This window comes from Macaca fascicularis, chromosome 10, assembly GCF_037993035.2.
Source record: "Macaca fascicularis isolate 582-1 chromosome 10, T2T-MFA8v1.1".
NCBI classification, from domain to species: domain Eukaryota; kingdom Metazoa; phylum Chordata; class Mammalia; order Primates; family Cercopithecidae; genus Macaca; species Macaca fascicularis.
In genome coordinates this window covers 120285900-120428929 of record NC_088384.1, presented here as the reverse complement: position 1 = coordinate 120428929, position 143030 = coordinate 120285900, and the positions used below count along the sequence as shown (strand labels likewise).

General features: G+C 52.2%; 2 protein-coding genes across 23 annotated transcripts; both read right to left on the bottom strand.

Annotated features, from left to right (window-relative positions):
• Positions 1 to 10193: 10193 nt before the first annotated feature.
• On the bottom strand, positions 10194 to 29848 carry PCMTD2 (protein-L-isoaspartate (D-aspartate) O-methyltransferase domain containing 2). 10 transcript variants are annotated; one of them, XM_045363297.3, is made up of 6 exons: positions 26547 to 29848; positions 25325 to 25655; positions 21124 to 21226; positions 20176 to 20347; positions 17602 to 17725; positions 10194 to 13026 (listed from the first exon to the last, which is right to left on the bottom strand). In XM_045363297.3, the coding sequence occupies exons 2-6, from the start codon at positions 25629 to 25631 to the stop codon at positions 12650 to 12652; spliced, it is 1083 nt and encodes a 360-aa protein (XP_045219232.1). In that variant the 5' UTR covers positions 25632 to 25655; positions 26547 to 29848; the 3' UTR covers positions 10194 to 12649. The 10 variants fall into 10 exon arrangements, with proteins under 10 accessions (XP_045219232.1, XP_045219228.1, XP_045219230.1 ...); XM_045363293.2 differs by having other exon boundaries at positions 29664 to 29848; XM_045363295.2 differs by having other exon boundaries at positions 17602 to 17644; positions 29664 to 29848.
• A 15646-nt stretch (positions 29849 to 45494) lies between these two features.
• Positions 45495 to 127516, bottom strand: MYT1 (myelin transcription factor 1). 13 transcript variants are annotated; one of them, XM_065523469.1, is made up of 23 exons: positions 127230 to 127516; positions 106645 to 106745; positions 98220 to 98274; positions 97214 to 97244; positions 89131 to 89193; positions 88489 to 88736; positions 85872 to 86723; positions 83057 to 83191; positions 79168 to 79258; positions 77777 to 77890; positions 72921 to 73135; positions 70902 to 71107; positions 69482 to 69751; positions 67601 to 67755; positions 66307 to 66369; positions 66122 to 66190; positions 62036 to 62098; positions 61546 to 61629; positions 57144 to 57365; positions 51001 to 51092; positions 50260 to 50363; positions 47857 to 48000; positions 45495 to 47433 (listed from the first exon to the last, which is right to left on the bottom strand). In XM_065523469.1, the coding sequence occupies exons 3-23, from the start codon at positions 98272 to 98274 to the stop codon at positions 47293 to 47295; spliced, it is 3417 nt and encodes a 1138-aa protein (XP_065379541.1). In that variant the 5' UTR covers positions 106645 to 106745; positions 127230 to 127516; the 3' UTR covers positions 45495 to 47292. The 13 variants fall into 13 exon arrangements, 8 of the variants coding, with proteins under 8 accessions (XP_065379541.1, XP_065379543.1, XP_065379542.1 ...); XM_065523471.1 differs by having other exon boundaries at positions 70902 to 71026; XR_010578811.2 differs by lacking the exon at positions 50260 to 50363.
• Between the last annotated feature and the right edge of the window lie 15514 nt (positions 127517 to 143030).

Sequence of the window (143030 nt, the reverse complement as noted above, 5' to 3'; positions counted from 1 at the left end):
AGGACACTGCAGGATCCTCTTGCTCACAGTATAGTCGTCGTACGCCCCCTGCTGGATGCTGGGGACACTGCCGGGCCCTCTTGCTGGCAGTGTCGTCGCAGCACACCACGTTCAGGCACACGGAGACTATACAGGGCCCTTTTGCTCCAGGTGTGACGGCTGGCGCCCCCTAAAGGCCGCCTCCTGCACCACTTAAAGTCGGAGCGCCAGTTATTAAGCGCCATCGGTTCTGGAAATTGATGTCCCAGTTCTTGTCTAACTTGGAAGAAAGATTTTCACCAAGAGGCAATACAAACATGGCAGATAACTTCACTGAAAAAAATACAGTGTGAAGAGCTTATTGTAGAAAAATAGGAGTAGGCTGATAGTGCAGGAAAGCAGCCTGAGAGTCCTGTGCAGGGAATTTTATTTTGGACTTCTTCACATTTCTGCCTCTGTCTCAAGTCTCCGCCTGTTTTCTTTGTCTGGTTTTCCTGCTACTGCCTTAGGTCCCCAACTTGCCCCACTTAGGCTTGTGGGACCTCCTCACTGTTGATTGAGGCACATGTGTGGTGATCGATCCGAATCCACTCTGGCACCAGGCTCCTTCCCGCCATCCCAGGCAGGCTGACAGTGGTCACATTTGTACCTACTGCGCCTCTTTTCAATGTGCTTCTCTGCCCTAATCTGTACTTATGGTGCCAGGTTTCTTTTAAGAATGTCCCCTTTGTCCTTATCAGCATGTAGCTAGCAATATTCTGACATTATTACTGCAGAGTGAATGATGACTGGGGCATCTTAAGAGGAGTTCTAGGGTGTTTCTTTCTGCATAGGTACCTCTTCTCCCTCCTACCCACAATTGACAAGTGCCCATCCACTCCAGCATTACAGATGCCACTAATATGTGAATTTTTGGTGGTCCCTCCAGGTGAGCCTTCCCAGACTTTCCCTTTTCCAGGAGCTCCCCCTCCTGTTCATGTCTAGCTGTCTATCTGCTCTAACAGAGCCCACTATCCTGTGTCTTTCCCAAAAATAGTGAGGGAACAATTATTGGAAACCATATGAAATGATATGCATGTAGATGAAAACTTTACAACTTATACAAATAATCACTCAAAATCATCCTTACACTAAAAATGCAAAACTATACAATTTCTAGAAGAAAGCATAGAAGAAAAGCTCTGTGCCCTTGGGTTTGCTAATGAATTTTAACAAATGACACAAAAAGTCAATATACACAGAAGAAATAATAATATGGATTTTTTTAATATTAAAAGTTTATACTCTGGGCCGGGTGCAGTGGCTCACACTTGTAATCCCAGCACTTTGGGAGGCCAAGACGGGCGGATCACGAGGTCAGGAGGTCAAGACCATCCTGGCCAACATGGTGAAACCCTGTCTCTATAAAAATATAAAAAAAATTAGCTGGGCGTAGTGGTGCGTGCCTATAGTCCCAGCCACTTGGGAGGCTGAGGCAGGAGAATCGCTTGAACCTGGGAGGCAGAGGTTGCAGTAAGCTGAGATCGCGCCACTGCACTCTAGCCTGGTGACAGAGCCACACTCCATCTCAAAAAAAAAAAAAAAAAAGTTTATATTCTGGAAAAGACTTTGTTAAGAGAATAAAAAGACAAGTCACATACTGAAAGAAAATATATGCAAAATACAGATTCAAGAAAGAATTTGCATTCAAAATATACAAAAAAATCTTAAAGCAAAACAATAAGTTAAACAGCCCAATTAAAAATGTACAGAGATCTAAATAGACACCTCACCAAAGAATATCTATATATGGCAAGTAAACATACAAAAACATGCTCAACATAGCAAAGAACTGAAAACCACAATGAGATAGCACAGCTGGTCTATATCTGTTAGAACTGTTAAACTCTTAAAAAATGACAAATTGCTGGAGGAAAGAGAAGAACTATTTTCATTGCTGGTGGAACACAGTGTAGAAGACCAGAATATGTCACCCCAATATATGTCCCTTTGGCATAAGAATTATTCCAAGATTATTATTTTGAAAAAAAAAATGCTAACAAAGGAAGTTCTGAAAACAGAGTAGAAGTTACCCTTGTGTAAGGAAAATTTACATCTATAAAGGAAATCCCCATTTAAAAGCTACCTCTCTCTCCTTCTGCACCAAGAAGAGAAGGATAACTAAATCACTGAAGAGTCTTATCAACAGAGAACGCATGGACTTCAGTCTGTATAACAAACGTTACTCTTGTCTAATGTGGCTTTGCTGGTTAACTCCCCACTACTGCATCTCAAATCTTCTTTAAGTTGAAGATAGTATTTACACTTGAATTGAAAGCCACCTGCTGGAGATTTACTCATTTTTCCCTGGGTATCTCCCATGTATCCATAAGGTATACATGTTTTTAAACTTTTCTACATTTTTCTCATTTTAATCTGTCATTTGTTACAGAGGGTCCAATCTAAGAATTCTGAAAAGTTAGAGAGAAAATTATTTTTCCTCCCCCATTACAAGTTGGGTGGTTTTTTCCAAAGCTGAACAAGTCTCACCTTACAACCCAAAAATCACATTCCTAAGTATTTTAACAAATACTTTGATGTTATTTCCAAGCAAAAGCTACCACGCAATTATGTACAGAAGCCCTATTCATAACGACCAAAGGAAAAAAAGGAATCAGAAAGTCTTACAATAGATGACTGTGTGGGGACCCACCCAGACATCAACAGTTGTTATAAAGATTGTTTAAATGAAAACATTTGAGATACTGAAGATGTAGAAAGAAATCTTATCAGAACTTACTTTATCCAATTAAAGCAGAGCTCCCAGAAAATACAGCTGCCATTAACCCTATCCAAGGAGTTTCTTGCAAATTCAGCTGCCATGAAGATAGACTGCTTATTCCCATTAGCATTGATAAATGAAAATGAAATCCTAAGCTCCCAACTGACTGAACAGACCCACACTTGGCTGAGGGAATCCCAGAGTAACTTTCAAAACTGAGTTCTCAGCTTGGCCAGGATGGGATGATGGGGGTCAGATACACCTCGTTACACCCCCTCCTTTGCAAACCATGATGAGGCTTTCTTCCCTAAGGGTTTAACAGAAACCAGTCGTTTCAAAGCCTACAACACTGATATCAACCTCTCCTTTCTTGCCTGATAAGAGACCACCTATGATGGAGAGGTTCTGGACAGCATGCAGAGGATGCACAGAGCGAGTTTTCATGTCCTCTGCTTCACCTTTTAACGTCAGAGGGCTGAAAACTCCACCCTGGGATCATGCTAACACCGCCATTTATTGTACATGGGACCCATGAAGGAGCAAAAAACTCAATTGGGCATGCACGCATTTCTCCTTTCATATTCATGACTCCTTCTAGAGCTTGTTAAATATGTGTATTTGGCCATGGCACTCAGCATAAATTATACTGTTTCCTTTACCTCTCCCTTCAAGTGTCTGTTTCTCGCTTCTGGCTGGAGGCTATGCTTCCCAGCCTGTCAGAAGGACTACCCTGCAGGCTGCAACCCTTTACAGGAAATAAATCTCTCACTGGGTGCGATGCCTGTAATCCCAGCACTTTGGGGGGCCAAGGTGGGTGGATCACCTGAGGTCAGGAGTTCAAGACCAGCCTGGCCAACATGGTGAAACCTCATCTCTACTAAAAATACAAAATTGGCTCGGTGCAGTGGCTCATGCCTGTAATCCCAGCACTTTGGGAGGCCGAGGTGGGCGGATCACGAGGTCAGAAGATCGAGACCATCCTGGCTAACACAGTGAAACCCCGTCTCTACTAAAAATGCAAAAAATTAGCCAGGCGTGACGGCGGGCACCTGTAGTCCCAGCTATTTGGGAGGCTGAGGCAGGAGAATGGCGTGAACTCAGGAGGCGGAGCTTGCAGTGAGCCGAGATCGTGCCACTGCACTCCAGCCTGGGCAACTGAGCAAGTCTCCATCTCAAAAAAATAAATAAATAAATTAGCTGGGCGTAGTGGTGAGAGTCTCTAATCCCAGCTAATCGGGAGGCTGAGGCAAGAGAATAACTTGAACCTGGGAGGTGGAGGTTGCAGTAAGCCAAGATCACGCCATTGCACTCCAGCCTGGACAAGAAGAGTGAAACTCCGTCCCAAAAAAATAAAAATAAACAAAAAACATAGAAATCTCTCCTTTCCATATTTATGAACCTCATCATTCTTCAGTTGACAGCATTAAAAAGTTCAAAAAGACCTTTCATACTCTCCCACAGAAGCCCTAGAAATTGTCATTTTGTTAATCATTTTGGATGCTTGAGAACTGAGAATCTGATAGTGGCCTAGTATCTGGAATATACAAAGAACTCTTACAACTTAAGAACAAAAAGACAAACAACCCCCACCGACCTCCCACGCAAAATGGGCAGAAGAATTAAAGACACTTTTCTCCAAAGAAGATACACAAATAACACATGAAAAGATATTCAACATCAGGAACCATTAGGGAAATGAAACACAAATCTAAACTACAATAAGATACCACTTCATCCCTATTAGAATGGTTACTACAAAAACAGAAAGAAACAGAAACTAACAAGCACTGGCCGGGAAGTAGAGAAATGCGGACATTGCTGATGGGCACGTAATCTCGTGCAGACACTGTGGAAAACAGTTTGGTGGTTCTGCAAAACGCTAAACATAGAATTACCATAGAACCCAGCAACTTCACTCCTAGATAAATATACACAAAAGAATGGAAAAGAGATATTCAAACAAAAACTTGTATACATATGTTTATAGCGGTGTTATTCACAATTTTAAAAAGTTGGAAACAGGCCAGGCGTGGTGGCTCACACCTGTAATCCCAGCACTTTGGGAGACAGAGGCAGGCGGATAACCTGAGATCAGGAGTTCAAGACCAGCCTGGCCAACATGGTGAAACCCCGTCTCTATGAAAAATTAGCCAGGAGTGGTTGCGGGTGCCTGTAATCCCAGGTACTCAGGAGGCTGAGGCGGGAGAATCACCTGAGCCTGGGAGGCAGAGGTTGCAGTGAGCCAAGGGCACACGATTGCACTCCAGCCTGGGTGACAAGAGCAAAACTCCATCTCAAAAAAAAAATAAATAAAACACACACACACACACACACACACACACAGCCCAAATGTCCACCAACAAATGAACAGGAAAGTCGAATGTGGTATATTCCTTTAACAGCATAATATTCTGCTGTAAAAAGGGTTGAGGTACTGATATTACAATGTGGACGAACCTCAAAACATGCTAAAAGAAAGAAGCTGAACACAAAAGGTCGCATGCTATATGATTCCATTCGTGTAGAATATCCAGAATATGTAAATCTACAGAGACAGAAAGCAGATGAGGGGTTGCCAGGGGTCAGAGAGAGGGCAGATTGGGTAGTAGCTGCTTTATAGGTAGCGGGCTTCCTTCTGGGGTTTTGGAACTAAGAGGTGATGGTTGCACAATATTTTGCAGTTTCACAATGTCACCGAATTTTACATCTTAAAACAGTTAATTTTATATTATGTGGATTTTACCTCAATAAAAAAACAAAATCCCATCCCAGCATTCCCTCACCAGGGTGAGCCCTCTTAGCCTGGGGTTCAAGGTCCTGCACAGCCCAGCGTTGCCTAGGCCTGGCCAACAGCATTCTGGACACATGTCTGCCAGCTCCTAAACCCATGGCCGTTTCATCATTCCAGATCCAGGTCACCTTCTCTCGCCTTCACAGACACCCAAGGATCAGCAACACCACCTCAGGGCTCACAGGGTCTTTTGAACCTTGTCCTGCTGTAATCCAGACCTTGGCACATGCTCTCCAAGGGTTGTCCCATCTCAATAAAAGGAAATCAGAGTATTCTGAGCTCCAACGTGTGCAGGTGTCTTGCTCAGGTGAACTCCCTGCTATCTACAGCTAGTCCCCTGGCCAGGCTCAGGTGGCTGAGTGACTCACCTGACCTGCAATCCCACAGCCTCCAGTGGCTTCACACTCAGGTTCCAGCCCAGAGCCGGGTCTCCAGGTGCCACCCAGGGAGTTTGTGAGTCAGATGAACGTGTGTCCAGCCCATACAGGAGAGGCATCGAAGCTGTGGGGTCATTTTTGTGATCTCGAGGTGCTCCAGGCCCCATGAGAAACTTCACGAATCAGGCAGACCCTGTTTCTGTACACCAACCCAAGGCTCCCCAGAGGCCAGCTCCAGAAAGTGGATTCACGCTACTATTTGATACTTAGTTAGAGCTGAGGACACCTGAACCTTGCTTCCGTCCACACCCTCCCATTCTCTGGATGCTAAAGATACATTCTCAGGACTGCCTCAACCCTGCTGACCAGGATCTAGTCTGAGGCTCCCCACAAACCTCAGGGGCTCAGGAGGCACAGAGGGTAGGAAGGATGCTTATCTGGGCCAGAAGGCTTTCGCCTTTGGGGGCCTCGGACTGCAAGTACTTTTTTTTTTTGCCCAAGCCACAGGGAGCATGGGAACCCCCAGGAGAGGTGCTCCCTGGAGTTTGGGGTCCAGAGAGGGACCCAGCCTCTATTTTACCCTGCCTTCAAAACTTCAGCACCCCCAACCCCATAATAGTCTCATCCCAGCCCTCACTGGGCAGAGGTTCCCAGCACCAGCCCCATCCCCAGCAGTCACGCCCTCCTGTGATCTGCCTGGGGTACCCTGGAAGGGGATGGAGCACCCTGGAAAGGGCCATGGTGCCTTTGGGGCCAGGAGGAATGTGGAGATCACTGGCACAGGCAGGGACAAGGTTATAGGTTGAGTTCCATCCCTAACAATTCATATGTTGAAGTCCTAACACCCAGTACCTACAAATATGGCCTTATATGGAAATAGGGTCTTTGCAAATGATGAAGTTAAGAAGTCATTAGGGCCATCCTTCATTCACGATGATTGTGTCCTTATCAAAAGGGGAATGTGGACACAGAAATGCACACAGGGAATAAGGTTTGTGAAGACTGAAGCTTTGCCGTCACAAGCAAAGAAACTACCAGAAGCTGGAGAAAGACCCTGGAACAGATGCCTCCCTAGGGCCGGCCCACCAACACCCTCATTCCAGACTCTGGACTTCAGAACTTCGAGACAACAGATCTCTGTGGACCAGGAGGGATGGGGCCGGGTGGCCTCCCTGAAGCTGTTCCCTGAGTCTCTACCTCACTGTACCCAGAGCTGACCCTAAGCCTGCATCCTGCTGTCACTGGAGCCCAGAAAACCCAGGGCTGCCCAAACCCCACCCCTCACACCTCCCCTGGCTCCTCCTCCAGCTATCAACACTTTGGAACAGCCATTATGTCCCTTTAATGTCTAGGAAAGGTGCCTCAGGAAGGCACAGAAAGAGGCACAAGATGGTGCCTCAACTGTGTCCACTGGGCCCAGGCTGGACCTTTAAGGAGGTGAGGGCAGGCTGTGGGACCACGTCCCTCTTCTCAGAGAGGCCAGGGATAAGGCCAGAAAGGGGAGAAGGGGAAGTGTTGGGGTGGGGGCGGTGCTGTGGGCAGAGGATGCTGAGGGCAGTGGCCCCTCCCCACAGGTGTGGGGAGTGGGTGAGGAGGAGCCTTCAGCCTCCATCTGGACCGGACCTCTAACCATTGCATAGGTGCCACTTCTTGGGTGGTCCAGTCCCAGCCAAGGTTCAGCTCCAGAGATTTTATTTTCCCCAAAATGGACATGATGCAACTGGCTAAGTCATGGTTCTAGAACTTTCAGGACTGACCCTGTTACCTGATGAGGATGAGTGGACAACACGCCCTGGAGGTCCTCATGTAGCCCGTGCCTCTGGCTGTGACCAGCTAACACCCAGGCACCTCCTCACACAGTCCCTGGGCCCTGCTGGTCCCAGGAAAGGCTACCGGCAAGGGCTGGGATGGGCCCAGGCTCTGCGTGTTTCCTGTGATGGCAGAGGGGTGGCCCTCGCCACCTTAGCGGCTCAAGGCACAGTAGTTACTGCTGCTGCCCTCTTAGTCTGTGGGAGCTGGCCAGGTGGGGGATATGGGGCATTAAGACAACCCTTATCTCTGACACAGAACAATAGGCCTGGGGGCAGGGCTCATGCTGTTCTCCCTCTTGACCACCAGAACCACCACCTAACCACCCAGTGCCCAGCTGCCCAGGGCCCTCCTAGATCAAAGGGACTTCCTGATCATGTGGTCTATGACTCTACCCCTGCTTTCTGCTATTTCCTCTTCCTTGCAGAACTTCAGGTGCTAATTTGGACATTCTGGTTCCAACATAGTTAATGGCTTACATCTCTGTCTCCAAGAGAAAAAGAAGGGAAAAGATATAAGCACAAGGTCCACAGTTGTTCAGAGTCAGGTTGCAAGTGGAGCCCCTGGTGATGGGCATCTGACAGGGAGCTGGGGCACAGCAGGGTTAGGGTTAGGATGGTCTGCAAGGAGCTCGAATGGCGGGAGAGCATCCTGATGCCCAGCAGCAGCAGGGAACCAGAAGGAAGGGATTTCTGCGGACGGATCAAGGAGGCTCACTGATTCCAAGAGACCATTACCCTTCACATGTCCAGGCCCCTGGCTTGAAGACCAGCTCTCCTCATCCCACAATGAGGTTAGCCAATGACTGTCCCTACTCCAGCCTGGTTTGTAATTACAGACAGGCAAACGTGAGTCTCCAACAGTTCAGTTAAAAAAAAAAAAAAAAGAGACACAGTAAGAAATGAAAGATCAATATGATCAAACTGGTAAGTCACCTGTAGGGGAGTAAGTCCCCACATTCCTTCCTTTCTGGCCGTTTCCTTCTCTGTTCAAGGAAGGGCCAGAATCCACATTCCCACCTCTGATGAAGCAAAATTTTAAAAAATTCTAATTAGGATCCTCAAAAAAGTCTAAGATACTGCATCCACTGAAAGTAACAGTATATGCAGGTGTGATGGCTAATACTGAGTGTCAACTGGATTGGCTTGAAGGATGCAAAGTATCATTCCTGGGTGTGTCTGTGAGGGTGTTGCCAAAGGAGATTAACAAGTCAGTGGACTGGGAGAGGTAGACCCACCCTCAATCTGGGTGAGCACCATCTAATCAGCTGCCAGCTCGGCTACGATAAAAGCAGGCAGACGAACACAGAAGGACTAGACTGGCTGAGTCTTCTGGCCTCCATCTTTCTCCCATGCTTTGCTTCCTGCCCTCGGACTCCAAGTTCTTCAGCTTTGGGACTCTTGGATTTACACCAGTGGTTTGAAAGGGGCTCTTTGGCCTGCAGTCACAAACTGAAGGCGGCACTGTCGGCTTCCCTACTTTTCAGGTTTTGGGACTCGGACTGGCTTCCTTGCTCCTCAGGTTGCAGATGCCCTACTGTGGGACTTCACCTTGCGATCCTGTGAGTCAATACTCCTTAATCAACTCCCTTTCATATATATATCTATCCTATTAGTCCTGTCCCTCTGAAGAACCCTGACGAATACAGCAGGAAGGAAAATTCAGAGATCAGTAAAGACAGCATGAAATTATCTTAAAATATATAACTGTCAAAATAAAAAATTGGAAGGCAGAATGTAAAACACATCCCAACAAGCACATACAATAAAAAAGAAAGTATGGCCGGGCGCGGTGGCTCATGCCTGTAATCCCAGCACTTTGGGAGGCCGAGACGGACGGATCACGAGGTCAGGAGATCGAGACCATCCTGGCTAACACGGTGAAACCCCGTCTCTACTAAAAAAACAAACAAACAAAAAAACTAGCCAGGCGTAGTGGCGGGCACCTGTAGTCCCAGCTACTCGGGAGGCTGAGGCAGGAGAATGGAGAGAACCCGGGAGGCGGAGCTTGCAGTGAGCCGAGATCGCGCCACCGCACTCCAGCCTGGGCGACTGCGCAAGACTCCGTTTCAAAAAAAAAAAAAAAGAAAGAAAAAAGAAAATATAAGCTCTTTGGGAGATTGGCCCCAGAATTTCAAGATCTAAATAACATTTGTGCTCTGAACAGATAACTGAAAACGAAAAAAAAAAATTTCTGCCCCTTAAAAAGTTGAACGTGGGAAAATTACGCCAAAAACATTAACTGCAATCTTCAAGGCCCTATTCTCTTATGTACTTGGAGCTAGCCACTTCTCCATTTGTCCATTCCAATTTCACATTTATTAATGAAAAATAATGCCTTCTCTACATCTACTGTGAATTTCACAGAATCAAGCAGTAATACAAATATTTGCTGAAAGTAAACACATGTTAATAACGAAAAAAGGTTCTTAAGATTTTTAAAAGAACATACTCAAGAATTGGAATCCCACACAGGATGCAGAAGCAATGCTAAGGATAAAATATCCTGACTACCTTTATTGACATGATTTGTGTTTACCAGCTCATTAAAATCTATGTTGCAAATTCCTTGGATTTTTCCCAAGTTCCAGACTGGTAAAAAGTATTTTTACATACACATTTGATTCTTTCATTACAAACTTAATATCTATAAATTTGAAATTTGTTTTGCACAAGTCTATGACTATACTACTTTTCAAGACAAAAGTCACATATTAAAATACAAACTACTCAAAAGTAAATAGTTGTCAAGAATGTGGTTTACGAGATAGATCTTACAGACAATACAGACTATATTATGATTTATCTGTTTGAAAACAGAAAGTAGTGTATTATATTATATTGAATTCTGCTATAAGGTGCGCGGGAAACCTTACTTACAATCCTTTATTTTCATAAGGTAAACACCAAACTATTTCTCACATATATTACAACCATATTTTTTTAAACCAAATTCTGATTTAAAAATCACACACTGACAACACAGAAATACGAAATGCTAGGAAAAGTCTAGCATATGAGGGAAAAACATGTCTTATGCATTGTAATACAATTTTTTTTTTACAATCTAGCATAAAGGCATATGTGGTTTTTTAAAAAATGCAGTCCATATACAATTATAGAAAAAAACCTAGTCAAGCCACCTAATATAACCAATTTCACAGATACCACTCATTTAATATTATGTCCAAAAATTTCCAACTAACTGTCTACATGTTAGAATAATGCCCACAAGGATCTCCAAACTACAAAATATTAGCAAGTAAATGTAAATCATACGTTTCTCTTTGAAAGAATGAAGCTTGACTATGAGTTAAAAGGCAACAACTATGAACTAACTTTCTTTAAAATGACTTAAACTGGCCAATCTAGAGCAATACGTTTCCCAGCTATACATGCAAACTGGATTGTGTGGTAAAAATGACTCAGTTACTTAAAAAAGCAGAAAAGATCCAAAATAACCAGAGCTTAGCTAACGTGGCGAAACCACAGAGACACTGAAGCCCAGCAACTCCCAAGAAGCTGAGGATTAAGATTAACAATAAACTCTGGATACCGAATCCTATATCGACACTCTGAATTTATGTTTATTGTTAATAATTTATATTATTCTTTTCTTTGGGTAAAAAAAAAAAAATGTTTTAAAAAGAACCAATGTTTTGGAATAAGCAATGTAACTCTGATCATTTTGCTATGTGACTACCAAAAACGCTGCTGTTCTTTTAGCCCTACCACTTGGTAAGATAGAAAGCTCTCCACACACAAGGCTCAGAGAAGGCTGATACCACAAGTCAGTGCGAGTTACACTGTTCTCATCAATGGAGCTACTAAAATACATACATTTGCTCTTACAAAAAAATTACAAAACTAACAAATCTCTTTTTCTCCAGAATTATAAAAGATAGAATCTATGAATCAGTACTCTAATGTGATCACAGAAAAATAGCAAACTGAAGTCAAAAAGCACAGGCTGTCCATCATAGAGTCCCCAGTCTAATTCCTTTCTACCTAGAGTCCCAGTCTATTTAACACTTTCTACCTGCTCTGAGGATGGAGGGTGTCAACACCTTAGAAAACCATGATGATCTTTAAAACTGGGTACAGAAGCATCCCTACGGTTACGGCACATGTAACTTCGCTTATTGCTCACACACAGAAAAAAATTCGCTTCCTTTTCCAGGATATTCTTTTAAAGGTATCAAAACATGTCATTAAAAAAAAAAAAAAAAAAAAAAACCCTCTTTGGAATTCTCCCGGAATTCCAGAAAGATTATTTGGCAGTTCATTCCTCCACCCCATCAAAATTTTTCCTTTGAAAAATTTCAACTGACAACTCACATAAGATTTAATTAACTTACTTAAAATAAGGGAGGGCTTCTCAATAATGTTTCCCCACTAGAAAACTAAGAAATTCAGTGATACTCAGTGCCAGTAACTAAGTGGCACGTATCATAAAAATTCAAACTTGGATGCAGGTGCGTCACACCCAGAAAAGATTTCATACATTTATAAGCTTGTGCTTTCACACTTTATAAGCAACACAGGTTAGTTTCCACTTTGGTTTTCATCTTTAGGGAGTAACGTGCATGTTGTATGAGGGACGGTCGTCAAACAGTCTCTCTTACACACACTTTAGTGTTTCATCAGAGCCGAAAAAGAAACAGCCTTCTCTTTTTCTCTATGAAGATTCTCTCCACTTTGGGAAAACAATCTTCTATGCAATGAAGGTCTTGTGGAATTACGTAAAGAAATCATACAACTGAATACAATTTTAGAGGCCAATCAGGAACTAGAAGAAGAAAACCATGATGTGGATGAGCCCAGCAGTTCCCTTCCCCGCAATGTCTGCCTCCAGGTTCAACAGCACATAGGCAGCACAAACTTCAGACTCAGCAATCTGCTCTTCCTCATTTCCCCCTTTCAAACAGGAGACTTATTTTTCTCTGTAATAAAGCAAGTAGTATTTCAGGGGATCTGGCAGAGGGAGGCTCAGGACCTTCTGGCGTAGGAAGTTCACTGGGGGGTCTGGCTTTGTTTGAGGCGGGGTCTTCTCTTCTTCCCTCCGTTCCTCTTCCAAGTCTTCACAGCTGTTGTCATCTGAGGGGTTGGAAATCCGACTGGCAAAGACTTCTTTGTCCAAAAAGACAATCGTTTCCATTCGACGGCGGCGAACTCTCCTTCGTTTAAACCTGGGGGTGTTCTTTAGTCCGTTTCCGTTTTTGCTCACAGTTTCCTGATGAATAACCTTTTTAATGGTGCCCCGGATGGCAATGCGAGCCAAGTCCTGGAGGCTGCGAACTGCCACTGGTGCTGCGGCACAAAAGAATGAGACACAGTCAAACTCATCTGAGCAACACGACCACAATGCCTACACATCTAAGACCCGTAACTTCATTTGAATTAACTTGCAAATTTATGAATATGTTGAAAGAATATGAGAGCAGGCTAAGCAAATGTCAATTAGTGCTCTGATTTACAATCATATGGTACTTTTCAAAAGACATTTTCAAATGCATCAGTTCTTAACTTTGAAAGGGAAAGGAAGCAATACTGCTTGGCTACATTAATCAGTGGTGGAACCAACACCTGGGTTACAGTTTGTTTTCCTGACAGCCTAGTTTCATTATTCCATTGTCTGCGCATTCATGTGTATATTAATACCCACCTACTAGTAATAGAGTGAATATGTCTCCAACAGCCTAGTTTCTTTATTCTATTGTCTGCGTGTTCATGTGTATATTAATACCCACCTACTAGTAATAGAGTGAATATGTCTCCAACAGCCTAGTTTCATTATTCTATTGTCTGCGCGTTCATGTGTGTATTAATACCCACCTACTAGTAATAGAGTGAATATGTCTCCAACAGCCTAGTTTCATTATTCTATCGTCTGCGCGTTCATGTGTGTATTAATACCCACCTACTAGTAATAGAGTGAATATGTCTCCAACATTCTTGTTTTTGAGACAGAGTCTTACTCTGTCACCCAGGCTGGGGTGCAAGGGTGCGATCTCCACTCGCTGCAACCTCCGTCTCCTGGGTTCAAGTGATCCTCCCACCTCAACCTCCCCAGTAGCTGGGACTACAGGCACGTGCCACCATGCCCAGCTAATTTTTGTATTTTTAGTAGAGGCGAGGTTTCACCATGTTGGTCAGGCCGGTCTTGAACTCCTGACATCAAGTGATCCACCCGCCTCAGCCTCCCAAAGTGCTGAGATTACAGGCATGAGCCACCGTGCCCAGCCTAATATTCTTTTATCTACTAATATTTTCATAGCTATTCACACATTGAATATTTGTTCCATTTTTATTAAAGTACAGAAATGCAAATCCAAACATTTTTCAGAAAAAGCAAAAACTCTAAAGCACACCAAGGAGAAAGAACATTTGACAATTAAAGCTCACAATTTCATGCAGGCAATATTTCTCAAAGGGAAAATTACATTAAACTTATAGTTTAGTATTAATTATATATCATTAATAAAAGTAAATCAGCATCACTTTTCCCCTCCAGTACTCCACTTCTCCAAAGAACAACAGTCTGCATTACAGGGAGAGCTCTTGTGTTGTACACATTTATCACCAAAATCAGAAAGGCCTGCAGAGATTCTCTCCACTGTTCTTCGGAAACCCTCAAACAGGCTTGTGTCCCAGGTCCTTGGCAGTAAGTAGCATCTTCTCCCTTCAACCTTTCCTGTTTTTCTGACTCCACGGACAAGAGGTCCCTTCTCCTTTCTCCAGGACAGGCTCTGGCACTTCCTTTGTCTTCAATCCTGTCTCCTCACCAAACAACACGATCATGCCTCTTGCCCCATCTGTGACCCAGCTCCCTCTTCAAGTAGAGCCATCCTTCCTTCATCATCTCACATCCAGAAAGATTACTTCCAGAGCACTAGGATCTAGCTGTTGCCCCAAAAGGCTGAAACAACTCCTTCCGAGGCCCTCAGGGTCCCAGCCTTCAGCTCTGGCCTCTCCAGATCGCCAAGGTGTCGGCTTGGGATAAGGAACGTGGCTCACTGCTACCCTGGCCCAAGGCACAGCCGCTCCCTCTGACCTCCACAGCTCTTTTCTCTTGCAGGCTCTTCCTCTTCCATCCAGCCCAGTGATGCTCCCTAAGGTTCCAATTTCCACCATTTCCCCCTCTCAGTATGACTGCTAGTCCTTGGTTTTACATCCATTCTGTGGCTTTAAATAACAGAGGCCAGCCAATAGCTCCCAAGGTTCTAATCCAGTCCTGACCAGGATCCTGAGCCTCCCATAGACCCAGGTCTACAACAAACAATGAACACCTCACATGTCCTTCCTCAGAAGGACTGTATCATTGTATGTATCATTCAATCTTCTCCACTGTAGAAGCCAGTCTCTTAGTTTTCATCTTTATATCTCGCCTGGAAAATTTCAACAGCTTTCCACTGGTTCCTGCTTCCAATGTGACCTGTGTCCATTCAATCTGAAAGCTAACCCATCTACCCCACACCACACACATCTACACTCACATGATCCCACACCATGCATTTCCGTACTCATGTGACCCCACACCGCACACACCCGCACTCACACGACCCCACACCGTGCATGAACATTACCCCACACCGCACACAGCTGCACTCACGACCCCACATCACGCGTGCCCGCACTCAGACGACCCCACGCCGTGCATGCCCGCACTTACGTGACCCCACATCACGCGTACCCACTCACACCTCACACCGTGCACGCCCGCACTCATGACCCCACAGCACACGCCCACACTCACATGACCCCACAGCACACGCCTGCACCCATGACCCCACACCACGCACGCCCACACTCACAACCCCACATCACGTGTGCCCACTCACATGACCCAATACCATGCATGCCCGCACTCACACCCCACACCGTGCACACCTCAAGTCACGACCCCACACCGTGCACACCTCAAGTCACGACCCCACACCGTGAACGCCCACACTCACACAACCCCGCACCGCGCACGCCTGCACCCATGACCCCACACCGTGCACGCCCACTCACACAACCCTGCACCGTGCACGCCTGCACCCATGACCCAACACCATGCACGCCCACGCTCACGACCCCACACCATACATTCTCACACTCTCATCACCCCACACCATGCGTGCCCACACTCACACGACCCCACACCACGCACACCCACACACACGTGACCGCACACTGCAAATGTCCACACTCATGACCCCTCATTGTGCACGTCTACGCTCTGACCCCATATCATGCAGGTCTAAACTTACACACCCCACACCACGCATCTACACTCACATGATCCAGTATCACGTATGTCTAGACTCACAGAGTTTTCTATTCCACTGTCTTCACGAACATGACTTTACTAGTCTAGGAAACTCTGGCCCAGGAAAAGAAAAGTTGCAAATAACCCAATGGGTCACTTCAGAAACTCTAAAAGCATCACATTAATATTGATTATCTTACATTCTCTTCAAAACCATCTCCGCAAAACAAGCATCCAAACTGCCCACCACATTGTCATGATTCTTATCAGGCCAGATGAAGCCCTCACAGGGAAAGACTCATTTTGAACCAGACCCTCAAAAAGTCTCATAAATACCCCAAAGATGCCCTTGCCTTCCCAAACTCTGTTAAGGCTCTGGAAGCTGGTGACCTCCCAGCCAAGAGCAGCACTTACTTAAAAAGGTTATTCTGGTGAGATTTTCAGAGCATGCATTTGACAGATTCACCCTCCACCTGACCACCAGGCTTATCCAGGATCTTTTGCTTGAAGCATCTGATAGCTCTGCCCAGCCAACATGATAAACCCAATTCTAACCTACATACCAGTAGTTTCTCCCACCAGTCCCAACTCTGACTATACGGGGAACATGCATTTTGACTTCTGCCCCACCATTGCTGGCACTTTTCTCCACTTTCTCCTCTTTGGGGAATTGCTTTTTGCCCTTGAAGGCCGAGCACAAACATCATCCTCTGCCAAACCTTCCCTAATTACTCCAACCGTTTTGCATGTCCTATTGTTGCTCATTATCAAATTTCAAGAACCGTGTCTATTTCTTAGAACTTGTACTTAGTAGAGACCAAAGCAAAGTGTAATCATTTAATAGATGATTCCTAATAAACCAAAAAACTTTTCTGGAAGACATTTGCCAAAATGTATTGTCTCTGAGTGGTGGGACTATGCAAAACTTTTTCCTATTATTTGCATTTCCCTTCCTAAAATTTGCATTTTCCAAATTTTCTAAATGATCAGAGAGCATCCTGATAGTTTTATTTTAAATAAAATCAATTGGAACTCTCATTTCTGTGTGAGTTGTTTAAATTTTAAAACATCAGGAGGTTTTGCTATCGTGCTGGCCCTGGTATCAGTTCCTTGCTCAGTTTGCATCCTCAACTAGTGAAACACAAAGGCTCGGCTGTGTAAGGTTCCACGGAAAGTCTCCTATCCACCCCAGCAGATTAGCTGGAATGTGTTCTCTGCCCTCGTCTACTCATGAGGCAGCAGGCGCTTGGTGCCCTGGGGAACAGATGCCCCATGACTCTGCAGGAGCCCTCTCGATGGCTCTCTCTGAAGACCTCACCCAGCGGAAGCGGCAAAGAGGCTCAGTCTCCCACGTGGCAAAATGAGCTCCCTTTTATGTGCGTCCTACGCTTTCAGTGGCGTGACCAGCAACAGCTCTTTGTAGATTTAAAAGACAGCTAAAATAACCTGAAATAGGCTAAAAATAGATTATAACTTTTTTAATGCCTGAAATTGCTTGTAGAATTTTAGTTTCAGCATGGGAGTGGTGCTTTTTAATATCAAAAGGTTCTTTGTAAGCTTTGTTTCCTTTTAAAATCTAACCAGACGAAAAAGATCTAAAAGATAAAATAAGTAAAGACTGGTATACTTACGTAACTGGACAAGTCTTGATTTTCCTGACTCTGAATGGCAGGGCTGGATCAGAGGAGCAAAAGAAACAGCAAGAATCTTTTTGGTTTCCCAAGCTGAAGGACCCGTGCGTGTTATCTTAGTCAACTATCCCAGAGACAAAATGAGAATATTCAAAAGATTTGGCTACTAAATAGCTCATATTTAATCATTCCTATACATACTACAAAAATACATAGATACGCTTACAATAAAATGAAATATCTTGACATATGGACCCCTAATGTGATGTGCCATGAAGTACATCTGTCTTATGAATATTCCTGGAAAAATGCTTAACCTGAATATATTCAGGCCCTAGGCCTAACTTCTGTTTACAGAAATTATATATTATAGAGAAACTAGTTATAGGATAGCAAGAGGAAACAATCACATAGAGAATGTGAGGATTCTTATAAGACAATGCTCTAGCACTCTCCAAAAAAGTCAACATTGAGGGTGAAAAGGGGGTCTGTTCTAAAGTATAAAGTAATTAAAGATATGTTAATAACCAACTGAATCCTGACCTGTTGTTACTGGGGGCGGGGGGAGGGAGCGGCGGGCGTAACTCCTGATAGGCACTGTAGTCACAGATACTGTTATATAGAATCCCTGTTACTTTTTTAAAAGCAAACTTGTCATCTCGGATGCCTGGGCAATTATCCTCATGCTTTGGAGACAAACACCGAAGTGTTTAAGTGAGCCTTGCCCTGATATCACCCCCACGAAAGCACCGGAATCTGGTGGCTTAACACACTCCAGTGTAGGTCATCAAAACATTTCTTTTGAATTCAAGTATTCGGAGCACCAGAGAACACAATTAGACATGACCCTCTGTGTGCTCTGTGTGGCTGGGTCAGTCTCCAAGTGGCCTACACAGGTCACAAAACTATTTTTGGTCAGTTCTTTCATGCTATGATTACATGCTGGCCTTTTCTAAAAATATCTAAGTCAGTAAATCCTCTAAAAACTAAGATTCTATGTCACAAATCTCATAACTTAAAGGATTAATAGCCATGTACTAAGTAAACATCAACAAACATTCTTATATAGCAGCAAAACATGTGTTTAAACATTTTTAAAAGAATGTCGTTATAATGAAAAACAAGTATTTCCATATAATCAATAAATGATGTATAAAACCGTAAATAAAACTATAAACCCCTATTTCATATTCTACATAAGCAGACGAAACATTGTAAAGATGTCCACAATCCTCAAACTAATCGAGATGATACAATTCCAGTAAAAAATCCAATGCATTTTTGTATAGCAACAAAGACCTGTAATTTCACTTGTATAAGCAAAGACATTTAAAACAATATTCTGCCAGGTGTGATGGCTCATGCCAACAACTCTGGAGGCTGAAGTGAGGCGACTGCTTGAGGCCAGGAGTTTGTGATCAGCCTGGGCAACACAGTGAGAGCCCGTCACTAAAAAAATAAAATTAGGCCAGGCGCAGTGGCTCAGACCTGTAATCCCAGCACTTTGGGAGGCCGACACGGGCGATCACGAGGTCAGGCGCTCCGAGACCAGCCTGACCAACATGGTGAAACCCTGTCTCTACTAAAAATGCAAAAATTAGCTGGGTGTGGCGGCGCGCACCTGTAATCCCAGCTACTCAGGAGGCTGAGGCAGGATAATCGCTTCAACCCAGGAGGCAGAGGTTGCACTGAGCTGAGATTGCGCCACTGCACTCCAGCCTGGGCAACACAGTGAGACTCTGTCTGTAATTAAATAAATTAATTTAATTAAATAAATTTAGCTGGGCATGGCAGCACGTGCCTACAGTGCCAGCTGCTTGGATGCTGAGGCAGAAGGTCACTTCAGCCCAGGAGTTTGAAGTTATAGTCAGCTATTAACTCCAGCCTGAATGACAGAGCAAGATCTCATCTCCAAATTTTTATTGAAACAATTAAAACCTCCTAATTTTTACTATTAGTGTTTTCCTAGTTCTTTGTGACTGGGAGACATTCTTCTTGGTGACCAATTCATGTCTGATTAATCTGTTCATTTATTATGAACTATTTTTCACAGTGAAACACAGTAACACAGACAAACATGCATGACCAAATAGCAAACTTGGACAAGACTCTCACTAAGTAAAGGATTCCTGTAAAGTGCATAACATCAAGGCATTTAACAATTAGACTAATGATGAGAATAGAATTACTCTAATAATGTTATATATAATTCTAATAACAGAACAATTATAACAGATTAACAATTAGAATTAAAACTCAGAACAGCTGGGGGGAAGGAGAAGGGGAAGGAAGAGGGAGGTGAGGAGGAAGGGACAGAACAAGGAAAAGGAAAGAGAGAGAGAAGGAAGGGGGAGAAAAAGGGTTTCATGTGTAGGCTCTGAAGTACCCACCTGAGTCAGGTTCTGGCCCCACCTAGGCTATGTGCATGACCTGGCATCTCCCTCACCTGTCCCTGCCTCTGTTTCCTCATTTATGAAATGCAGGAAATTGTTAAAAGAGTAAGTATACATAAACTGCCCAGAACAGACCTTGGCAAACAGTGTGCAAAAATGTCAGTTATGAAGGGAATCTGACCTTCTCTTCCAGTGGCATGACAAGGATCCCTCCCACTTTGAGAAGATTCTTCATGTATTCTTCATGTTCCTTCTGCACACCAGCCCCACAGTACACACGATCATACTGAGAACAATCCGGAGAAATCTCCAGGCAATTCCCAGTAACAAAGGAAGGTTCACAGAAGTCAAACCTGGAAGTAAAAAATGCTTCTTGCAACTAAAGGTATCACATTGCAACAAGTCTATACAGTAAACCTATGCTAACCACAGGTTAAAATCCCACAGCAATGTAACACAGTTTACAGAGCAAGGAGCTGGAAGGAAAGAATTACAAACGTCCAAGAATTACTTCCAAAAAGAATTATACTATATAACAAGAACTCTAGAAATGCCAAACAAAACAGTATGAAAGTGAGTATCAAAAGTATTATCCATATTTAACACAATCTCCAATCACTGTTGTCTGTGTCATCTTCCTATCATCTTATGTGAGATCTATTAACACAATGAGTGAGATGTGGGGGTGGTGAAACTGCACTTGGTGTTTCTAAAAATTTTAATCCCTAAAATAAGAACGTTAACGTCTTATTTTAAAATGGCAAAAGCTAGTTATATATACTGTTTAAAGAAAAATGCAACAATTTCATTTTAGGAAAAATTAGGTGGTAAAAAGTTGTCTTAAATAGGAAACATGAATACTGAGCAAATGAACATTTTCTGTTTTCTTCTATTCTTATATTGGTCAGAAATTACCTTATGTAGGTGTAACAGTTTGAAATACCATAAAATCCTCAAAAACACAGAATATTTTTTAAAACTTAGAACGGGCACATAGGATCATCCTACCACAGTTTATTTACGTTTGCTACCACTTGAACACTAATAAGCTGATTTCTTTCTATCTGAGCAAAACTTTGTAAAATTATAATTCACATTATCTGAGCCAATGGATAGTATTTCATCTTACTTGTCAAAACTATCACTTGTTCTGATGAAGAAGTCCAGTTTCTGCTTTGCATATTCTATCACATCTGAGTGAAGTTCCACCCCATGGTTCACGCCAAAAGGACCTAAAATGTTTAAGAATAAGAAAACATGTAGAACCAGAGCAAGGGCTCCTGCTCATTTGTTTACTTCTACCAACTGTGACGCATCTGATTTAGCATCTGCAACTGCAGACACTCACCAAGTTTTGAAGTCTCATCACATTATCACGGCTCACCACATCATAAATACTTGGAGCCTGGGCTTCTCTGCTCTCAAACTTTTAAAGAATCATTTGAAAATGGAAACAAACCAAATGTTCAAGTCTTACTAATGAACTACAGAAGAAACATGTATTTGCAAGTGCAACTGACACAGGCCTCACCTGTTTGTCCAGAGGTAACATTTAAGACAATTCTGCTTTCCCTGAAAAGTTTCCCAAAACACTCAGATGTGTGCATTATAATATTCACAAAACAGGGTTCAATCATCATCATTAAGATAAAACTATGCTTCCGAGTCGCAATGAAACATTTTTTATATCAAAGGATATTTATCAGTAATTTGAAATAAAACTGAGAAATGTTACAAGTCCACTTAATGATGAAAGCCCTCCCTCCATATAAAACTGCCCCTACGTTAACTGAGAACACAGTATTGACACTCAATATGAGTCTCTCTGTTATGGGTCTCTCTGTTGAGTCTCTCTGTTGTGGGAATCCACTTACACGAAGGTAAAAATCAGGCAAAATTCATCTATACTGACAAAGGCAAAACCGTCATCACCTTTCTGGAAGGTGCAACACTGGGGACCTTTCTAGAAGGAGGAGGGGGCATGGGAGCCTTCTGGGGTGCTGATTCTAGTCTGTATCTTGCTCCGGGTGGAGTTTATATGGAGGTGGATGCACATGTAAAAGTCCATCAGAATTCACACTTCACACTTGTTCATTTACATGGGTAAGTTACACGTCAACTTTTTAAGTCTACATGTAAAAATCAATAGGGCACGTAGGACTTTACTTAGTAGACGCATCTACCACAGTGATCATGCAGCACTGGACCCTACAATCTCACAGAAATGCTGAGAAACAAGCAACCTTCTGTGCCTCCCACACCTTTGCACCATGCGGGCCCTCCTAGGACAAGAGTTACCAGCCCAGGAAAGGGCTTCCCTGGCCCCCATTTGGACAACTGTACCCGCTGCTCTTCTCTCTCAACAGATTTCACACACAGAGCTGCTGCTAAAACATTACCTCATCAAAATACACCCTACCTGAGAGTTCAACTTTTCACTATTTACAACATGAAATCCTGAATTACTCCGAATGTCAAGACCTTCTGACAACTCCCCGACTTCAATTCCCGACTCTGCCACTGTGCCAGAGACCAAAAATAGCTGCTTGATTTTTCCTACTCATCTTATTTTCACTGACCCCTCACCTTCACTATCAAGCACTTAATAAGCAGTTAATTCTAATAACAGATATGAGGTATGTGTCCTATTCCCAAGAAGCTTAACACCAAACAGTAGTAACACAAATATCTCAACCCACCTGCTTAATAAAAAGATGACTAGCAGGGGAAGGAGGACACAGGGTGGCGGGGGGGGTGTCAGGAACACGGCACCTGGAACACGGCACTGGAACATGGCACTGAAGCCAGACCTGCAAGGCCTCCCCTGGCAGAGTCACTCCCAGGTATGCCCTGCTTCCTAATCACACAGCATTTTTTCAGGTAGGTGACTTATGAGTCACCATCTCTTAGTATCTACTGTATTCTCCCCTGGTTGATGACAAACGAAGGTAAGGACAGCCCTGAGCAAAGGGGAGAGGAGGCCACAGAGCAAGCACAGGAACATGGCTGACCCAGGATGCAGCTCAGACCACGTGAAAGGCAATGAAGGGTCACAGTAAAGAAATCTGTCAGATAAGAGAGCCACATTCACAGGCACTGGGAAGCCAATGAGCTTTCACTCTGGAGTGCTTTGCACAAAGTGCTGTTAAGGTTGAATAAGCTGCAGCATCTGGAGACGCAGCCAAGACATGCATCCATGACAGCAAACCCTGAAGTCACTTCCTCCAACTGCATCAAAGCAGCATGTCACATCCATTACAGCAGAAAACAGGCCTGCCTTCCTTCAGACGTCTCTTCTCCCAAAATCCAACGAAATTCCCAGTAAACAGGGGATTCAGAAAAGACAAGCAACAATATCAAGTTGGAAGGCCTTTTCTTATAACTTCTAGGGGATGTCAACTACAGCAAGGCCATTTCAGGCTTACTTTCCTTTTTTCTTTTTGAGATGGAGGCTGCGGTGCAGTGGCACCTCTGTAACCTCACTGTGACCTCCGCCTCCCAGGTTCAAGTGATTCTCCAGCCTCAGCCTCCTGGTTAGCGGGATTATAGGTGCGCACCACCACACCCAGCTAATTTTTTATACTTTTGGTAGAGATAGGGTTTCACCATGTTGGCCAGGTTGGTCTCAAACTCGACCTCAAGCGATCTGCCTGCCTCAGCCTCCCAAAGTGCTGGTATTACAGGCGTGAGCCACCACACCTGGCCATTTCAGGCTTACTTTAAGTCATCTTTTCCTAAGCATTTTGGCTCTTTTCAACAGCATTTCTAATCTAGTCAGCTAGAGCACCTATTTCTCCCCAAGGTTCTACCTTAGCTATAGCTCCAATTTTTCAGCTACATTGGAGGAAATCACAATTCCCAAATTCAAAAATGATAAATAACCTGGGCACCGTGTTCTCTTCTCAAAGCACAAGGATCACAACAGTTTCCATCGAAGAGAAGTTAAAGTCAAAAAGCATTATAAAAATCTACACATTTTTACACCTGAAGGTAGCAATCTATAGCCTAAAGTCAAAATAATCGGTCTCAAAACTTCACCAAATTCCAATTTATACAGACTTAGAAAAAAAAAACAAAATTCTCATTCCATATCCACAAAATTCAATTAGAGACGAGGTCCCGCTCTGTCACCCAGGCTGGAGTGTAGTGGCGCAATCATAGCTCACTGCAGTCTTAAACTCCTGGGTTCAAGTGATCCTCCAGCCTTGGCCTCCCAAAGGGCTGGGATTACAGGCATGAACCACCAAGTCAAGCCACATTCTTGATGTTTCTTTCACAACCATATACAGTCCATCCGTAAATCCTGTCAGTTCTAACAGGATTTAGAAAAAATACAGACTCCAGCTTCTCTGCACTGGTTTCATCCAGTGTCTTAGCCAGCATGCCTCAGCAGCCTGGCCCTGCTTCCTGTTTAGAGCAAGGTTTTACAGTAGAGATCAGCTCCTACCACTCCTCTGGCAAAACCCTTCCACCTTACTGAGTTAAAAACAGATGCCTTCCCCGCCCCCCCGTAGCATTTTGCACCAAGTGATGTTTTTCCTTAGTTATCTGTTTCTTAGTTATCTGGCCAGGCATGGTGGCTCATGCCTGTAATCCCAGCACTTTGGGAGGCTGAGGAAGGTGGAGAGCTGGCGCCCAGGAGTTTGAGACCAGCCTGGGAAACACGGCGAGACCCCGTCTCTAAAAAAAATTTAAAAATTAGCCAGGCATGGTGGTGCACGCCAAGACCCCATCTCCACAAAAAGTTTTAAAAATTAGCCAGGTGTGGTGGTGCACGCCTGTGGCCCCAGGTACTCAGGAAGACTGCTAGGGCCCAGGAGGTCAAGGCTGTAGTGGGCCGTGTTTGTGTCACGGCACTCCAGCCTAGGCGATGGAGCATGATTCTGTCAAAAAAAAAAAAAAAAAAAAAAAACTGCTTAGAAGTACTCCGAAAGGACTTTAAAGTTAATTACCATCGATTCAGAAAAGGAGTGCCAACGAAGACTGAGTGATAAAATTAAATCAAGAAATCACAGCGGGGTCAAGATTTACACAACTGTCTTTGTCCTCCACTGTCCAGAGGGCAGGTGCACAGTACAGGCTGTGGCAGTACAGGCAGAGGGGACAGAGAACAGGAGAGGTCCCCCTGGAGAACCTGGGGCCATGAGATGCATGCAGGCCTTCCTCCCTCATCCCTCCATCCACCACCCAGTGATATGTCAACGTCAGATAACTACTGGGAAGGCTGGGGTCTCGACCCAGGCGGGCCATTAGCAGACTACATTTTCTGTCAAAGGAGACGCCTCCTTCCCTGAGACAGATGAGTTTTCAGACTCTCCTTCCACACTTACCTAGAATGAGGCCCACCATGGAGCTCAGGTACCCAGTGCCACTGCCCAGGTTCAGAAATGAGAGTCCAGGCTGCAGATCTAAGGCTTCCATCACCTCTGAATAGATGCATGGGGCTGAGAGGTGAATGTTTCCATGCTTCCATGCCAAGTCTTTATAAGCATTTTCTTTAAATTCTTCAAGATAATAGTCTGCACGATCGATAGCTCGGAAAGCCTGCTCTACCAGCTCAGTCCGGATATACTGTGCTTCTTTCAAATTATCTATCAGCTCATCATTGTCTTCACCAGCACTCACAGCACCGCCCATGTTCAAGATTACACTTAGGCAATACTATAATTAAAAATTTTTAAAAAGAGTGGTTTATGTTAAAAGTAAGAGCAGAACAATAAAAGTTCTAAACAGATACCACTTTCGAATTCTGAATTCTGAAAATAATAGACTATCTTTTGTCAACACCCCCTCATCCCCCGCCCCACCCAGAGATGCTAGATTTAGAAGGAAAAAAAAATCCCAGTTCCACTGGAAATTCAGGTAAACAACACCACTAAAAATTATTTGAGATTTATTTGAAATTCAAATTTAGGCCGGGTGCGGTGGCTCATGACTGTAATCCCAGCACTTTGGGAGGCTGAGGTGAGCGGATCACCTGAGGTCAGGAGTTCGAGAACAGTGTGGCCAACATGGTAAAACCCCGTCTCTACTAAAAATACAAAAATTAGCCAGGCGTGCTAGTGGATGCCTGTAATCCCAGCTACTTGCAAGGCTGAGAGAGGAGAAAAGCTTGAACCCGGGAGGCAGAGGCTGCAGTGAGCACAGCTCATGCCACTGCACTCCAGCTTGGGCAATAGAGCAAGACTCTCTCTGTCTCAAAAAAAAAAAGAGAAAAGAAAAAAGAAAAAAAATTTAGGTGGTGTCCTATATTACATCTGGGAACTCTACATCCCCAACATAACACAAAAATACCCACCCAAGTCAAGCAATCCATTTGACCTGTTGATCTGGATATTTTGATGTTCAAATTTTAGACAAAAAAAGCAAGAAAACACTCTTCCCAAATTGAACACACTGTGACAAACACCTTCTCCTAACAAATGCAAAATCAACTTCCTGGCTAAAGTTTAAGTGTAGGAAGGGCTGCTACCAGAACTTCCTACAGCCTCTTCTTAATTGCATGATATGCAGCTTTCCCAACTCTTTAAAAATAACAACTACTTGTCTTACCTTCTCCCAAGCTGCCTTCAAGAAGAAAAAGCGCAGAATGTGTCACCTCTGAGCCTAACTATTAAAATACAGTGTAGCTTCATCTAATTCACAAGAAAACACTCTTCCATATGGAGAAGTCTTACTCTTCTTAAAACTACAAAAATATCCTTTCCAATTTTATACTTACCCCATGTAACTTTTTCAAAGTAACTGCTTTAACTTCACATAAAATGGTAATGCTTTACAAAACACCAGATACAAAGTGTTGGGGGAAAAGACCACCAGACCTCATGAAGACATTTTCTGAAATGAACACAATCTTTTTAACAACCTGTTATAATTATGATGAAGTTTATACTTGCTTTCCTCCTCACATTCCTCTGGATTTCTAACAGCAGAACGAGGATGGTTAAGAAATACTGCAGGGTGGCGAGGGGCCGGGGGCAGATTTCATACACACCCACGTACACAACAGGCGACCGTGGTGGGAGAGGTTTTCCCAGGAATGAAAATAATCACGTAGTTCCTTACAAGTGAACAAAAAGGGTGAAGGCTATGGCTTAACACAAATTCTCTTCTATTTTTATGGTGGAATACTCAAACTTCATACTCAAGATTTTAGAGCTGAATATTACGTTTTGCAAATCAATAGGATGGTACAGTCATTAAATTTTCACACCCTTTTTGAATTTTTTGAATTGTTTCAGAGCCCTTGTTAGATTACGGTCCACAGCCAGTTGACTTAGACTTAGATGGAATTAAGTCCTAATGAGGTCAAGTTTATTCCTGGATAAGCCACTTAGCTCTGTGGCTGCACCCCTAGCCTGGCACAGTCATCTTAAAATTTAGGTCAGTGGTTAAAAGCGGAATCATGTGTTTGGATGCTTAAGGTTCTATTTAGGAAACGAGCTGGAAATCACATACTCTCCTCAGTCAAAGCCACCTCCTCACCCAGAAGCCTGTATATAATGTTCTGACATTCTGTCTCAATGCCACATCTTTAGAAGGCAACCTCAAACTGTATGTTGGATAGGTTTCATTTTCCATTAAGTAACTATCACTTATTTTGAACTCTGTCCTTAACTGGAAAGTTCGGACAGCTTTTTAGTAAAAACAAGCACCCTTTTCCAGGTACCACCTGCCAGTCATGGCCTCATTTACACTTCACAACATTAAGGAGCAAATTGGAGCTGGCCAGTTAATTTGTTCATGATCACGTCAGCCAATTTGTGAGGAGGGGGCTGAATTCAAACCCAGGACTGTATGGCAACAGGCCTGTGTTTTTAATACCACACCAATGCAGCTTTTAAAAATACTCAAGACAGCAACGTTCTTTACCACACAACACACCAGTCACCTTTTGACTATGGGGCAACCCCATCTATATCTATTGCCATTGGTAGGATCCATGTGAATAGCTGTAGGGTCTGACATTTATTACCATCTTTGTCTGGTAATCTAACACTCCCTTACGCTGGAAACCATCGCTGTTTACAACAGACTGTGGATGTGATCAGTCATGATGTCACCAAAAACACTGACAACTAAGCTCTTTGCCAAACCAAATCCTATCATTTTCACCTAGATTCTACAATCTAGTCAAATCCAAGTTTTCAAAGTGTAGAATCATTTTTAGAATGCTGCACTCGATGATACTGTGCACATTATCTGCTGTAATTAATCCTTACTATAATTCACTACTCTGTAGTAACTAGCAACAGTCCATGACAACCTGGCTGCTCCTTACAATGCCAACTGCCAGGGCACATGAGGGACACTTGCTGGGTGGTGACAGGCAGGGGAAGGTCTCCGAACTGACACCTGAGGAGGTTGTGATTGTGGCTGTGTCAACACAAGTATGAAGCATGGTAATGGAGTTTTGGGAGAAGACCACACTCCAACATGGATGTCACTTCTTAAGGGTAATACGGACACAGTAATTCATTGTGGAAGATGAGTGGGAAAAAGGACCCAAAGCCACATCTCCTTTGGGCAGAATGATCAAACAAACACACAGATTTCTCACCTTGAAAACCAGAACTCTTACAAGGAATGCAAAGGGACTTTTTTCAAATACAGATGGTCTCCGACTTAGGATGGCTCGACTTCAGGTTTAACGACGTGTTTACTGGGATGCGACCCCATCACAAGTCGAGGAGCATTTGTACCTGAAAGGCTGTCACATGCACACTATAAATGGGCCTAACAAAAGCCAGACCAGTGGTACATGCTGGAGACAATGCCTACTAAATACATAGAGAAGCTTTCTAACAAATGAAGTTGCCATGAATGAAAGGAGCTCTTGACAACCCCAGCGGAGTTCCACCGGAGGTACGAGCTGGGGTGGGACAGGGAGAAAGGCCCTGGACCCATCACCTCTGAGGTCTCCTCTCATCACCTGAGTGTAAGGCTCTATTTCCCCCAAGCACGGCCACAACAATTTCTGAGTTGCTTATAGGCACCTCAACATCACTCATTCTTGAATGACATTCTATCAAATGCCCACATCGGAGCTGTTTAGCCATTCCCTTGAGAAGAAAATGAGAACTAATCTAGGCACACGAGTAAAGAGGGGGTGGATAAAGAGGGCGTGGATATTCAGGTGACTTATTTGAGGTGCACGCTGGAGCAAACATTCATTTGGGAGACACAACCCTCTCACAAAAACAAAAGGCACGAAGCTCAGACAAGTTCTTCCTCCAACTAACAAAGATCTCTTTCGATGCGTGAAGGGAAGTCCCAGAGCTCTGCTCCAATTCTTACTATCTCCAAGGCACGGGGCGGGGGGGACAACTTTTTAAAAAAAATTGTCATCTTCTGAAAGGGTCCAAGGTAGACTTTGTTCTAAACCTTAGTTCTTGGCTTGCCTTGGAATTGCAAACGCTGCCCACTTGGGAAATCAAGGACAAGCTGCAGGTCTGGACTAACCAGACCCAAGAGTGTGAGTGAGCAACGGGCACCGGGAGAGACCGAAGGGAAACCGCGAGCGCTCGGAGAAACGCGGGGCGCCCTGGGGGCCGCTGGAGGGAAGCGAGGGTGCCCGAGGTGGGGAGAAGCGAGGCCCCCAGAGGAGCGCTCCGGGCGCAGGGGTGCCGGGGGTGGGGGAGGAGGAGGGAAGGGGCCGAGGGGACACACCGCCCGCTCGCCGCAGGCCGGACCGAGGGGGGGGACGGCGGCGGCGGCGGCGGCGGCTCTACCTCCAGGCTCGGCCGGCCGACGGGTTCGGACCGCCTGAGCTGCGACCTGCAGCTCCTCGGGCGCGTCCCTCGTGCGTCCGCTGCCCGGCAGCGCCGCTCCAACCTCGGCCGCCGTAAACATCCGCCGCCGCCGCCGCCGCCGCCTCTGCGCCTGCGCACAACGGCCTGACTGCGCATGCGCCGCGGGCCTGGACCTTAAAGGGGTGATGGCGACGCAGGGAGGGCCCCACTCCCGTGGGCTGCCCGCGTCCGCCCGCCCCACTGAGCCCTAGGCCGGGTCCGAGTCTCGTGGGCGCGCCGTCCGCGCAGTGCTCAGCCAGGACGGACCCCGCACAGGCTGCCTGAGAAGCGCTCCCTGAGGGTCACCTGAGACGCCCTTGCTGACCCACGGCTGGGGGCGTTTCGCATCTCCAGGGTGCCCTGCGGCGGCTGACTCGGGGCCGGCGCTGCCCTCGGGCGGCCTCCCAGCACCAAGCACAGCCGCCCTGGGACCCCCGCCCTGCCACCCGGCCCTGGGGCCCTCCTACCCAGCCGGCTTTGTGAAATCAGCTGTGAAAGGAAAATATCCTGGGCCCCCAAGATCACTAAGGAAAACTCCAGCAGGAAACTGCTTAGGGCAAACCTGCTTCCCATTCCATTCAAAGTCACTCCTCTCTCTGCTCACTGAGATAGATGTGTATCTGATTTGCCTCCTTTGGAAAGGCAAATCAGAAACTCAAAAGAACGTAACGGTTTGTGTCTCACCTAACCGTGACCTGGACGCTCCCTCCCCGCTTGGAGTCTTCCTGCCTTTGCTTCAAGTCCCGCCTTTCCAGACCGAAGCAATGTACTTCTTACATGTATTGACTGATGTGTCATGTCTCCCTAAATGTATAAAACCAAGCTGTGCCCCGACCACGTTGGGCACAGGTCGCCAGGCCTTCTGAGGCTGTGTCACGGGCGCGTCCTCAACCTTGGCAAAATAAACTTTCTAAATTAACTGAGACCTGTCTCACATTTTCAGGGTTCACACAGCCCATTGCCCAAACTTCGCGTGGGGCTTTGCAGATGGGCTTTAGCTGCGGAACCTTTTCTTCAAGTACAGCCATGCAAACCACCCCATATGTGCAGCAAGTGCCAGCGTCGCTGCTGCGGATGAGTGGGCCTGGGTCTCCCGTCCCCGCCTCCCTCCTGCGCCGCATTCCTACCCAGACCCTGGAGCTCCACTTAGGAGCAGAGTTTGAAAACCAAAGGCCGGTGCCTTCAACACGTTATGTGGTCCCAGGGAAACCTCACTTCTCTTGTTGATCCATGGTCCTGGATCCATGGACCTGAGATGGCCCACCACCTCATGACCTTCATGGGGCTCTCAGTAGTGTCCTTCCACCTGAGAGCTTATGTTTCAAATTACAGAAGCCCTGGAGTCATCTTTGACCCTCTTCCTACTGCCAGGGGACATGTCCTCCATACATCCCTCCTTGCCCTGCCCCAGCTCCACCCCTCCCACCACTCCCCTGGGCTCTGGCGAGTGGTCCTCCTAAAACAGTGTGATCACATCACTGCTGTCTTCAGACACTCCCTTTGTTCCTGGAACCAACTGAGGGTCGGGCGCTACTTCTCCTGGCCCAATAACAAGATGCAGGTAAGCTGGGGAGTAAGGGAGGTTTTATTTCTGTAACCGGTTACAAGGAGAAGGCCTGGAAATTATCACCAGACCAACTCAAAATTACAAAGTTTTCTGAAGCTTGTATACCTTCTAAGCTGTATGTCTACGTGTACGTGTGCATTCATCTAAAGACATAGAGATTAACTTCTTCTAATCTATAACTAAGATCTAAGTCCTGAAGACCCTCTCCTGGAGCCTCAGTAAGTTTACTTAATCTAAATGGGTCCAGGTGCTGGGGTGATTACCCTTATCTCATCTCCTGCTAAATCATAATGGTATGGGCAGTTCCTTTAGACCCCCATACACTTATTTGTGGAGGCCTGGGGAGTTTCTTCAGATCCCTAATACAATTTGTTTAATCCTAAAAGGGTCCTGTTAAGAGTTCCTTCATTATCTTGTCATGCTTCAAGGCCCAGGAAAAGCCTAGGCAAAAATCTTGGTGGGCTCTTTGTTACATTCCAACCTTTGTATAAGGGCATTGGCTCAATCAGCTTTTAATGTTTAACCTGGCTACTCAGTCCGTGCTGGGACAGTTGTAATGGACGCCTGTGTTAGTGAAACCTGGCCTGCCACAACTTCAGACTCTTGCTTGGTTTTCCAAGGTGTCTCCTGCATTCCCCTCCATATCAGCTCCCACTACCATCAGCATTCATAACCCTTCACAGGGTACATACTAAGCACTCTACATAGGTTATTTCCAAGAAATAGATACTAGTATGACCTCCAAGAAGAAAAGTGGACCATGACATCAGGAACTGGCCTGGCGCTCAGATGGAGGCCATGGGGTCTCCTATTGGACATAAATACTTTTGTAGAGAAGCACCATCATGATCCAAGGCCACATCATAATTTTGTCTAAGCACAAACAAAAATAGGGTCACTGTGTCACCCACAAAATCTAAGACATATCCTCCCCAAGTTAGTAGCAATGACCGCTGCTCCTCTACCAGCTACAGCTGAGCCTCCCTCTGCCCTGGCCTTCTCACAGATAACATCTACTGAGGTGCCCAGAGAACCGCCCTTTCCCCCCATCCACTCCCCCAATTCCTGACAGCATCTGATCCATGAAAAAAATCACCCAACTTAAGCCCATAACCTTTAGTAAGTTTTCCCGACACCTCTTACTGAGATGCCTTGTAGTTCTCCATGATCTGCATCCTTCTCGCAGCAATGAGAGATAATCCCCAACTCATTCAATTACAGGCAGGTTCCTGGTGGCCTTTGGCTTGACGGCACTGATACCTCCATTTTACAGATGAGGGAACTGAAACTACAAGAGGTTAGCTGGCTTCCTGTACTTACCAGCTAGTAGTAAGCACAGGAAGGTGGACAGGAATCCAACTGCTACTCTCAGCCCCCTCCAGGCTTCTCCCACACCCAGCCACAGGGCGCCTTCTGAGTATGTCTTCAGTGTCACCTTGCCTATCCCCTTGCATCTGTCCACTCATCTTTGTCGTATCTGCAGAGGAGCCTTGGGACAGAGGGAAGGTCGTGCAAGGGCCTGAGACGGGTGCGGCCGGGTATCTGGAGTGCAAGTGGCTAGAGCCACATGTGGGAGGTTGTGTTGTTGTCTTCAAAATACCCTATTCTTATTATGGTAAAATATACAAAATATTTATCATTTTAACCATTTTTAAGTGTACATGAAGTACACTGACATTCTTGTGCAACCTCACTACTATCCAGCTCCACATTTTTTTCATCATGCCCAAGTGGAACTCCATACCCGTTCATGTTAAAAATTCTCACCTAGCTGGCCAAGCAGGGTGGCTCATGCCTATAATCCCAGCACTATGGGAGGCCGAGGTGGGCAGATCAGAAGGTCAGGAGATTGAGACCATCCTGGCCAACACGGTGAAACCCTGTCTCTACTAAAAATACAAAAATTAGCCGGGCATGGTGACATGTATCTGTAATCCCAGCTACTCGGGAGGGTGAGGCAGGAGAATAGCTTGAACCAGGGAGTTGGCGGTTGCAGTGAGCCGAGATCACACCACTGCACTCCTGCCTGGGCCACAGAGCGAGACTCTGTCTCAAAAAATAAAAATAAAAAATTCTCACCCAGCTAGTAATAGAGGGGCATTTCCTCAACTTGATAAAGAACATCTACAGAAAACCAACAGCTAATATCGTACCTAATGGTGAGAAAGTGGACCCTTTCTCCTTAAGTTCAGGAATAAGGCAAGAATGTCCCCTCTCACTACTTCTGTTCAACATCATATAGAAGTCCTAGCTGATGCAATAAGCGTGAAAACAAGGGTTACAAAATTTGGAAAGAAGAAATGAAACTGTCTTTGTGCACAGGTGATAAGATTAACTGTGTATTATACCCTGAAGAATCTCCAGTAAAACTCCTAAAACTAAGGAGTGACTACAGCCAGGTTGCTGGATACAGCAGTCCCCCCTTATCCTTAGGAGATACATTCTAAGACACTGTCGGGGATATGTACCAAACCCTATAGTACATATACGAATGCTTGAAACCAGGGATGGAATCAAACCCTATATATATTATGTTTTTTCCTGGATCATCTATGATAAAGTTTAATTTATAAATTAGGCATAGCAAGAGATTAACAACAGTAACTAATAATACAGTTGAACAATTATAACAATATACTGTAATAAAAGCTACATGAATGTGGTCTCTCTGTCACCACAGAGAGATTAATAGGCAAGTAGTGTATATGGCACGGATATGCTGAACAGAAAGGTGGCGCATATACTGGGTAGCATAGAGCAGGACGGCACGAGATTTCATCACACTACTCAGAATAGCACACAGTTTAACATTTATTAATTATTTCTGTAATTTTCCAATTAATATTTTTGAATTGTGGTTGACTGCAGGTAACTGAAACCATGGAAAGCAAAACCACAGATGGGGGACTACTATGTAAGGTTAATAAACAAAAGCCAATTGCTTTCCTATAGACCAGCAATGAACGATTGGAATTTGAAATTAAAAATACAATACTGTTTACAATAGCACCAAAAAATGGGATGCTTAGGCGTAAGCCTAACAAAATAAGTACAAGGTCTATATGTGGAAAACTGCCAAACTCTCATAAAAGAAATCAAATATTTACATAGGTAGATATTCCATGTTTATGGAGAGGAAAACTCAGCAGTGCTATCAGTTCTTTCCAACTTAATCTGTAGATTCAATGCAACACCAATCAAAATCTTAGCAAGTTATTTCATGGATATCAACAAACTGATTCTAAAGTGTGTATGGAAAGGCAAAATGCCCAGAATAGCCAACATAATACTAAAGAAGAACAAAGTAGGAGGACTGACACAACCAGGTTTCAAGACCTGTAAAGTTACAGTAATCATGACAGTGTGGGGTTGGCAAAAGAAGAGACAAATAGATCAATGGAATAAAATAGTAAGCCCAGAAACAGACCCACACAAATACATTCAACTGTTCTTTGACAAAGGAGCAAAAGCAATTAAATGGATAAAGAATAGTCTTTTCAACAAATGATTCTGGGACAACTGAGCATCCACATGCAAACAAAAAACAAAAAAACTAGACATAGATCTCAAACTTTTTATATAAAAGTTCTACAAGATAATATAGGAGAAAATCCTGGTGGTCTTGGGTTTAGTGATGACTTTTTTGACAAGTCAAACATACAATCCATGAAAGTAAAATTTGGCAAGGTGGATCTTGTTAAAATTAAAATGTCTGCTCTGTGAAAGACACAAGTCTTACCTTATGGTTTAGCATTTGCACTCCTAGGTGCTTACTCAACCACTATGTCCATGCAAAAAGGTGCACTTAGATTTTTATAACAGCTGCATTCACAGTTTCCAAAAATTGGAAACAACCAAGATGTCCTTCAATAGGTAAATGAATAAACAAACTCATACATGCTAAACAATAGAGGATGAATCGGTGATAAAAAGAATGAGCTCTGAGCCACGAAAAGACAAGGAGGAACCTTGAATGCTTATTGCGAAGTGAAAGAAACCAGGATACAAAGGCTACGTATTAACACTATATGATTCCAATGATAAGACATTCAGGAAAAGTGAAAACTGTAGAAACTGTGAACAGATCAATGGTTGCCAGGGATTGGGGTTGAGGAGAGGGAGAGATGAACAGGCAGAGCACAGAGGATTTTTAGGGCACTGAAACTATTCTGCATGATGCTGTAACGGTGGATACATGTTATTATGCTTTTGTCAAAACCCATATAACTATCCAGGTGCGGTGGCTCACGCCTGTAATCCTAGCACTTTGGGAGGCTGAGGCAGGAGTATTTCAAGACCAGCCTTGGCAACACAGCGAGACCTCGTCACTACAAAAAAAAAAGAGAAAAAGAAAAAAAAATTAGCCGGGCATGGTGGCACAGGCCTGTAATCCCAGCTACTCAGGAGGCTGAGGTAGGAAGGATCGCTTGAGGCTGGGAGGTGGAAGCTGCAGTGAGCAGTGATTGTGCCACTGCACTGCAACAGAGCCTGAGCCTGTATCAAAAAAAAAAAAAAAAAACCCACAAAACAACAACAACAAAACATGTAACTGCAACACAAAGAGTGAACCCTAATGTGAACTATAGACTAATTAACTATTAACTAATAGTTAAATAGAATAAATAACTATTAACTAATAACTATAGTTAATAGTAATGCATCAATATTGGTGTATTAGTTGTTACAATGTACCATAGTGATTCAAGATGTTAATAATAAGGAAAACTGGGTACAGGAGAGGGGTTTATGGGAACTCTTTGTACTATCTGCTCAAATTTCCTGTAAACCCCAAACTGCTCTCAAAAATAAAGTTTGTCATTTATTTTAAACAATGAAAGATTTTTCTCAGACATGCAAAGCTAAAAGAATTCATTAGCAGACCCACACAATGTGAAACGTTAAAGGGAATTTTTCAGGCAGATAGCAAATGAAGCAGATAGAAGAGTAGATCTACATTTGAAAAAGGACACTGGAAATGAGAACTCCATGGGTAAATACGTAAGGTTAATTTCTCTTTTTTTTTTTTTTTTTTTTTTTTTTTGAGACGGAGTCTCCCTCTGTCGCCCAGGCTGGAGTGCAGTGGCTCGATCTCAGCTCACTGCAAGCTCCGCCTCCTGGGTTTACACCATTCTCCTGCCTCAGCCTCCCGAGTAGCTGGGACTACAGGCGCCCGCCACCTCGCCCGGCTAGTTTTTTGTATTTTTTAGTAGAGATGGGGTTTCACTGTGTTAGCCAGGGTGGTCTCAATCTTCCGACCTCATGATCCGCCCGTCTCGGCCTCCCAAAGTGCTGGGATTACAGGCTTGAGCCACCGTGCCCGGCCGGTAAGGTTAATTTCTTAGCATGTCTCAGCTCTGGCTAAGGAGGCAACTTCTCATTTAATTTACCTCCGTGATGTTTGTTTGTATGATGTACAATATTGCTTTTGCAATGACAATTTAATTTTTTTTTTTTTTATCCTTTAAGGGTTTTACAAGTGCCCTATTCTTTCTCTTTTTTTTTTTTTTTTTTTTAATGAAGTCTCACTCTGTGACCCAGGCTGGAGTGCAGTAGTACGATCTCTGCAACCTCTGCCTCTCGAGTTCAAGCGATGCTCCTGCCCCAGCCTCCCAAGCAGCTGGGATTACAGGTGCCCGCCACCATGCCTGGCTAATTTTTTTTGTATTTTCAGAAGAGACAGGGTTTCACCATGTTGGCCAGGCTGGTCTCAAACTCCTGACCTCAGTGATCCACCCGCCTTGGCCTCCCAAAGTGCTGGGATTACAGGCGTGAGCCACTGTGCCCGGACAGCACCCTGTTTTTGAGGAGGAGCTCCACTCCTAAGTACCAGACAGTGGCTGCCTTGCCATTTCCCTGCTCAATACTTGGTGTTGTTCAGGGGTGGCTGAGTCAGGACTGGCTAGATGAAGGGGAGTCAGAATAAGACACTCTGATAGATGATGTGTCAGGGGTTCTCCCCGCCATGCAAGCAGAAAGCAGTTCACAAGGGAATTGGGTGAATGTGTGGAGAGGCCCCTGCAGCAGCTGCCCTACATCCTCAGCCCCTTCCCTGCCACTCTTCCAACGTCTCCTGGGTGCTTTTTGCAGTCCAGTGAAGGGGCAGGTCTCACACCCACTGTAGGTGTCCTGGGCCTCTGAGATACTTACCCACAGTCTCATCAAACACAGGTTGGCTTTGTCAGGGCCGCAGGGGCAGGGGCCAGAACTCCTAGGGAATGGCCTTACGCCTGGTCTCTCTTGCCTCTGGTTGGGGCTAGGGGGCGGGGGGGGGGCGCTCATATGAGGAATTTACTGCAAGGTGTCACCGCTGCACAGCTGCTCTCTTGGGAGGAGACAAACTGGGTCATCTGGAAGGGGAAGTCGTTCTTCTCATTTTAAGCCCCGTAGCCAGAGAATGGAATGAGCCAGTCTGTTTTCCGACATCTGTCAAGGCTTTGCTGCGATTCACGCCACACAAGTGACAGCAGTTTGATGCTGATCTGAAAATACCGGTAAACTCAAGTGTATTCACATACATAAAATGGTTGGGAATGATTCTCAAAAATTATTTCTCATCTTAAAATGACCACTTTATGTGGGCATAGGGAAGAGGTCTGCGATGGCCAATTTTATATCAACTTTGCTGGGCCTATGTAAGAGGTACATATGTATCCCCTATTGGTTCTGTTTCCCTGGGGACCCTGGCTAACACAGGGTCCTCACAGAGAAGTGGGGTCAGACCCAGGGCCCAGAGCCCTGTCCACAGGAAACCTGAGGTGGGAGTGCCTTGAGCTGACACCCACACTTCTTAGGATGTGGGACCCAGGGTTCTTGGTGACATTGCTGTCGTAACAGGAACTCCCCTGTGCCAGCTCTTCCTCCACTCCCCACTCCTCACTGCCTCTTGTGAATTGTGAAAGGAAAACCTGGAGGGGAACGTGCGAGTGGGTATTGGCCTTGAAGAAGAAGGGGCTGCCCCAGAAACGTCTTACTGCAACAGGTGGTGGAACAGACTAGTCATGAGGATGAGGTGGTAGCCGAGGATGTTTTCACTCCCTGGGCACCATGTGGGTGGCAGCTGGACCTGGAGGTGCAGACAGGAGGGCCTTGGGTAGCATTCCCGAACCAGGCTGGGCTGTTGTCAGACATCTGGTAGCCAGCAACCCACCAGGGTCAGACCTCGAAGCCAAGAGGGGTGGCTGGTATAGATGGGAGATGCAGGGATGTCCCTGAAGTGTCATAGGTGGGTGATCTGGGACCCAGTGCACCTTTGCAGGATGGCTTTATGTGGCAGGCAGGGGTGCCAGGCACAGGGAGAGGTCCCCAGTTGCCAGCTGTCTGGAGAGTGAGCTCCAAGTCAGCTTCTCCCGGGCAGTCCAGTCCTGAGATCTGGGTGAGGATATGCCATGTGGAGCCCCCTGCCCTGTCTCAGCACTCATCCAGATGTCCCCAGTGACTTGAGGCCAGCCCTAGACTCCCCCTCCCTCCCTCCACTCAGCACTGTTTGCCTGCAAGGGCAGATTGCTCTCTTGACCCTGGGCATCCAGGGTTAGTATGACAAGACCCTCATCTCGGGGATCTTGTAGAGGCAAATAAACCAGAAAACACATCCGCAAGGTCACTCCACTGCCCCAAAGCCCCAGTGTTTGCATCTCACACAGCGTCAAAGTCTGGCCATGGCTGAACTCCCTCATCCCTCATGACTCCCGCTGCCCCGCCCCTTGGCCAGCCCCACTGGCTGGCACCCTTCCTCCCTCCCACCAGGGTCCCTGCCCCTGTCCCAGACACCCCTAGGCCTGGCCTACGCCTCCCTCAGCTCAAGTGCAAATCCCCTCAGGAGGGGCATCCCTGACCACATTGTGCCCCATTTTTTCTCCATGATTTCTCTGTAGCTCTCTTCACCAAATATGGAGGCAGATGAGGCTGGAGAATCTGACTCCATTTCGAGGAGCCTTAGTGGTCTCCAGCCAGTCCTACCTGCCCTGGGGAATGATCAGATTGTCCCCGGAGGCAATGACATCTACCTGGCCTCCCCTGGCCTCCTCTTCAGGCATCCTGACTGGGGACCCAGATGGTTCCCAACTCTCCTGAGGCTGGAGCAACCCAGCAGTGAGCGCCCATCTTTCCCTGCCCAGGCAGATTCTTCCAGGCGCCTCCTGCCCTTCCCACTGGACTAGGGACCATAGCAGCCCCTTCTCCCTTGGCCCCTTGGATACCCACTGGATCCTACTGTTCTGCGAGGATCTGCTCTTCTCCTCCTGGATATGCTACAGACACCATCATGTGGTTCCCAAGGCACCAGCTCTGGAGTCAGGAGCCTGCAGGCAAACCTGTGTGGCTCTGAGCAGCCTTCTGGGCCTCCCTGGGCCTTGGTTCCTTCACTTGCAATGATGGGGACAGTCCTATTGCCTGTATCACAGGTGGCTGAGAGGTGGAAAGAGCCCATATGTGTAGAAAGGGATAAGATTCAACAATGGGGCCGGGCGCGGTGGCTCAAGCCTGTAATCCCAGCACTTTGGGAGGCCGAGACGGGTGGATCACGAGGTCAGGAGATCGAGACCATCCTGGCTAACACGGTGAAACCCCATCTCTACTAAAAAAAAATACAAAAAAACTAGCCGGGCGTGGTAGCGGCGCCTATAGTTCCAGTTACTCGGGAGGCTGAGACAGGAGAATGGCGTAAACCCGGGAGGCGGAGCTTGCAGTGAGCCGAGATCCGGCCACTGCACTCCAGCCTGGGCGACACAGCGAGACTCCGTCTCAAAAAGAAAAAAAAAAAAAAGATTCAACAATGGTCAGTCTTTTTTCTCCTTATGTGCTCAGAGCTGATCCAAGTAGGCCTTCTACATGGGGTGGGAGTTAGGGCAGTCATCATGGAGCCCTTCTAGATTTGGTGCCTGATGTGTTCTGAGATTATCCACCCCCCAGGGGTCCCAAGCAGTGGCCCAGGGGGATACGGGGTGGAACCTGTAGCACTTCCGGTTGGTCTTTCCTAGGCAGCAGGGCTGGTTCTCACATGGCTCCTCACCATCTTTAGCCATAAACGTTACCAGGTCTGACTTCTGCTATTTCGACAACTTCTACAGAGAGAGCGGTGACAGGATTAAACACAAGGAAAACACTTTTGACAGTGAGTGAAATCAACAGGCAAAGGTGTGTCTAATTTGGCAAAAGGTGCCCCATGAGCAGAGATGAATGTGCCCCATGAAGAGGGTTCGCTGGGTGCTGGAGTGGTGGCTGCAGTTTGCTGCTCAACCTCCTGCTCCTGGGCTCCTGTGGGGGGGTGGCAAGGCTTCACAGGCACCCCTTCCCCTCCAGCAAGGTTTCTCATCCTGGGGGTGGTGGGTGCTCAGGGATGGTTCTGCAGGGCTGAGACTGTGCCACATCCTTCAACTTCATGGTGCTCCCAGTGAACCCCTCAAGACCTACACTGGCTCATGAGGCTGCCAGGGGTGTGGCCAGCTCTCAGGAGCTACAGTCAGCCCAAGTAGACAGCTCAGCGACACTGCGACGCTAGCTACTGGGAGGGGCTCTCTAGGAGCTCAGGGGAGTCGCTGTGTCCACATGGTGGGCAGGGCACAGACTGTGCTGTTGTACATGTATCCCTGCATGGCTTTCCCCAGGATCCAAAATAACCATCCCTTCTTCCCCCACATCATACACCTGCCCTTGTCAGAGCTGCTCTATGGTTGGCCCCATGCGGTGGCACAGCAGAAGCTGGGTGCTCCCCAGGGCATTCACATTCACGTGGCACATCAGGCAGCTGTGCTTAGGGGCTCTTGTGTGGCCATGTGACCTTCGGCTGCGTGAGTGAAGTCCGGGGCTGATGGGGGTTGGTGTCTTGCTGGGCCCAGAAAGGACCAGGTGGGAGTAGCGGGCAGGCGGTTGTGTTCACCCAGGCATGTGTCCTGATGCCTCTGGGGCATCCAAGTGCACACCCAGGAGGTACTAGAGCCAGGGAAGAAAGGACTGGGGGACAGTACGGGAGTTCTCCACACACAGCAGACATCAGCTTTGGGAATGAGGAGAAAGGGGCTGGGACAGCCCCGATGCAGCTGCAGGGTAGGGTGGAAATCAGGAAGGAGGAGAGGCCATGAGCACATAAGCAGATGGGAGGAAGATACAGTAGAGGGAGAGGAGGAGGGAGCCATAGCAGGTGCCGGAAGAGGAGAGGCCAGGCTTTAGAAAAGTCAGCACACACGGAGACCTGCATGCTGAAGACACTGAGAGGAAAGGAAGAGAGGCAGAGACAATGGGAGCAGCCAGGGGGGTGGTGGGCTTGGGGTGCAGTGAGGGCCAGAGTGGCTCAGAGCATAGCTCTGCCAAAGGTCAGCTGCCTGGCATCAGCCCAGGCCACCCACGATCATGGATAAGGGTGCCCTTGTGAAGACTTAAGACTATTAAGAGAAGTCCACACTCCACCTCCATATTTTAAGAATGGCAAAGGGAATGGCACAGAGGCTATAACCCCTGGGAGCATGGATGGCCTGTGTTGCAGGATTCACAGTCAGGTGATGGTTAGGAGACCCTCCACATCCATGTCTTTAGCAGCCTCTGAGAGGCCACCAGCTTCAGAGAGACAGAGTGGTTAATAGGAAAATCTCGCCTGAACTTGAGGCTTCAATTACTCACGGGGTGTTGTCGACCCAGCACTAAGCTGACTTCCCGTCTGTTCAGGCAGACAGTCGTGTGCTCATCAGCTTGAAGCATACCCATTCAGGTAAGGAAAGCAGGTGTATATGTGTATTTACCTTTGTTGTCTCTTACACCTGGCTAAAATGACAGATTTTAAGGCATAAATCGGCAGGAGTGAGGAGATGAAATTGCAACAAAGCAATTTAGAAGCCAGAAAATTCACAGATGCAAATAAATGGGCTAGAAGACCCAAAACACTGAATTCTGGCCAGAGTGTAGAAAGTTCAGAACCAACACTGTCCACACCTCAGAACCCCCCAAGAACTGGTGGTACCAAATTCTGCTGGAGATGGGAAAGGACGACTGGGAGAAAGTGTTTCGGGGGCCAGTAGCCCCCTTCCCCAGAACTCCACCCTGACTCTGAGAGCCAGGCAAACACTCCCCTCCCTCTGGATGAAACCTTGAGCTTTATTCTCTGGATATGGTAAACAGGAGGGTCTGCAGGCTGGTAGAGAAGGCCTAGCTGTGGGGTCCCATACCAAAAATAAATCCTAAGAGAGCACATGCCTGTGACTCTAGACACTTTTTCTCCCAGCTCCCAGTGGGCTGGTGGCCCAGCCAGTGCCTCAAAGCAAAAAGTGAGAGAATCTTGTTGGGGGTGACCAGCTCATGCCATTATCAAACTGTGGGATTGTGCAGCTTTCTAACATCATGGTAACAGCCTGTGGCCCCTAGCAGGAACATCATAGTCCCCATCTCTCCAGCCAACTCTCATGTCCCCCAGAATGATTTTACCTCAGCTTGCTGAGGGGACGCTGCAGACTCGGTCTTGCTCACACCCACCCCTGCATCTGCTGTGCTGATGTAAAGGGATACAGCTCCAGGCCACTGGTCTCCCTGTCACAAATGGGGCCTCGCCAAAGGGGACCCCCAGGAGCCCTTCCTCATAGTTGAACAGGTTCTGCATAACCCACTAGTAGGCACTGGCACCTGCTCGGGCCCCCAGAGCCAGCAGTTGGAGCCCTGAAGGCAGATCAAATGTCCTCCACAGGTGCTACGGACCCTGTCTGACTACAACAGAGGTTGGAAACTCAGTCCAGAATTTCTAAGAATTTGTCAGTGAAGATGGATCCTTTGTTTGCATATCAGATGAATGCTCCAGGACTACCACCAGGGCCAGATTCCAGGGAGGTCAAAAGCATGTTGACAGTTTAGGCTGAATGTGACTAGAAGCCCCAAGTCCAAGTCTTACTCTAGGAGCACTAGAGCTCCACCTGACACAAAAGTACAAAAATGAAAAAGGGGAGAAGTCACTTTTTTTTTAAAGCTGGCTTGCATTGGCTTTTTGGCCTTGTATGCCAGCTTGAAAAAAAAAAAAAAAAAAGAATCCATTGCCTTACATAACTGGGCAGTTCAAGGGTGGAGTGCCTTCAGACATGGCTGGGTCCATGAGCTCTGAAAAGATCATCAGAGAGCTCTCTTCTCCTCCACATCTACCTCCATTGTCAGCTTTGCCCACCTCCAGAATGTCTGAACTCTCTCCTATTACTGATGGCTTCCTCCTGTGGCCAGGAGAGAGAGCCCGGCAAACCCCAATTCCATACCCCCAAGCCTAACAACCTCAGCAGGAAAACTTTTTCTCCCTGACCCTAAGAAAAGACTCCTGGGAAAAACTTCAATTTGCAAATGACTGGTCATGTGGGAAGGGGCAAGATAGAGTGACTTAGACCTTCTAGAAACACACATGGAGGCGGTAAGCAAGGGTAGTTTCAAAAGGAGATATTGGCTAAACTGACACAAGGGGGGCCCCACGTGTGGTATCAAGGAGAGACCAGAGATGGATGACTCCCCTCCTGCCCACACGCTCCCAGGAGGGCGCATGATAGAGCTCACCAGGAATGACTCCCAGGAGGGTGCATGATAGAGCCCACCAGGAAAAGCTCCCAGGAGGGTGCATGATAGAGCCCACCAGGAATGACTCTCAGGAGGGTGCATGATAGAGCTCACCAGGAATGATTCCCAGGAGGGCGCATGATAGAGCCCACCGGGAATGACTCTCAGGAGGGTGCATGATAGAGCTCACCAGGAAAGGCTCCCAGGAGGGTGCATGATAGAGCTCACCAGGAAAGGCTCCCAGGAGGGCGCACGATAGAGCCCACCAGGAATGACTCTCAGGAGGGTGCATGATAGAGCCCACCAGAAATGACTCTCAGGAGGGTGCACGATAGAGCCCACCAGGAATGACTCTCAGGAGGGTGCATGATAGAGCCCACCAGGAAAAGCTCCCAGGAGGGCGCATGATAGAGCTCACCAGGAATGACTCTCAGGAGGGTGCATGATAGAGCCCACCAGGAATGACTCTCAGGAGGGTGCATGATAGAGCCCACCAGGAAAAGCTCCCAGGAGGGCGCATGATAGAGCTCACCAGAAATGACTCCCAGGAGGGTGCCTGATAGAGCCCACCAGGAAAGGCTCCCAGGAGGGCGCATGATAGAGCTCACCAGGAATGACTCCCAGGAGGGTGCATGATAGAGCCCACCAGGAAAAGCTCCCAGGAGGGCGCATGATAGAGCTCACCAGAAATGACTCCCAGGAGGGTGCATGATAGAGCCCACCAGGAAAGGCTCCCAGGAGGGCACATGATAGAGCTCACCAGGAATGACTCCCAGGAGGGTGCATGATAGAGCCACCAGGAATGGCTCCCAGGGGGGCGCATGATAGAGCTCACCAGGAATGACTCTCAGGAGGGTGCATGATAGAGCCCACCAGGAATGACTCCCAGGAGGGTGCCTGATAGAGCCCACCAGGAATGACTCCCAGGAGGGTGCATGATAGAGCCTACCAGGAAAAGCTCCCAGGAGGATGCATGATAGAGCCCACCAGGAATGGCTCTCAGGAGGGTGCATGATAGAGCTCACCAGGAATGACTCCCAGGAGGGTGCATGATAGAGCCCACCAGGAATGACTCCCAGGAGGGTGCATGATAGAGCCTACCAGGAAAAGCTCCCAGGAGGATGCATGGTAGAGCCCACCAGGAATGACTCTCAGGAGGGTGCATGATAGAGCTCACCTGGAATGATTCCCAGGAGGGTGCATGAGAGAGCCCACCAGGAAAAGCTCCCAGGAGGGCGCATGATAGAGCCCACCAGAAATGACTCCCAGGAGGGTGCATGATAGCCACCAGGAATGACTCTCAGGAGGGCGCATGATAGAGTCCACCAGGAATGACTCCCAGGAGGGCGCATGATAGAGCCCACCAGGAATGACTCTCAGGAGGGCGCATGATAGAGCCCACCAGGAAAGGCTCCCAGGAGGGTGCATGATAGAGCCCACCAGGAATGACTCTCAGGAGGGTGCATGATAAAGCCCACCAGGAAAAGCTCCCAGGAGGGTGCATGATAGAGCCCACCAGGAATGGCTCCCAGGAGGGCGCATGATAGAGCCCACCAGGAAAGGCTCCCAGGAGGGTGCATGATAGAGCCCACCAGGAATGGAGACAGTGTCCTCCCCACAGACCACAGCACCGACTCACAGTCAGAGTGGACTTTTATTAGGAAATCACCCTGCAAACACACCATGGAGTGCTGTGGGTTCAACGCGTTTCCTGAGGAAGGAGGGTCACAGTATTGGAGCTGTCGGAGGGATGGGCGGCACAGCCTGTGAGCCCAGCGGCGACTCGAGGCTGCCTGCGGCCGGCACCCCCTCACAGCAACAGGACTCCACCGCAAGGGCCGACACGCAAACGCGACACGAGAAACATGCCCAAGCACACACATCTGCGCTACACTTAAATAATAATAAATACAGAATTCCATTTGCTGTTATCCGTGCTTGAAACAAAAGGAACCCAAAATGGAAAAAGAAAACCAAAACATCTTTCTCTCCACTGGACCAAGGGAAAAAAATCCCCAAATTATCAAAATTCCTCAGTTACAAAATACTTTTTAAAAAAATTCCATTATTAAAAGAATAAATAACAAAATATATAAAAAATAACTTGGTTGCATCAAAATTATAACTAGGAGTTATATCAAGATTTTTTGTGGCCTACATTATAGTCAAATAGTTATTTTTGCTTTGAATTCACTTTTCCCCTCTTAGGGTGCCCTGGTGTGGGGTCTAGTTGAAATAGTATAAAATTAATAAATAAAAATGTTAAATAAATAGCAAACGTTAACATAAGAGGTTGTGAATATAAATACATCTTGACAAAATTAAATAATTTACAGAATAATTAAACTAACTACTTTTTAATTTTTTCCAGGAAGTGCAATTTCTCTACTTTTAAATACTAACTTGGAATTGCAGTCACAACTGACTTGGATTCTATTTACACAGTAGGAACATTGTGTTTTTAACACACTAAATTAAAATGTACCCTTTTTTCGCATACTGGATGGATCTAAAAGAAGTGAAACCTTGGTGGTCTCCTGTTAGGAATTTACCCTCTGACCTTGATGATGCCATTGCCACCTCCGTCGCCATGGATGCAGAGGTCAAGCTTGGCCACGACCCGGATAATGTGGCAGTGATGGGTCAGGGGTCCGGGTGGATGCACAGAAGCCAGAGCGGTCCCTGGACGTGGATCCCAGACACAGGGTCTAAAGGCTGCAGCCCCAACAGGGAGCTGTGACCCAGGGCCACACACATCTCCAGAGCCTCAGCGCGCCAGCTGCCCCCAGACACTAGGCTGATTTTCAGGAGTCTCCCAGGTTAAAATTTCTTGACCTGACAGGGGCTGCGATGCTTGTCAACTGTCCGGAGTGTCCTCTGGGAGGCACATTCCTAACTTTCCCTCTGGGACAGAGCTTTGTTCCACCCTTAACACAAAACTGAATTAAATGAAAACAGAAAACGCACTTGATTCAGCCGCCCTCACTGAGCACAGGCACGCTGCCCCGGGCATGTCCTCCAGGCCAAGATGCCACTCACACCACCCGCCCACCACGCTCACGGCTACCCTCCCAGCCTCGACAGACAAAGGAATACTGTGGTTGCAAACTCCAAAACTTCCCTGAGAACCTTGTCCATGAGCTTCCACTGGAGACTTTGAGCTGCTCTTCAGATTTCTTTCAGAAAACAAAAATAAATCACTTTGTAATTCTTCAGTGCCCCTGTGCACACAGATGGGGCCGCCACGGCCCCAAGCCTGGAGGGAGCATCGTGGGAGAGGCTGATTTCCAGCCATCCCTTTGGATAAACCCACCCGAGGCCACACCGGGCCGCGAACGGGAAGTCACTGTGAGTTGGGCATCCCCACGGTGTGGGGCAGGGCGGGGGAGGTAAACGGTGTGGTGGGCTGGGACACTCCTGGGTACCACACGGCCTAGACCTGGATGCCCCTCACAGCCTGCTTGATGCTCTCCAGGAGGTCCTTGTTCTCCGGGTTCTGGTAGCACTCCTGGTTGGAGTACATGTCGGTGAGGGTGCTCACATAGGCATCGAAATTCTGTTCGCATATTGGCTCCTAGAGAACAGAACCAGGTTAGCAAGCCCCATCCATGCAGTGGGCCCCACACCAAAGAACCTGATGTGGGAGCATCAAACCTGTGCCCCCGTGTGACCCGAGACAAGCCCGTACCAACTCGGGGCAGCACTGGCTGCCCTGCCCTGGTTGCTTTGAGTGTTTCTCTCTGCAGCCTTCCCAGCAGTAGCCTCTCTGCTGATGGAATCACCATTTTGCTTCGGATTCATTAGCTACTCAGGAGGGCTAAAGCCACCATAGCCAACCAATGCCCAGGCCATTCGGGGTAGAGAGAATCTCCACCAGGGCACAGGACCCCTAGGGCAGGACCCAGAGGCAGAGGGGGTGGGAGATGCCCTGCCCTCCTGCTTTCCGGAGAGACCCTGGGGGGCAGCTGTGGTGCCGGCAGGTCTGCGTGCTGCCTACCATGTGTGGAAGGCGGATATTGGCGAGACTTTGGATGAGGGCCTGGCTCAGGCCGGACAGCTCCAGAAACAGGGCTTCATTCTGCTCCTCAATGAGCTTGTTCTCCTCCTCGATGTTCTTCAGGTTCTTCTCCATGGAGGAGATCTGTGCCAGAGAGAGGTCTGAAGTGCTGCCTGCCCTTGGCCCCCATCCTCCTGGGAGTCCTCCTGGGCTGCCTCTCACAACCCTCTGGGAGAATGCAGAACCCTGGGGTGGGGGAAGGGGCAGGGACCCTGCCTTCCTGTAAGTGTCCTGCCACAGGTGAGGGGCTGCCAGAGGAGAGAAAGGCAAGGGCCCTCTGGAGACATGGCCTGACTCCAGGGAAGCCAGGAAGGGGCTCGTGTGGCACGTCTCCCTGTACCATGCTTTCCAGATGGAACCGAAACCCCTGTGCAGCAGAGGTCCCCCTCCTGGTTTTCTGAGCTCCTCTGTCCTGAGGGGATGGGGTGGGACCACAGACTTCACAGCGCCCTGTCTCAGCTTCAGACTCCACCTGCTGTGGTCTTTGCTTCACCATGCTTCCTGCTTCTATCTGTAAGACGGGAATCACTGCACCCACCCTGTGGGGTGTCGGACGGCCTTTGGGTCTTCCCCTCACCAGAAAGACCAACAGAGAGCCTCCTCAGGGCCTCCCAGGCACGTCTTCCCCAGGCCAACCACAGACAAGTCTTCTCACTTCCCCACCACGGCGGTGAACCTGCCCAGGGCCTCGTTGGCCCTGAGGCCTTTGGTGTCCAGGAACAGCCGCCAGCCATCTGCAGGGAGCCGTGGGGGCAGAGGCTACACTCACAGAAAGACAGTGTGGGTGACACACGAGGCAGGAGTGGTGAGCTCCTTCCTGGGAGGCTGTGGATGGGGTCAAGCACGCTTCTTCTGCCGCCTGGCGACAAGCATGTGGCTCTGAAAGGGTTGCATGGGAGACAGGGACCTGCCTTCCCTTTGCCTTTGCCCTTCTGCAGAGGACACCACTCACCAAACTCCCTCAAAGGGACAGGGGCTTCTGAGTCCTTCCAAAGGGATGCCAGTAAAAGGTAATAATTTGTCTTTAAAAAGATTTGTTTTGGCAAATAAAGAGAAATCAGAGGTGCTACCCCAAGGACACTGACACTGATGAAGGCTCTGAGGACTTTGAGAAGGGGAGGAGCAGGGAGCACAAAGTGGGACACCCATACCACAGTGCATCTCCACACTCGGAGACACCAGGAGGGGATGGGGATGGCTCTGCCAGGAGGGCCGTCACCCCTTCTCTGTTGTCACTGCCTATGAACCTGGGGGCACGCAGCATTGACATGTGCATGACAACGAAAATCCTTCCTGATCCCCGTGGGGTGATGCTATTTTTATACAGGCTCTTGAGTAACAAGTGGTCAACGTGAGCCTGTTGGCCACTAGTGACAAGAGCAGAGTAACGAGACACATGGGGCTGGAGTATGTCACTCATTTTCTGCCGCCTTGGTGGAGGCCGCCGTCTCCCCATCTGTCCCTGCCCAGAGGGGCTCTGCCCAAATTCCCTGTGGGACCTGGTCACTTCCTTGTCCCTTTGTCCCTCCAGCCGTTAGGGGCACAGTTATGTGTGCCCACTCCCCCACTGCGGCTGCAGACTCCACTCAGTAGCCACAGGTGAGGCATGCTCTTATTTTCAAAATAAGATCTTTAGTGTTTTTCTTTTATTTTTCTGATTACAAATGCTCATTTTAGGGAAATCAGGAAATATGACACAAACATTTGAAGTAATTTGTAATCCTATTCCTCAGCAACAGCAGCTCTCATTGACCACACTTACTCTGGATCAGGTGCTTATGCTAAATGTTTTCCTCATAGAAATGCGTTCATTGTACAATAACCAGGAGTAGAATCCTGTTCTTACCTCCATTTACGGAGGAAAAGGCTGAAAGGTTTGTCAGGTCCCTCAGCTGGTATGTGGCTGTGCTGGGGAAGAAACCTGGCTCCAGAGGCCTGGCTCTAAGGCATCACACTCATGGACTACTGGTGCTCACAAGACCAGTAAGCCTAACGGGACCACTAGCCTTGACAGGACGAATTCTAATGAGAGTAAGAGAGACAGTGCTGCTAATCTTAATGGGACTAGTATTATTAATAGTATTATTAACGCTAACGAGACCACAGCCCTAGTGGGACAACCAGCTCCAGCGACCCGCCGGCACTCACAGTGTGACTTCACAGACACCACAACATGAGTGGCCAGCACGTCCTAAGTGTGCCTGTGTGCCAGGCACTGCGCTGTCCGTCAGCTCAGCCCTGACGGCAACCTTGATGAGTGCCGACGGATGCCTCACTGTTCCCACGATGAATGTTTGGGTTGGGAAGGCAAAGAGCCCAGGAGTGGGGGGCGGCACCACCTACCTGGGACTGCAGCTGTACCATGGCGGCCTCCATCTCCGAGTTGGACTCGTTCAGGTCTCGGATCTCCTGGTTCAGCTGCTTGATCTCCTCATCATTCTCCAACACTGACCCAGTGAGAAACCTGAGCTGTGGCTCTGGGCCTCAGGCAGGCCTGGGCCAAAGTGCTGTGGGGAAGCCTGCTTTCTAGATGGAACTGCAACCCCCCGTGCAGCAGAGGTCCCCCCTCCTGGGTGTCTGAGCTCATCTCTCTGGGGCTCACACCCCACATCGCGTGCTGGAGAAGTCTGTCTTGAAAATTCTGAGATGGGTGTTTATGGTTTGCCTCCTGAGCTGGGTGGCAGGTGGAAAGGCTTAAATCTATCTGGGAGATATTAATTGCTACATTAAAGATGGAAGTTTGTTCAGGCGATGCTGAATTTCCTCACCTAAGTGGGAATGAGCCTCACCTCTCCACAAAATCATAGCACGTGGGCTCCACTGGACTCTGATCCCAGTGGTCACCAAAGCCACAGGTTACAGCAGGCATGACCTCCTGAGGGCCAGGGGCCCCAGACACAGGTGTCAAGAGCTGCAGAGCCAAGGTCCAAAAGGCTGTCAGCTCAGGTCAAGGGATCTGCCTCTGCCATGACTCATTCCAGGAGGGGCTTCATCTCTCTGCCTTCTTCCCACCAAAAAGGTGCACAGCTCTCTCTCACCCGGGCACCCAGTCATGAGCAGGGAAATTCAGGAAGCCATGCTTACCATCGCTAGTCTTGAATTTTGGACTGAGGACCTCATCCCCTGAGAGTTTTCCCTTCTTTCCAGCAAATGTTGCTCTGGGACAGCCTGACAAACTGGAAGCAGAGGCTACATATCATTCACCAGCCCAGGGTCACCCACCACGGCCAGCCCAGAGTCACATACCACGGCCAGCCCAGGGTCACCACCACGGCCAGCCCAGGGTCACATACCATGAACATCCCAGGGTCACCCACCAGGGCCAGCCCAGGGTCATATACTATGGCCAGCCCAGGGTCACCCACCACGGCCAGCCCAGGGTCATCCACCACGGCCAGCCCAGGGTCACATACCACAGCCAGCCCAGGGTCACCCACCACGGCCAGCCCAGGGTCATCCACCACGGCCAACCCAGGGTCACCCACCACGGCCAGCCCAGGGTCACATACCACAGCCAGCCCAGGGTCATCCACCACGGCCAGCCCAGGGTCACATACCACGGCCAGCCCAGGGTCACCTACCATGACCAGCCCAGGGTCACCCACCACAGCCAGCCCAGGGTCACCCACCACGGCCAGCCCAGGGTCACCCACCACGGCCAGCCCAGGGTCACATACCACGGCCAGCCCAGGGTCACCCACCACGGCCAGCCCAGAGTCACATTCCACGGCCAGCCCAGGGTCACCCACCACGGCCAGCCCAGGGTCACATACCATGAACATCCCAGGGTCACCCACCAGGGCCAGCCCAGGGTCACCCACCATGACCAGCCCAGGGTCACATACCACGGCCAGCCCAGGGTCACCCACCACGGCCAGCCCAGGGTCATCCACCACGGCCAGCGTAGGGTCACATACCACGGCCAGCCCAGGGTCACCCACCACGGCCAGCCCAGGGTATTATACTATGGCCAGCCCAGGGTCACCCACCAGGCCAGCCCAGGGTCACCCACCATGACCAGCCCAGGGTCATATACTATGGCCAGCCCAGGGTCATCCACCATGGCCAACCCAGGGTCACCCACCAGGGCCAGCCCAGAGTCACATACCACAGCCAGCCCAGGGTCACATACCATGGCCAGCCCAGGGTCATCCACCACGGCCAGCCCAGGGTCATCCACCACGGCCAGCCCAGGGTCACCCACCACGGCCAGCCCAGAGTCACATACCACGGCCAGCCCAGGGTCACCCACCACGGCCAGCCGAGGGTCACCCACCACGGCCAGCCCAGAGTCACATACCACGGCCAGCCCAGGGTCACCCACCACGGCCAGCCCAGGGTCACCCACCACGACCAGCCCAGGGTCACATACCACGGCCAGTCCAGGGTCACCCACAAAGACCAGCCCAGGGTCACCCACCACGACCAGCCCAGGGTCACCCAAAAAGACCAGCCCAGGGTCACCCACAAAGACCAGCCCTGGGTCACCCACCACGGCCAGCCCAGAGTCACCTGCCACGGCCAGCCCTGGGTCACCCACCATGACCAGCCCTGGGTCACCCACCACGGCCAGCCCAGGGTCACCCACCACGGACAGCCCAGGGTCACCCACCACGGCCAGCCCAGGGTCACGCACCATGACAAGGCCAGGGTCACACACTATGGGATAGTCTAGGGGTCACCACGACTAGTTTGGGGTCAGACACCATGACCAGCCCAGGGTCACATACCATGAACATCCCAGGGTCACCCACCAGGGCCAGCCCAGGGTCACCCACCATGACCAGCCCAGGGTCACATACCACGGCCAGCCCAGGGTCACCCACCACGGCCAGCCCAGGGTCACCCACCACGGCCAGCCCAGGGTCACCCACCACGGCCAGCCCAGGGTCACATACCACAGCCAGCCCAGGGTCACCCACCAGGGCCAGCCCAGGGTCAACCACCATGACCAGCCCAGGGTCATATACTATGGCCAGCCCAGGGTCACCCACCACAGCCAGCACAGGGTCACCCACCACGGCCAGCCCAGGGTCATATACTATGGCCAGCCCAGGGTCATCCACCACGGCCAACCCAGGGTCACCCACCACGGCCAGCCCAGAGTCACATACCACGGCCAGCCCAGGGTCACCCACCACGGCCAGCCCAGGGTCACCCACCACGGCCAGCCCAGAGTCACATACCACGGCCAGCCCAGGGTCACCCACCAGGGCCAGCCCAGGGTCACCCACCACGGCCAGCCCTGGGTCACCCACCACGGCCAGCCCAGAGTCACATACCACGGCCAGCCCAGGGTCACCCACCACGGCCAGCCCAGGGTCATCCACCATGAGCATCCCAGGGTCACCCACCACGGCCAGCCCAGGGTCATCCACCATGGCCAGCCCAGGGTCACATACCACAGCCAGCCCAGGGTCACCCACAAAGACCAGCCCAGGGTCACCCACCACGACCAGCCCAGGGTCACCCACAAAGACCAGCCCAGGGTCACCCACCACGACCAGCCCAGGGTCACCCACCACGGCCAGCCCAGGGTCACCCACCACGACCAGCCCAGGGTGACCCACCACGACCAGCCCTGGGTCACCCATCATGACAAGGCCAGGGTCACACACTATGGGATAGTCTAGGGGTCACCACGACTAGTTTGGGGTCAGACACCATGACCAGCCCAGGGTCACATACCACGGCCAGCCCAGGGTCACCCACCACGGCCAGCCCAGGGTCACATACCACAGCCAGCCCAGGGTCACCCACAAAGACCAGCCCAGGGTCACCCACCACGACCAGCCCTGGGTCACCCACCACAGCCATCCCAGGGTCACCCACCACGGTCACCCACCACGGCCAGCCCAGGGTCTCCCACCATGACCAGCCCAGGGTCATATACTATGGCCAGCCCAGGGTCACCCACCACGGCCAGCCCAGGGTCACCCACCACGGCCAGCCCAGGGTCACCCACCACGACCAGCCCTGGGTCACCCACCACGGCCATCCCAGGGTCACCCACCACGGTCACCCGCCACGGCCAGCCCAGGGTCACCCACCACGGCCAGCCCAGGGTCACCCACCACGGACAGCCCAGGGTCACCCACCACGGCCAGCCCAGGGTCACACACCACGGCCAGCCCAAGGGCACACACCACGGACAGCCCAGGGTCACCCACCACGGCCAGCCCAGGGTCACACACCACGGCCAGCCCAGGGTCACCCACCACGGCCAGCCCAGGGTCACCCACCACGGACAGCCCAGGGTCACCCACCACGGCCAGCCCAGGGTTACACACCACGACCAGCCCTGGGTCACCCACCATGACAAGGCCAGGGTCACACACTATGGGATAGTCTAGGGGTCACCACGACTAGTTTGGGGTCAGACACCATGACCAGCCCAGGGTCACATACCACGGCCAGCCCAGGGTCACCCACCACGACCAGCCCAGGGTCACATACCACGGCCAGCCCAGGGTCACGCACCATGACAAGGCCAGGGTCACACACTATGGGATAGTCTAGGGGTCACCACGACTAGTTTGGGGTCAGACACCATGACCAGCCCAGGGTCACATACCATGAACATCCCAGGGCCACCCACCAGGGCCAGCCCAGGGTCACCCACCACGGCCAGCCCAGGGTCACGCACCATGACAAGGCCAGGGTCACACACTATGGGATAGTCTAGGGGTCACCACGACTAGTTTGGGGTCAGACACCATGACCAGCCCAGGGTCACATACCATAAACATCCCAGGGCCACCCACCAGGGCCAGCCCAGGGTCACCCACCACGGCCAGCCCAGGGTCACGCACCACGGCCAGCCCAGGGTCACGCACCATGACAAGGCCAGGGTCACACACTATGGGATAGTCTAGGGGTCACCACGACTAGTTTGGGGTCAGACACCATGACCAGCCCAGGGTCACATACCACGGCCAGCCCAGGGTCACCCACCACGGCCAGCCCAGGGTCACACATTATGGGTTAACAGAAAGCATGTCCACCTCACCTAGATGACCCGGAGGGCCTAGGTGGCCTCCCTATGGCCAAACTGTGTTCTACGGGGAAACAGAAGCTACATCTAGGCAGGGCAGAGGCTGGGAAGGGGACACTCCAGAGCTCACCTCACCTGGCACAGCCATAGCTGGCCCTACCTGATACTCGAGGGGCCGGGGCAGTGGTGCTCTGGGTAAGGCTCCCTCTGGGGTCTGAGGTCCACAGGACCCGCTTGCCCGTGCTTTGCAGCCCGGACCTCCCAGAGGAGCCGGTCCTGGCTGACTCTGCCTCTGAGACACCCTCTAGGATGTGGTGGTAACGACAATCACAGATCACTCCTCGGATACAGACACTCGAGCAGAAAAAGGCATTAAAATTGTACATTCTCAGGCATGATTTCCTTTATGAAGTGATTGTATCCACACCATAAGTAAAGGTTGATTGAGGCAAGTGAGACGTCCTTAGGAAGCCCAGCCTGAGTCTCTGCCCACCTGACCCTGGCTGCAGCGGCCTCCTTTAGTGGCCTTCTCGGCCTCTGCGACTGTGACCGTGCCAGCTGCCCGTGTCAGATCTAGTCTCTCCTCTGCCTTCTGCCAGGCCCCTCACTCACAGTGAACGCTGAGTCCTTGCCAGCTGGCAGCCGGATAAGCCCTGGCCCAGAACTTTCTACCTCATTTCCTTTCGCTGCCTCTCCCTGGCTCCAGCCCCCCAGCACCTCCAACCTCGTCCAGCGGACCAGGGTGTTCCCAGCTCCAGCCACCTCACTGAGGCCTTGTGCCCCAGACACCTCAGGCCAAGCTGCTACCTCCTTCTCAAAGAGGACTTCCTTGTCCTCTTTGTCATTTACGTATTTATTTGTTTATAGGCTGTCCCACCTACTCTGCCCCAAATGCACTCTACAAGGATAAGGGTTAGTTGTCCTTTTCTTCTCTGCTCTCTCTCCAGGGCTGGGTACATGGTGCAAATGCTTTCGTTGAATGAATGAGTTAATTAATCTTGTAGGGGAGGAAGGAAGGGAAAAGGGAGGGGAGGTGAAGAAAAAGAAGAGAAGGTGAGGAAGGGAGGGAAGGGAAGGGGAAGGTCGGGGGGAAGGGAGGGGAGAGGAAGAAGGGAGGGGAGAGGAAGAAGGGGAGGAGAGGGGGTGGGGAGGGGAGGGGAAGAGGAGAGGAGGGGAAGGGGAGGGGAGAGGAGGGAAAAGGGAAGGGGGAGGGGAGGGGAAGGGGAGGGGAGGGGAGAGAGGGAGGGGAGAGGAGGGAAAAGGGAAGGGGGAGGGGAGGGGAAGGGGAGGGGAGGGGAGAGAGGGAGGGGAGAGGAGGGAAAAGGGAAGGGGAGGGGAGGGGAAGGGGAGGGGAGGGGAGAGAGGGAGGGGAGAGAGGGAGGGAAGAGGGGAGGGGGAGGGGAGGGGGAGGGGAGAGAGGGAGGGAAGGGGAGAGGAAGAAAAGGGGAAGGAGAGGGGAGGGGAAGGGAGGGGAAAGAAGGAAATGGGGAGGGATAGGGGAAGGGAGAGGGGAGGAAAGGGGAGGGAAAGGGAAGGAGGAAGGGAGGGAGGAGAGGAAAGGAGGGAGAAGGGAGAGGAAGGAGGAGGGAAAAAGGGGAGGGGAGGGACAGGGGAGGGAATGAAGAGTCAGCATTGGCCCTAGGCCCAGACACAGGGTTTCTGATGGGACCAGGCACTTATTGTCGCCATAGGACACACACAGGAAGTGGGGGCTGGTGAAGCAAAGGTCCCTCAGCTCCACAGCAGGTGTTGGAGGGCAGGTGAGAGGTGGTGAGTGCTGCCCAGGCCACTGCCAGACATGAGGGGTCGCCAGCTCCTTGCAAAGCAGGCAGGGGTCTCTGCCCAGAGTTCAAAGAAGAGGTGTGCATGGGAGAGACAGGGCAAAAGGTGTAGGAGACACACTTTTCCTGAGAAGTTGTCAGCCTGTTAAGAGAACGTGTCAGACCCAGGGCTCTGCTCATGTGTGGCCTCTGTGTCCAGCATAACACCCAGCCTGGAAGGGCTCCATCAGGATGGGGAAGGGTGGCTTATGAGGGAAGACGCATGGTGAAGACGTAACCAACAGCATCACCTGGCACAACAGACCCGCCAGCCTCCCCCATCCGCTACCCATTGGCCTGGCCTTTCCCTTGAGAAACTTTGGTCACATGGAGCCCTGGTCTGGCTTCAGCCCCAGGCCCCAGGCAAGGGTCCCTACTGACTGCAGAGGGGCAGGGCCTGCAGGCACAGTTACCTCCGGTGGGTGAGGAAACTCCCATTGGCGTGGCCAGAGCCGTCACAGCCCGGGGTGGGGCAGGTCGGTCCTTCATTCTTCAGGGACTTCCAGGAGAATGACGAGCCATTGAGGGAACCTTCCTTCTGCCTGCGGGCGGCCAGTGGGCAGCCGGACGCGCTCCTGTGAGAGGCGTATTTTCCACTGATGTGACCAAGCCCCACACAGCCTGGAACTGGGCACCTGGGCACAGAAAGGCCAGGGTGAGTACAGGGGCGAAGGGTTGGGAGGAGAAGCCTGGAGACACTCCCAAGCCAGACACGAGGGAGCCCAGCATCACACATCAAAGGACTTCTGAGTGAGGCAGGGAGGGTAGCTGAGGTCCTGGAGCCTCAGGGAAGAACCTGGCCCTCGCGGCTGAACATGAAGACTGCAGGGCCACGCCCCTCTTCCGCCTTGGCCTCCCAGCCCCTGTATGGCTGGAGTCTCCGCAGCCACCTTCTTTCCGTGCTATGACCCTGGGCCTGGGGGCTGCCCTCAGGTTCACTCCGAGCCTTGCTGCTGGAGTCACTTCTGTATCACTCAGCAACATGGAGCCATGTTGTCAGCTGAGACCCCCCAGAGGCTACTCCCTGGGAGCTTGCATCACGCATAGGCCTGGGGGCCTATGGATCCATGAGAATGACAAGGTACCCTAAGCAGGGGAGCTCAGGGACAGCAGGGGCCTGTCACCCCACAGCCTCCCAGACTGAGGCCAGTGCAATCGGGGGGCAATGCCCATAGATGTTGCAGCTTTGCCACAACTGAGATCTATGTTCTAGAAGGAGGAACACAGACCTCATGTCGGGGAGACTCACTAGGATATCCCATAATCACTCCTGCCTGAGGCTGGCCTTAAATGGTGATTTCCTTTCCTTTGTTCTGGGTATTCCAGGAGAGGGATAGAGGCCGTTATGAAAATAACATAAATTCAGATTGGCAGATGCCTTGAGCACAGTGTGGGTCGGAGACAAACAGGACAATGACAATGCAGAGGGCCCAGGCCCAAGACCTCTCTGAGGGTCTGTCCCCACTGCCTCAGGGAAGGACCTGGACCAGGATTTGGGGATCTGAGGGACCACGTCATCCAGGAACCCACTCCAAACCTAGGACAAGATCTTCAGTCTGCAAGGCTCATTCTTATCTCTCCATCAGTGAAACTCATCCAAATTGCCATTTGTCACACACTCACAGTGATGATTACCTGGCAACACAAGACCCCAAGAGAGGACATTGCTCCATTTACAAAGAGATCCACGGGGATACAGGGAAGTCACAGTCAGCGCAGGAAGCGCTCCGGACGGTAGCGGGGGCGGGGGCAGTGGCAGAGGCTCCTGCTGCAGGGGTGAGATGGGGGCACAGAGCTGTGCTACTCGATGGAAGGTCAACAAGGCCTGGGCAGGGAGGGCAGCATCCGGCTCCTTGCCCCACACTGGCCTCATCTCTGAAGCTGCCATTTCGGGCACTTCCCAGCCACCTCGGCCAGGGCCCTGCTTTCTCTCTCCACAGGCCCCTCTCTGGATTCTTTTCCCTTTGTTGCTCATCCCACCCACCCAGCCCTCAGAAACTCACAGGACATTCCCTGAGCCAGTCCAAGGCCGTCTCAAACCCATCCAGAGTAGAGACACTGCCAGCGGCCCCTATGGGGGCTTTGGGAAGTTCACATTCAATGTCCAGCCCCCCTCAGACGGGGATGCCTCCCAGCCATGGGGCCCTGGGGGGCACCTGTGCCAGGCACAGCCGACCCTGAGGTGAGGACCTGGGCTGGGAAGAGGCACTGGCCAAATGGGAGGTGGCTCTTCAGTTACTCTACATGGTCGAGTCTGAATTATTATTATTATTATTATTGAGACAGAGTCTCACTCTGTTGCCCCGGCTGGAGTGCAGTGGCATGATCTCGGCTCACTGCAACCTCCATCTCCTGGCTTCAAGCAATCCTCCTGCCTCAGCCTCCCAAGTAGCTGGGATTACAGGCGCCCGCCACCACACCCAGTTGATTTTTGTATTGTTAGTACAGATGGGGTTTCACCATGTTGGCCAGGCTGGTCTCAAATTCCTGACCTCAGGTGATCTGCCCACCTCGGCCTCCCAAAGTGCTGGGATTACAGGCATGAGCCACAGCACCTGGCCCAAATCTGAATTATTTTTACTCCCTTTCTTGCAAAACACTAGTCCCCTTCATCAAGGGAAACTGTTTTTGTTCCCCTGGGTCACATACATGGAGAGGATTTCAGATTTCAGGTATGTTCTCTTTCTCACAACACCATGTGTGGAGACTTTCAAGCCGTCAGGGATGTCATGTTTGAAACGTGCTGGGGCAGGGGTGCGGGCACTGAGCTGGTGAGGCCTCTGTGCTTCTTGGGTGAGCTAGTGTTTCCTGTCACATATTGGGGGGCAGAAGCCGTGTGTGCCAGTGACATGAGAAACACGGCCAGGACCAGGAACCAGAGGTGCATTTCATTTGTCGGGTGTCTGTGTGGCCAGGGGCAGCGTGGGCTCCCCTCTAGGGACAATGGGCAGGGCAGGGGACTTTCGCCTCTTGACTCCCATGGTGGCGCCTCCGAAGGACTTTTATGACCAGTTATAAAGCTGTGGCAAAGGGATTTACCACCAAGTGCCTGATGTGACTCAGTTTTAAATAGTGCAGGCATGAGATGTCATAAAAAGGACTTGCTCCACCAGGCTCTCCCGATCACAGCTCACGCACGCTGACAAAATCCCGTCCCTCAGCAAGACCTGACACATCCATTCGAGTTTCTGCTTCGATCTGCATCTGTTTAAAGACGTTAGGCAATTATAAATGCAGTTAAAGTTTATGGCTGGGGAGGCAAACCCCGTAAAACGGAGGCGTTAAGTGGTCAGGTTCCCTCTGCCATGGGGCCATTAGGAACTTCGTCTATCCTGCAAATGCTGAAATGTTTCTCAAAGTCGAGTCTCCACTTGGCTGCAGAACTCTTGTTTTTTTTAAAGCTAAGTTGACAGCACATTAGAAAGGAAAACCGTTTTTCCTGGTTAATTTGAAAAATGCTGATCTTGATTTTAGTCATCTGCAAATGCAGCACGATTCACTTGTAACATCCCTGCCAGCAGGATCCTTGCCAAATCCATAAAGGTGCTGCACTTATATGATCATATCAAATTCCTGGATTCTCAGGGGCAAAATGTTTTTTTCTGCACCTCAGCATTTAGTGTGCGGCCTTCATAGTACTAACGACCACAAATTTTGCATTGTTAATTTAGCATTCATTACAGTTTTATTATAAAAAATAAACAAACAAGCCACAGCCTATTACACCAAACAGCTGCTGGGGCCAGCCCTTCCGAAGGATGTGATGTTGGTCAGTTAGGTTCCTCCAGGGGCACAGCTGGAGCGAGCTACCAAGAGGGGCAACCCAATCTCGGACAAGTTGCCCCCTCCCCGGGGGTGAGGTCTGCCTGCCCTTGGCCCAGCAGGTAACACAATCAGGGCAACCTGTTTCCTGTGGACATAGTAGGGCCCTGTCCCGACCAAGCCAGCCCCAAGGCCCTGGGCAACAAAGTGTCCAGAGCCATCATTTCCACCGCTCACCTGCTGGGGAACCCACTGCCCATTTTGCCAGATGTCAGCTCTGAAAGTAACTCGGTCCTGGGCACATTGGCCAGTGGGCCACCCGGTTTGAGTCTGTGGCAAAGCATTGCCCCCACCTACAAGTGGGCAGTGCAGGGGACCCACCCCCTATTGGGAGAATAGGCTTGCGAGGACACAAACCCCCACTGAGTAAGACAACACAGAGGCAGGGTTCACCTGTCAGCCCCACCCTGCCCCAGTGGGGAGAGCAACAGAGGAGATTCTGTTTGCCTCAAGGACTTTGGGTCACTTAAGGCCAAGGATGTCCTCTCCTTCACCCAACAGTGTCTGGTGTCCAGTTTAGATCCTCCCGGCTCTCTCAATCTACCAGCTCTCTGCATAGGTGTGTGGGTGGACGGACACATGGGATTCGAAGCTTCAACGTCTTTCTAACCACCCTCTTCTCCTTGACTTCTGCATCTCACCTTTCCTGCAGACAAAAGTCTGCAGGTTACAAGGCCCTGGGGCCCACTCCCAGGTGGCCCTAACACATAGGTAGAAGGGTGCTCTGCCTCTCCCAGCCCCGTCAAATACTCCAGACCCGAGAAGCCCGGAGGCTCTGGCACCCATGCCCTCCATAGGACACTCAGGGCTCACATCTTCATAGGTGCCAACGTGCATTATGAGAGCTTCCATAAAAACGAAAGTTGGCATTGATCGGTTAGGTGACCCATTGTATTAATGAAAAGGGACTCTAGTAGGCATTTTTTACATTACAAAACACAGGAAAATCTCAATTCTGCAAAGCAATGAGGGAGCCAGCATGGCCCAACGTACTTCATCAGCTCGGGGTCCTCCTTGTCGTCCTTGGTGGGTGCCACCTTGACTCCACTTTTCTTTGCACGAGGGCAGCCGGACAAGCTGATTTTGAAAGAGGAAAAAAGGCCACCTTAGTGCTAGAACAGCGGCTTCTCACACCCGTTCATCTCATCCTCGCCCCTCACGCTCTGTGACCCCAGGTTGGGGTGGGAGAGAGTGAGGGCAACTGATGGGTCCATTGTAAGAAGCAGAATCCACAGACACCTTCGCACGAGGCAGCAGGGTCGGAAGGAGAAGCATTTCCGTGAGCCCCTAACCCTGACACTTTGTCTTTTTATCTTACTGCAGAGGGCAATCTAATCAGGTTCTGGAAATGGCAACAATTCAGATTAAAGAGATGGAAATGGACTCCAGCGGTCAGCAACATTAGTGTCTTCCGATCTTCATCTAAGGAAAAGATTCCCTACCCACCCCTGGGGCCCAGGACCTGAGGGCACGGCAGGCTCACCTCCGGTGTGAAGCGTAGTTCCCTGTGATATGGCCAGAGCCGTCGCAGCCAGGCGTGGGGCACCTGCAGAGGAAAGCACAACTGGAACCAGAGCCCGGGAAGACTGGAACCGGCCCAGAGCCCTGGGACTCCCAGAGGAAAGCCTTCCGGGCACAGCCCTTGAGTGAGCCCACTCACATTCCCTTGTCCACAGAGGAACATCACTGATGTTCACCCCAGCTGCCTACTGCCAGCAACAGAGGTCTGATGAGATCATCTCAGGGCTTCAGTACTTTGCTCCCCTGTCTCCCCAAGGGAGACCAGGAAGTCTGAGAGGACAGCAGCCAACTGCTGCTCCAGCATCGGTTTACACCCAGACACCAAACCTGGGCACTGGGACAGGCCTACAGGGTCCACAGCAGCCCAAGGACACGAAGGGCTCCCAGCTTGGACTTCTGTAGGGTCTAGGCTGCGCTAAAGGCATTCAGAGCATATCTGAGCCATAACTTCAAGCATGAGTTCTCCAGATCCTAAGACCAGTTCATCTTCTTGGACGGGCTGGGAGCTTGCCCTCACAAAGGGTTGCCACTATGGGCTGGTAAATGAACAGAGGCTTTTTTGCACACCTGCTGCATAGCAGATGGCGCTGGCCATGCCAGGCCTGGCTGTTGTGTAGCGCGACTTCAGAGTTCACACAGCCAGTAGCTTACAGCAGACTAAGGAGAAGCACAAAAGTCCAACTTTATACACCCAAAACTATGTGATGAATGCATCACGTAAGGTGGTACAAAATTCCACTTTAATATTACAAGCACGGATGCTATTTTCTTCCGAATGTCCACTGAGGAAAAATATGTGAGTTCCTGCTGATGTTAGAGTGGGAGGAGGTGACCTGATTGTGCGGGTAGATCCATCCCCCGTCAGGGCCTGCTGTCTGTGCCTCACCCCTCACGAGCATCCTGACCCTGCAGGAGCCAGGCAAGAGTTCAGTGCTTGTGTCCAGATCACCTGCTACTCATGGGCACTTTGCTGTGGCGCTCAGACCCCAGGGAGGACGTCTCACTTTCCGTGCTGCTGGCCCTTCCTCACCGGAGTCTTCCACCAGCACATGTGACATCTGGCCACTGGGGCAGGACATCTCCTCGCTTAGAGGAAGATGCGGCCGGGCACAGCCTGGCACCCAAAGGGCTATGGCGGCACAGCAGGGCTGGCTCCACCTCTTGCAACCTTCTCTTCAGCCCCTAGGAGTTTTCTCGGGGTGCCCTCGTGGGGAGTCTCAGGTTCCTTCATCCTTGCCCTGTGGGCCACACGTTGGATACCTTGCTGGCCAGCCCAGAGAACTGAAGATGGCCTGCCTCTCCTTCCTGGGTTGGTAGCTGTTCAAGTGGCCACGTGGGGCTCCAGCTCCTTGTCTCAGTGGCAGGAAAGCATCGGGTAGAGCTCCGGTTCAGTGCAGTGGGCAAGTGGCCACTCAGGTGCCAGAGTGACAGACCCACAGCAGCTCCAGGCCTCGACGGGGATAAGCACAGCATTGGGCTGTGAGTGGCATCAGCAGCAGGGCAGATACTCCCCGATGGCATCTGTGAGTGAGTCTCAGGTGGGGGTATAACTCCCAAGGGGCCGGCAGGTACCTAACACACAGGTGGGGCCGTCCTGCACTCCTCACTGAGGCCGGATTCAATGGCTTTTCTCAAGAGTTGTGTCCAAGAGAGGAAAGTGCTCACATAGTCAGAAGAGCAGGTGTCCCCTCTGCATGCCCCTTATGGCCCTGTGGACCCCCAGGGTCAGCTGCAGGAATCTGGAGCCACCTCCACCCCTCCCACTGCCTGTTTCTGAGTGTCCCATCTGGGCAGAAGGGAGCACCATGTCTGAGGGACACCCTCTGCCTTGGCAATACACACCAGGTCTCACCTCTCTCAGCCCCATCCCTGTGCTGTGGACAGGCATTCTTCACTCTGCACAAAGCCTGTCATGCCCTGGCAGGTGTGTGTGGCTGTGGCCGGAGGCAACCATGTCCTCTCAGCCCTTGACCACATCAGACACATGGGAGGGAAGAGTGAACACCCTTGGGATTCACTTAAAACACAGAACACACATCATCCGACTGTCACTGCAGCCAGTTGTGGACAGGGAGGTCATGAAAGGAACCTCATTTTTCTCAAGGCCACCTTCACCCATGGCTGCCACAAGGCTGATCAGGAGGAGCCAGTGCCTGATGCCCCCTCACACAGGAGGTGGCAGAGAGCAAGGAGGTTGGTACACCAGGACACGTGGCGGGGCAGGACCACCATCGTCCCAAGCTCGTGCAGTGGTCGGAGGGAGGAGAGGAAGTGGCCTCCCATGGAAAGGCCCCTGGGGGAGAGTGGAGCTTCTGAAGGAGCCTGGAGGCCTTGGCTGCCTGCCCACACCTTGCCGATGCTGATGAGTGGTTCACTTTCACACAGGGGAGGCTTTTGGTCGTTATTTCTAAAGAAGTTTGGAGTTAAAGTTTTTTACAGGCTCTTAGTCTTAAAAAAGCACTAACTCTCCCAGACGGCCGTGTCTCCAGGCCGGAACCGTGCCAAGCTCCTCTCATCCACCTGGGCATCCACTTAGCAGGACAGAAAGGACACGGTGACATTGGGGCCACTGGGTGCACGCAGCCACATTTCTCGCCCTTCAATTATTCAGCCCCTCAAATGGGAAACACCATGGGAACTAATCATAGAAAAGAAAGCAGAACTGGAAAAGGAAAAAGGAATGCAAGAAAGATGGCAAGAGAAGGAGAGAGGGAGAGAGGACAGTCCCAGAAGCTGCAGGACTGAGTGTTTCCTGGGTTTCTAGGACTAGACAAAGTGAGGGGCAGAATGAATGAATAAGTCAATGTGTGAATCGGCTGTGGTGATCTAAGCCTCAGAAATGCTTATGTTGAAGCTATTAACTTCCAGGAAGGAAACTGAGATGGTGCACCCCACCCTGTGGGAACTGAAGGGCCTGAGGACACACTCCTCCTGGCTGCTGGGGCCAGGGCAGCCTCCAGAGAGAAACAGAGACAAGGCTGCTGGTGGGGGCTCTGGGAGACTCAGAGCTTTCTGTCCAGCTCTGAGCCAGCTAAGGTCCCAGAAGCCTTCAGCAATTTCATTTCCTCATCTTAGAGGCACCAGTGCCCAGGATCCTGTCTGGCCCCAGAATGGAATGAGATGGGGTGTGTTGACCTGAATTCAGGGCCCCCAACACAGAGGCCTATGGGAGGGAGGGACACCCCTGGAGAGGGGTGCCCTGAGGAGACAAGAATGGGACCCCCTTCCTCCAAGGCTTCAACTCAACCCCGGTGCCCAGGAGGTGCTCCCCGTGGCTCAGGGTCACATAGGCTGTGGAGTCACAGCACAACTGGAGGCATGAAAACCAAAGGCAATAACAGTTCCTGACTCCAACCCCAAGAGGACACTGATACCTGGAAACCTCTGGGTGCTTGCGCCTGGCTGTGCGGGACGGTCAAGCAGGCTAGCTGGTGCCTGCAGGGCCTGCCCTGCCCATGTGTTAGGTAGGGGCAGGGAGGTGCAGAAGCAGAAACGGGTGAGCCCAGCAAACAGAAGGCATAAGCATGGAGGAAGGGCATCAGGGCCAAGGCAGAAGCAGCTGGAGCGTGACAGGAGAGGGAAGGACAGGGAGCTTTCTCTTCATCATCAGCGTTCAGTTCATTCAGCAAGAGCCGCACAGCCTGTGGCCTGCTGAGCCACGGCAGGGCTTACATTCCCTGGTCGGTTCTGGGCTTTCCCCAAATCTCTAGGGCAGTGAGAAGGCAGGCCCAGACAGCCCTGTCGGGGGTCTTCAGGAGAGGCTGGAGGGTGGGGAAGGGGGCAAGAGCAGCACAGGAGCCTGCAGCAGCCCCTAGCACCCAGCGGAGAGGTGAACAGCAGAGCTCAGAGCAGGGGCACACAGACAGAGCAGCCCCAGCCAAGCGGAATCGGCCGCTCCACGGCCCTGCCCCTCTGCCCGTCTCAGGAGAGCTAGGGCCAGCTGAGGCTTGGCACCTTGGAGAAGGCTGATTTTGGCAGGAGCCTCATGGAAGGAGAGCACAGCGAGGGTGCCGCCCCAGAGACAGGAGGTCAGGGAGCGCAAACATACTTGAGGTCAGCAGAGTGGGCAGCCATGAGGTTTCTGAGGCTCTTGTCAGCAAGAGGGCAACCAGAGAGGCTGAAAGAGAAGAGATGGGATATCGGGGTAAGCCACAGAGGGGAGCAGAGGAGGAGGAGAGGAGGAAGACCCACCAAGAAGCACCCAGGCCAGACAGACCCGAGCGGGAGACAAACCTGCGGTGGGAGGCATAGTTCCCAGTGATGTGGCCGCTGCCGTCACAGCCAGGGGTGGGACAGCTGGACAAAGGAAAAAGAGTGTCAGGCCAGAGAGTGGTGTGTACCTGTCCCCCAGGCTAAGCCTGCTCTGCGAGGGCGACTGATGCCCACTCCTGGCCCGTGGCTCCTCCTCCCCTCAGTCCTTGGAGGACAGCCGGTGCCTCTCAGGCTGGAAGTTTCTCCCACACAACTTAACTCAAGAAGAAAAAGGAACCAAATTAAAGTTGAGCTTAAAGTTAGGGTGCGGGTGGCACACACGTGCTGTGGGTGCGGGTGACACACACGTGCTGTGGGTGCGGGTGGCACACACGTGCTGTGGGTGCGGGTGGCGCACACGTGCTGTGGGTGCGGGTGGCGCACACGTGCTGTGGGTGCGGGTGGCGCACACGTGCTGTGGGTGCGGGTGGCGCACACGTGCTGTGGGTGCGGGTGGCGCACATGTGCTGGGTGCCCGTGCATGTGCCCATGAATATTTAGGCAGGGAGCTCCTCCCTTTTCCAGGCCCTGAAGCAGCAAAAGGCCTTCCCTGGATCCAGCCGCTCCCAGGAGGGCAAGCCACAGGTGTGAGGGAACAAGAGGGGTTCGGGGTGAGGAGAAGAGGGACCCCAGAAATGTACTCTGAGCACATGTGAGAGCTGGATCACCTGTGGAGCCGGTGCCAGGCACAGCCTCTCACAGTCCCCTAGGAGAGGTGGCTGGCAGTGAAGGCTGACCTGAAGGTCACTGACATCTGACCATTATCCATCAGCAACTTTGACTGTTCCAGCCCTGTGCGGAGCGGCTCAGACACACAGCATCTGGGCCAGCCAGCATGACAGAGTTGAGGGTGGTGAGCCCTAAAGCAGTACATTCCAGGCCTTGGCCACGGAGCCCTGGGCAGAACATGCCCAGCTGCGGCCTCAGGGAGAGGGCTGGGCCTCTGGTTGCCCCGAGGGCTTCCAGTGGAGCTCTCTGAGGAACTCTCCTCCACTCTGCCCCTGCTCTGCTCTGTCCTGCTTGGTGAGCTTGGCCAGGGAATTTCCTTGTTCTTAATCACTTTTAGAAGATAGCAGAAAAGCCAACCACGGCGCAGAGGTGTTGGGAAACCTCTGACTGCTCTGGTTCCTGTCGCAGGCTGCCCGGATCAAGGTGGTCAGGACAGGTCGGAGGAAGCCTGAACAGACCCACTCGTCACGGGTCAGGACCGGGGCCTGTTCCTCCCCAGGCCACAGAGGGTCTCCTAGGAGCTGTGCCAGCCAAAGCAGGGACTCACGTGAGCAGCTCCTTCTTTATGTCCTTGGAGAGAAACTTCAGCTTAAAGTTGGTCAGGGTGACTTCCCCCGGATACTTCCGCTCCTCAAAATTCTCTTCCGACACTTCCTGGTCATCTGCTTCAGAAGAAGCAAAAGAATGGGCTGCTGGCTCTGACTGCAAAAGACCAGCAGGGAGACGTTTTAACCGGCTGGCGGGGAGGCCTGGGCGCCCAACCCGGTGGGCGAGGGAGAGGAACCTTCAGGACAGTGCCTGGAGTCTCCTGTCTTCTGGATAAGGGAGGAAGACTTAACTCCCCAGCAAACACAGAAGACAACACGCCCAAGGGGCCGGATCCCTCCCCCACTTCAGCCAGAGCTCCTGGGTTGCCCCAGAAATTAGAAGGCCTGGTGCTGCCCAGTGTGGCGGCTCCTGACACCCTCCCTGGCCTCAGGTGCGTGGGTCTCCTCCACCACGTCACTCCACAGTGTAAACCTCAGGATACTGTCCCTTCAGAGCCAGGGATGGCACTCAACAGACAGTAGGCACTAAATAAGTGTTACTGAAATGCCATGAAGATGAGATGGCACAACGAGGGTAATAATATACAAATTACGATCATTGCAGTGGTCTTGAAACCACCTGGCCCGACACGCCCACCAGTGCGATGCCTTGACCATGGCAGGTACTTGATAAAGGCTTCAAACTGAATGCTGGGTATGGAGGCTCAGTGCTGTGGACACAGGTAAGCAGGGCACAGTCCCTCCCACGGAGGGGCCAGGGGTCCATGAAGGGTCAGAAGGCCAACATTCTGCAGGCTGCTGTAACCAGAGCTCAAATTCCAGTCCTGACAAGCACTCGCATGTGTCCCAGGCAGGTGGCTCAGGCTCCTAGGGCCCAGGTGCCACTCTTTCAAACTTGAGATAACAGCAGTCCTTCACGGGTCTTTGGGGGTCAAATGAGGAAATGCCCTTGAAGCCCACGGCCCAGCATAAGAACAGTCTTCGGACAATCAGACCTTGTTGTGGGTTCCCAGGCTCCTCCTCTATAAAATGCGGCAACCTGAGGGTGGTGTGGGAGCCAGTGAGGAAGTCTGGCTCCCCACTGAGGCCGGATTATGGAGGGGCCTGATCCAGCCCGCACCCTTCATAGGGGCCTAGCCCCACCTCCCTCATTCCTCCTTGAGGGTCTGGCCCTGCTCCTTCCACAGGGACCCCTTCCACCTCCTGAGGGGCTTTAGGGGAGGGGAAGGAGAGGGAGAGAGAGAGGGGCCTGCTAGTCTCACACACGCCGCTGCTGCCACCTGGACCCTGGGCTGCCCTCAGAGCTGGACTTTTCTCTTCAGGACACACACCTCCTCGGGAAAAGCCCAGAATTAGCCTCTGAGGGCTCTTCTTTCACATGTTTTAAGGAATAACTAAAAAGGGAAGGATCCCCTGCTTCCCAGATCACAGTTCTAACAGCCACGCCAGGTTGGTCCTGGTCTCAGGGACCTGGCACCGCCCACCATGGGCGATCCTAAGCCCATGGTGGTGGGAGGCTCAAAACCCAAGAAACCTGAGCTTTTCCCCAGTCAACTCATGGGATCTGAAAGATGCCTTTCTCCTCCCCATGCCTCCAGAGTGCCCACGTTGGTACTGGCCGCCACGCTCCACGGGGGTGACAAGACCACCTCCTTCTTGACAGACAAGGGCACAGCATGGCCCTGCTGCTGAAAATCCCACCCAGAGGGTGGGCCCCTGAGTCCCAGCCGCTCAGAAGATGAAGGACCCTTCACGAAATGGGATGTCTCCCCCTGAGGCTCTGCCAGAACCTGTGAGGAGGAGCTTCCTTGAAAAGCCAACATTACAACAACCTCAGGCGGGGCAAGCAGCCTCCTGACTGCCCAGGCGCCTGCACCCACCTCCTCAGGCTCCTCCTCTCTCAGGCGGCTAGGCTTGGTGTAGTCCAGGGGCCGGTCCCACTCGTCCTGGCGGGAGGCCTGGCTGGACTGGGGAGAGGTCATGGAGCTGCTGGGGGCGCTGGTGCTGCTCTGGCGCTGGGAGGTGTCAGGAGACTTCACGCCGGGGCTGCTGCTGCAGCTGCTGCTGCTGGGGAAAGCCTGTTCTCGCTTGCGGTGTTTGTGCATGCTCAAGTCCAGGGTTCCATTCTCATCTACCTCAATATCCACAGACTGCAATTGCAAAGGGGAAATCTGTTAGCGATTGCAGCCCCTTCCCGTGTGTGCCTTCTGGTACATTTTAATCAAAGGTACAGAGTCCGGAACACTGGTTCCCATAGAAGGAAGCAGAACAACACGGATAGACAGGCAGCGAGAGCGGAAAAATCCAACTGCCATTTCCTGATTTCCCATGAAGGAGGCCCTGCAATTCCTCTTGCCCCCCAACAGCACAAAAACCAGTCCCTCAGGACATGTCATAAACACGGGTAGGACAAGGTCCTCTGAGCAAGGAGAGTGTGTCAGTAACCACAAGACTCTGCGGAAAACACGTGTGAACAGGGCACGTACACTGCCCTGGACTCAGAAGGAGACACCTGGGAATGTGTGTGCACCACCCTCAGGCTCAGAGGGAGACATGTGGGCGCACCGTGTGTGCACAACCTCACAGTCAGAGGGGGAGACACGTGGGAACTTGTGCTCACAGCCCTCGGTCCCCCTTCGCTCAGCCTCACAGTCAGAGGGGGAGACACGTGGGAACTTGTGCTCACAGCCCTCGGTCCCCCTTCGCTCAGCCTCACAGTCAGAGGGGAAGACACGTGGGAACTTGCGCTCACAGCCCTCGGTCCCCCTTCGCTCAGCCTCACAGTCAGAGGGGGAGACACGTGGGAACTTGTGCTTACAGCCCTCGGTCCCCCTTCGCTCAGCCTCACAGTCAGAGGGGGAGACACGTGGGAACTTGTGCTCACAGCCCTCGGCCCGCCTTCGCTCAGCCTCACAGTCAGAGGGGGAGACACGTGGGAACTTGTGCTCACAGCCCTCGGTCCCCCTTCGCTCAGCCTCACAGTCAGAGGGGGAGACACGTGGGAACTTGTGCTCACAGCCCTGGGTCCCCCTTCGCTCAGCCTCACAGTCAGAGGGGGAGACACGTGGGAACTTGTGCTCACAGCCCTCGGTCCCCCTTCACTCAGTACACCAGGTTCTCTTGGTGGACCCATCCAAGCTCTGTGGTCCTTGGGGCCATGGCCAGGAGGGAGAAAAAGTAAAGAATGAGAATTGCCAGCTAGACAGGAGCCATTCCTAGAGACATTTTGTGCGGACGGCAGGTGGGCCTGACTGCAAATTCCACCAACTCACCCCTCCCAAGAAAGGCGGACGCACTGACCTTGCTGGGGAGGTCCTGTGGCTTCGTGCTGAGGTTCTCAGGCATCTCCCAGCAGCGTGTGGAGAGGTTCAGGATGGCAGTGGCAGCCATGTGTGCAGCCTCGGCATCGTGTGAGTAGTCAAAGCCTGCAGAAGAGGATGAAGTGCTCCTCACATAACTACTGGAGGGGCTGTGCCTGGGGGAAGAGGCCTTTGGGAAAGGTTTGGCTGCAAAAAGGGAACAACACCAGGCTGATACACAACTTGAAAAGAGGCAGCAATGCAGACAAGTCAGTGGGGAGGGGGGACTTTGGGAGCGATTCGAGGGCCCAGGGCACAGCTATGTTGACGTGGGCCAGGGGCTTGGCCACCCATCCCAGTCCCATGTCCTCACACACCTCATTCCCACCCACCCTACTCTAGGGGACTGAGGAGACAATCTCGTTTCTGGCTCAGTGAAAATTTGGGCGAAAAGAATAAAAGCCTCCAAGACATTCCAGCAGCCCTGATACTTCAAACAAAAATAACTTGTCTATCAGAAACGGAAGCATTCTGTAAATAGGATGAGTGTGCCGTATCGCCCAAATAGGAAAATTCTGTGACATCATCTCAAAAGGGTGTACCCATATTTAGGCTGACTTGGTGTCCCCAGTAACCATCACTGCCTCAAAAAAGTAACATTACTGCTCAAATGAACATGGCGAATGAAGGCACGGAATGTTATCTTTTCTAGTAATTGTACTGTCGCCGCAAAATCACTCTCATGCACGATGTTCTCAGCAATCACGATGTCACCAGTATATCCAGAAAGGTCTAGATATATTGGAAAGCTGATCGTGTGGTCCCCTCTCCACTGGTACCGTTGCCTTCCCTCATCCAAGCAGGCGTGTGTGCCCGGAGGCAGGAAGTCCTCCACCCTAACGAGCAGGCTCTGCCAAAGTTAGGAGGAGAGGCTCACACCCCACTGGGGCTGCCGAAGTTAGGAGGAGAGGCTCACATCCCACTGGGGCTGCCGGAGTTGGGAGGAGAGGCTCACACCCCACTGGGGCTGCCGGAGTTGGGAGGAGAGGCTCACACCCCACTGGGGCTGCCGGAGTTGGGAGGAGAGGCTCACACCCCACTGGGGCTGCCGGAGTTGGGAGGAGAGGCTCACACCCCACTGGGGCTGCCGGAGTTGGGAGGAGAGGCTCACACCCCACTGGGGCTGCCGGAGTTGGGAGGAGAGGCTCACACCCCACTGGGGCTGCAGCAATCAGTGCTTATATTATTCTCATGTAGGAAACCCGTCACTGTCACGTTTCGGGCTGACAGCATCTGCCACAAAACGCCCCTCCCAGTCTCGTGTGCACCGAATGCTTTTCCATTCCACATGCATTTCGGGGCTAATGAGCTTATTCCACAAACTAGGACGTAAGTGACAAGACAAGACAGAAAGGATTGTTCTGAAAGATTTGTAGGAATGATTTTTGTCAGTACAATTACCCAGAAAATTTGTCACTAATGTCACAAATAACACATTGTATCCAGTAAGACGGTCCCCACCAGGAGACCAATGGCTTCCCGCCAGGGCACTGGGCCCAGCCCCGCAGTCATCTGTCCCCACCCAGCCCACAGCCTGACCCTCCCCAGAGGCAGTGCTGGGAAATGGACGCCCGGCTGCACTGGGATTAAACAGGTAGCATGAGGACAGTGGGGAGAGTGGGGTCTCCCAGGGTGAACCACGTTAGTGGAGTTGCTCTGAAGTCTTTGGACACACACACTCATAACGGATCTGGGTTTTGTTTCACAAATAATTAGGAGACACATAAATGTTAATGGTGAACATGAAGGTGGCAGCAGGAGTGAGATGTAGGCCCCAAGAAAGCCACCACAGTGCCCACTGGGACAGCTAAGACCTGCAGCCTGCATCGTGGTCCCCTCACGAGGGTAGAGAGTCCCTCCCTAGGAGCTCCTTGAGACGGTCCCTCCTCCACTGCCCCTTGAATCCTGCCCTCCCAGGAGCGACACGGAAGAGAAACAACGACAATTCTCCCCAACTTACATTGAAAGGCTTTAGGTGAGGTTTCGCTGGTCTGAATCTTTGGGGCAAGCATGCGTTTGCCAAAAACCTGAGCATCGAAACTTGCGTAGTCAAAGGTGACCTTGGAGAACTTCTCCAGCTCCTTGGCCAAGTTGGCCCTGGGCGTGGTAGGGGCCACGTTGGGCCGGTAGCTCCCATATGGAGGGACCTCGAGCTGCTTCACGAAGCACATAGGCCTGGGGTGCAGTACAGGGATGCACAGCCAGTGAGATGGGACCCGGGGATGCCATGCCGCCCTCCCCAACCCCAATCCACAGCCCAGGCAGGGGCCTCACAGCGTCTGGTGAGGAAGGAGACTCGGGGAGATACTCCCCCTGCATATTCCACCATTAAAGCTGGGCAGTTCCACCTCCCAGGGCCAAGGGCTCCCAGAGCAGGCCCATGAAGAATTGCCTGCAGGAAGGAAGCAATAGGGCCCTCAAATAATCAATGCCTGTCCGGCTGACAGCATCAGCTAGAGGAGGGCCCGAGATTTTCCCCAGAACGTAGGAGAGCAGGTTTCAAACAGCTCAGCTACAACTGGAGTGAGTACCGGGCAGAGGGCAAACAGTAGCATAGCCCAGGACCACAGCAAGACACTCCAAGGCAGAATAAGCCAAAATCCCCAGCAAGGAGGAAGTTGAGGAATCTACAGGAGACACTAGTTGTATCAGGTGCATTCTGAGGAGTGGTCTCAGGGCCAGGCCTGACCCTTCTTCGTCCAGCCAGGGACTCAGCCCTCAGCTGCCCTCTTCTTAAAGCTCTGTTGAGGTGAACCCTCAAGAACTGCTGGAAGCATTAATAACAGACACGGAAAAGCTACTGTGAGCACTCAGTTCACTGCCACTAATGCTCTTGGAAGACTTCAGGATTTTACATGCACAAAAGATGGCATGAAGAAACTGGCATAGAAGGCACAGGAGGCAGGAAGACCGGTGGTAGACGCCGGTGACCACACAGGCACAGAGGGGTTTCTGAACCTGGCAGCTCAGAGAAGAGGAGGTCCCAGCAAGTCTGGACCAAGCAGTGACTTCAGTCTGGAAAATGTGCAATCGGTGGAATTAAGAAGGAGCTGACAATGACAGCCTCTAAGGTGCTGGGTGCTACGAGAACTTAAGTGTGGACTAAGAACAGAGCCCAGCACAGAGGACCGCCAGGCCAGTGCTGCGACTGTGACTAGCTCTGATGGGCCTGGAAGAACTGAACACTACCGGGACCTGGGTGCGTTCTCCTTCTCCAAGAAGGGTGGGAGCCACAGGATGGACCCTGGCCCCAGTGGCAGATAGAAGAGTTACAAGAGTGAGGCCAGGAGGGAAAAAACTAACTTTAAACTTAACATTGGGTCAGGTGTGGTGGCTTATGTCTATAATCCAAGCACTTTGGGAGGCCAAGGCAGGTCTCTTGAAGCCAACAGTAAGAAACCAGCTTAGGCAACGTAGTGAGACCCTCTCTACAAAAAAAATTACACGAAAAAATAGCCAGGCATGGTGGCGCACCTGTACTCCTAGCTACTCAGGAGGCTGAGGTGGGAGGATCACTTGAGACCAGGAGTTTGAGGTTACAGTGAGTTATGATTGAAACCACTGCAGTCCAGCCTGAGCAACAGAGTGAGACTGTCACTAGAAATAATAATAATAATAAAGTTAACATTGGTACCACTGTTGATGGCTTCCTTGGCGAAGGCTTCAGTCAGAATCTGTGCACTTATTGTCCGCAATGCCAACAAAGCTTGGCAAAGCCTGTCCTCACACCCCAAAGTTCGACAACCAGAAATGTGGGCTAGACAGAATCAACAGAGCCTGATGGGAGGCCTCCTGCACCCTAGCCACAGTCTCTAGCGTTCAGTGAGTGTTCACAGGGGCTGAGGGCGGCAGAGTCACTTGAGCCTCATGAGTGCCTTAGTTTGTTGTCCTACTTTTATAAGCAAACAAACTGAGGTCATAGTCCCAGGGAGCGCAGTCTCCGAAGTTGGAACCTGTTTGACACCCCTGCCTGGCCTCACACGGGGGCCAAATCTGTGGTTTGACATTTTATCGGTGATTTAGATCAAAGAGGGAAAGGATTGAATTAGGAACTGACAGGAAGCTGGAGGGAGCAGCAAATAAGATAGAGGAAAAACATCTTCAAACCATTGTGAGAGCCAGCTGGTGGAAAAGCAGCCTGCTAGGACCTACAGGGCTGAAGGTGCCTGTGTGGGGGCTCGCAAGCATGCCCATAGAGCAGGAAGGCGAGTCTCTGTCCTCGGCCCAGAGATCCCCCGTGTGGGAATCGCACCTTCAGAGGAACCCTCTGGAGCAGGCCAGGGAAGGGCCTGGGTATGACACAGCCAAGGTGAGCAGCCAAGATCATCTGGCTGGGACTTTTCCAATTACGTGCCAGGAAGGGCTGGGGTCAGGTGGGCCCCGAAAGGAGGCGGACAGTGGAAGGATGCAGTCATTCACACTCACCCCAGCCGGGGTCTCCTACACTCTTGTTTGGTGAGAAAGATATGGAACAGGGGTCTGAGAGCTGGGGAGGAGGAGCGTGTGAGTTCTAGTTCCTCAGGAAATGGGGGAGCAGTGTGTCTGCAGGTGAAGCCAGGAGCAGTGGAAGTGTCCTCTTCAACAGTGGGTACCACGGTCCAAGGACTCAGCCCCACAGAGGAGAGACTCTGAAGCCAGGCAGGATGGGCAGGGTGGCCTTGGGCAACTCTCTGAGCCTCTGGCCTTATCTGTGGCACTTACTTCTTAGAGCCACATGGAAGGAGGGGACACTAATGGGATGCATTCTGAAAGATCCTTAGTGACGAAAGCCAAATCACACGGACTCACACGCACATGTAAACATACTGGCACATATGCAAACACAAACAGGCGTGTGAACAGGCACACACACGCTCCACACGCTCACACACACCTACTGCAATCTCAGAACCTCAGGGGCCACAAAGCACTCGGGGGAGCAAAGCCTGCACCCACCCCCCCTCCTTGACTTGGGGGTCTATCCCTGGGGTCGGGGAGGGACAGGCAGGATGGCCAAGGGTTAGTGGCTCATGGTGCTTCCTGGACGTCCGTGGTCCTCGGCTGGTGCAGTCTACTCCCTCCAGACAGGACCAGCATCTCCATAAATGAATTCCCAAGGAGCCTCAAGTGGTCACATCAGACGACTCTGAGGAGGCAGAGCACCATGTCCAGGGCAGAGGCAGCTGTGCGGGAGTTTGTGCTTTGGCTGAGGCACTGGCGAACGTGGCAGACATGAGACTCTGTCCTGTGTGGCCCCAAAACTGCCCCACAGTCCTGCTCCTGGGCAACCCGGGGCATGTGCACATTCCTGCACGTGCCGTCACACACACATGCAGTCACACACATGCAGGCACACACATGCACTCACACACGTGCACTCACACCCATGCACTCACACACATACACTCACAAGCACTCACATGTACTCACACATGTGCACTCACACACATGCACTCACACACGTGCACTCACACACACGCACTCACACACATGCACTCACACACATGCACTCACACACGTGCACTCACACACTCGCACTCACACACGTGCACTCACACACATGCACTTGCATGCACTCACACCCACGCACGCACACACGTACACTCACACACATGCACTCACACACGTACACTCACAAGCACACATGCACTTGCACACATGCACTCACAAGCACACCCATGTACTCACACACGTACACTCACACACATGCACTCACACACGTGCACACACATGCACTTGCATGCACTCACACCCGTGCACTCACACGTACTCACAAGCACTCACACATATGCACTCACACATGTGCACTCACACACGTGCACTCACACACGTGCACTCACACACCTACACTCACACGCACTCACACACGTGCATTCACACATGTACACTCACAAGCATTCACACACGTACACTCACACGTGTGCACTCACACGTACACTCACACGTACACTCACGCACACTCACGCACACACATGCGCACTCACACCCATGCACTCACACACGTGCACTCACACACGTACACTCACAAGCACTCACACTCACTCACACACGTGGACTCACACACGTGCACTCACACATGTACACAAGCACTCATGCACTCACACCATTCACTCACACATGTACGCCCGCACACGTGCACTCACACATGTACACTCACACGTGCACGCACATACACTCACACACGCACTCACACACATACACTCACACGCATACGTGTGCACTCACATACATTCCCAAGCACTCACGTGCACTCACACACATGCACTCACACACATGTGCTCACACACGTACACCCACACCTGTGCACTCATGCACTCACACACGTACACTCGCACTCACACACGTGTGCTCACACATGTGCACTCACGTACATTCCCAAGCACTCACACGTGCACGCACACACGCACTCACACATGTACACTCTCAAGCACTCACACACAGGCACTCATGTACACTCACAGACACTGACACACGTGCACTCACACACGTACACTCACAGACGTGCACTCACACACACAAATGCTCACACATGTGCACTCACATGCACTCACACACGTGCACTCACACACGTACTCACAACCACTCACACACGTACACTCACAACCACTCACACACGTGCACTCACAACCACTCACACACGTGCACTCACACACACGCACTCACATGCACTCACACACATGCACTCACACACACGCACTCACATGCACTCACACACATGCACTCACATGCACTCACACGTGCACTCACACATGTGCACACACAGCCTGCAGGAGACTAAGAAGCCCCTGCAGGCATTTAGGAGGCAGCCTCTTCAGTTCTGTGGCTCATCTCACTCACCTGAGGATCCGATCAGAATTGGAGCTGCTCTTGGAAGGATCTCCTGTCTGCGGCTGCTGCTTCTCATGGGATTTGGCTAATTTTTCGGCGGCAGCAATGGGACACCCAGACAAACTAGAGGAAGGAAGAGGAGGGATATCTGAGCCTCCCCCTCCACGCCTGTCCTGTCCTGGGTGACTGCGTGTGTGGGCGTCTCACGGCAAGGTCATTCAGATGGGAGAACTCCAGGTGTGCAAGAAGCCAGAGCCAGGAATAATCCTGTCATTCTGCAGGGCAGGGGTTTTCTCTCTGACTCTGTTCTTGAGCCCTCAAAGTACAAGCTGCCTAGTCAGTTTCTGTTTTGGAACATTCTATGCCAATGACACACAAAGATGAAATATACCCTAAAGGCCTTGAAAGCTCTGGGCGAAGCTGCCCCCCCTGCATGGGTCCGGGTGGCTGGCTTTCCCCTCCCCGCGTCCTCTCCCTTCCCAGCTTCCAGGGCTGGGTCCTGCAGCCATCTCTGGCTCTTGTTCTGTTAGCTGCCCTGGGCAGCCCAGGGCCCCACTTGGACCACAACCTGGGCACTGACCCTGGATGACTCAGGCCCAGGTAAGCCTAAGACACGGAGGCAGTCGCTTCCTCTGTCAGAATTAAGTCAACTGTGAGCGCCAGCGCCAGTCCCGCAGCCAGCCCGGAAGGTGACGTCAGGGGGAATTGGCCTCTCTTCAAATGAAGTGACCTCAAAAGCTCTGGCAGTCCCTTCAGCTGAGCGTATGCTGGGGCAAAGGCATATCCCACCAAGGCCATGGCCACCCATGACACTTTGGGTAAGGCTGGGGGAGTAGACCCCCTTGCCATAGAAGATGCGTCAACAACTATACCTCGAGGGCGGTTGGGAAGCTTCACTTCCACCTGGGCCTCAGAACTGCCACAAAGCAGCCCAGAGTACAGTCCTGGCCTGCCGAGGTTACTGTTCCTGTCCGCCCTTTCCACGCAGGAGCAAGAGCCAGTGTGCAGAGGTTTTCTGACTGTGGGCAGGACACAAGCATTCACCTGGCTCTCCACATGGTCATTGTACCTCTCTTCACAGAGGGTGCATTGCTCGCTCCTCCACAGGCCGCCCCCTGATCTCTTGAGACCCCCAGCTCATAGGGGTCACGGCAGCAACCCCACGAGGTGACTGCACCTCCAGTTGCTGCTCTGCCCAAAGGGCCCTCACAGCCCAGGTGTGCCCTGACCTTATACCCACTCCTGAGGGCAGCAGGCAGGGAGAAGGGCAGCCCACAGGGCCAGAGCCCTGTCCCAGGTCACGGGCCCAAGGCCCAGACTGGGACACACAGGTCTAACCCAGGTGCCCTCCCGCACATGGGCCCCCCCGGCCCCCACCCTGGCCCAGTTCAGTCCAATACCTTCTGTGTGTGTTGCGGTTGCTGTTCACGTGGCCCTGGCCTGTGCAGCCGGGCGTGGGGCACTTCAACACGTTCTCATGCATGGCTAAGACTGTAAGAGAACCGGGAACGGAGGAGCCAAGGCTGTCAGAGAATCTGGGGAGCACCAGCTGAGTGGGGAGCACAGGCTGAGGAGGAGGCAGGAGCCCTGTCCCAAGGCTGCTGCTTGCTGGGCGGTTGGGGGACACAGCAATTTAGGGCAGCAACGCAGGGCAGCTCCAGCCCCCAAGAGCCTGCAGACGTAACCCCCCACCCTCAGCGTGATCAGGGCACACCCCCCCCACCACTGTGGTCCCTCCCTAACCCCCCACCCTCAGTGTGATCAGGGCACGCCCCCCCCACCACTGTGGTCCCTCCCTAACCCCCCACCTCAGTGTGATCAGGGCACGCCCCCCCCACCACTGTGGTCCCTCCCTAACCCCCCACCCTCAGCGTGATCAGGGCACGCCCCCCCCACCACTGTGGTCCCTCCCTAACCCCCCACCTCAGTGTGATCAGGGCACGCCCCCCCCACCACTGTGGTCCCTCCCTAACCCCCCACCTCAGTGTGATCAGGGCACGCCCCCCCCACCACTGTGGTCCCTCCCTAATCCCCCACCCTCAGTGTGATCAGGGCACGCCCCCCCCACCCTCAGTGTGATCAGGGCACGCCCCCCCCACGCTCAGTGTGATCAGGGCACGCCCCCCCCACCACTGTGGTCCCTCCCTAATCCCCCACCCTCAGTGTGATCAGGGCACGCCCCCCCCACCCTCAGTGTGATCAGGGCACGCCCCCCCCACGCTCAGTGTGATCAGGGCACGCCCCCCCCACCCTCAGTGTGATCAAGGCACGCCCCCCCCACCCTCAGTGTGATCAGGGCATGCCCCCCCCACCCTCAGTGTGATCAGGGCATGCCCCCCCCCACCCTCAGTGTGATCAGGGCACGCCCCCCCACCCTCAGTGTGATCAGGGCACACCCCCCCCACCCTCAGTGTGATCAGGGCACACCCCCCCCACCTTCAGTGTGATCAGGGCACACCCCCCACCCTCAGTGTGATCAGGGCACACCCCCCCACCCTCAGTGTGATCAGGGCACACCCCCCCCACCCTCAGTGTGATCAGGGCACACCCCCCACCACCACTGTGGTCCCTCCCTAACCCCCCACCCTCAGTGTGATCAGGGCACACCCCCCCCACCCTCAGTGTGATCAGGGCACACCCCCCCACCTTCAGTGTGATCAGGGCACACCCCCCACCCTCAGTGTGATCAGGGCACACCCCCCCCACCCTCAGTGTGATCAGGGCACACCCCCCACCCTCAGTGTGATCAGGGCACACCCCCCCACCCTCAGTGTGATCAGGGCACACCCCCCCCACCCTCAGTGTGATCAGGGCACACCCCCCACCCTCAGTGTGATCAGGGCACACCCCCCACCCTCAGTGTGATCAGGGCACACCCCCCCCACCCTCAGTGTGATCAGGGCACACACCCCACCTTCAGTGTGATCAGGGCACACCCCCCACCCTCAGTGTGATCAGGGCACACCCCCCCACCTTCAGTGTGATCAGGGCACACCCCCCACCCTCAGTGTGATCAGGGCACACCCCCCCACCTTCAGTGTGATCAGGGCACACCCCCCACCCTCAGTGTGATCAGGGCACACCCCCCCCACCCTCAGTGTGATCAGGGCACACCCCCCCACCTTCAGTGTGATCAGGGCACACCCCCCACCCTCAGTGTGATCAGGGCACACCCCCCCCACCCTCAGTGTGATCAGGGCACACCCCCCACCCTCAGTGTGATCAGGGCACACCCCCCCACCCTCAGTGTGATCAGGGCACACCCCCCCCACCCTCAGTGTGATCAGGGCACACCCCCCACCCTCAGTGTGATCAGGGCACACCCCCCACCCTCAGTGTGATCAGGGCACACCCCCCCCACCCTCAGTGTGATCAGGGCACACCCCCCCACCTTCAGTGTGATCAGGGCACACCCCCCACCCTCAGTGTGATCAGGGCACACCCCCCCACCTTCAGTGTGATCAGGGCACACCCCCCACCCTCAGTGTGATCAGGGCACACCCCCCCCACCCTCAGTGTGATCAGGGCACACCCCCCCACCTTCAGTGTGATCAGGGCACACCCCCCACCCTCAGTGTGATCAGGGCACACCCCCCCCACCCTCAGTGTGATCAGGGCACACCCCCCACCCTCAGTGTGATCAGGGCACACCCCCCCACCCTCAGTGTGATCAGGGCACACACCCCCCACCCTCAGTGTGATCAGGGCACACCCCCCACCCTCAGTGTGATCAGGGCACACCCCCCACCCTCAGTGTGATCAGGGCACACCCCCCCCACCCTCAGTGTGATCAGGGCACACCCCCCCACCTTCAGTGTGATCAGGGCACACCCCCCACCCTCAGTGTGATCAGGGCACACCCCCCCACCTTCAGTGTGATCAGGGCACACCCCCCACCCTCAGTGTGATCAGGGCACACCCCCCCCACCCTCAGTGTGATCAGGGCACACCCCCCCACCTTCAGTGTGATCAGGGCACACCCCCCACCCTCAGTGTGATCAGGGCACACCCCCCCCACCCTCAGTGTGATCAGGGCACACCCCCCACCCTCAGTGTGATCAGGGCACACCCCCCCACCCTCAGTGTGATCAGGGCACACACCCCCCACCCTCAGTGTGATCAGGGCACACCCCCCACCCTCAGTGTGATCAGGGCACACCCCCCACCCTCAGTGTGATCAGGGCACACCCCCCCCACCCTCAGTGTGATCAGGGCACACCCCCCCACCTTCAGTGTGATCAGGGCACACCCCCCACCCTCAGTGTGATCAGGGCACACCCCCCCACCTTCAGTGTGATCAGGGCACACCCCCCACCCTCAGTGTGATCAGGGCACACCCCCCCCACCCTCAGTGTGATCAGGGCACACCCCCCCACCTTCAGTGTGATCAGGGCACACCCCCCACCCTCAGTGTGATCAGGGCACACCCCCCCCACCCTCAGTGTGATCAGGGCACACCCCCCCACCCTCAGTGTGATCAGGGCACACCCCCCACCCTCAGTGTGATCAGGGCACACCCCCCCCACCACTGTGGTCCCTCCCAACCCCCCACCCTCAGTGTGATCAGGGCACACCCTCCCCACCACTGTGGTCCCTCCCAACCCCCCACCCTCAGTGTGATCAGGGCACACCCCCCCACCACTGTGGTCCCTCCCAACCCCCCACCCTCAGTGTGATCAGGGCACACCCCCCCCACCACTGTGGTCCCTCCCAACCCCCCACCCTCAGTGTGATCAGGGCACACCCCCCCACCACTGTGGTCCCTCCCTAACCCCCCACCCTCAGTGTGATCAGGGCACACCCCCCCCACCACTGTGGTCCCTCCCTCCTGCGGCAGAAACCAGACTCAGCTTTAAAACCTCTCATTCTGTGGTTTGCTCCTTTAAATTTAATATTCACAATTACTGCTTCTAGCCTAAAAATTAGAAGAAGTATTTGCTTCCCAAGCCTTCGGAGCACAGAGGTTGCTGCAAGAAGACCTCTCCCTTCCCAGCGTGGCTGGCACTGGCCTGTCCCCTCCCATCGATCTGTGACTGTGGGCTCTGACCCCGACTGGCGTCTCTAGGTAGACAAATGGGCTGGTTGCAGGGCCCCAGCCTCAAAGGGCTCAAGTTTGGGCCAAGGCCGTTTGTGGGGGGAGGCGGGGAGATGTAAGGATGAGCATCTGGACAAACCAAAGGGGCAGGTTATGGCCCTGGGCAGGCCACGCCTCCCCATAGACACCACCCAAACACCACAGAGGCAGCCTGAGCTTCGGAGTTAGGGCTAACGCTGCACAGAGCTACTCACTCTCTGGGGGGATCCTATCCTTGTGGGGACAGCCAGAAAGGCTGCGGTGGTGAGGGTACAACCCGGTAACGTGGCCAGTGCCATCACAGCCTGGTGTTGGACACTTGATCTCACGCTTCTCAGCTCTTGAAGGATCTAAAACACACAAGTCACATCAGTTAGAGCCTGGAAGCTGGGTGGTGAGCAGAGAGGGGGCAGGGGTAGCTCAGGACCCCTCTCTCTGGCTGTCCAGAGAGAAGAGAGGCAAGACTGCCCATGAGCTCGGACAGGGACTGGGGCTGGACAGTCAGGTGACCCTGAAGAAACCAGCCCACACTGGCTACCTGTGTGCAAAAGCCCTGATACTGCCCTGACCATCCCAAATAGCGGTTTGTGCAGCGTTTTACGGAGAACCACCCAGACGGCAGCTGGAGTCCTCTTTCCTCTCTCCTCTGACAGTGCGGAGGCCTCATGGGTCAGGCTTCTGCCCAGAGAGGTCAAGGCGTTTGGCAACATTCCTGCCAGGAGATGTCCTTGGAATTTGACAAAACGAGGAGGACGAAGGAGCTAAGAAACTTATCCAAGGCTGCATGACTAACATACGTCTGGGCGGAAATTTAAACCCACATCTGTTATTGACCTCATCTAGACTCTGCAGGACCAGGCTGGCCACTACAGAGTGCAGGGACCAGCAGGAGCACAGAGGACCCTCAGAACAGAGCTGACGTCTCAGTGAAACACCTTTGGACGAGCTGCCCCTTTGGGAGGGTGCAGAGGTCACAGAGCCAAACGCAGAACTCCCACTCCAGAGGGGGAGGCCCCGACGGTGGGCTCCAAAGGGAAGGAGCTTTTGCTCTGCTGCCCCCAGCTCAAAGGAGCAGGAAGTCAGACTTCCACCCATGTGGACAGGCAGCGGGGTCCTGAGGGGCTTCCAAACCGGTGCCCAACACCTGCCTCCTGGGCTTGCCGCCCCGTCCCACAGCCTCCATTCAGAATTCTCGCCGCATCTGGGTCCCCACACAAGTCCCTTAGAAGCAGTCCCAGTCTCGTCTCTATCCTACTGCACGTTCACATTGCACAGACACTCACAGCCCAGCCCGGCACTGCCTGGTGTTCTCAGCTTGGCCACCTGTGTCACCCGGGGCTGTGTCCCTTTGGGTCCATGCACTGAAAATCTATTCCTGAAGGCAGGACACCTTGCCTCTGGGTCCCCCTGTGTCTGTCCCACAGGTCTGAGACCCTTGAAAACCTGGGCCTGGGGCTGTCACTTGGTGTCTCTGTTCCTCATACATGTCCCACCCAATTCTGCGCTGATCTGTGTGGCCCAAGCACACCACACCCAGGCTAGTAACCACACCAGGCCCTTAACACCTGTCCCTAAGTCTCACCTTTAGCCTGTGTCTCTTTGTGCCCATGGCCCCACAAGGCTGGAGCATGACGGTGCTGACTTAAATCTGGGTCCCCAAAGAGCTGTCCCGCCATCTGGGTTGCCCTAAAGGGTGTCCCCTCAAAGCCTGGGGTCCATCTCACCCTGAAACCATGTCCCACCTGTGTCCCTTAGTATCTTTTCCCTGGGCTTGTCTCATAAGCCTGGGTGTTCCCAGAAAATATGTCTCTCATGTCTCCACTGACCTGCCTATCATGCCCCTTGAATTATGTCTTGCTCAGGTCTGTCTCTCCCATGAGCCAAGTGCGTCTTCCCAGGGTTGGCCTTGAGTCTGTGTCTCCTGCATTTTTGGTTCCTGGCTCCAGCACCTGAGTCACCTCCCATCCCAGTTCTCTCTCCGTATCTGCCCCTCCCTGGTCTCAGCTAACCCTTCCTGGGGGCACTCATTGGAAGAGTGCCAAGAACTCCCACTGCGCCCGTCCACCTGGAGAAGAGATGCAGGACTAGACGTGCGGAAAAAATAGGCTGAGGTCCGGGCAGGTCCCTAGTCTTAGGAGAAGAGAGGCCAAGTGCCCAGGTGCAGAAGGTTCTCTGCACCAGGCCAGGTAAGCCAAAGCTGACCTGTCCAAGGCCTGGCCTCCCTGGCATGGCTCGCTGAGGGAGCAGCCCCTGGCCAGCCCTGCTCCCCAGGCCCCTGTCCCAAGGAGGAATCCGAGATGGGCAGTCAGCAGAGCAGAGCCAGCCTGCTGTCCAGACCCCGACACCCCAGTAACAGTGAAGGCCGCAACCGTTCACTCAGGATTCATCCTCAGACCTCAGCACTCCAGGCTCCCAGCTGCTCCCCAACCATGTCAGCCCAGTCCCAAGCCCCTCCAAGCAGCCCTCCTTGTCTGTCCTCACCTCAACATCAGCCACTCAGTGCAGTCAGGGGATGCCTCCCCTATACCCTGCACACTTTAGAGCCAAATCCAGAGCAGATGCAGAGCCAGCGGCAGGCTGCTTCCTCTGAGGAGAAGGGCACCCCTCACCTCTGCCTGCTGGGCTCCACCCCACGAGAGGATCAGGATGGCCCAGCATGGCCGTAGGAAACAGCGGGTTCTGTCATAGCACAATCCCTGCCACAAGTGTGAGTTGGGGTGGAAGGGACAGGACAGTCCCCACCCTCTCCGGATCCCAGATGCTGCTGTGACCAGTCACTGTGGGTGGGTCACTGTCCCTCCCACCTCCTCTCTCCCACCTGGTTCTTTCTCACACGTCTCCGCTCTATGATTGCTCTGTAAAGCAGTGTGGGAACCCATTTGCTCGGTATCTGACCACATGTGTCTGTCCTTTTGTCTGCTTTTCTGCCATCTCCCAGCCTCCTGTCCTAGAAGGGCTCTCAGCCTGCATTTGCACACTGGGGCAGGGGTGAAAGGATGTCTGCAGGGCCAGGCCACCCCTGACCCCTACCTTTACTGTAGTAGCTCTTCCGAACAGTGTCCAGGGCCTTTGCTGCCTTCCCCGGCTCTCCCAGGCCCAGCTGGCTCTGCTCGGCAGGCGGGCAGCCCGGCTCACAGACCGTGCGCACCTGTTCAGCCTTCAGGGCAATGGCCTGCTCCAGGAGGCCCAGGTTTCCCCGGGTCATCATGTCATGCATCTCCGACTCGTCAGTGACTGTTGACTTCTGGGAGTGGGTGTCCTCGTCCTTGTCATCATCCGAGCGGACCTCCACAATCACAGAGTACTCAGGCTTGGGACTGGGTGGTTCTGGGCCCTGGAGCTCAGGTGCCTTCTGGGCAGAGGTGTGAGAGGTGTCCTCCTGAAAGATCACATCAGGAGCTGCCTCTTCCTCCTCCTCCTCCTCCTCCTCCTCCTCGTCCTCTTCCTCCTCCTCTTCCTCGTCCTCTTCCTCTTCCTCTTCTTCATCCTCTTCCTCCTCCTCTTCCTCCTCCTCCTCCTCCTCCTCCTCATCCTCTTCTTCGTGACTCAGGATGCCTTTCTGCTTGCTGGACTCCTCACTGGCTGCATCCTCCAGGGACTGGGGACACAGGTCCTGGCAGCGTTCGGTGGTGACTTCTACGACCTCCTCGGCATCCTCTGGCTGGATGAAGAGGCCCTTTTCACCCTCCTCGCTGGCGGCTCCCTCTGTGGCCTCCTGAAGCAGGTGCACAACGCCAGGGCCTGGCTTGGCCGCCAGAGTCTCTTCAGCAATTTGACCCAAGTTCAGGAGCGAAGTGGCGATGATTCCCTGGTAACTGCTATAGCTGCCCTTGGAGGAGCCAGGGGGGTTGGATCCAAAATGGGACTTGATGGGGCTCCTTCCTGCACAAAATCAAAATCAACGTGGGGGCCAGAGAGCATGTGGGAAGACTCCAGGTCTCCAGTCCCCAACACACCCACCACCCCTCCACCTGACCTACCACTCACTCTTTACACGGGAGCCAAGCAGAAACACGAAACTCCCGAAGTGGGGATTTGGTATGGACTTTCTGTCAACGCTTCTGCCTGAATCCAGAAATCATGGTGAACATATTTCAGGAGGCAGGTCATGGGCCACTGATGTATTTTCTAAACTAAGAATTACTTGGATAGTTTTCCTTAATGTTCCTCTCTCATCACGTTTACTTTCCGAATCAGATCAACCTGCACTGTATACAATGGAGCTTAAGCAGCAAGTCAGATTTTAAAAAATAATAATTGTTTCATAATTGAAAAGCAGTAAATAAGAATGGGCGTGGTGGCTCACGCCTGTAATCCCAGCACCTGGGGAGGCCGAGGCAGGCGGATCACCTGAGGTCAGGAGTTCAAGACCAGCCTGGCCAAAATGGCGAAACCTTGTCTCTACTAAAAATACAAAAATGAGCTGGGCGTGGTGGTGCCACGCCTGTAGTCCCAGCTATTCCTTGAACCCGGGAGGAGGAGATTGCAGTAAATCAAGATTGTGCCCCTGCACTCCAGCCTGGGCAACAGAGTGAGACTCTCTTGAAACAGAAACAAAACCAAACTAAGATATGGTAGGTGCTCACCACGGGCAGGTCCCATAGGGTTGTCAGCAAGGACGCCTGGGCCAGCACGTCCCACAGTGGTAGGAACAGGCCCTGCCATCCACCCACTTCGGAGGGGAAAGTCCAAGCCCAGGATGATGCCTCAACTCCAGATGCCCTTCTTGATAAGAAAGCAGGAAAATCTGTGTCTCTTCTCCCTGCGATCTAGGACTATGTTGATTCCTCGGGGCAGCGCACTCACTCCAGAGTCCCCCTAGGGAGCTGGGGTTGAGGACCCTCTCTGGCTTTGCTTCTAAAATCCATCTCAGACCCTTCCCCATTGCAGAAGCTTGGGGAGTGTTGGGTGGGTGGTGGGGATGGCAGGGGGAGCGGACCTTGGGCCTCATCTGACCCCAGTTCTCTACAGATCTGCCAGGGCTCTCAGGGGTACAGACCCCTCCCTCTGGAACCCAGGGGCCAAAGCACCTGCTTCACCCACTTCCGCCAAGGGCTCGGTGCCCCAACACGGCAGTCCTGGTAGACCCCCCAAGGAAATGGGGGACTCATCTGCTTTCCTCCTTCCCGTCTTGGCTTCCCCGGGCACCCCATTTTCAGAGGCCCCACCTGGTCCTCAATCACCTGAACTCAACCTGAGGTGTTTCCTCCGCATCCGCCTGTGAGTGCCTCAGGGGAAAGCAGACCTCTCACCCATGCCCCCAGGCAGGTCTCCCAGAGGGCCAGTCTAAGACCCTCCCTTCCCCACATACAGACGGAGACACAGCCTTGTCTGTCTCTCATATACATGCAGACACCTGCCGAAACATGCTACAACTGCACACACACACACGCACCAGCCGCGTGTCTGTGTCTGCCCTGCCTCCCTCCCACACACACAGTGTTCACACACAAACACACCACAGGCCCCATAAACGCCATGGGCAGACCTCTCTCCCAGGAAGCCCAGCACATGTTGGGACAAGACATGCCTTGTTCTCAGGAAGAGCTTTCTCTCGCTCAGAGTGAGCCCTCCCCGCTCACAGGCTGCAATTCTCCAGGGCCACACTAAGCACCCTTTATTCGGGGAAGAAAGAGCGACAAAGCACCTTCAGCTGGCTCGGGGCAATGAATCTCCTCCTGTCCTGCCGTCTCAGCCTCGGCCCCCTCCAGAGTTCCTTCCGATTCATCCGAGACAGAGGCGTCCTTCACCTCGGGGTCCTCACTGCCGTCGCTGTCCACACCATAGCCCTCGTCCAGAGCCAGCTTCAGGGGGTGCGACTTCCTCTTGGACACCAGGTGCTCAGCCTCAGCGCCCTCCAGCTTCCTCTTCTTGGCCAGGGGGCAGCTCTGTAAACTGGGAAGGAGGAGTAGGCAGTGGAGAGGGCCAGGCTAGGGCCACGAGAGGCCTCAGCCACCCCATGCGCCCCTCCCGAGGGTCCTCCCTCCCTCCCTCCCCCACAGACTCATCCAGTTCTTGCAGGGGACCCAGACAAGAAAACCACAGTGCAGCGCTGGGAAGTCAGATGGTCTGTCTTTCCCCACAGGGCGTGCCCATGGCCACACGGGCCTCCAGGCTAGAGTGGGAGGTCGCTGCCTCGCAGAAGGGTCAGCAGCCTGGCCTCAGGAGCCGTGGAAAAAGATGGAAAGTTCTCCATCTGCAAAAGGGCCTAGAACAGAGTTGGGCGGGCGGTGGGGGGCCTCCAAATCTGCTTCCCAGGAAGCTCTGTGAGATCCAAGCGTCCTCTTACCTTCGGTGCCTGGAGTACTTGCCCCGGACGTGTCCTGAGCCAGTGCATCCCGGGGTGGGGCAGCTGAGGGGAAAGAAAAAGGCGAGGTCACATCAGGCGATGGGTTCAGATCTCAGGGCCCATCGCAGACCTTCACCCTGGGGAGCAGACTCTCTCCAAACGATTCATCTCAGAACGGCTGCTTGCAGTTTGCTGAAAATTAATAACTCACCCCATTCAAATAAATGAATGGCTCGTTACAGTTTTACAAGTGTTCCATTAAAGACTGTTTATACGTAAGAGCAAGACTTCCAACACCAGAGTCTCCCAGACCGCTCCCTACGGCAGGCATTCCACCAGCTGCCACCCGGTTTCCAGGAGCTTGGACACAAGATACTCTGAGGTGCCCTGAACACAGTACCCCTCTCTAAAGAGGGCCCAAGTCCAAAGCACAGAAGTTGGCATTCGCTGTGTCCATCACTAATGCTATAAGACCTATGGCCATCGGCGGCAACAGTCTCTGCATTCCCTGCCAGCTGTGACCTTCGTGCCCCAGCAAACTGAGCCAGGTCTGACAGGCAGAAAGGAATCTGTGGCCCAAGCCAAAGGCAGTGGTGAAGATTCCACCAGTGCCTGTAGCTGGTGTGAGTCCCAGCTTCCACGCAGGGAAAAGAAGCCAGGAGGGCCAATGAACCAGGAGCTGACAGGGTCTGCCTTAGTGGAGGACTCGGGCTAAGAAGGGTAGTTTGGGGAGGGGGTGATACTGACCCTCCTGCATCTCTCATCCCAGGGTTGGCAAGCACAAGGCAGGACACCCAGGAGTTCCTCTTCCTTAACCATCATCTGTCTCCCGATATAACCAAACCAGCAGGAAGCTCTGGAAACTTCTGAGCATGAGTACTGACTGTGCCAACCACCGTGGCAGCAGGACCACAGCTCCCACAGCAGCCTCGGGGCCAAAGGGGCCGGTGTGGAGTGTGAGGCCAGAGTTCACCACATATCAGGCTCTTGCGGGCTGTCGGATGCATCCACGGCTCAAGGACTACAAGGAGCAGCCATTGTAAGACCCAGATGCCTGCGCCAAGTTGCCTAAGGCAAGTGGGAGGGGCAGGCCTGCGCTCCTTGCGGGAAGACAGAGGCTTTCCTGGCCAAGATGGGAAGACCTTGTTTTGTTTTGTTTTTGTTATTTTATATATATATATATATATATGTATATATATTTTATACTTTAAGTTCTAGGGTACAAGTGCACAACGTGCAGGTTTGTTACATATGTATACATGTGCCATGTTGGTGTGCCGCACCCATCAACTCGTCAGCATCCATCAACTCGTCCTTTACATCAGTTATAACTCCCAATGCCATCCCTCCCCCCACTCCCCATAATATGCCCCAGTGTATGATGTTCCCCTTCCCATGTCCAGGTGATCTCATTGTTCAGTTCCCACCTATGAGTGAGAACATGTGGTGTTTGGTTTTCTGTTCTTGTGATAGTTTGCTAAGAATGATGGTTTCCAGCTGCACCCATGTCCCTAGAAAGGACACGAACTCATCCTTTTTTATGGCTGCATAGTATTCCATGGTGTATATGTGCCACATTTTCTTAATCCAATCTGTCACTGATGGACATTTGGGTTGATTACAAGTCTTTGCTATTGTGAATAGTGCCACAATAAACATACGTGTGCATGTGTCTTTATAGCATGATTTATAATCCTTTGGGTATATACCCAGTAATGGGATGGCTGGGTCATATGGTATTTCTAGTTCCAGATCCTTGAGGAATCACCACACTGTTTTCCACAATGGTTGAACTAGTTTACAATCCCACCAACAGTGTAAAAGTGTTCCTATTTCTCCACATCCTCTCCAGCACCTGTTGTTTCCTGACTTTTTAATGATTGCCATTCTAACTGGTGTGAGATGGTATCTCATTGTGGTTTTGATTTGCATTTCTCTGATGGCCAGTGATGATGAGCATTTTTTCATGTTTCTGTTGGCTGTATGCATGTCTTCTTTTGAGAAATGTCTGTTCATATCCTTTGCCCACTTTTTGATGGGGTTGTTTGTTTTTTTCTTGTAAATTTGATTGAGTTCTTTATAGGTTCTGGATATTAGCCTTTTGTCAGATGAGTAGATTGCAAAAATTTTCTCCCATTCTGTAGGTTGCCTGTTCACTCTGATGGTAGTTTCTTTTTTTTTTTTTTATTTTTTTATTTTTTTTTATTTTTTGAGACAGAGTCTCGCTCTGTAGCCCAGGCTGGAGTGCAGTGGCCGGATCTCAGCTCACTGCAAGCTCCGCCTCCCGGGTTCACGCCATTCTCCTGCCTCAGCCTCCCGAGTAGCTGGGATTACAGGCGCCCGCCACCTCGCCCGGCTAGTTTTTTGTATTTTTTAGTAGAGACGGGGTTTCACCGTGTTATCCAGGACGGTCTCGATCTCCTGACCTCGTGATCCGCCCGTCTCGGCCTCCCTAAGTGCTGGGATTACAGGCTTGAGCCACCGCGCCCGGCCCTTTTGCTGTGCAGAAGCTCTTTAGTTTAATTAGATCCCATTTGTCAATTTTGGCTTTTGTTGCCGTTGCTTTTGGTGTTTTAAACATGAAGTCGGCTGGGCGCGGTGGCTCAAGCCTGTAATCCCAGCACTTTGGGAGGCCGAGACGGGTGGATCACGAGGTCAGGAGATCGAGACCATCCTGGCTAACCCGGTGAAACCCCGTCTCTACTAAAAAATACAAAAAAAACTAGCCGGGCGAGGTGGCGGGCGTCTGTAGTCCCAGCTACTCGGGAGGCTGAGGCAGGAGAATGGCGTAAACCCGGGAGGCGGAGCTTGCAGTGAGCTGAGATCCGGCCACTGCACTCCAGCTCAGGTGACACAGCGAGACTCCGTCTCAAAAAAAAAAAAAAAAAAAAAAAAAAAACATGAAGTCCTTGCCCATGCCTATGTCCTGAATGGTATTATCTAGGTTTTCTTCTAGGGTTTTTATGGTATTAGGTCTAATATTTAAGTCTCTAATCCATCTTGAATTAATTTTTGCATAAGGAGTAAGGAAAGGATCCAGTTTCAGCTTTCTGCTTATGGCTAGCCAATTTTCCCAGCACTATTTATTAAATAGGGAATCCTTTCCCCATTTCTTGTTTTTGTCAGGTTTGTCAAAGATCAGATGGCTGTAGATGTGTGGTATTATTTCTGAGGGCTCTGTTCTGTTCCATTGGTCTATATCTCTGTTTTGGTACCAGTACCATGCTGTTTTGGTTACTGTAGCCTTGTAGTATAGTTTGAAGTCAGGTAGCGTGATGCCTCCAGTTTTGTTCTTTTGGCTTACGATTGTCTTGGCAATACGGGCTCTTTTTTGGTTCCATATGAACTTTAAAGCAGTTGTTTCCAATTCTGTGAAGAAAGCACTTGGTAATTTGATGGGGATGGCATTGAATCTATAAATTACCTTGGGCAGTATGGCCATTTTCACAATATTAATTCTTCCTATCCATGAGCATGGTATGTTCTTCCATTTGTTTGTGTCCTCTTTTATTTCACTGAGCAATGGTTTGTAGTTCTCCTCGAAGAGGTCCTTACATCCCTTGTAAGTTAGATTCCTAGGTATTTTATTCTCTTTGAAGCAATTGTGAATGGAAGTTCATTCATAATTTGGCTCTCTGTTTGTCTGTTACTGGTGTATAAGATTGCTTGTGATTTTTGCACATTGATTTTGTATCCTGAGACTTTGCTGAAGTTGCTCATCAGCTTAAGGAGATTTTGGGCTGAGATGATGGGGTTTTCTAAGTATATAATCATATCCTCTGCAAACAGGGACAATTTGACTTCTTCTTCTCCTACCTGAATACTGTTTATTTCTTTCTCTTGCCTGATTGCCCTGGCCAGAACTTCCAACACTATGTTGAATAGGAGTGGTGAGAGAGGGCATCCCTGTCTTTTGCCAGTTTTCAAAGGGAATGCTCCCAGTTTTGGCCCATTCAGTATGATATTGGCTGTGGGTTTGTCATAAATAGCTCTCGTTATTTTGAGATACGTTCCATCAATACCGAATTTATTGAGAGTTTTTAGCATGAAGGGCTGTTGAATTTTGTCAAAGGCCTTTTCTGCATCTATTGAGATAATCATGTGGTTTTTGTCTTTGGTTCTGTTTACATGCTGGATTACGTTTATTGATTTGTGTATATCGAACCAGCCTTGCATCCCAGGGATGAAGCCCACTTGATCATGGTGGATAAGCTTTTTGATGTGCTGCTGGATTCGGTTTGCCAGTATTTTATTGAGGATTTTTGCATCAGAAGACCTTGTTTTTAACAGGATTGACATTGTGAGTCTGAGCTCTTTCCAAAACGCAAGCACATCTTCCAGAGCCTGTGAAGGGAGGAAGGAAAGGGCTGACACCCCCACACCTGGGACCCAGAGAAAAGAACACCATCCCCAGCCTCTATATAGACACCGCTGATCGTTTCTAATTCGACTGACCACAGGCCTGACTGCAGACAACTGTGGGGCCCAATGGCCTTGCAGGCCACCCTCCCCGACCACCTCAGGGAGAACTGTCAGTAGAATCCAGACCTCACCCTATCACCCAACTCAACAGCAGCCATGGGGTGGGGGAGTGCTCATGGGACGTTCTCCGCAGCCTTCCAGGGTGGTGCTTTCAGTGTGTTAAAAAGAAGACAGAAAGGGAGGGAAGGAAGGAGGGAGGAGGGAAGAAGGAACCCAGGCGGGAAAGGAGGGGAAGAGGGAGGAAGAGGGAGAGAGGGAGGGCACGCCACACTTACTGCGGGTTCCCTTTCCAAACTGAGGGAGTTGCTGCTGCTGCCACCCACCTCTCCCTGCCTCTAGTCTCTTCTAAAATCCAGGCCCACACTTGCTTTCACTCTTCGGAGAACTAGCTTCGAGACTTTTCACAAAAAGCTCCTTGTTACTGGGGACTCGAAGCTAAGGTCCCAGTCAGTCGATGAAATCACTGAGTTAATCAGGTAATTAGGTGACAGCCTCTGTGGGGACCGAACTGCCCCGAACACATCACCCTCAGCTCCGAAGAGTCCCAGTCCCCAGAAAGGTGGGCTGTGAGCCAAGTGCGTGGAGCCGACAAGGCCACTCCGGGGCAGGAAGCTGGAAGCCCCTTAGATGCCTGTTCCCCACCCCACAGCCGAGGGGACAAGAGACCCAGCCAGGGCCTCCAAGGGTGCCATGCCAGCAGATGCCAGCCCTGCAGTTCACCTGCAAGCACACCCAGCTCTTACTTACTGATGCCCTCTGGGTGCTCAGGGCCAGAGCTGTAGGGAGAGGAAGACGGCCAGGGCGCCAGGACTCCTGAGCCTCTTTTCTCTGGGAGGAGGGAATTCCCCAGCCTTGACTCCTCAGCTCTGACTAGGGCTGGTGTCAGAGATGCGAGGAAAGGACGCACGTGAGGCTGGGAAGAGGGTGTGGCTCACAGTCACCCCTCGGCTGGCATCCTGCATGAGAGCGCTGAGGGACCGAAACTTGAAAAGTAGGCCTCAAAGAAGACAAGTCGGGAGAGGAGCCGAATCCCAGCCTGGAGCCCCGTGCTTCAGCTACAGCCTTTGAAGACACTGCCTTCCCTGCCTTCCCTCCCTCTCCTGGGGCAGGTAGAAGATCCCCCACTCCCTCCTGTCATCTGGGTGGGAGTTGGCCAGTGGCTCAAGGAGCAAGGCTCCAGAAGAGGACGGGTGAGCTACAGATGCGTTCTCTCTCTGAACGTGGAGATGGTCCTGAACTCGGGGTTGTTGGCGACTTGCTGTCTCAAAGATGCTAACCCCAACCCTAACCTTCCCTAGTCTTCGCCTCCAGCAGAGCCAGTCTGAGGCCATGTGACAACAGATGGACCCAGGCAAAAATACAAGCTGAAATGTCATCTGTTCTTCCACTGGGGTGAGAGGAAAAGTCATCAACCTGCTTCTTCGCTCAGGCACTCAGAGTGTTAAATCAGGGCACACGGAAACTCCCAGTGGGCTCCAAGGTCGGAAACAGCAGCTCAGGGTCCAACTTGAGCCAAGTCCAACCTCTCCTCAGTTCACCTGGTAAACAACCAATGGAGTGTCTTCCCGGGAGCTCTGCCTGAGCTCGTGGGGAGACGGGCTGGGGTTAGGGGCACTGCAGGCTGTGAAGTTCTGAGTCAATGGGGTGCTAAGTCCCTCATCCACAGAGAAAGTCCTGCACGCAGGGGTTCCCCACAGGTGACTCTGTGTCCGTGAGTTCATCCAGTGCCATGGTCTGCACACAGGACGTGGTGCTCCTCTCACAGCCCACAGCGGTGCGTGTTCTCTGTGGGTCATGCTTCCCGTTCTGGCACCCACAGTGTGGGCCCCACCAGAACAGAGGTCTCGTCTGCTCGTCCAGTCAGAGCCCAGGGTGTGCTGGCAAACAGGTCTTTGGGAGGGGGAGACATCATCAGCCCATTTCTGTGGTGTAAACGCTCCCACTATGGCTGGGGCACAGTCAGCCAGCACGAGCCACAGGCATGCCCACGTGGAGTGTGTGGCCAACAGATGTTTGAGAACCCAGGAATGCATGGTACCTTCTGTGCAGAGTGTATTTGATTCCTTGGAACATAATCTTTGTTCGATTTTACTCTAAGCATCACTTGTCAGCAATGAAGAATTGGTGAAGAAATTGCTGTTGGAACACGAGACGTCAACATGTTTTCCCCGAGTCTCTCCATTAAAAAGATCAAGGGTCTTACTCTTACCAAGCATGTAGGTTAGACCTCAAGGCTAGTGACGAGGGTGTCAAAATCCAAATGCTCACAGAACCCCTCACTTAGGCTGGACAGGTCCTCTCAGAACATTTCAAAACAAACAAATCTATTCGAGAGTCATTTTTTCTTCCGCTGTTTCAAATCTACAAGAGAACACCCAGCCATTTGTATTTGCCTTTTCAACTTCCTCCACACTCCATCTGTTACCAAAAAGCCTGGAGTTTCCTCTACTCCTGTGTCCTCGCCTGGGACTGTCCTCCATCTTTGTCTGCACCGTGTCCCCGGGCGACGGCCACGTGGCACCTCCTCTTCCCTTTTCTCGGGGCCCCTCTGAGCATCTCGCCATTGCACTCACTGCTTCCTCAGCAGGCTGGCCAAGCAGACAGTGTGCTTCGGGGGACTGTGTTCTGGGGAGCACCCAGTGGGTTGCTGAGGACACCTGACCGGAAGTGCTGGCACACGATCTGGTTTGGCTGAGGTTCCACCCCACCCCTCCCACCTGTTACCCAGGGCGGGGCTTCCAGCAGGTAGCACATGATATTCAGCGCCTTAGAGGAGGGTTAACCCCTGAGTCTCAGTTTCCGCACTTCACAAACAGGATAATAACATCACAAGGCAGTGCTTCCATGACCTTCCCAGAGATCAAGACTGTGATGTGTGACTGGCGCAGAGCCTGGGGCTTGCAGCACCCCAACTCCCTCCCGCAGCCCTGCCCCGTTCATCTCCAAGTTATGGGGCCTCAAGCAGAGGAGGGACACTGTCTTCCCGTCCCACCTCTGCAAAAGGTTTACAAAGTGAACTCTGCAGTCCTCTCGTTTTCCTGATTGGCATCCACTCTTCAATGGTTTGCTGGACAATAAGATGCTCCCTGCCCTGGGAATCTGTATCCCTAAGAAGCAGGAAGAAAACGGTCACAGAGCTCAGCCAGCCAGGTCATCAGCACACAGAACTGCTGTTTGCATCCCGAGCCAATGGAAGACTCGGGACGTAGAAGACCCCTTTCTCTCATCTCATTCCCAAGCTGGGCCTCCAACCATCTGACACAGAAGCTCTTGTGAGAGTCCGCTAAGAGAGCGGCTCGTTTTTGGTTTGGGGGACCCAGCGACAGTCCAGGTCCTCTCGGTGACCAGGTGTGAGCACATCCGTGTCCTCGCCATGATGCTGGGACACCACATGATGGGGGCAGGACAGAGGTGAGAACGGACAGAGATGGGGCCAAGACAGCTGGACACGTGGCCAGGAGAAAGGCAGTCTCCTTAGGGAAAGCAGGGGCTCACCGGGGTGTTTGGTCAATCCAGGAAGACCCCGTTTGGGACATTTAGGGTCTCTCCAGGGTCACAGGCACAGAGACGATGCTTGGTGCTAACAGGAAGACGTCCTTACCTGAGGTCTGCAGCTGTGGTCTCGGGGGGTCCTGGGAAAAAGAGAGAAACAGGGAAAACATGTGAGAATTGTGATTTTAAAGACTCATTGCCCTAACAGCATAAACTAAGTTAAACAGCCGAGAGGTTTGCCAAGGACAAGTGGAGGCAATCTCAGTGAGACCTGAGCAGTTTTCCCAGGGCCCTCACCCTTTCCTGACCTCCCAGAGAGTCCTCCAAGGTCAACAGAGTGAGCTGCTCCCTCCAGCCCGGTGCTCGCCCCAGAAGCTCCCCTGAGCAGTTCTGCAGAGCGGGACGGATGCTCCACCTCACACAGGCTCTCTGGGACCTCAGGGCCGGGGATGGTATCTCTCTTTCTCTAATTGCAGATAGAAGTCAGTTTTTGGCAAGAAACACAAACCACCAGATCAAGCTGGACAGAGAAGAGAACAACTGGACCAAGTGGCTGGTCCTTCAGTGGTGGCTGCAAAGGTGCACGGGGCTCTGACCAAGGCAGGAACACCTGAGATGCTTGGGCACAAGAGGAAGCTCCCGCACGGATCAGGGAGGTAAGTCTGGCCAGGGGCTGGGGCTCAGATCCTAGCAGAGTGAGCAAGGCCTTGGCCCCCTCTCCTCCCACTGCACTTCCAGTTCAACCCAACAACCTCCTATTCCCCATCAGCACCAAGACTGATCTCCTGGGAAGGAAGGGGCTGCTGGTGGAAGGCCGGTGGCCTCTCATTTCCAAACAATGGTCTCATAACTGAGCCTTGCTACTCCCACGCCATGGAGCTGAGTCTGCCTCTACATTTCTGCCCTCAAGGCAGGTTCATCCGGGCCAAAGGCCCCTCAGCAGCCCTCTGAGATGCCAGCTTCAAAGCGCAGCAGCCCTGAGGATGAACGAGGCTGAAGAGGCCTGAGGTCCCCAGGCGTCTCTGCACACGTGTGGTTACGGGTTTGTGCTCCCGAGGAAGACCGCGGAGGAAAGTGGCATTTACGGCCCTGGAGGAGGTAAGGGCAGCACTCACCTCGCAGGGCCTTGGATCGCGTGCGAGCTCGCTTGTCTTCATTTTCTAAGCTCATCTGCAAGCAAAAAGCCATGAGGTTAACCAGAAAAGCCAGCCAGTGCCTCTGGAGTATAGAACCATCAGGAACGGTCTGTCCATTTTCTGGCTCAAGCTGTGACAGCAAAGGTGATAACAACAAGGATGGGCTCACAAGACAGGAAAGGCCTGGGGCCAGGAGCAGCAGGTGGGAGGGTGTGGAGAAAGGACCTTCTACGAGGCTTGGAAGTGTCCCATCAGTATGTCGCCGCCCACCGTGCCCTCCCACTGCCCCCGGATTTGCACCTGCCACCAAGTGCTGAGACGTGGGCCCTGCTCCACTGAAGCCTGATGAGTGTCCGTGTTTTATCCACGAGGGTCTCCTGGCCCGACACAGAGCAGCACCCACTGCTCACCTGGCCAGGCAGGTGCCAAGGCATCAGGGCAGGTCGCTCACCACAGACACGGCCACCAGCGGCAGTGCCGGGTCATCCAATGGCTTCTGACCCCAACGTGTCCCTAGAGCACAGCTTCCCATGGGCCTTTTCTTCCCACTACAGCAGAGGCTTTAATGCCCCTCATGCACCAGGGTCATTCCGTGAGAAACAGGCAACCTGGAGCGGCCCCAGCCCATATGTTCTCTGGGCCTCAAGGGCCTGGCTGCCTTGCCTGAGCCCATCGGTGTCCCTCCCCACCTGTGATCCCTGAATCTGACCAGCCTCCATGGGGACGCTGCCCACAGCATTGTCCTGCGAGGGAGTCATGGGGAAGCCCCCAGGAGGGTGACAATCACAGAAAGGACATGCCGGGGGAGTGAGGGGGGCGAGTGTCACACACAGAATCCTCGTCCTGTGTCACCCATGACAAATCTGGGCAGGCAGGTAAGTCCCACCCACTCCATGCTATGCAAAATGTCCTTCCCAGGGAGCCGCGCCAGGCCAGGGAGGGCACCTCTAGCTGGACAGGGGATGCTCCATCCCAGGAGGCCCAAGAGGAGAGTGCTGGGCTCCACCACCATCACCTGTGGTCAGGAAGGGGAGGCAGCAAATCCACACCTCCTGTCCCAGGTCACAGATACCAGAGCTGCCAGGGCTCTATGCGTGAGGCAGTCAAAGGGAAAGCAGGGGAGTGGAAAGAAATAGCAGAAGAAAGGAAGGGAGGCAGCAGGAGGGGGGCTCAGAAGCCCCCACGTCTTAAATGGGGCTTTAGTTCCTGAAAGCCAGCAAGAGACCAATGTCTACAGAACCACCTGGGAAGGAAGAAAAAGGAATTCCCCCAATTAGTAAGACGAAATTTGCAAATTGAACCTCCCCCATGCAGCAGCACTAACATACAATGACGTATGTGATTTGTTAAGGAAGAAAAATCAAAACCTGGGTAATTTATGCAACCTGTGGACTCCGGGCTGTGGAGCACAGTGCTGGGGGCCGTGTGTTTATTACCGCCTTCCAATAGAACAGAAGACAGTTACTACAATTTCTATTTTTAAAGCAGAGGTTCCCCATGGACCAATGGCTCACGTTGAAAGTGAAGAGAGGAGCAGGTGTCACAGGGACTTCATTACATTTATGAGCCTTCAAATGTCGTCTGCGCGGAGCCCGTGCGCAATGCCTCCGATGCAGGACGCACAATGGAGCCGATGTGTCTGATTGCGCGGTGCCTGCACTCCGCTGAAATGCAATCTACGGCCTTTTTTTTTTTTTTGCCAGTTTTCCCAAGGATATTGGCAAGCATTCTGCTGGGTTAAAGCGTGCCTTGGCAATTTGGATTTCCTGCAGATAAATTATTCAAAGAGCAGAGAATAGAGAGACTGCAGGGATGTGTAATGGGTGCTGCTTGAAAACTGTGAGCTCCCATTGATGAAGCTGACAGCTCTGCCTCTCCTTCTGCCAAGCACCATCTGCAGTTTATCTGCAGCGACTGGTCAATGAGCGAGAAGTTCTCTTAGGTGCATGTAGCTTTGATTTTGAAAGGGAAAAAAATTGACCTACCAAAGAAAAAAAAATACAGGCTCTTTAATATGAGAATGAATCCGTAAGAGCTGGGTGACTTGGGACACTGATTTCTGAGCTGTTTGAAATCAGCAGTGCCGGCTGACACGAAAGCATCCGGGCTAGGCCATGACAAAACCAGCACTGCCTGATTTACATTATGTTTCTTTTCGAAAGAACTCAAAGCACTTCAGAGGTGGATTCTCTGCTCTCCTCCTGCAGCAAGATCAGCACCCTGATGTGGTAGATGGAGAGCGGGTGCTGGGGGTGGCCCTGTGCCCAGCACCACCCACGCTCACCTTGGCGATCACTGGGCGGCAGCCCCCCAGACCTTCTGCCCCCACCACACAATGACAGCTGGGCCCCAAAGGGCAGCTCAATGATGCAAAGAAAATTAAACACTTCTCAATTTTTCATTGATTTTTAAAACACACTTCACTTGTTCCAAACACAAACCAACCAGGTCCCTTTTTTTGTGCAACCCACAAATAACCCAGTGCCCTCTCCCCTTGAGGGTGAAAAGTTCCCTTTGCTGAGACAGAAGGACCCCATTACCCACTCTCACTGCTGGGCCGGCAATCTCCCTCAGGAACGCCTGCTCTGTTTCTCCAATGCCAACTTCATTCTGCCACTGCGAGCTTGTCTTAGGCTGTAATTAATATTTCAATAGTTCTGCCTTCAGTAGGAAAACCATGAAAACTATGGGGAGGAGAATAATTCATAAATGCAAATACGTTGTATGCTGCCAAATTAACCCGAGAGAACTGTCTCCTTGTCCATCCATTTAACTTGCTTTCTTAGTGCCATATAAAAGCCGTCTCCTCAAAAGTGTGTTTTTGCTTTGTTCTGTTTTATATTTCTTTTTAGTTAAGTCAGGATTAACCATGTAAGCTCTTTTGAAAATAGACATAGTTCTGGCCAGGCGCGGTAGCTCACGCCTGTAATCCCAGCACTTTGGGAGGCCGAGGCAGGCGGATCACTTGAGGTCAGGAGTTCATGACCAGCCTGGACAACAGGGTGAAACCCTGTGTCTACTAAAAATACAAAAATTAGTTGGGTGTGGTGGCGCATGCCTGTAGTCCCACCTACTCAGGAGGCTGAGGCAGAAGGATCACTTGAACCTGGGAGGCGGAGGTTGCGGTGAGCCAAGATTGCACCACTGCACTCCAGCCTGGGCGACAGAGTGAGGCTCCGTCTCAAAAAAAGAAAAAAAAAGTATATATATACACACACACACACATAGTTCTCACCGTGACGTGCGACGAAGACCAGCCCCTTTTCCAGACTCATCTGCATGCTGGCCTTGCTAAAACAGAGTGCCCTGAGTTGGGTGTTTACAAACTCAGGAACCAAAACAAGCAAATGCAGTTAGCAGTCTTGAAACCTGCAGAGGAATCTGGACTCTTAGGCTGCAGCTGTGACAAATACACTCAGAGCCCAGAAACAGGGCTGGGCGTGGTGGCTCACGCCTGTAATCCCAGCACGTCGGGAGGTCGAGGCAGGCATGGTGAAACCTGACTGTACTAAAAATACAAAAATTAGCCAGGTATGGTGGCAGCCACCTGTAATCCCAGCTACCTGGGAGGCTGAGGCAGGAGAATTGCCTGAACCCACGAGGCAAATGTTGAGGTAAGCCGAGATTGCACCACTGCACTCCAGCCTGGGTGACAGAGCAAGACTCCATCTCAAAAAAAATAAAAAATGAAAAGAACCCAGAAACACAGCCAGTAACAAACCACTCATGTCTAACCTCTAAGGGGAAGTGGTAGACTCAGCTTCCAAAGATGTCAGGGTTGGATATTTTCCATGAAGCCCAACAGGCTTTGTGCCAACTTCCACATTTGCCCCCAGAGGCTGTGCCTCCCGCTCCATTCTGGGCCCCAGCTCAGGGACACCCATTTCTCTTCGCTCACTCATTCACTCTCTCTCTGTCTCTCTCTGCCTCTTTCATTCCTTTTCCATGCTTCTCCCCAGGCCAGGCCCTGAGAGCTGAACAGCTCCCTCCCTCAACCCCCACAACATCCCTTCTGCACCAATGGCCCAGGGCCGGTCAAAGGACAGAATCCTGGCTGAAGCCTGGCCCCAGCAGGAGGGTGTCCTGGCCCTGAGGGGCACCAGCCTGGCATCCCAAGGTCTGTACATCACTCCAGGGTGGCAGGGAGTGCTCGGGGAGAGCTCAAGAAACAGGGAGCTCTGCTAAGGCTTGACAGCCAGGTAGGGATGGGGAGGGTGGATGGATCGGTGACCTGCGGACATTTGGGTGGGGGGCACTCCAGAGGTAGAGCCGGGAGCTTTCTTGGGTGGCCAACACCCTGCCTCTTCCCACCTCCTCTCAGTCTCCACCCTGTGCCTGTTTGTTTCCCTCACAGTCCTCATCTCAATCTGAAATGAGCTCATTCATTCATGGTTGTAAGGTCATTGTCTCTCCTCCAGAGAGCTGCTTAGTGCATGTCATTTAAGGATGGGTGGATGGACAGGTGGATGAATGAATAAATGGGGACAGTCAGAAACATCTCTGAACTCCTGGGGCTGGGGTGTGTGGAGAGCCGTGGTCAGAGGGCTGCACACAGGCCATATGTGGGAACCCTGAGCTGGGGGGTTCCGGGCGTTCTGACACCACAGGGGCCATTCACCCAGCCCTGGACCAGAGCAGGAGACACGACAGTGTTTCATTTTCTTTAAAATGTGTTCTGACAGCCAGAAAATCTGGAGAATTAGGATGGACTGACAACTATTCTTTAAAAATCCACAAAATTACAAAGGTTATAGTGTCTCGGTGGGACGGTTGAGCCTCTTGCATAATGGTTTTCCTCCCGGAGACCCATCTGCTGAGTCCCAGGGGACCATAGGCAGCCCTTTCCCGGGAGGAAGGGGCCAATGAAGACTTCAGGGCGAGGAGGTGGCCAGAAACTATCACCCACCCTGCCTGGCTCCAACAGTGCCTCACACACATTCAGTCACTTCTCTGCAGTGAGGGGAGGGGAGAAAGACAGAGCCATGGTCTGGCCTGTTTTCTTCTCTCACTTAGGTACTGAGGGCAGCATCAACTTCCCTGTCACTGCTGTGAAGCCATTAGGGCAGAGAGCATCGTGGAAGACCACGTTCCCACTCAACAATCTAAGAGCAGCATTCAAGCATTTGTCTTGCTCCCCTCCCGAGTATCCCAGGAGGATCACCTGCTGCGTCCACGGCCCTTCCCTTCCCTTTCTTTGGAGCATGGACCTGCCCGCCAGCTCAGCCCACAGAACAGGTATAGAAAGTCGGTGAGCTGGGCACACATCCTGCTTTCCACTCTCTAGATCTCTGAGGCTAAACCATATGCCCTCACCCCTGCACCCCACTGGCAGCCATCACAGTACCCCTGGTTCCTTGCAGAGATAGTTCTGTCCCCACATTGGGTGATTCCTGTTGCATGTCTGAAATTCTGAAATTCTCCTGACAAATTCAGCAGAATAGACCAGCCTCCTCCTTGGAATACAGAAAGGACACCTCCATGGGGCATTATTTAACACATGTCTGAGAAGGGGTTCTCTTGACAGCTCTAAGCATGGGATACTGGCTCACTTCACTCCCAAATCAAAAATTAGAGCTACATAATGGATACCCTGATGAAGCAGCCATATCTGCATCCATCTGTTAAAAACTCCAGCATAAATGGAATTTATACCCACCCAGGGTAGAATCCAACAACATCAAGTGAGGCAAGCCAGAAGGGCCATACCCAGTGGCAGTTCCTTCCCTTGCAGGAGCCTCTATCCAGTAGTCCTTGCCAGAGGCACCCCCTGCCCTGGGTGGCAGGAAGAAGGGTTGGCTGAATGGCTATGCAACTGATCTTTTCCTTGATTCCATATCTCTACAGTCGTCCACTGAATAATTTGCAAGAAGGGGGTTGAGGAGCTACCATCCGTGCCTGCACACCCCACTGACACGCCACCACCTGACTTTTCTGGCAGCCCCTTCCAACCGGTCCTGAGCTGTCCACATGCCTGGTGCTGAACTCAGAGGCATGCCGCAGGCTGTCACAGTCCCCTGCACAGGGTTTGTGTGTTCACTGCCCTCCCATGCTGGCTCCTCACCTCACCCGTCTCCTGTCCTAAGCCAGCCTCTGGAAGGCCGACCCTGATGCTGCTATGGCTGTGTGACATTCTCGCACTGTGACCACGGCTCATCCCCTGTACTGCGACCCTCTTCAGCCTCCTTAGTCAGGAGATTCCACCTGCACCTGCCCCACTGTCCTCTATCTAGGCAGTCGACCCTTTCTCATCATCTCACCTTCTCTGGCACACTTTACATCTTAGCTTCTCTATTCAGAGCAGTAACTCAGGCCCTATCTGCAAGAAATGAAGGGAAATAAGGAAATGACCCTCAGACAGAGAGATGAAAGAGCTGGTGATGCCACAAGAATCTGGGCACGGGCCCCTGGCTTTGTTCACAGAAGCAGCACTTTGAACAGCCGTGGGTTGTCCATGTAGGTGCCAAACTCTCTGAGTTTGTCATGCCTGGGCCAGGGGGAGACAAAAATCTTCTTACCCACCCCTGGCATGGCACCAGACATTTGCAGATAACACTGCATGCAGAGCCCCTGGCCTCAAATCAAGTAACTCTCATGCTCACATGATCTCAGGCCAGTACAGCTCTATGTGAATCCTCAGGGTTTGGGGTGGGGCAAGGGGAATGAGGCCAAAAACTGAATGACCAAGATAAATAATATTTTAATTCAATATTTAGAAACATCAACATGATGCAAAAAACCATGATAAACAAGATATCAAAACTTTAAATCAAGACAGGATCAATATTACTGACTCCTCCTTGTGCCTCAGGCTCCAGTGTGGATCAGCAGAGCACTGATAATCCTGTGGGAGCCAAAACACAGCAGAGGCGCTTAACGAGGCATCTATAACAGACCCATTAAAATGTACATTCTCGTCACCAGATTCAAAAGAAAAAGGTTGGGCTTTGAGAGTAAAATACAAGCACCCCCAAATGAAGTTCCCACCGCAACTGCATAGCCCTCCTTGCCTACACCCTGCGCCATCACCGTCCTTGAGCTGTGCCCTGAGTCACAGCTGGATCCTTGCTGGAAAGCATCTACATGCGAAAAAAAGAGAGGTCAGAAACTGGTATCCGGGAAGGCTTCACCCTAAGCCTGTTGTCAGCCTCCACGTCCAGCTGTGAGGGTCACCTGACCCTGGGACCTGGCTTCACCCAGAGAGTATTGGTGCGAAGTTCTAGAATTAGAGGGTTGGTGGTGGAGAACAGTGGCTGTAAGCACATGTGATATCACAGTTTGGGAGTGTCCCCGAGGGGAGATCTTATATCCTGGGAAGGTACAAGAAGGGCATGCACCATCTGCCTCCCCTTAGGAAGATCGAAATAAAACAAGGCCAACAGACTTCATAAGTTCCTGCCAGCAATCTCTGCTGTCAGATCCTGTAGGGATTCTCAGCCTGCCCAGGTAAAAGCAGGGTGAACAGGGAACAGTTGCTCAGGCACAACACAGAGCCCAGATGTGATCATACCTCAAAGCAGGGAAGTGAGACTCTGGGGTCACGTTTTCATTTTGGTGGTTTTTTTTTTTTTTTTTTTTTTTTTGAGACGGAGTCTCGCTCTGTCGCCCAGGCTGGAGTGCAGTGGCCGGATCTCAGCTCACTGCAAGCTCCGCCTCCCGGGTTTACGCCATTCTCCTGCCTCAGCCTCCCGAGTAGCTGGGACTACAGACGCCCACCACCATGCCCAGCTAGTTTTTTGTATTTCTTAGTAGAGACGGGGTTTCACCGTGTTCGCCAGGATGGTCTCGATCTCCTGACCTCGTGATCTGCCCGTCTCAGCCTCCCAAAGTGCTGGGATTACAGGCTTGAGCCACCGCGCCCGGCCCATTTTGGTGGTTTTTGTTTGCTTGCTTGCTTGCTTGCTTGTTTTTTGAGATGGAGTCTTGCTCTGTCACCCAGGCTGGAGTGCAGTGGCACAATCTTGGGTCACTGCAACCTCTGCCTCCCAGGTTCAAGCGATTCTCCTGCCTCAGCCTCTCGAGTAGCTACAGCCCGGCTAATTTTTGTATTTTTAGTAAAGACGGGGTTTCACCATGTTGGCCGGGCTGGTCTGGAACTCTTGACCTCAAGTGATTCACCTGCCTCAGCCTCCCAAAGTGCTGGGATTACACGTGTGAGCCACCGCGCCCGGCCTGGGGTCACATTTTAGTTTTGATCTACTCAGAGTCGCCGTTTTTCTTCCCTTAATTCTAAAGTGACCAGAGCATTGCTGATCCTAGTCCCCATTTTCCCTTCGCCTAACCTGGACTCTGGTGAGGATCAGACCCAAAGTCGTCTCCACGCTTCACGCCTGCAGCCAACGAGAGGCTTTCTGCAGGCAGCCACGGGGTGGGGCCCCAAGACAGGGGCTGCCCTCTCACGCCTCACCTTGCAGTGTCTGCCAAGAAGGTGTCTTGAGGTCCTGCAGCTGCTGGCCTTGCCTCCGTGTGTCCACCTCTGATTCAGCAGCTCACCCCGGAACTCATTTTCTGAGGGTTTGAAAAGCACAAGGTCAGAAAAGGAAAGCTTGGTGGGTGCCAGCCATGCTGGCTCAAGGGGAGAAAGTGAGAAACTTGGGGCACTTTTTTAAACATCATATATTCAACCCCCATTTCCTGGAAGCCACCGGAAAAACAGACAAGGTCATGGCTCCGCGGCCGTTTCAGGGACAAGAGACAACTTCTCTCTGACTCGGGAGCCTCCTCGGAGTCTTCCAGCACCTACAGTCCTCTGCACCGTTGTCCTAGCTCTGGTGCCGTCTCATGGAACATGCCTTGGGTGGGTGTTGGTTCCCACTGACAACCACGCCCACCAAAGATTGCTGGGACAAGGCAGCTGAAACCCACCTTGAGAAAAGTTGGCATTTCACCAACCTTGAAAATGAGCTGACTAATGAGTAATTATTCGCCTTACAACCAGATCCTTCTTCCCCTCAAAAGAAGGCACAGTACATATGCATTTGAAAAAGAAGATTGTTTTGCACGACTTCTCTGGAGCCCATTGATTGAAGAAAGTGAGATCCACCCATGGTCTCCAATCAGCTTTGCCTCCTGCAGGATCCCAGGGCCCTCAGCATGCTCTTTGCCCTGGTTTCCAGCATCTTTTCTCACCCTGTGTTTCTGCCTCTCTCCAGGGCAATGCCTCCAGTTAATATTTAATTCCTCAATAAATTCCCACGTCTAAGCAGAGGCTGAATGCATCAGCTGGACATGACAAAGAAATGCATTGTGTACCTATTCCCTGCACGTCACTCCCCGTTTCCATGACAACCTGCTTTCTACATAACTGCAGCATTTCAAAGGAAGGTCATTAAGTAACCAACAATAAAAACAGGAAATGAATATCCTTGCATTCTGCTCTGGCTTCGCCTTGGAAGTGAGTTTGGATTCTGCCGAAGGCACACTATTCCCACCCATTTTCTTTCTTTTCCTCGTGTTTTTGAGGTGCATCCCCAAACAATTTTTCTCTAGGATTCTGGCCACTCCTGGCCCCAGGCAGCCCTGTGGCTGTGGCCTCAGCATCCTCTTCTTATCTGGAAATGCTTCTATCCCAGTAAAGGGCTTCGATTACCCTCCGGAGCGGAAACACAGAGGAAAGCCGGTTTGGCCGTCAAGGAAAACCACTCAGATTCGGCACCTTCTCCGTGCACCTACTCTGTGCCTCCCCTCACTGAGCTGTAAGTCAGTCGCTGAGATGACAGGGCTCCCACCGCATGCTCCGGTGCCTGGACTAGTGAGGAGGGAGCCGCGGGAGTTTCCCCATAGCCCAAGACCTCTAGGCCCCCTGGGTTCCATCTGCCACTGGTCATCTGCACTGAGCCAGTGTGAGGTGCCTCAAACTGGGACCCAGCCTGCCCACCGGGTAATCCAGTTCTCAACTCTGTGACAGGGATGTGGGGTATCGGGAGGAAAAACACCCGTCAGTGAACCAACAAGAATCATGCCAGCGGGGAGAGTGCTTCACACTTTGAAGATGGGGCATGGGGTTCTCCGTGTCTCTTTTTTTATGGTGACAACAAAAGCTGAGAGACAAGGCCCCGAAGTGCACAGGGCTCACTTTCCAAGTATCTGTCCCAGGAGACAAGACGCTGCAGAAACCTGCTCACTGGGCTGATTGGCTCAAGCAGAATTTCTTGTTACCGTTACGTATGTAAACATGAAGACAACCGGGGCCCGTCTGGCTGACAGCTGGAGGGAAGGACACAAGGTCTGTGTGTTCCAGAGGAGACGCTGCCTCCCCAGTACGACTCCCCTGAGTCCCGCTCTGAGTCTCTCCTGCTTCTCAGAGAAGCCACATGGACACGAACTGCAAGAGTCTCTGCAAAGGGACCTCCAGTTTTGTTGGATTGGAGATAACCAGCTCACTGGGCTTCTCCACCCACACACACCCATGGGAGTCTGGAAATAAAGCCCTGGAATTCTTCATTGCCCACACGCTTATACTCCTGTCCCTAGGTCAGTCAGCCCTGGGCTCTGAAGTCCTGACCCCTGAGGCCCCACATCTACTGCACTAGGATCCCGGGGATCAACTGCTGCTCCAAAGAGCCACTCCTGCCTCCCTGAGGCAGCAAAGCCGCCGAGCTTCTCTGGGCAAAGAGCAGAATGGCACCTGGTGAAACCCCTGGGATACAGAGCACACAGTAATCAAAGTACATACCCCCAAGCTTAGAACCTCCTTTATGAGGACTCGGGGACCCGGCTCAACCTTGACATGATTTAGCCTCCCTTTTCCAGGAAATGTCTTGGCAGCAAACAACAATCACTACTAGAAGCCCAGTAAGGTATGCCAGTTCTTCTCCTGTGGCCCTCTTGTCCCCCACTGGGGCCTGTGTGTGGCCAAGCCCTGCCCCACGGGCTCAGTAGGCTCCGCCCCAGACAAAGCTCTCCTACCTGCTCTCACACAGTCGGCATCCCTGGCAGCACGTGGAGCCCCCGTGCACCAAAACAACATCCAGGGCCACGTGCTGAGGAAAACTCACCACAGAAATGTGGAGGGTTCCACGGAGATGCCCCGTCCTTCCAGGAGTCACGCTGCTCCATGGACTCTGTGGTGGGAACAGGGACAAGCGTCCCCAGAGCTCACGCAGGGCTCTGCCGCCAACTCAGGCCTGGCCCGCAGGTCCCTACCCTCTCTGAGACTTCAGCTCTTCACCCATAAAGTGAGAGGGAAAGAATTATCTGGAGATGGAGAGACACACATGGACGAGCCTGGAAGTGAACCCAAGAGGACGTCAGCACTGCTGCCATCACTGCGGACTTTCTTGTCGGGAATCTGAAGTGAAGTGGAGGTTTTCATCCAGACGAGCCTGTTTTCTTGGGTTATTAAGTTTCTCGTGAGTTAATCTGAATCCCTGCTCGTCGATGCAAATGGGAAACGGAACTTCGGAGACTGCAACACCCGGAGCACGGCACCCAGAGGGCAGCACTGGCTGGGACCCCTCTCTGGGGACCCGACATCTTTGCACCTGGAGTCCTGCCTGCTCAAGGTCACCCCATATCTGTCCCCACAGTGGCCCCAGACTCACTTGTGTGGAGCTCCGGTGGGCAGAAAAACCCAGTAAACAAACGGGGCCTGCTCCGCTGAGACCGACGCACATGGGTCCAGAGGAGAGGGAACCGCCCCTCATTGGCCGGAGACTCCAACACACGCCAGGGAGATGTGCAGAGCTGAGCTGCAGCCCCTGTCTGTCCCTCTCCTAACGAAGCCCTCTTTTTCCAACTCAGCATCACTGCAAACTGGAGACCAGCCTGACCCAGGCCCCAAACGGACATTTCCACTGAAAGCCAGTACTCTGTTGGGTTCTTCCCAGGCAGTGCTGCTGGCCTACCCCAAGGTTTCCTCCTGTCGTCATGGCAAGGAGAGCCCCCTTGTCCCAGAGCTAACACCCCAGCTGCCCGCTGACCCACTGCCAGCACACACTTCCTCCTGGCACGCACAGCCCCACGGGGGACCCCACACGGGTGACCATGGTTCTTTCATGCTGGCTGGGTGGCCTGGAATCTGGCCTGAACCCACTGCCTCCATGGTGTATCCCCTGGGCCTCTGGGTGGGAATCCCTGTGGCGGTTAGCTCTGATCCACTCCAGCCCTGGCAACCCGACCCCCTTCCACTGTGCGAAGCCTCCGCACTCTGAAAACAAGAACAAAACAACAGGCAGGCCGAGGGAGAGGCCAGGTGGTAAGTGTGGAAAGCCAAATGTTTTGGTCTTCACTCGGTTTTGCGTCTCCGGTGACTCGGGCTTTGGGGCCAGGAGCTTTACTGCCCGCCGCTCAGTATGCAAGGAGGCGAAGGGTAGTCGCTTGAGAGGAGCCCACACCTCCATCCTCCCATGCACCCCTCAGCCCTCCTCCAGCTCCAGCAAAGGAGGTGGGGTCTTGCCTCTCTGCTGAGCCGGCTTGTCCCTCTGGACTTTATTCCACCTCCTTCCCACTGTCAGTTAAAGTTCCCAGGAAGATCAACTCTTCCCTCCATTCTTCTGGAATACTGAAACACTCTTTCCAACTCTTCAACAGGCTTGAGGCATCCATGTTTAAAAACAGTCTCTCTTGACCGCACGTCCCGGCCCGGCCCCCTCTCCATCTCCTCCTGCTTCATAACTACACACCTTGCTGACTCTTCCTCACTCCCCAGCACAGTTGGCCTCCACCCACATCTCTACTGAAACAACAGGTGGCTTCATGTTCACAGGGCATGTGAGGGCCCATACGCATCACCGCAGTGCGTGTCTGTCCCTCCTTCTGTGGCAAACACTCACCCCCAACGTGTCGGTCACCTGTACCGACCACCCAGCCACCCCATGTCAGACGCCCTCTCCTTTTTGCTTCCTCTCTGCCCACAATATCTGCTTCTCACGGGACTTGGGGTTTTCCTCTTCCCCTCTTCAGTCATCAGCTCCTAAGCCAGAACCTTGAGGGTCATCCTTGGCCCCAAATCCTGCCAAAGTTATTTTCTAAATCTCACCAGAATCTGACCACTTCTGACCTCTCCAGCTGTGTTGTTTTGTTCTGTTTGCAAAAACTGACAAACTCATTCTAAAATTCATATGGCAATTCAAGAAATATAGACTAGCCAAAACAATTTTGAAAAAGAGAAAAGTTGGAAGACATACTTCTCAATTTCCAGACTTACTACAAAGCTGCAGTAATCAAGACAATGTGCTACTAGCATGAGGACGGGCATGTAGATAAGTGGGACAGAATTGAGAGTCCAGAAATAACCCCCTCTACTGATGATCAATGGATTTTTGACAATGGCACAAAAACAATTTAATGGGAAAAAACCAGTCTTTTCAACAAATGCACTAGGACAACTAGATATCAAAAAAAAAAAAAAATGAAGTTGGAACCCTCTCAAAAATTAACTCACACTGGATCACATATCTAAATGTAAGAACCTAAACTCTTAGAAAACACAGGGGTAAATCCTTCTGACTTTGGGTTAAGCAATGGTTTCTTAGCTATGACAACAAAACTACAAGCCATTAAAGAAAAAAAGTAATATATTGGACTTCAACAAGGTTCAAAACTTTTGTAGTTAAAATAACACTGATGGCCAGGCTCGGTGGCTCACGCCTGTAATCCAAATACTTTGGGAGGCCGAAGCAGGCAGATCGCTTAAGGTCAGGAATTCAAGACCAGCCTGGCCAACATGGTAAAGCCCCATCTCCACTGAAAATGCAAAATTAACCGGGTGTGGTGGTGTGCGCCTGTAGTCCCAGCTACTTGGGAGGCTGAGGCAGGAGAATCACTTGAATCTGGGAGGCGGAGGTTGCGGTGAGCCAATATTATGCCACTGCACTCCTGCCTGGGTAACAGAGTGAGACTCTGTCTCAAAACTAACTAACTGGCCAGGCGCAGTGGCTCAAGCCTGTAATCCCAGCACTTTGGGAGGCCGAGACGGGCAGATCACGAGGTCAGGAGATGGAGACCATCCTGGCTAACACGGTGAAACCCCGTCTCTACTAAAAATATACAAAAAACTAGCCGGGCGAGGTGGCAGGCGTCTGTAGTCCCAGCTACTCAGGAGGCTGAGGCAGGAGAATGGTGTAAACCCGGGAGGCAGAGCTTGCAGTGAGCTGAGATCTGGCCACTGCACTCCAGCCTGGGTGACAGAGCGAGACTCTGTCTCAAAAAAAAAAAAAAACTAACTAACTAACTAAATAAATAAATAAATAACACTGTCAATAAGGTGAAAAGACAACCCAAAGACTGGGAGAAAATATTTGCAAATCATGTATCTGATAAAGAGCTTGTATTCGGAATAAAGAACTCTGATAACTCATAATAGGATTAATAACCCAATTTTAAAATGAGCAGAGGATTTGAATAGACATTTCTCCAAAGATAACATGGAATGGCCAATAAGCACATGAAGAGATGCCCAACAGCTAGTAATCCAGGAAATGCAAATCAAAACCACACTCAGATACCATTGCACTAAAATGACTGTAATTTTAAAGATAAACAGATAGTAACAAGTGTTGGCGAGAACCCTCATAGAATGCTGATGGGAATGTAAAATAGCACAATCGCTTGGAAGATGGCACAGCAGTTACTCAAAATGTTAAATATAGAGTTATATGACTCAGGAATTCCACTCTAGATATTTGCCCAAGAGAAATAAAAACATATGTCCACATAAAGGCTTGTACACAAGTATTTATAGCAGCTTTACTCCTACTAACCAAAAAGTGGAAAAACCCAAATGTCCATCAACTGCTGACTGGGTGATACGAAATACAGTGGCACTGTCTTTGGCAACAAAAAGGAAGGAAATTGCTTATACTCGCAATGATGTGGGTGAATCTCAGAAACATCGTGTTCAGTGAAAGAGGCCAGGGACAAAAGACCACGTACTGAACAATTCCATATTTATGAAATGTCCAGAACAGGCAAATTCATAGAGAGAGAAAGTAGACTCGTGGTTGCCTAGGACTGGTGGAGGAGAAAATGGAGAATGACTGTGAATGGGCATGGGGTTTCTTTCTGGGGTGATCAAAACAGCCTAAAACTGAGCTGTGACGATAGATGCACAACCCTATGCATATGCTAAAACCATTGAGTTGTATACTTTTAATAGGTGAATTCTGTGATGTGCAAATTACATTCCAATAAAGCTGTTTTTAAACAGTGCCATGTGGATGGTCAGTGAGACACTCAAGGGACTCTTGCTTAGGGCAGGAGGTCCCAGCAAGTCCCCCTTGGTTCTCCAGACGGGGTTCTGTGAGCCTGTGTCCTGGGCCAGCCTCTGGACCACTGCGCCTCAACCCCAAGCTGGACCACCTTGGATACCTGTCACTCCTTGCTCCTGGGTCCAGGGATACAGCAGGAGAATGGGTCATGCGAGCGACATGAGACAGGCCATGGAGGTCAGAGTGAGAGCTGTTGGGTCTACTTCACCCTCCCACTCCCCAGAGCAGTCAGCGCTGTATTCGTTCAACGAGGCCAAAGGCAGACGACCTGCCTCTGTGCAGCCAGGAGGCGTTGTGACCGTCGTGACTCAAGCTCACCTCCCACCTTGGCCAGCGCTGTCAGGATGTGTCAGCAGCTATCCATGCAGCTGAGCCGATGGCCAGGGCCGATCCCACCTGGTAGCTAACCCAGCAGCAACAGCCCCCCGTTCTGCCTGTGCGTGCGCGTCGGCTGGGCCTGCCACGTCCTGGGACACTGTGGCTGCTCCAGCTGCCACGTCCCCGGAGAGGGCAGGCCTTCGTAGCTTTCATCATACCTCATGCAGAGGAAACTGAAAAGAAGCTGGGCCCCGGGTCGAGTATAAACTTACATATTGCCATTCGAAAGCAAAAAAAAACAAACAAAACCACCTTTTTCCTACTTCTCCTCTCAATTCCCCATTTATCCCCTTCTTGCTGCTACTTGGGTTTAAATTAAAGCCTTGCAAGGCAGCAAGAAAAGGGTTAGAATAAAAATTTAGAAACAATTTAAGGCCCGCACGAAACCAAGCACAGGTCACAGTAGACTCCTGGGGGACCACAGCCCAGGATTCCGCTCTCTAGACCCAAAGAGCCTCTGACACCCCTGAGGTCCAGGCTGCACCCCCTCAAAGAGCCTCTGACACCCAAGGTGACACCCCGAGGTCCAGGCTGCACCCCCAGACATGGGGAGGTAAGGCCCCAGGAGGCAAACAGACTCACATCCATGTCACATGGCTCCTGGAGGAGGCAGCAGAAGAACTAGGTCCAGCATCTGTCTCTCAGAGTTCGAAGCGAGGTCCCCGCCCCAGTCTGAGGACTGCCAGGGTGCTCAAACACAGCTGTTCCTGGACCTTTCCAGGCCTGCGGGAGGAACCTGCACCGGGTGAGCAAATCAATGTCTCAGGAGGCTCCTTCAGGGTCCCTCGACCAACGGTGTGGGCAGTGGTTAGAGCAGGAACAAGCACAGACACATGTGGACAGCGCAGATATGGCCCAGCCCAGACAGCGACAGGAGGACTTGTTTGGGAAGGTTTCATACCATTGTGTCTATCTGCCCCAACTTGGAAATAAATTGTAAAACCAAGATGAAAAATTCAATAGAAGACTTGGGAGATAGTCAAAGAAATATACTAGAAAAGAGAACAAAAGGACAAAGAGGAGAGACAGAGGAAACACTGAGCGAGGTCTGACACCCGATTTGGGAGTTCCAGAAAGAAATAATTAAGAAAATGGGAAGGAAAAGCATAAGTTAAAAAAAAAAAATTCCCCAGAACTAAAGGAAATTATATTTTTAGATTAAAAGGCCCATTAAGTGCCCATAACAGTGAATAAAAAAGACCCACATCCAACCAAGCCCAGCACTATAAAATTTTAAAACACCAGGAATAGAAAAGACACCCTAAAAGCTTTCAAAGGGGGAAAAAGTCACAAATGAAACAATAACTAGAATAGGATCGCATTGCTTAGGAGCAGTGGGATGTTCACAGACAGCAGAGAAAGCCTCTTCCCGATTTTAAGGGTGTTGACATTCAACTTCAGGGCATACCCTCTATGCCCAGACAAAACATTGATCGCGGGAAGTAGTGGATAAAAAAAATCCAGATACGCACAGTCTCAAAAACTGCGCATTGAACACTGAGTAAGGGGAGTGAGGCCAGGGCGGTGCCTGCGGCAGGAGTGGTGATCATTATCTACAAGAAAAACAAACCACAAAATCTTGTATGAGATATAACACTGGTAAATACTGCTTGGTCCAGCAGTGAAACGTTGAAGATAACGAAAGATAATGCTCAGTGCTACAAAGGAAGCTAGTTCTGGGGCCACAGGGAGGCCAACCAGCCCATTATACTTGGGATCGTCCTGTCCCACACCTCATGAACCCCACAGTCCTGGGCAACCGACCAGTGAGGCTCCCTAGCACCAGAGCACTTCCAGGGGAGAAGGTGTCCCCACCAAGGCCTAAAACAGAGCGTGGGGCTGTCCTGTGGAGAGCCAGAGGTTTGGCCTGCAGAGAGGGGCCCAGTAAGGGGTCAGCACGTGTGTGGGGTGAGGAGGGCGCTGGTGTGGGGAAAGAGGTGGGTCAAGGAAGTAAACATATTGAAGATAATGGAAACCAGCTTTCTCACCGTTGGAAGAGCAAGTCATGCCTGCGGGAAGGCAGAACTTCAGAGCGAACCCTGTGTGGGAACTGGAATCAGAGGTGATCAATGCGAACTTGTGTTTTTCAACATACATCGATAGATGGAGAAGGAAATACAGACCTAGGTGAAAAAGGGTGTGTGTGTAGCTGTGTGTGTAACTGTGTGTAGCATGTAACTGTGCATGAAGCATGTGTGTGTAACTGTGTGTGTGGCGTGTGTGTAATTGTGTCTAGCATGTGTGTAACCGTGTGTAGCATGTGTGTAGCATGTATGTGCATAACTGTGTGTGTAGTGTGTGTAGCATGTGTGTAGCATGTATGTGCATAACGGTGTGTGTAGTGTGTAGCATGTGTGTAGCATGTATGTGCATAACGGTGTGTGTAGTGTGTAGCATGTGTGTAGCATGTATGTGCGTAACTGTGTGTAGTGTGTGTGTAGCATGTGTGTAGCATGTATGTGCGTAGCTGTGTGTGTAGTGTGTGTGTAGCATGTGTGTAACTGTGTAGCGTGTGTGTAGCGTGTGTGTAGTGTTGTGTGGCATGTGTAACTGTGTGTCTAGCATGTGTGTGTAACTGTGTGTGTGGCGTGTGTGTAACTGTGTGTGGCATGTGTGCATAACTGTATAGCATTGTGTAACTGTGTGTAGCGTGTGTGTAGCATGTATGTAACTGTGTGTAGTGCGTGTAGCATGTGTGTGTAACTGTGTGTGGCGTGTGTGTAACTGTGTGTAGCATGTGTGTAGCATGTATGTGTGTAACTGTGTGTAGCATGTATGTGTGTGTACACACATGCGTCTTCCCAGCCGTGTCCACTAGAGGCACAACACCCAGGTCTCAGGCTAAGCACCATTTTCTAATAAAAGGAACCCGAGTTCCAGGCCCCAAGCAAGAAAGGCAAGAACAAGGAAGGACAGTGGAGCTGAACTGAGGCTATGGAAGCCTCTGTACTGGTCAATCAGGGACAATCTGAGCATCACAAGAAGGCTTTAGCCCGTGGGATAAAACAGGAAATAATGAGTCTATAGAGACATTCATCAAAATCAAGTGATGGTTTGTTGAGGATGGAGATATTTCCAGAGTTTCAAAGTACCTTCCCCCCAGATATTTATGAATTGCAAAGGGAAAATGACTGGCATTTCCCTCTGGCATAGAGGTGCCGGGATGCCCCAGCGAATCCAGTGACCAAGTCAACATTATTAGTTCAGGGACAAGTGAGCGTCAGGCGAAGGGAGAACCTCCCACTCGGGTGTCCCTGCATAACCCAAGTCCAACCACAGGCAACACTGGACACACCACACTGAAGGGCATTCCACCAAATGACGGCTCAGCACCCTTCCAAAAGCACGAGGTCGTGAAAGATAGGGACTGAAACGACTTCGGACGAACGAGACGCCAGGACCACGCACAGCACGCGGCTCCTAACTCACTCCCGAATGGGTCTGAGGACCAGGTGGCTGTGAGGGCGGGGCTGGAGCAGGGGAGGGCGGCCTCTCTGTTGGAAACACCCACCCACATGTCCTGGTGATGGCCTCACATCAGCAACACGCCCTCAACCGCTCAGGAGAAACAGCTGGGCCCGTCACCTGAAACATTTCTGTGGCTTTGAGATTGTTTCAAAATGTATTTTTGAAAATAATGAGGATGGGGGATTGCGATTTAAGTAACCAGTGGTCAGTGGAGGCCTCTGTGAGAAGAGAAGCTGGGACCAAGGAGGATCCTGAGATGCCTCGTCCGGGCAGGACGCTCCACCTCCCTCTGTCCCAGGACTGCTGCTGGAAGACCCTAAAGTCCGTGATGTACTCGGCCTGCTTCCAAAGCTGGCTGGACAGGTGCTGGCCCCAGCCCCACCCAGGTTTCTCTCGGGGATGGCTGGCTCTGTTCCTGGGGGCCTCCGGGAAAGCCCAGGGGACCAGGCACCTGGGAAAGTCTGACAAGCTTGGAAATTTCCATAAAGAAGGTGGAACCCATGCCCTAGAAACGACGGGTCCTATGGGGCTGAGAGGAAGGCGGAACAGGACTCCCTCAGCCCACACTGGACCCCCCGCATTTGCCCCAGCCCCCAGTCTTTCCCAGCAGCGGCTCCAAAACAGCCCCACTAGCTCCGGAGAGGGTGCCCTCGTCCCCGCCCCCGAGTGCCTCTTCCACTCCACACGCTGGAGGGCCACAGCTGCAGGGGCTTCTGCTACGGGGCAGGAAACACAAATGGGACCAAGGGGGAAATGAGGGCAAGTTTTGCTCTTTTTCTTTCCTTTTTTTTAATCTCTGGAATCCAGAGAGAAGTGAAATGAAGACTTGCTGAGTGGCGCAAAGGCAGACCAGCTTTTGCTGAGTTTAGGTGAAAATGAGAGAAGGGAGAGGTGGGGGCAGGGAGCTGGCAGTTCTATAGCTTTGCACATTTCTCTCATTATTTTGCTTCTAAATCAGCCTCGCTGGTACTTTCTCTATTCAATAAAAGCCAAATGCAAGCCATGTCCTCTAATCTCTCCAACAGCAGCTCACTGCTGAGAAAATAATACAGATGTAACTTCCAGCATCACACACTTTCTTTTCCATTTATATGCAAATAGTGACCTTTCACCCAGGCTGTCTCAAAGAAGTGTTTCCTTAAAAATGCAAATAGCATGTTGCAGGCAGTTACTGTGACTGAGTCTTTCTTATATTATTATCATTATTTCTTTTAACCTTACCAACGCTGTAAAAACAACAGCTAAACTGCTCTGCAGTAATAATGACTTTCCAACCAAATCACAGGACGGGCTCTCCAGGCGGCCTGTCATCCCCGGCTGCCAACAGGGGAGGAGTGTGCCCAGCCCGGGGCAGGCAGTGTGCTGGGAGGGACACCAACAGTGTCACATCCATCCCTCCCAGGGGTTCCTGGGAGAGTCGTTCAGCCGTGTGACCAGGCCTCACACCCAGGCCGGGTGCCCGGAACCCAGGTGGCACCAAGCAAACCACTCCACGCTGCTCCATGCAGACACACGCAGGATTTTCCTTCTGGGGCAAGAACATCCTCAGCTCCAAGTGGGGTTCAACCCTGTGACCCCAGAGTCCAGCACATTCGCCCCACACCCAGGACAAGGAACCCAGAGGGGGGACCTCCAGAAATAGGTGGCTCGCAAGAGCCCACCCAGGGCAACAGGAACGATGCTACAGGAGGAGAAGCCAGGGAGTGGGGAAAGGACACAACTACAGGCACTGGGGTAAGGGGCTCCCTCCTGCTCCCCTGACCATCTCTCCTGACTAGGCCAGGCCACAGGCTGGGGAGAAGCCCACAAAAGACACCCAGTCTATCAGCCGCACCTGCCCACCAGCCCACCTCTGTCTGTGGCTGCTGCCTCCAAGGGCTGCTCGAGGCCTGACCCTCCCATGGTGCTCAGGAGGGGAGGGAAGGGGGAGAACACAGAGAAAACAAAGGCAGCAAGAAGGGGCTGCGATGGAAACAGGCCTGGTCCAACAGGTATTCCAGATGCAAGATAAGAATTAAGAGGGTATGAGGCCAGGCATGGTGGCTCAAGCCTGTAATCCTAACACTTTGGGAGGCCAAGGTGGGTGGATCACTCGAGGGCAAGAGTTAAAGACCAGCCTGGCCAACATGGTGAAACCCCATCTCCACTAAAGATACAAAAATTAGCCAGGTGTGGTGGCACAAGCCTGTAATCTCAGCTACTTGGAGGCTAAGGCAGGAGAATTGCTGAACCCAGGAGGCGGAGGTTGCAGGGAGCCAAGATCACGCCACTGCCCTCCAGCCTGGGCAACAGGGTGAGACTCCATCTTTAAGAAAAAAAGAAAAAGAGGGTATGGCCAGAGCCAGTAGGGCTGGGTTGGCCTCGCAGGATCAAGAGGTCCCGCTCTGGAATTCTGCTCCAGCATTTTCGTTCCTCTGTCCCAGAAATTTTTCTTAGAACCCTACAGCTTTCCAGCCCAAAAAGAGAAGAAACTGCCATCTCCTTCTTCCTTAAACCCACATTTCACTGAGGCCTTACTCCCACGAGGACGGGCATCCCACATTCCCTTTCGGGTCTGCCCACACCCTGGCTCATCCCCAGTTCAGAAAGGAGAGGGCTCGAGGGAAGCTCCAGGCCTTCACAACAGTTCTGTTTTCCTCCTCTAACCCCAGGCTCTGCCTGCAGGGCTCCTGCCCACATTCCTGTTTGGGTCGGGTGAGCCCAGGCCGCTGCTCTCTGGTGGCCTCAACTGCAGCCCCAGCTCCGGGCTCAGAGCAGCCCTTCTGCTGCTTTTCAGGCTTAGAAAAATTATGGGGGGCGAGGGGATGTGTATGCTCATTTCCCAGCCTGGATGGACAGTGGTCAGTAAACGACGCCAACACAGAACACATCTGGGGAAAACACACACTTTACAGACACCAGAGGCTGCCTGGGCTCTGAGTGACTGGGCAGGAAGTGGGTGGCCAGCAGGAGGGGCTGGCAGGGGAGAACTCACCAGGTCCAGGAGGTCCCAAGGCCATCAGAGGGCTCTCCAGGAAGAGGAATTGGACTCTAACTCTTAGATCAAAGTGGGTTTGGGTTCCTCCAGATGCCAGAGGCGTAGGGAGTCAGCCAAGCACAAAGGCTCAGACCCTGGGGATGAAGGCAGCTCCACATCCAGTAGCAGGTTCTGACTTAGAAGCTGCATCTGCGATTTGCAGCCAGACAAGCCCAGGTCGCCAGGTGGATGACGCTCCACAGGGAACCACAGGGAAGGGGTGTAGGGCCCAGAGTCCTGGAGCTGATCCCCGGGATGGGCTCCAGGCAGCCTCCTAGGGACGGCTTCCCTGAATGCCACTCGGCAACAGAGCCACTTTGTCTTTCCTGTCAGGCTGATGCACCTGGGAAGTCGACTCCCTACTTACAGGACTTACCGCTAGATAAGGGAAGGCAGCAAGCTCACAGCACCTCATAACTCGTAAAAATTGGGCAAATTTAGCCGGGCACCGTGGCTCACGCCTGTGACACCAGCACTTTGGGAGGTCGAGGCGGGCAGATCACCTGAGGTGAGGAGTTCGAGACCAGCCCGGTCAACATGGCAAAACCCCATCTCTACTAAAAAAAAAAAAAATACAGGCCGGGCGCGGTGGCTCAAGCCTGTAATCCCAGCACTTTGGGAGGCCGAGACGGGTGGATCACGAGGTCAGGAGATCGAGACCATCCTGGTGAACACAGTGAAACCCCGTCTCTACTAAAACTACAAAAAACTAGCCGGGCGAGGTGGCGGGCGCCTGTAGTCCCAGCTACTCGGGAGGCTGAGGCAGGAGAATGGAGTGAACCCGGGAGGCGGAGCTTGCAGTGAGCTGAGATCCGGCCACTGCACTCCAGCCTGGGCGACAGAGCGAGACTCCGTCTCAAAAAAAAAAAAAAAAAATACAAAAATTAGCCAGGCGTGGTGGCACACACCTGCAGTCCCAGCTACTCGGGAGGCTGAGGTAGACAGAATTGCCTTGAACCTGGAGGCGGAGGTTGCAGCCGAGATGGCGCCACTGCACTCCAGCCTGGGCGACAGAGCAAGACGCCATCTCAAAAAAAAAAAAAAAAAAAAAAAATTGGGCCAATTTGTCTATGTGTGTCATGGGGAGGGAACAAACACCTCACAGCCAACCACTCTGATGCGTTGGTGACATGGCTGGGTCATGGCTCACCAAGGCAAGGGTTGGGCATGGCCTTCATGGAAATAAAATGAGGAAGCACAAAACTCTAAATAAGCCAGCCAGAACAAAATCAGACCACTGAAGAAAAAAAATGACTGTAAGAGGTATCTCTTTAATGTGCATTCATAGTCTAACATTTTATCTGGGCAGACATGATCTCAAATAACCAGAAGGCAGGGCTCAACCTCAAGAAGGAACAGAGAGGAGGAAAAATTCAGAACCACTCGATTGAGCATTTAAGCAGCTTTTCTTCCCAACACAAGTCTCCTTCCAACCTCAAAGCTAAAATGTGGATCCTCCCCTGGTCCAGACCAGCTTTGAAAACTCCATGTGCCGTGTGGACAAGGGGGCCCCTAGGCAAAATTGGGGTGTCCCCCTGAGGCCCAGCGGGTCCTAGACTTGGGGTGGCCTCATTGGGTCCAGCTGCCCCAGACTTGGGGTGGCCTCGTTGGGTCCAGCTGCCCCAGACTTGGGGTGGCCTCGTTGGGTCCAGCTGCCCCAGACTTGGGGTGCTTTCCTCAGGCCCGGCACCCCCAGAGGTGGTTGCCTGCAGGCTCTCCCGGGAGGCAAGCAGGGACACCCATCAGCCTGATGCAATGTCACAGCAGAGACACTACATCCGGAAAGCGGGATTTCAAATGTGAGACACATGAGAGTAAAGGTAAGTAAAGGAAGGCCCAGGGGCGGCATCTGTACCGAGCCTTGAAAGAGAAGCAAAACTTCAACTGCAGGAGATGAAGGGACATAGGGAGGCACGTTAGGGAATCTTGGGTAACAGCCCAGTTTGGGACGGAGAGTAAGGTTGGAGGGCAGGCTGGGGGCAGGCTCCACGTGTCTCCCAGGCAGTGAGGAAGAGACACGAGGGCAGTAAGGGTCACACTGTGGTCTGCGGGCAGCTTGGGGCACTGGGAAGCTCAGAGCCTGGCGAGCAAGTGTTCGGTCAGCAGTAACCGGGCAGGCCGCTTTGAACCATCCCTGGGATCCCCGGGACGGTAAATACCCTGGGAAAGTCAGAGCCGAGAGGGAGCTTGTCCCCCAGCTCTAAGTCTTGTGAAGAATGGGCAGCACCTTCAGTTAGGAGCCACTCGGGCTGCCGACAGAGCATGACTGCTAAAGCCATTTGATTTTCAGAATTCAAAAAACTCTGTAGGTGTGAAGACCCAAGTCTAGCTTTGACAAGCTCAGCAAGGTGCACACAGGGATTGGGACGCGTCTGGGGACCGGCTCACCGTGGGTTTGTGGGTCTGGCTCACTGGGAGGCCACCCCAGGCACCTGCTGCTGTCAGTTTGTGGTCCGAGAGTCTCAGGGACCTTCTAGGGCCTTCTAAAGCAGGCCCTGGGGCACATGGAGCCTCCAAGCTCCCGCTCAGGCAGGGCAGGTCAGCCACTGGGAGCTCTGAGGGTCCCTGGGCTGGGGAGATGTAGGGGGTCCCCCAGGACAAGGTGAGAGGCTCTAACCGCCCTGACCCAGGGCCCCCTCTTCTCACACCCCTCCTCTGATGTGTGGATCGCAGGCAGCAAAATGGGAAAAAAAGAAGAGGACCCAGATGGCTTCTGCCCCAGCCCTCAGACCACTGTGGAACACGATGGAGGTGTGAAGCCAGGCGTGAGAGAGAGGTGGGGCCAGCAAGCTCATCTGTCAGCAGCTCAGGCCATATGGTGCCTCCACTTTTCCTCCCCAGCATCTAGGTCCCAAGTGCTCACCCCCACCTTGCTGGCCACCCTGACTCATGCCGAGCGCTGCAGCCTACTTCCTGAGGACCGTCCAACCTGCACCCTCCTGGCACGGGCCATACTCCCAGGCCACGGTCCCAAACAAACCCCAAGGCACAGCGAACATATCCAGTCGACTCCGAGCAACTCCACGACAAACCACACACTCAGTTGCCTGAGCACAAAGTCACCCTCTTGAAGGCTGGGGCTGCTGAGTGGAGGCTCCCGGTGCTGCAGGACGAGGGATGGCAGGAGGGCCACAGACACCCACAGCTGTGTGGACATCCTCTCTCCTCTGCAAGGCCTGGACTCCAATCCTCGCCAAGGCAGATGTACTCAGCCAGGGCAGATTAAAGCATCCTGAGTTGCTTTCATTCCCGATTAAAATAACATTGCAATTTTTAAGTACAAATTGTAAAATAAAATTTTAAAAAAAGGATGAAGTGATGGGTGAAACCAATCTTCCCACAAGGAAAGCTCCTAATGGCATTAACCGTGGGGAGAAAAGATCACGCTTGTATCGGGTTGGTTCCACCAACACTGAAGATAAACAGGAAGACATTTTCAAACTCTGCTTTCCACTTGCAAGTATCCATTAATCTCTTCTCTCTGAAGCAGGCTCCATGGAAGCCTGAGATCAAAAACATTTTAATTCAGGTGAAATTCCTCTGGCTTATTTTTGTTTTGAGTTTTTTAAAGTGACGTTTGGGGAAATTTTGTCTGAAAGACAGAAAAATGCTGGGAACCTCAAGAGGCCATGGAAGCACATTCCCCCCAAGGCCCCAGCAAACACTCTGGGTGGGACAGTGGGCTGCCCCCAGCGGGGTTGTCCTGAAGCGGGGGTGGGTGCCGTGGTCTCCAAGGAGCAGAAAGCCCACAGGGGAGCAGCACAGCAGCCACTGCTCTCTTCTCTTCTGGGAAACACAGCGTTTCTCCGTCTGACTAATCTAATGATGCTGGTTCCCAAAGACCATTTTCCTGTAAACTCACACCACAGAATTCCTGTTAAAATTACATCGTAGACAACTAACTTCTGGTTTATTCATGAGTGAGTTCACAAGGAAAATGCAGAGGGGGAGGATCTAAGATGAGGAGGATGGGAGAGAGGAAGAAAGAGAAGATCCCCCCGGTCCCCCGCCGCACCCTGCTCCACTCTCCCGCCGGCCTCTGCAAGAGAACAGGCAACAAAAGAGGGGCTCTGAGATGTGTCTTCCAGCACTGGGACAGGCAGAGCATCCACTCTCCAAGATGCCTGAGTGAAATGAAAGTCTGGCTGACCATCCAGTGCCTGCCTGCCCACAGTACCAGGTGACGGCCAGCAGCCCCCACACCCCACAGCTAACCCCCGACCCCTGCTCCAGCTGGGTCAGTTCTCTACCTCCTCATCCACTCCAGGCCTGGTGCTGGCCAGTGTTCTGGTTGTTCCTGGTCTCGTCCCCACCCTGAGCCCCCACAGAGGGACTGGGTGGCCCCAAGCCCTCCTCAGTCTTTTCCAAAGTAGACGTGCCTTTTGCACGGAGTCCATCCAGGAAGAGCTCAGCCCCCAGCAGCCTGCCCAGAGCCACCGAGCAGCTGCTGGAGGCCCCAGGTTTCTCTGGCACTTTGTCAGTTTTCAGGAACCTCTCCTGCTCTCTCTGCACAGCACTGGGTTGTGCAAACCGGCCTTCCGAGCGGCGCAGCCATCACCAGACTGAGCAGCACCCGGAAGGCGGTCAGTCAGGCCTCTGACCCCATCTCCGTCTCCCCAGTGCAGAGTGGTGTGGGGTGTGGGTCTCCTCTGCCCCCCACACCACCACGAATGTCATTGTCTGCACATTCAGTGACCCCAGGCCAGAGAGGAAGGGAGTGAGTCTCTGGGCAGCACCAGGGAGAGCACCCACCACCTCCACAGCCAGGGGACAGGCCGAGCGCCAGCCACCATCCAGGCTGTCTGTGGAGCCAGCACTGCCGTTGGTCAGCTGCCAGAGCTGCCCAGCGTGCACCCCATGGCCGCATACCCTCTACCAGCCTCTCCCTGACATCTCTGGGCACTAACAGAGCTTCCAAGCAGAGGCTGCTGCAACCCCCAGACCAGAGCAACTTTGCATCCCGCACGGCTAGACGGGGTCATCTCAGAGAGTTTTTCGCGCTCACACACCTGGGGCATTCAAGGCAGTGGGTGATCACTGCCTTTGCCAGAATCTACCAATGGGGGGCCAGAGCTTTGGCTCCGAACAACTGAGGCCACCTCCAGAGCTGTGGGCAACGACTGAGGGTCACACCAGCCCCCGAGTGGCACTGTGGACAGAAGCAGCCCCCCTGCCTTGGGTAAGCTCCCAGGCCCTCGGGCGGCTCCAGAGTGGAAAAGTCTCTTTGTCCAACTCTCCGTGGCTCCTGCACAGGCTGCTGGATCAGAAAACACTCCTGTGAAGTTCGTCACCATCCAGGTGCCCAGGGCCAGGGGCCCCTGTAGGAGTCTCAGTCTCTACAGGACAGAAGAATCCAGAAATCTGCCTCCTTCTCTTTGAAAACAAACTGCCCTCTAAGCCCTGACCCAGCCTCCTCTGCACAAGGAACAGCTACCCAGGGAGACAGGGCAGGGTCCTGCCCCCACTGGTAGCAGCACCCAGGCTGGTACCACAGGACTCCAATCCCTGCTCTCGTACTCTTTTGTTTACTGTTAATTAACAGGGCCATATGGAAGGAGGCGATAATCACAGCCAAGGACCAATGGGAGGGGAGCCCTGGGTGGCAGGGAGCCTGGGGGCCGAGGGGAGCCTCCCTCAGTCAGCCCTGGGTGAGGACACAGCACCCCCACTCCCCAGGCCACAGTGAGGCCAAGGCAGGCTCTGCCAGCACCTCAGAGGAGACAGAGCCAGTGCACACCCCTCAGCACCAAGCGGGCCCCCCCAGGCCTGCCCCAACATCCCTCCCACCTTTTGTGCACTCAGCCACTGGCATTGGAGGTGTCCTCGGGTTTCTGTGATTTAAAAAAAAAAAAAAAAAAAACTACAAGGGCAAAATTCTCCACCTCCCTCTCCCAAAAGGATAATTATAATCACCGCTGTCATTACCATCGTTATCGTGACAGGACCCAACCCGCCTGCAGCCACAGAACCCCCCGCACCACCGCAGATGTTTTGTTTCCAAAATTAAACACCCAACTTTACCAGCCAATGATGTCCACTGATTCAAAGGTGATGCTGAGACAAGCAAAGCCCCTGGTGACTCAGAGGAGCAGTGAGAGCCCACCGCTCCAGCACAAAGCCACCAGCATTTGTTTATTTTCCTGGTTTGTGAATTCGATGGACAGAACCAAAGTCCACGGCCCCAAAACTACAGACAATGGCATTAAGGTGCTCAACGCCTAAACCAACTTCTTAGCTAACCCTGATTTTTAGTTTTAAATACAAAAATCCAGTTACACTACCACCATAGCCAACCACACTCCACAGCCTCACGGACACGCAGCGAGAAAAGGGGCTGAGAAGCGGCCGATGTTTACTTCTGCACGTCTGTCCCACAAACGCATGCACCCTAGATATTGATCCTTAAGTTGAGAAATGCGTGACATGCAGACAAAACGTTCACGTGAGCCCCTCTACTCAGTACCTTGGGTAGGGGTCACACGTGACACACCCCAGACTCTGAGACCCCGCTTCAGAGGGGTCAGTGCCCTCCCCAGGTACGGAGCCGCTGGGTCCCACGGCCACAGACATATCCGTTGTTCCTCTTCCAGAAATGCGCATAAAGTTTCTTGTTTTGATATGCACTCCCCCTCCCCTAATGTCTCCTCTGTCAGACGCACAACATGTCCCCTGGAATCTCAGAGGAGCATGAACAACAGAGAGGCAGGAGAAAAACAGCACACGGCAGGCCAGGGAGGAGAAGAAAGCCCCCGTCCTCCAGAGCAGTTTCAAAAAGCCATCCTCAGACCTGCTTTTCCTGCAAAGAGAACCTTCATCTTAGAAATTAACTCTGTCCGCGCACCCTCTCCCTGTCTCTGTCCAAGAGGAAAAGCCAAGCATTGGGTATCTGCCTTTGTCAGAAAGAACGTAACATTGACTTACCTTTCCCCACAGCTATTGTCTGTCCTCTTTCAAAATGACATCACGGAAAGCAATCATGAAATTTACATGGGGGGTGCAGGGTGGACTGGGGGAGGAGAGGGAAGGCAGCTGGCTCCCGTACAGCGGTCACATGTGGGGAAGCCTGCGTGCGGGTTTCAATTAAATATCTTCTCCCCTTAGTGTGCGAACTCCTAAGCCAGCTAAAGGCGACGTCTCATTTACTTAATGACTGCTCTCATTAGCAGCAGTGGCACGGGCTGGCGGAGGAGGCTCCTTTGTAAATACGCTACCCATGAACCCTTGGGGCTCCAATATATCTGTTTACTCTCTGAGGTGAAATAAATTTACAGTATAGCATCAGAAAGATGGATCTGCTGAACTGGGGGTGAGAGGTGTCCCAGGCCAGTGGAGCCCTGTCCCCTGCTCTGAGCCTCGGCCAACAGAAGGTGCCTACATTTGTCCACCCTGATTCATAATCAATGTGCAGCATGATTGAATTTTTTGAAAAAGCAAAACACACAAAAGGGCAGAGAGCATTACAACCACCACATTCACCCCCCTCTGCTTTCTCTGCCAGTGGTTCAGTCCAATAATTCCTAATAGCAGCAACCGGAATGACAGATGCCCGGGGTTAGCATGGCTACAGCGAAAGTACTTGACAATATTTATTGGTGGTTAGGAATATGACCTACCGTCATAAAGAACGGGCTGCAGAATTTATTACTCAGATGAACCGGGAATATTACATACTGGCTCATCTGCATATTCAAGTACCCGTGACTTAAATGGATACGTATTTTTTAACGGCATAAAAGGTAACTATAGCCACAGACCAAAAAACAAAGTCATGCACACAAAGAATAGATCAGGAAAAGACATTTTTCTGTGGTCACACTTTCCCTTTCACTTTAATTTTTACAATAATAAAAACCTTCCCAAAGAGAACTCAGGGACCCCTGAGGCCTGGGTATCCCACCCCCTAAAAAGACTGAGTTTATTCCAACCAGAGCGAAGCCCAAGTTTTCTGCTCTTTTTCTGATTCTTTTACAAATGGCCTGAAAGGAGCTATCCAATGAAAATCAGGAAGAGAAAAATCCATAACACACACAATGGAAGTGCCCACCCACTCTCCATGCAGCCTGACTGTCTGCCTTCTCATCTGCCAGTTTGTGATTTTTTTTTCCCCACATTCAGGGATAAATGTAGGAATTTCTTAAGTAAGAGTACTCAAGGGCCAGAGTATTCTTGTTTGCGGCCCAAATCTCCTTCTTGTACTGATAAATCAGGCAAACAATTGTCCATTATCATAATCAGAATGTTAGAAACAAAACTGTGAAACACAAGGGTGAAAACTCAATGTGAGACACCTGCAAAGATGCTGCCATCCAAGGCCAGCTGGAGAACAAGAAAATTCACGTCTCAGAAGTTCAGTGCAGAGATTTCAACAGACAGTAAACATCATTTCTTGGTAAATTATGCGAGAACACAATACCCCAATTAATTAGCACCAAAGGGCTCGGGCCACCAAAAGTGTGAATGAGGCAGAACTGAAACATTTAGCTTTCTCTAAGAGACCATGTTTTGAAAATCTTAGTGGCTTATTTTTAACATACAATTTGTGCTTTACACATTACATACAAACCAATAAGCTTCACCCCACAGGCAAGTATCTTAGGTTCTTGTACACACACTATCCTCAACAAATAAAACACAAAATGCACACAGAGCAATTGTTTAGATTGAGCACAAGGAAATAAATGCAAGCCTGCACTGGTCAAACTGAGGATGAAATATTAATTAGTCAAATGAGAACAGTTTGAGGTTTCCACAATGACTGCCTACCATTTTTAAATTCTGTCATAAACTTCTATCCATCAGTACAAAAGGACACACTCGGCTGTGAGCACTCCTGAAAGCCGTTTCTATCTCCTCTGGACATGCTGTGAGTGCCAGGACGTCTCCCATCCCAAACCTTCGGCATTCAGAAATTCTACTAAACTCTTATCGGCAGGCTGCAGGCTCTGGGCAGGCTTGCGGGCCATTGTTCCATGATGAAGATAGAATCAAAGGGAGGGCCGTTGCTGAATCAGCCTTATTTCCCAGCAACACCCAAGGTTTCATGAAAGCGACTTAATTCAGATATGCAGCAGTCACACCTAAGAAGCCACAATGAAGCAGAGGTGGCAGCGGGGAGAAATCAACCCGTACACCACGGGCTTCGTGAGGCCCAAGAGTTTTTTCAGGTAATAGAAATTATATTTGTGAAAACCTAAGTCTTTCGGCATTTCTCACTTCCCCTTTTGCACAATCACAGGCCTCCTGAGGTGCGGCGCTCTGGTGGTCGCGAATGGGCCCCCAGACCCTCTGTGGGCTGCTCAGAATGTGCCTGGAAACTTACAGCTGGTGCCTGCTGGCAGGACCTGGAAACTGACGACTGGTGCCTGCTGGCAGGACCTGGAGGGCCCTGGGAGCTCCCGCCGGGAGGTCAAAGTGGCATGAGCAGTTCAGAAGAGGAGCTGTGATGAGTAAAGGTTCGCACTCTTTACCTGACACGGCAAGAGAACAAAGGAGTCCAGGGGAAAGAGCAGGGCCGCAAAGGGGCCGCCGCCCTCCAGCCCCTGGGAGGGAGCCTGAGCGGTGGGTGGATCCGAAGTCTGATCAGCACTTCGGACAGCGCTCTCCCCCCAGAGCGCCTCCGTCTTTGTTCTCCGCACAGGGAAGCCTCCGAGCTCGCGCCGGTTTTCAGCCATCGCCAAACTCGGGGCTCCGGGCTGAGACAGAGAATTCCAAACCCCAGCAGACCCCTGCTTGTGAGTGACAACAGCAAGGTATAGTCTTAAACTTATTTTCTTAGAGAGGGTGAAAATTTGTCAGGACTTTTGAAACCATAAAATATTTTCTCTTCCATAACTAAGCATGGGGTTAGTTCCTTCGGGTTTTATTTCATAAAAACCTGTGGGAAACTCACATGTGACTTTTCCATAATATGTTTGGAAAGATCCACCAGGAAATAACTCCTGTCTGACTGGCGGGTCCTCAGACTCCACACGGGGAGGGAAAGGGAGATTTGCAAAACCGAACTTGCGCGGCGGCCGCACTCACTGAGCAAGTGCTTTGTGTGAGTGGGAGCAGGCGTAATGATCGCTTAGCTGGTAAGATCATTTCAAATAAAGTGTAATTACTTGTGCAAATCTGCACACAGACATTCCAAGTGTCCGTTCATTTGCTTCATAAAAACTCTTTCAAGTAATTTTGGTCTAAACTTTCTGCATCTGTAATTGGCACCACCTTCTCCGGTGACCAGCTGGGGCTGAGGGTTTTCTTGTTTCCTTCTGAAAGCTTCCCCGCAGATGGGCGCCTGCCTTAATGCTGCAGACGACAATTAGGGCCGTTGTGTGAGGCCGAGATGGTGAGCATTAATGTTGTATAGAACAGCTGAGGGCGGGGGTGCTGCCCCAGGCCGGCCCTGGCAGATGGAGCAAACAAAACCGGGATCCACTCTCCGCCACACTCGGGGCTGACTCTGTGTTTCTGTCTCACACTCACGCAGACACACAAACGTTTGGCACCCAGTTTGTGAGACCCTCACACACACATGCACACTCACACACATGCACTCACACACAGCAACTTTGAGTGTGATGAGGACACAAGCAGCGGCAGCCCCAGCCAAAGCCCCTTAGCTACAGTTAAGTCCCAGGGGACATCTGCCACACACAGATTCTCTCTGCCCACCTTCTCACAGAGCCTTGCTGCCAGGCCAAGGGCTCCTGACACCCACCAGCTATATGGCCTGCTAGGCAGATCTGGGCAGGTAAATCACCAGAAAGAAGGCCTGACTGGCCTCTGCACACACCCTGCCCACCACTCTCCAACCTCCAACCTTCTGCAGGGCAGCGTTCACAGGGCTCTGAGCCGTCAGCACTTCTGCAAGCCACAGGATCCGCTAGAAGAGGAGGTGGCAGTTTCCCCAGGGGCCCTGGCCATTGTTCAGGAGGGAGCATGTCTGTCACCTCCTCGGCTGCCCAGAAAAGAGCACTGAGCACTGATGGGGGGACACACACAGCCAATTAGTCCCTTTGGCATCTTTGCAGAAACTTGTGAACAGACCAGGGAGGGATGCGAGGGGCTGGGGGTGGTACGCACCCAGGAAGATCCCGCAGAGTGTCATCCTGGCCAGGAGGTGCACCTTCTCTCTGGGAACACACGTCACTTCATGCTGAAAAAAGTTGCTGCACAAACTTGTGTCCCGGGGCCCTGGGGAGACCCCACTGCATCCAGCCAATCAAGACCAGGGAGCAGATAATCACAAATTGATACCCCGGCTGCCTGCCAATGAGACTCTCTTCTCCACACAATGGGCTCAGGCCCCAGACAATCTCTCCCCCCACCCCGCAGGGCCAGGGAAGGGGAGTGAGGGGAGGCACAGGGCTTCCCACACAGTAATGGACTCACAGTGAGGGAGGGGAGGGGCCCTTCCTGAAGATGCATCCCTTCCCCCACTTCCTCTCTCGGGTGGGACTGTCAGACCAGGTCCAGGATGAAACCTGGTGGGGAACCAGCCAGGATGGGTGAGTGGGGTCAGGTCTGGCTCCACACAACCCAATCATTGGCTGTTGAGAGGGCAGGCCCCTGAGAGCCCTCAGCTGCCGTGGTTGACTCCCCACCACCAGGTGCCAGGAAGAAGCTATGGTGGGAGGTGCCGGGGGAGGGGCACTGTAGAAGTCAAGACTCCCTGGACAACCCCAGGCCCTGCAGGCAGAGGCTGGGGTGAGCAGGAAGGAAAGGGCAGGGAGAGAGCGCTGCCCAGAGGGACCTGGATCTTCCAGCGGCCAGAGCCACACAGGGGTAGGGAAGGGCAGGGTGTGTGGATAGGAGTGAAGGTGCACACTGCAGAGGCCTTTTTCCGGAATGATTCCTAGTCCCTCAAACTGGGTCCACAACCTTTAACGGCCCACAGGGGCCCTTTGAAACGATGAACTTGGCCACAGCATCGAGCCTGGCTGTCCTCTGGGCCAGCTTTCCCTGATGCCGAGGGAAGCTTCCATCACCCCAGGCAGCTCAGGGTCACCTCCTCATCCTCAGGTGCTGCAGGTGTCTGTCCATGCAGGGGACAGGTGGAGGCCCAGGTGATGCTGGCTTCTTTCTCCCAACACGTGGCCAAGTCCAGGCTAGTCTCTCCCATCCAGGGCAGCATTGAGGGGGAGACCTGAAGTATGGAGGGTTCAAACCTTTGGAGGAGGCAGATCTGGACTGACCCCTGACCGGCCCCTCCCAGCTGGGTGGCCAAGAGCAAAATGTTTAACATTTACATCTTCGGTGAGGCCTGTGGTGAGCACTACTGGGCGGCAATAGATGGTAAAGGGTGTCCCAAGGGAAGCAACGAATTGCACTTGAGTTGGGACACCCCTCAAGGAATGAGTCGGGTTGCTGAGGGTCTGGGTGAGGTTGGGACAGACACCACAGGAGACCCCAGGGCTGACCAGAGCCATGAGGTGAGCAGCAGCACCCCCTGAGGGAGAAGCCGAAGAAGGGCAGATTTGTGGGAGTTGCTGGCTCTGCTGGGATGTCTGAGCGCCTGTTAGTCACCAGGTGACACTGTCAACAAGGGTGTCAGTATGGAGGCTGAGGCTCAGGGCAGCGATTGGGCTGGAAATAAATGGTGAGTCATCTTGTTTAGAGGAGAGAACAGTGAGGGGGTGAATGTGCTCAGAGGCTGGTGAGCGTGCAGGGAAAGCAGGAAGGAGCAGGTGGGTGCAGGCGGAACAGGTGGGAGGCCAGGAGGGGCAGGTAGGGGTGGGGAGATAGGTGGGGCAGGTGGAGGTAGGCAGGGGAGGGGGGACATGTGGGGGGCAAAAGAGGGGCAGGTTGGGGGCAGGGGAGACAGGTGGGACAGGTGGGGCCAGGAGGGGCATATGGCGGTAGAGAGGTAGGTGGAACAAGTGGGGGGAGGGGAGGGAGGTGGTGGCAGGAAGGTAGAAGAGGGACAGGGATCAGGTGGGGCAGGTGGTGGCAGGGACCAGTGGGGCAGGTGGGGGACATAGACAGGTTGGGTAGGTGGGGACAGGGACAGGTGGGGCAGGTGGGGACAGGGACAGGTGGGGACAGGGGCAGGTGGGGACAGGGGCAGGTGGGGCAGGTTAAGGACACGGACAGGTGGGGACAGGGACAGGTGGGACAGGTTGAGGACAGGGACAGGTGGGGACAGGGGCAGGTGGGAACAGGTGGCAGCAGCAGTAGCTGTGTGGAAGAGTGGTTTCCCCTCTGAGTTCTGCCTCTTCTCCTCGTCCACAATGATGTCTGTGCTTAGACAGGGGAAGTGACCTGGGGCAGGTTGCCAAACTGCTCTGTGACTCAGTTTCCCGATCTATCAAATGAGGGCAACAGAAATGTCAGAAAGTGCTGGCAGGGGTTGGTGCTGATCCCTCCGCCCGCCCATCATGGAGACACCCCTCGCAGTAGCCACGTGGGCCCTCCCAACACCACAGCTATCAAATGCGGTTTGCAGTCCCAACTTGCTCCATCTGATTGGGACTCCCTACCCTTGGGGAAAATACGTTCTTCGGATGGAGTTAATTAAGATTGATTATTTAAAGGAACAATGGTGAGAAATCCAGGAAAAGCTTGTGCTGCTGTCTTTTGGTAGAACCAACCAGCCTGGTAATCCATTACGTGATGAAACGACTTGGACATGTTCAGAATCAGGACAGACAGAGCCAGCGCTCCTCTCTGAAGGTCTGCTCCAGAAAGGCCCTTCAGCCCCCGCACCCCAACTCAACACACACTCAGGGGGCCAGCGCCAGGGGAACCTGGCCAGGCTGAGTCAGAACTCACCAGGTTGACCAGATGCATTAGGGTTTGAGGGGCATTTGCCATAGGCCAGGGATCCCAGCCTCACCCCACAACTGGGAGAGTCCAGTCCCATGTGTGGGATGCAGCTCTGGCTATCGAAGGTGGCAATACCTCAGCCTCCCTCAGGGCTGCGTGTCAGCACTGTACCTCCCTGCCCTCAACAGGAAGCCAGGCTACAGCTGACCCAAGGGAACACCAGACATCACCCACCATAGCTGGGTTCCCAGCACTCAGCGCCACCTGGACTGGAGTGATGCTGAGCCAGAGCAGGGGTCCCGCCTGCTGGACACACCCCGGGCTCCAGAGGTCACAGGCTGCTGGTCATCGCTGTCTGGGCTGGTACTGGTTTCTGCTTTAGTAGGCCCCCCAATACATGTGCACCTCTGAAGCCCCTCTGGTCTGCCCATACGGCTCCTCTGCTTGCTCTGCCCTGACCCAGGGCCATGACCTTGGAAGGAGGCATCCTAGGTGGATGGGCTGTGTGGATGCTGGCTGAAACAGCAGAGTGACCTGGAGGACAGAAGCTGCTCAGAGGACCCAGGTCACCAGGCCCTCAAGTCTCTGAGGGGACCAGCCCAAGGGTCCTGGGGGTCTGTGCATCTCAGAGCCGCCTCAGCCACAGTCCAGCCCAGGAGACAAAGGATGCTGGGACAGAGGAAAGACAGAGGAGAGACAGCTGAGGGTTGGGGGCACCAGCAGGAGAAGGCAAGCAGCTCCCTGCAGCAGCGGCAACCTAGGCCAAACTCAAGAAGAACTGGAAGCAGTTGCCGAGGGGCTTCCTTTCCATCCCCCTGCAAGTCAGACTGGTGTCAAAGTTCTGCAGAGCTCAGAGGGCTCTCTGAGCCTCTCTGCCCCTGTGGGCAGGGGCAGCTGAACAAGGCTGCAAGCTCAATCATGCATAGTTGGGGGAAGCCAGGAGGCTCCATGCTGAGCCCAGGATGCTGCACCTGCCCAGTCCTGTGAAGAGAGGGACACAAGGTCCTGACAGGGAGGCCTGACCAGGAAGGAGTGTTAGGTGAGGGCACAGCATGAGTGAAGGCCGCATGGCAGGAAAGGGAAGCACATTCAATGAACAGCAGGACTGGGCTCAGAGGGAGGAGCTCAGAGTGAAGGACTTGGAGAGTAAGAAGCTCAGGCTGAAGGCACTACCCTGGTCAATGGGCCCAGGAAGCTAAGAGCAGTGTGAGAAAGTACCCCCGTCCCCCCGCCTGCCCACCTCATGACCTGGCCACCCTGAGGTAGAAGAAAGTGGGGAGGAGAGATAGGTGTGCCCAGAGTGGACCAGGAGAACAGTGAGTGACAGGCCCCTGCCTGACTGTTCTAGGAGCATCCAAGAGGGTGAGGCAGGGGTGGAAACCCCCTGATGCCCTAGTCCTACCAGCACAGAATGACAGCCAAAGGCAAAAAGCAGCTGAGCCAGTAGGAGAGATAAGAGGTGGAGACAAAGGCCAAAGAAACAGAGGCAATGGCCAGGGAGGGGCCCAGGGACCAGGATCAAGGGGATTAAACACAGAGATGGACACAGACAGAGGCAGGAAAGGAGACAAAGGATGTGGGGAAAGAGGTAAGACAAAGGCAGAGAGGTGAGGCAGAAACCAGGCCGGCTCAGACAAACAGAGAGGTGAGGAATACAGAGAAAGAGAGGAAGACACAGACTGGCCGACCACCAGGGTGCCCAGGAACCAGCTTGGGGACAGTAGGGAAAGGGAGCAGCCGCTGGGACGCCCTGACTGTCCCTGTCATCGCCTTCCACCTTGCAGGGGTCACACCACATCTGCATGTGCACATGCGTGTGTGTGCCTGAGTGTGTGTACACACACGTGTGAGGACAGAGGGCCCAGCGCCTTGCCCTGCTCCAGGCTCTGTTTAAATGGCTTTGGAATTGTGCTCCCAGAACAGATGGCCTCGGAGATAAAGCTACCGGGTGCCTGGACAGAGAGCGAGACTGCGGGCGGTTGCCATGGCAGGCTGGACTGGTGAAGATCACTCATTAGCAGACAGAGAGCAAGGCCCACAAATGTCAAGATGGGCTCATGGGGAGGGGCACCCCCAGCAGAGCCCCAGGAGGGAAAGACCCTGGACTGAATGTCTGGGCCCTGCATTCCCAAGAATGGAGCTTGGCGGAACAGGTAGGCACTGGCCTATTGCTGACTGATGTCCAAGGACAACAGCCATGCTGGCCTGGCCATGTCCGGAGAAACACCCGCCGCCCAGTCTCTGTCCCAAGATGCCTAAGCTGGAGCCCGAGACACACTGACCACTGGATGGTTCCAGCCATGCCCCACGTTGGAGATCAAGAGCCAGTCTAAGGCCAACACCACACTCTGGGATGACAGGACGACTTCCTGAGTGAAGAAGCCCCCATCCTCACATACATCACTCTGGGGAAGGGGTGGGAGCCAACCACAGGGGCTCTAGAGCCTGTGCCCAAGGCCCTCCCATCCCAGCTGGGAGTGCAGAGAGGGAAGGGGCAGCTGGAGCCCTGGACAGGGTCTAGGAGGCAGACCCTGGAGCCAGCTCCCCTACCATTCCAACAAGCACACCCTGAGCACCTCCATGGCCAAACCCCACTGAGGAAGCCAGGCTGGACAAACCCCACTGAGGAAGCCAGGCTGGATGTCCCCACTGCCACTCAAGCCATGGGTCCAGCCCCTGAGGAGGAGGAACGAGGATGCTCCCATTGGTGCCAGCCACAGGGCAGTTTCATCCTTTAGTTCCCTGAGGGTCCACAGTGTTGTTCCCAACTTGTAGGTGGGCTCAGAAGGGTCAAGGGCCCACAGCTCCCAGACAAAGCTGGGACTGACGCCCTGGACTGTCTGGCACCAAAGGCTGGATCTGAGCCAAAGAAGGGCCTCACTGATGCCTTCCTCAAATGAGAGCTCAGGAGGGACAGACCCAGGGCCGGAGGAGTCCCTGCTAGGCTTTAAAGGAAGGCAGAGCCAGCACAGGAGGTTTCTGCCCTGGAGCGAGCAGAAGGCATACGGAGGTCCAAAAGCAGAGCCAGGGCACACAGTGTGGGGTCCAGGAGCAGAGCCGGGGCACACAGTGTGGGGGCAGCCGGGACGGCAGAGCCAGGGCACACAGTGTGGGGTCCAGGAGCAGAGCCGGGGCACATAGTGTGGGGGCAGCCGGGACAGCAGAGCCGGGGCACACAGTGTGGGGGCAGCTGGGATGGCAGAGCCAGGGCACACAGTGTGGGGTCCAGGAGCAGAGCCGGGGCACAGAGTGTGGGGTCCAGGAGCAGAACCAGGGCACACAGTGTGGGGGCAGCCAGGATGGCAGAGGGGACCCTGGGCAGGTGCCTAAAGGGCACACCCACCAGGACAACAGGGAACACGGGCCATGGAGCCTGGAAGGCCTTGGGCCTAGTCAGCCTGGGACTGCCCAACTAGCCCACATGCCTGCACCTGGCCAGGCCCAGGACCTCTGCCTAGAGCCCCAGAACCTTCCCCGTGACCCCAGCCTAATATCCCCTCCAGATAACCCCAACTTCCCAGGCCAGAGCAGCATGGGCCCTCCAAATCCAAGAGCCCCGGGAGGCCCTTCCACCCCTACCACACACAACAGACCCTACACACACACACCACACACACACAACACATGCAGACACACAGACATACACACCATATACACACCATATACACACCACACACATATACACACATACCACATACACACAACAGACCCCACACACATAGACACACACACACAACACACACAGACATACACACCATATAGACACCACACACACACATAGACACACACATACACACACACCACATACATCAAACAGACCCCACAGACCCACAGACACACACACCACACACAGACATACACACCATATACACACCACACACACACAGACATACAAATACACGCACACCTCACAAACACACCACACACATACACACAACACAAACACACACACACACCATATACACATCACACACATATACACAGACACAAACACACTACATAAACACACACACCACACATACACACATGCAGTGTGTGTGCAGTGGATGTGCAGAGACCCACCAGGATGACACCACCTCCTCTGCCAGCACACAGGCCACCAGTTCCTCCTTACACGAGGCCCCAAGCCCTGTAGAGCCCCAGTTATGACCAGGAACTAAGGCTCAGACAGTGACTAAACTCAGCAAGTTTCCAGGGAAAGTTAATGGCAGAGCAAGGACACCCCGGAGGTCCCAAACACCATAGCCCACCTCCCCCAACGAATGCAGGAGCAAGGTGTGAGCCCCGAGGAGGTGGCAAGGGAGCAAAGCCATGTTCTGAGTGGCCATTGTCCCACCACCTGTGCCAAGAGCCGCCGGCCCTCCCGGGCGTGGGTTTGCCGGCCCCACCCCAACACTTCAGCTGTAAGGGCACCTGTATGCAAATGCCACCAAGGGCACAGGGGGAGGGGGCTGCCCAGGCCAGAGCATGTAGGGTACTGGGAGAAGGACAGAGGAGGTGACCTGGGTGACAGCTGTGTGCTTGGGGTTGGGGGGCCACAGGCCCCTCCCCCAAGGGATAAGCAAGATCATAAGAGGAGGGGTGTGAGCCCCACCCTGAGCCTAGGAGCCCGAGGCACCAGCCTAAAGAAGGGGCTGTCAGGCCGGGCGCAGTGGCTCACACCTGTAATCCCACACTTTGGGATGCTGAGGTGGGCGGATCACAAGGTCAGGAGTTCAAGACCATCCTGGCAAACGTGGTGAAACCCTGTATCTACTAATGATATAAAAATTAGGATGTGGCAGTGCACGCCTGTAGTCCCAGCTACTCGGGAGGCTGAGGCAGGAGAATTGCTTGAACCCGGGAGGCAGAGGCTGCAGTGAGCCGAGATCCCGCCACTGCACTGCAGCCTGGACGACAGAGTGAGACTCAATCTCAAAAAAAAAAAGAAGGTGGAGCTGTCCCACCTGAGGAACAGTGTGCTTGGAGCATGGGCCTGCCTGGGCCCGGGCACATCAGTCACCATATGAAGCAGGTGCGCTGACGCCTCCTCTCATCCAGCTGCAAAGTCTCCTTGGAAACCCTGCCTTGGACCCGCTGAGTCTGCAGGAAGCTGTCCCACCTGGCAGTCCCGGCAGGAGGAAGAGCCCCAGCAAGCGCCCCTCACACACCACGATGGTTCCAGTGAATCATCACCGCACCTCACAGGAAGATTGAATTTACTTGTTTTACAGGCTCAAATAAATGATAGATCTTTTCTGAGGTCCGTGACAGCATGGCTGAGTCAGGAATGGGGTCCCAGTGGAGCCATGTCACTGGTACACAAAGTCCCAGGCCCTGACCTGCAGCAGCCAACACAGACTTGGAGGCTCAAAACCACCAGATGTCCCACAGCACCACATGAAGAACTGAAGGGCAGGAGCTTCCAACACAGATCCACATGACAGGCAATGTGTGCACACCAGGTACACAGGGGACCAAATACACACAAGCCCTGAGACCACACAAAGCCCGTGGGTCAGATTCAAGGTAGCTGACACCCAGCTGGACCACCGAGATGTGTACCCAACCTGCACCCTCACTGCAGCCACAAGCTTGTCTTGGGCGCCCCCCAACCTACCTGACTGAAGAGGACCAGAAACATGGGAACATTCTGCCACTGGTTTCCAAGTCACAGAAGATCCCAGACATTCCACTGGCTCCAAGTTAATGAAGCAGCTTGCAAACTCCTGCTACTCCGCTGTCTCCCTTTGTGCAAGTGTTCATCAGCCCCATGCTTGCAAAAGCTGGTTTCTTCTAGTGCCACACAAAAGCCCATTGCAATTGGAAACCTGCAGGAGGAAGACTTGTCTGTAATTTGTGCTTTTAGGTTGAAATTGCCACCTCTGTTTCTGACTTCAGTGCCTCTGACCTGGGCCTGGAAAGATGAGGAGTGGGAACCTCCTGGCAGCCAAGAGCATCCTGTGGACAAAGGAGCTAGGGGAACGCAGGAGCCAAACACACTCCCACACATTGTCCTGGGGTTGGAGGGCTGTGTACCTCTGGAAGGTACAAAGGATACACAGCCGACGTTCTCTTCTGAACCCATCCTCTGCCCAGGACAAGATGACCTGGGCACTCCTGATGCAACCACTGAGAACCTTGAGGACCTCGTGCTCCCCTGTGCCCCGCTCCCCCAGGCCTCCTCCACACAGATACTCCTGTGTTTCAACACCCACAACAAGCCTGGTCCTGACTGACCTCCTCCAAGTCCTACTCATATCAGGACCTTTGGACGGCCCTGACACAGCACTTAGCACCCTTGACTTTGCCAGAAAGCTCAAATAGGTGAACTCTCTCTTCCACTGGGATGTAAGCTCCCCAAGAGTTCCTGGCACACTGACATTGCTCCTTAAATACCTGAATGCTCCAGCTAGTCCCCCGAGTTCTCCACAGGGAAGACCAAGTCACATCCTGTTCAGGGCTCTCCAACACCGACCATGAAGGCCTGACCCCTACTCTCCTTGGGGCCTGGCCCAGATATCTAGACTGAGCTTTTCTCATCAAGCACCAGCCTCACGACCCTGTCCTTGCCTCTGTGCACCCAGCCTGGCCTAGTCCCTGCAGTTCCTGTACTGACACCCTCCCCTTCCCATAGCCAGATCCCTGGGTGTACACCTCTTCTCTGAGAGGTCACACTGGTCATCCAGACACTCCAGTGTCTTAGGACCTGAGGACTAGTCTGCCCATCACTGACCACCAGCTTCTTCCCCTGGGTGCCCGTAGGGGCAGAGAGGAAACTAGACCACTCTCCACAGAAACTAGACCACTCTCCACAGTAGTAGCCCCTCACCTAGGGAAGGCCTGTCCTTTCCCCACAGTCCTCCACTCCCACAACTTACCATGCACCAGTTCCCAGCTGCTGCTTTAGGGCCCTCATCCCTCCAGTAACGTGAGTAAAACTCCAATATCCTAGTCTACAGACCAGAAACCCGAGGCCCAGAGAAGAGTCAATATTTGAACCTAGGTCTTCTGCCTCCAGAGAGCCGTTCATATTCCCTTGTCTTCATAGCCTCAAGGCAGGAACTTAGAGACAGGGAGAAATGACATCTTCACCCAGCATGGCCCCAACCTGAGGCAGACAGTAGAGCTGCACAGAGGGGTTGTGTTTGCGTGCATGTGTATGTGTGTGAACATCCATGTGTGTACATCTGTGTGCATGTGCATGCCCATTTCTGTGTGCATACGTGTGTGCATCTCTGTGTACACATCTGTGTGCATGTGTGCGTGCATCTGTGTACACACCTGTGTGTGCATGTGTGCGTGCATCTGTGTACACACCTGTGTGTGCATGTGTGCGTGCATCTGTGTACACACCTGTGTGTGCATGTGTGCATGCATGTGTGTGTGCATCTGTGTACACACCTGTGTGTGCATGTGTGCGTGCATCTCGGTGTACACATCTGTGTGTGCATGTGTGCGTGCATATCTGTGTACACACCTGTGTGTGCATGTGTGCATCTGTGTACACACCTGTGTGTGCATGTGTGCGTGCATATCTGTGTACACACCTGTGTGTGCATGTGTGTGTGCATCTGTGTACACACCTGTGTGTGCATGTGTGCGTGCATCTCTGTGTACACATCTGTGTGTGCATGTGTTTGTGCATATCTGTGTACACACCTGTGTGTGCATGTGTGCGTGCATCTGTGTACACACCTGTGTGTGCATGTGTGCGTGCATCTGTGTACACACCTGTGTGTGCATGTGTGCGTGCATCTCTGTGTACACACCTGTGTGTGCATGTGTGCGTGCATATCTGTGTACACACCTGTGTGTGCATGTGTGCGTGCATCTGTGTACACATCTGTGTGTGCATGTGTGCGTGCATCTCCGTGTACACACCTGTGTGCATTTGCCTGTCTGTTGTGTGGGCCTATGCGTGCACATTTCTATGTGCATGTCTGTGTACAAATGTACATCTCTGTGTGTGCATGCACATCTATGAATGCACCATCACACACCATTCCTGCCCCCATGAACAGGACTCGGGCTGAGGAAGCACAAGAGCTTCAGGTCTAGCCCCTCACCTAGGAGAGAGCCCTCTAGACCAGCCCCCATCGGCTGCCATCTAGGGAGTTGAGCCAAGGTGGAGCCCCTCACCCCGCTGGTCTCCACCTCCTTCTCAACCCAGGGTCCATGATGCTGCCCTACAACCCCCTCCTCAAACAAAGAAAGCTTCCTCAAACTGGGCTTTATGCAATCCTCAGACTCCAAGGTCCCAGCTCCCTTGGGCCTTTGCAGGTGCTGGCTCCAGCAGGGACACCCTCACTTTGACCATGACTAAGGGGAAAGTCTCAGGTCAAGCATCATTCCTCGGAGGACTGCCTGGGCCCCTTGGCTGGTTGGAGTTCTCCATGCTGCACTCCCATGAGCTGTGTCTGTGGATGCTTTCTGTGCCTCCCCCAGCATGGCCTGGCCAGTACCATCACTGAGTGTCTCAACCACAAGCTGCCTGCAGCTATTTTGCCTTCTGCAAATGATGATCCAAAGTGTCTTTATATCTCTGCCTCTATTTGGTGGTTTTCCACATTTAGCCTGCCATGTGGGGCCATTATATAGGAAATTGCTTCATCAGGAAGTGAATACCTGTAATGGGAATAGCATATATCAGGGAGAGAACGTCCTGGCCATTAAGCACCGTTCTGGTGGCCACCTTCCTCTCATCTCATCCTGTGTTTGTTTAGAAGCCCTCAGTGAAGCTGGGGAGGTAGGGGACAAGAAGTAGCCCCGCCGGGCGTGGTGGCTCAAGCCTGTAATCCCAGCACTTTGGGAGGCCGAGACGGGTGGATCACGAGGTCAGGAGATCGAGACCATCCTGGCTAACACGGTGAAACCCCGTCTCTACCAAAAAATACAAAAAAAATCTAGCCGGGCGCGGTGGCGGGCGCCTGTAGTCCCAGCTACTCGGGAGGCTGAGGCAGGAGAATGGCGTAAACTCGGGAGGCAGAGCTT

Bases quoted from the DNA above. Each gene is read 5' to 3' on its own strand.
- PCMTD2 (XM_045363293.2), bottom strand. From the start codon at position 29,846: ATGTTTACGGCGGCCGAGGTTGGAGCGGCGCTGCCGGGCAGCGGACGC. The intron at 17,726-20,175 runs GTCAGATTCCCT...TCTCTGGGATAG, and splicing joins TCATGCCACTGGAAGAGAAG to TTGACTAAGATAACACGCAC. The intron at 13,027-17,601 runs GTAAGTATACCA...TTTGTGCCGCAG, and splicing joins ATCAAGACTTGTCCAGTTAC to CACCAGTGGCAGTTCGCAGC.
- MYT1 (XM_065523469.1), bottom strand. From the start codon at position 98,274: ATGAGCTTAGAAAATGAAGACAAGCGAGCTCGCACGCGATCCAAGGCC. The intron at 89,194-97,213 runs GTAAGGACGTCT...CTTTCCCCTCAG, and splicing joins ACCACAGCTGCAGACCTCAG to CTGCCCCACCCCGGGATGCA. The intron at 48,001-50,259 runs GTAGGTGGTGCC...TCTCTGGCACAG, and splicing joins TGGTACAGCTGCAGTCCCAG to ATCTCCTCCATGGAGAAGAA.